The sequence below is a fragment of the Schistocerca serialis genome, chromosome 1, assembly GCF_023864345.2.
Source record: "Schistocerca serialis cubense isolate TAMUIC-IGC-003099 chromosome 1, iqSchSeri2.2, whole genome shotgun sequence".
NCBI classification, from domain to species: domain Eukaryota; kingdom Metazoa; phylum Arthropoda; class Insecta; order Orthoptera; family Acrididae; genus Schistocerca; species Schistocerca serialis.
Genome location: NC_064638.1, coordinates 670,063,485 through 670,207,663, shown reverse-complemented (window position 1 = coordinate 670,207,663; position 144,179 = coordinate 670,063,485). Strand labels below are relative to the sequence as shown.

At 41.5% G+C, this 144,179-nt stretch overlaps 1 protein-coding gene and 1 pseudogene across 1 annotated transcript; one reads left to right on the top strand and one right to left on the bottom strand.

Annotated features, from left to right (window-relative positions):
- Window positions 1-30,029: 30,029 nt before the first annotated feature.
- LOC126422867 (phosphatase and actin regulator 2-like) lies at window positions 30,030-140,740 on the bottom strand. The gene is made up of 11 exons (XM_050087246.1): window positions 140,554-140,740; window positions 79,280-79,603; window positions 61,619-61,891; window positions 56,087-56,381; window positions 48,042-48,074; window positions 42,796-42,929; window positions 41,062-41,218; window positions 40,466-40,521; window positions 37,890-37,993; window positions 35,054-35,226; window positions 30,030-32,966 (listed from the first exon to the last, which is right to left on the bottom strand). The coding sequence occupies exons 1-11, from the start codon at window positions 140,738-140,740 to the stop codon at window positions 32,951-32,953; spliced, it is 1,752 nt and encodes a 583-aa protein (XP_049943203.1). The 3' UTR covers window positions 30,030-32,950.
- LOC126424759 (5S ribosomal RNA) lies at window positions 94,628-94,745 on the top strand (annotated as a pseudogene).
- Window positions 140,741-144,179: the final 3,439 nt, after the last annotated feature.

Sequence of the window (144,179 nt, the reverse complement as noted above, 5' to 3'; positions counted from 1 at the left end):
ACATCATCAACAGGAAATTTGCCATGAAACAGGGACTGCACAACATTGGCTTGTCAGGTTCCCCTCTTTGTCTCCTTTGCCAGCAACTGGAGACTGATGATCACCATCTGACACGCGCCTGTTTGTATGATGTCTCGTGCTTCGGGGAGCAAATCATTGCCTGCTATCTCCAAGTGCCACCAGACACAATCGAACATCGAATGTTTCTATACCCAGAGGACAAACATTTTCCACCCACCAAATGTCATGCAGTTAAGTGGGTCAAAGGGTGGGACATTGCTTATCTCTTTCATGTGGGACGTAAATCCTGCCTCGACTTCTGGACCTATATACAGACAGCCCATGCAGCTCTCGAAAACACACCATATTACCGAACATTATTTGTTAGACCTCCACTAAGTTAGGGGTGCCTGGAGCAGAGGGCACCTACCCCTCTGTCCCCCCCCCCCCCCCGGCAGTATCTGAGTTTAAGCCACCTATGATCAATTCTACCTCTGACCTCCATGGATGGGAGTGCATGTCGTAGATTGCGTGGATTTTATTTCTTTTTTCTTTTCCTTTTTCTTTACCCAGCATTTATATTTTTTTCTCTGTCACTGTTGTATGTTCCACATAATTTCATAATAATAGTGAATATTGCGAAAACAAAACTTAAATAAATAAACAACAACAACAGTTTCCCCTTCTGTTGATTCCTGCGTCTCCCACTTCCTTATGCCCAGTGGCTCGGTGGTTGTGAGGGGGACATTGTGGCCAGGCCTCAGGTTTCAACCACTACCCACTTTGCCCCCTGAGCCCCCACTGGTCCACTAAGTAAATTCAGAAAGCTGATAACTCAAGGAAAACTGAGATACAATTCCTTTTCATTCATCACATACATCATAATATAGGTAAAGAAGAGACTGAGACAGTCCCAACACACATAGAAAGGCATTTTCACCTCTCTCTATACACATACAAAATAGGACAGAAGTGGCTAATACTGGTAAAAAAAAATATGGAGAGATGTGCAGCTCTGATTACAGTGAGAGTAAATGAGCTGAGTACCACAAAAGGTAATGTAATCAAGAAGACTGATGAAATCAGAATTGCCTATCAAGCAAACGAAAAATGTAAGAGCTTAATTAAGATAGGTTCCTCAAAGCATACCAGCCAAAGTTGTAATACCTGAAGTTATTAAGGTAACCTCTTTATTGCCTCTCTTATGCCTCAGTAAATCAGACTGTTTTTTGTAGCTTCTTCTTTTTGCTCTTAGCTAACAGAAAAAAATAATTGCCCGCATAATGGTATTTTATCCCATTATTATAGGAGTGATCAGTGATAGCACATTAAATATTTTATTTCATTCATCATCTATTAATTCTGTAAATCTTTGGCAGATGTTTTCAATCCTGAAAGTAGGTACATACTAGACAATTTTTACCCCTTCAGACATGCATCTGCTTTTGCACATTTTCATGTAAACTTTATCATACACCATGGATAATGCACCAACAATGATAAAATTTGCTTCAGAAGTCATAGCTATCACAACAATAATTCACAGACTGAAGAAAATGTTTAGGGTTTCCAGTGGCACATGGTGCACCTGTGTGACTGAAAAAATCCTTAAGGTCCAGCCTGCACGCTTTCTTCAGGTGTGTTTTGTACCTGTGTAGCAGGCTCAATAGTATGTTTCGATGCTTGAAATTAAATAACAGACAATATGTAGGAATGGCAAACTTTACATTTTTAATTTTACTACATATGTATTCTCAGTTTGTTGCTTTATGTTTATAGCACCCTATTGAAGGCCATCACTTCAGCATACAGCACCAAATTCTGAACCCTGAACAAGGAGTTACAACTTGTATTGTGGCTGAGTAATTCACAGTTTAACTGAAAACTGACTTTTATTGTCAGCAAACAATACCATCAAGGACTAAGTAGGCGTGGAGGTGAATATAAGCATTCCACGACAAATAAAGGGGGCAAGATGGGTGTTTATGTACTTAAAATGGGATTCATTTTATATGAGAATAGATCACTACCTGCCAAATAGGGGAGCTTTGATTGATATAGATCTGTGCTACTCAAAGTAGTGTGTGCAACTCAAGTTGTCTCTTTTGGCAAGAGCATGCTATTTTCATTTGTTTGAAATTGGGTTCCATGAGTCTTTGTGAGATTAAAACAATATAAATAACATTTTTTACTCTTGGCAAAGTATATAGTGTGGTTAACATTTTTGTGTGTTTTTGAATGTGCACTGGTAGTACATGTCCATTTACAGAATCCATGCATAATCTCAGGAGCCAAGTCAAGCCTGTTGTTTGCTTTCCTCCTTACTTTTGAAGTTCTGTACTGTTTGCAAGTGATAAGTGATAAACTGAAACTTGGAGCTGATCTGGGTACATGGAGAGTGTAATAGGAAGTGTATTACCCAAGAAAGGTAGGGGTTCTGGTCTAATGTCTTAGTCAGGCATATCATTCTAACTTGTCACACTTGTAACATTATTATTTATGTAGATTAGCAAAAGGAGGCAGCCCAGTATCAATCCTTTTGGGGCTCCACCCTGAGTTTAGACTTATTCCAATGGTGCAGTTTATTAATGAGATCGCTTCCTGTTATGAATTTAAGGCTCCCTCCATGCAATAGGTCTCACATTACTGCCATAACATTTTCATTTCACAAACAGAATTTTATAGTCCACACTGCTGAAGGCCTTGGCATAGTCACCGAATATACTACTAAAATTAAATTTGAAGTCACCACCAATGGTAAGTTGAACAGTGGAAAATCCAGTATTGAATGAAATCCAGTATGAAAAGGATTGATTGCAACTCCCCACTGAGGAGTCAGTCATGCAGAGCCACTGTCATCTCCAGGCACTAGGGGCCTTAGCACCCAGGGACAACAGTGGTCATGAGGGTGTCTGGAAGTGCTTCTTTGTACAGATGGTTGTGAGACTTCAACTGTTCAGTACAGAGTGTCAGATCACAATGCCTTTCACCCATCTAAATTTCCAAATTGTTAATTTATTGAGTAACCAGTTTCGGTGATATATTATGCCATCTTCAGGCTCCCTGACCAATGTGTAGGAAGAGTCCCATCACTGGTCCAGTCAAAATAAGAGCCAGCATTATGTGACTGATATCCATAGATTTCTGACACAGTGATCACTTCAATCATCACCTGCCAGCATTATTTTGCATCTGTGTCCAGTTTTTGTATTTTCCCGCAGTATGGTTAATGAGAGACTGCTACTGTGTCTTCTGCATTGCCTTCTCAAGCTGCGTTTCCTTGAGGGACTTCCCAGGATGGTGACTATACAAAGTCTGATGCCAGAATACCCTGTTCATCTGCCTAGTAACAGCACCTGGATTAATGAGAGCGGTGTAGTTTACTTGAGTGCAGTGAATTTCAGTGAGTAGTATGAAGGCTTTCACGACCGGATGACATATCTTCTGGTAAACCTTCCGGGATGTAAGGTCGTGGTCCATGAAACTCTTCAGCTCCTAACGTTTCGTCCAGAGCTGCGCTGGACATCTTCAGAGGGTGTTTCTCCTCCGGTCGGCAAGACTCACCGGAGGAGAAACACCCTCTGAAGATGTCCAGCGCAGCTCTGGACGAAACGTTAGGAGCTGAAGAGTTTCATGGACCACGACCTTACATCCCGGAAGGTTTACCAGAAGAAATTTCAGTGAGTGCCAAAAGTACCAGGTGGGATTATTAACAATTCATCCCTGGCTGTTTCTGCACCCCTTCACCACCACATGCACCACTGAAACAAGTTTCTTCCCTTGACCACCAGGCAAGTCCAACTCAATCTCAAACTTCTCCACTCTTTACTCGTAGATACATAACACTTATGTATGGGCATCTCAGCACTTATCTTCCTGCACCACCAGATGACATCAGACAAAACTACTGTAAACAGCATAACAGTTTGCCCTGTTCAAAGGGTGCACCACAACCAAGGACACCTCTTAATTAAGAGGTTGTAACACTTTAAATTTTGTTGTAGTAGTTAGAAAGAAATATCTTGCAAACAAGCCTACATGTCTCTTTCAGTATGCCTTGTTATTTATTGTTTGTCCTTACTAATTTGCTTGCCTATATATACAAATTTCCCCTTGGGGACATAGAAAGCAATCTTTCAATCATTCCTTCATTGGTGACCCCCTCTAAATCAAAGTGCTGAGTCTCATTACCAGAACAAATTGATTTTTTTTATTATTCGGATTGGCACACCCCATTTGGTTGTGAAGTCAGTTTCCATTAGGTTGGCTGGATGCATCCTCTCACACCCCTAATCACTGCTTGCCTTCCCTACACCATTCTCCACTCACACCCCCCACCCTCCATGCTCACAAACACTCCCCTCCTGCACCCCTTGACACATACCCTCCCTCCATACACACACTACCCTCTCCCTCCCACACCTCAGCTCACAGCACCACACTTCGCCTTTCATGACTGCTTGCCAAGTGTGCACTGTGCACTATCACACACTCCAGTGCCAAAAGCTTGGACAAGTCACAGTTTTGCCATGTGGCATATTGAACCCTCCTTTCTCCAGCAACACACAGCAGAAATGTACTGCTTCACCCACACAATGCCTTTCCTGCTTACCTTCTTCTCTGCAATATTATTTATCAGCACCATCCCACATACAGAAACATGCTGGTAGCATTGTTAAGTCACAATGTCGCTGCCACATATTCCCACTCCTGCGGCAGTCACACCTGTCAGGTTGTCCCCCAGCAGCCTCCCATTACCCCTCCAACCTCAGCACCTATGAGCACTTCAGAAGTTTCAGGACTTCGCACACAACAGTCAGCTACAACTTGACTTGGCTGACCAACTGGGCAATGTTCCCTGGACAAAACAACACTGCAGACCATCACCCCAGTCGTGCGTCTGCCCACTAGCTCCCCTTCAACCCGCAAGAGCCATACCTGTTATTTGTTCCCATCAAGGCACTTTTCACAGGGTGCTCTATCATAAGCAATGCAACAAAATTCAGGACAGTTGTCAGCCACCTCATCCCAACCCCTGCTGTGCAAATCCACCCCCTGTCCAACCGCTACACTAAAATAAAAGAGCACATCACATCCAGATTGCACCTTCAGAGCTGCAATGGGCACGTGATTTGTTATCATCCGAGCAGTGCAACAACATGTGCCTGTCCACGTTTCTGCATCACATCCGAGCAATTACCAAGCTGCATAACCTGTCTGAAGGCCTGTTCCTAAATTGGTCATTCATGCACTTTCCTGTCCTGCCGCCACGCAAGCTGCCCTGGCCTCACACATCCGTTTATCATTAGGCAATTCAACGGTCTTCGCAAATTAACATTTCAAAATCCTGAATTACTCCACAGTCACAGCTGCAGCACAGAATGAAGGCTATCACCCTGTGGCTCTAGCTGGCAGCCACTAGTATGATGGCTATTCATCCATACCTCCTGGCCCACCCCAATCCATTGCGTGTGTGCCATCATTCACACCACCTACTACTAATGACATATTGTCCAGCATGCAGGCACCCAATCTCTATCAGATTTTGATGCACCTGTGCTCTGAGGTTGCAGCACTTACTGCCATCATGGCCTGTCTACACCTCACACAACTGCCACCAGGCACTGACCACCCCCACCTGCATGATGCCAGCCTAAGTGAAAGCAGGCATCCCTTCCAGTGCAGTTCTAACTGCCCTTCTGATGACCACTGCAGACTATGTGCAGCTTCTTGGTACCACCGGAGGTTCAGCAAGAATGCCACCAGCTCAGCTGCAGACTCTCACGTTCCTGGTCCCCTGGTTGCCATACCATAGCACAACTGCTGTACATACAGGATTTGAATGACACTAGTTCCCCTGTCCACTAACTCATCAACACCGGGTCCAATTTATCCACATACCCACAAAGTACTCCAAATTCCATACCTCACCTCCTCTCCTCACCATCACTAAAAACGACAACTCAGCCATCCCTACTTGCAGGATACATACCTGCTTGCTCGATTTAGGCCTTCAGCACGAACTCTTGTGGATCTTCACAGTCATGGGTGTTGCTGACCCCATTCTAGTCACCAACTTCCTCGATCATTACCGTCTACTGGCCAACATAGGAAGTGTTGTTTACTCAATAGTGCCCCAGTAGGTTTGTCTGCTGCAGCTCCCATTCTGCCACATTTCACTGAGAAGCAACTGACAATTTCAGTAGCAGATTTTCTACACTCTACTACCTTCAATGGCTTCTGGTGTTTAATTGGCCAGATCAACTTTTTCTGTCAACATATTAATGATGCCTCTGCCACCCTCTGTGGCAATAAAACCAAAGGCAATAAATTAGTCCCTTGGACACAGACCATGATCAAGAGCTTTAAAAAAAAAAAAAAAAAAAAAAAAAAAAAAAAAAAAAAAAAAAAAAAAATGGGACCTCATCAAAATTAGACCTTTTGGCCAACCCCCCACTTAGTGTGCTCCTTCCAATAGTGGCAGACAGCTATAAGGGCTATCCTACAGCAATGCGTGGACAGTGTCTGACAACTGCTTGACTTCTTTTCATCCAAGGTTTCTTGGTGCACAACACCACTGGAGTGCATATGACTGTGGCCTCAACCTCCAGTTAAGATCCATACCTGGCTCCAATCATAAAATCTGGTGTGACATTCTCATGGATCCTTCACAACCTGAAGGTTGTAGCAATTGGTCTGACCCCTTTCTCCCTCCCACCTTCAAAAAACTGGCATTTGACTGCATCCACAGCCTTGCACACCCAGGTATCTGCACGTCTACCACCCTTATGAAATAATGTTTTGTATGGCTGAGCATTCAACATGACTGCAGCAACTAAGCCCAGTTCCATATACTGTGCCAATGCATTTTCACTCCACCACTGCCACTTTTTCCCCCACTCGACATTGGCTCATGCACTTACACCTCAGTATGGCTGGCATGCTACCCTACTCAAATGGTTCTCCATAATCTGCTGACAATTATTGACAAATTTTTGCACTGGTCAGAGGCCACCCCATCTCTGAAAATTCATGTGGCTGCACCCTTTGTTCAGACCTGGGAGTCCTACTTTGGATGCCCCCATGACATCACTACAGATCATGGGCACCAGTTCACATCTGTCTCTGACAGCCATCTGTGGCTCCAGTTTCCATCTAACACCAGCTACCATCCTGCAGGTAATGGCATGGTGGAGTGGTTCCATCTACTCTTAAAGCCATCCTTACATATTATTCTTCTGAATATCTGCTGCCCTAACCCTGGAACTTCTATGCATGTGGATCACACACAAAACCAACCTGGGAACTTATAACACCAAGCTGGTATATGCACAGCCATTCACCATTCCCAGAGATTTTCTGGAAGCATCCTCACTTCCTCCTGACAGCATCTCCTCATGTTCTGTGCAGCAGTTCCAAGGCTTAATAGTCCAGCTGCAACCAACAGCTCCGTAACGTCAAGGCAAGCACCATACTGTCATCACTGTGGCCTCACAGCTTGCACATGTCATACCCCAGTTGGACACATACCAGCCACCACTCTGCCCCCAGTACATAGGCCCAAGTTTAGTGTTGCAAACCAGGGACATGACATTCTCCATCCATCTGAACAGGGCCACAACCATCTCGATAGACAGACTCCTGTCAGTCTATGTCCGAGAGCCACCTGCAGTCAACGAGCTCAGCACCATTGAGGTGGAGTTTGTAATGGGACATCCTCCTCTAGCATTACTTTTCTTCAACAATAGTGGTCGATACCAGTATTATTTTTCGAATTTTGGACAGGTCGATATTATCTCAGCTGCTTTTCTGAAAACTTGTATATAATTTTATACTAAATATGTTATATTTCATGCTAAAATTTATGAAAAGGAATTACTTTATTTTTTATGTCACAATCAATAAGTACTAGCTCTGAATGTATAGTTAATTTTTTTCCCACCAATTATCAGTTATTTATTACAATACTTTTATCATACAAAAAAATATAAAATTTTGACAGACTTAAAACAGCTGTATTAGTATTTACATATCTTTCAATTTATGTCATCATCAACTGACAAGTTGCTAAGGTGACAAAAATATGACATTAGTACCCTGTTTGATGACATTAAGCAGAGTAGCCTTGAGTCTGTATATTCACTCACACACACACACACACACACACACACACACACACACACACACACAAATAGGTAACCAAATATAAGTAGTCTAAAAGTCAATGATTTACTATTCAGTAAAATATTTATTTAACTTACAAATAAAATGCATTTCTTCAGGATAATTTGGTTAGTCAACAAAAAATTAAAGACTTTCACTGAAGTAATCTGAAGTGATGTTTATGATTTTGCTACAAATATAATATTTGTTTCTTTCCCACAAATGTCATATTTCATCACTGTAGCTAGATTATTGAAAATTTTAACACATTCTCTGTCAAAAGTTAAGGTATGAAAAATGTGCTTTTGTGTCTCATCCTATATTTCCACTAGTAACACAAAACAATGAAACAAGATGACAAGTACAATATGTTGACTGCATAATTTTTCCTATACATATAAAGATTCTGTAACTTACCAAACAAAAGCGTTGGTACGTTGATAGAGACAATAACAAACACAAACACACACACAAATTTCAAGCTTTCGCAATCCACGGTTGCTTCATCAGGAAAGAGGGAAGGAGAGGGAAAGACGAAAGGATGTGGGTTTTAAGGGAGAGGGTAAGGAGTCATTCCAATCCCGGGAGTGGAAAGACTTACCTTAGGGGGAAAAAGGGACAGGTATACACTCGCGCACACACACACACATGAAAGCGTTGGTACGTTGATAGAGACAATAACACACACAAACATACACACAAAATTTAAGCTTTCGCAACCAACGGTTGCTTCGTCAGAAAAGAGGGAAGGAGAGGGAAAGACGAAAGGATGTGGGTTTTAAGGGAGAGGGTAAGTAGTCATTCCAATCCCAGGAGCGGAAAGACTTACCTTGTGTCTGTGTATGTGCGGATGGATATGTGTGTGTGTGTGTGTGTGTGTGTGTGTGTGTGTGCGCGCGCGTGCGCGCGCACGCGAGAGTGTATACCTGTCCTTTTTTCCCCCAAAGGTAAATCTTTCCATTCCTGGGATTGGAATGACTCCTTACCCTCTCCCTTAAAACCCACATCCTTTCGTCTTTCCCTGTGTGTCTATCGACATGCCAGGGCTTTCATTTGATAAGTCACATCACCTTTGTATATATATAAACCAGCTGTAAAAAATGGGTGAAATCACTGGTAGAACTTTGTAAATAATAAAGAATGTGAACATTGAAATACGAAGAGTAAGATGTGAAGTAGTAAGCCTCTGTTGCCGAAAATGGTTTATTTAGTTGATTTTTTAAATTTATGTATGAATAAATTTTTGATCACATGGAGAAGAAAGTGAAGGCTGCCCAACAGTGACGATGTACTACCAATAATGATGGACTGGATCAAATGAAAGGAAAGACGACTCTACAGCTACAACCAGGGGCATCAAAAAAGAAAGATGAGTACAAACTATTTGTGAAGTTAATTTGTTTCTGGACTCAAGTGCTTATTAACAAAATTAATAGGGATGAAAGCAAAGGTGACATAGAGATGTAAGCTGCAGGATTCAGTCAGGACATGCTTGAGCCGAGTGAAATCATAGTCTGTAAAGAAACAATAAAAACTGACATTTCGCAGTTAATATTGGCAAAACTACAGGAAATGAAGACAGATAACAATAGCAAATTTAGGGCAGTTAACGATCAGCTAACTGAAATAAGAACTGAAAACAACAGCAAAATTAACAGTATACAAGATCAGATAGATCAACTTAGAAATCAAGTTTCAGAGTTAAAAAATGGGTTGTCAGAGGAGTTAAAAAATGGGTTGTCAGAGGAGTTAAAAAGTGTGAATGAAAAAGTTGATGTCTTAGAAAATAAATTTGTTGTTTTGGAAAATGACTTTGTAGTTGAGTCAGCGTAAGAGTTAAAGAATGTTGACTGCATCAGAGTTAGAAGGCTGTAGCGGAAAAAACTCAACAAAATATCACCAGTTTAAACTAAAAAATTTCAAATGTAGAAAACTATATGCAAACTAATTTCAACAGTTCAGGAAATTTGTATTCACAAAAATCTGTGTGCAAACATTGACATTGCATGGTTCAACACTCCTATTGAAAGTTTTTCATCAGATAATTTTTATCCAACGGATTTTCTGCACCATTGCAGAGATAGTTTTGTGTCAGGCATGAATGACAATCAAAAAATTAAAATTTGTTAAAAGATTTCTTGAAGGCGAAGCTCTGTCATGGGTAAATTTAAATTTAAGTCAGTGGGAAACATAACAGAGTTTTGAGAAAAGCTTTTTCAAATAGACTGGGGTCGGAAGCTGAACCGTGGAGAATAAAAAGTAAATTTTTGAGTGGTCCTAATTATAGGAATAGGGACAGCACTTTGAAAGAGTTTTGTAAGAAACAACTTAAAAAATTAGCACATCTTGACAAATCTTTTGAGAAAATTACCTTGATTGATGCGCTTAAAAGGAGATTACAGAAAGACTGCAGTCAGATTTAGTACATGGACCTGATGATTGTCTTGAACTATTTTTTCAATATGTTGACAGGTTGGACAGGGCAGTAGAAAGAAGTATATACCATAATAATCGAAATGATAGAAATCACAATGAGGGTAATCACAGAAATAGAGATAATGGTAACTCCTATCAGGTCAAAGAGTTGAGAGAGAGAGAAATTCTGAACATCACCGAGATAGGAATAATGGGGAAAACCATAGGCATTTTAATAGAAGAAACAATCATAGAAGTAACTACTCAGGAAATGGCACTTCACCTCAATGAAGGTCCACAGTTTTGGGGTGAGGAAACATAACAAGCACAGAACCCCCAAGTTGCCCTTGCAATTAGGTAATAATAACAGTGTTAATGATATGACACATGTATCTGAAATTGAACAGAAGGAATATCAGATTTTTGATCAAAAGTTTTGGGATACTACACTATGTGATCAAAAGTATCTGGACACCTGACTGAAAATGACTTACAAGTTTGTGGAACCCTCTATCAGTAATGCTGGAATTCAGTATAGTGTTGACCCACCCTTACCCTTGATGACAGCTTCCACTCTCGCAGGCATACTTTCAGTCAGGTGCTGGAAGGTTTCTTTGGGAATGACAGCCCGTTCTTCATGGAGTGCTGCACTGAGGAGAGGTATCAATGTCAGTCGGTCAGTTGGTTAGGCCTGGCGTGAAGTCGGCGTTCTATAGGTTTCAGCTCAGGACTCCGTGGAGGCCAGTCCATTGCAGGAATGTTATTGTCATGTAACCATTCTGTCACAGGCCATGCATTATGAATAGGTGCTCGATCATGTTGAAAAATGCTATTGCCATCCCCGAATTGCTCTTCAACAGTGGGAAGCTATGAGATGCTAAAACACCAGTGTAGTCCTATGCTGTTATAGTGCCATGCAAAATAACAACGGGTGCAAGTCCCATCCATGAAAAACATGACCACACCATAACACCACTGCCTCTGAGTTTTACTGTTGGCACTACACATCCTGGCAGATGACATTCACCGGGCATTCGCCATACCCACACCCTGCCATGGGATCGTCACATCGTGTACTGTAATTCATCACTCCAGACAATATTTTTCCACTGTTTAATTATCCAATGTTTATGATCCTTGCACCAAGTGAGGCATCATTTGGCATTTACAGCATGATGTGTGACTTATGAGCTGCCTATCAACCATGAAATTCAAGTTTTCTTACCTCCCGCCTCATTTTCATAGTACTTCCAGTGGATCCTGATGCAGTTGGGAATTCCTGCATGGTGGTCTGGGCAGATGTCTGCCTATTACACATTATAAGCATCTTCAATTGTCAGTGGTCTCTGTCAGTCAACAAACGAGGTCGGCCTGTACGCATTTGTGCAGTATGTGTCCCTTCAAGTTTCCACTTCACTATCACATCAGAAACAGTAGACCTGCGGTGTTGAGGAGTGTGGAAATCTTGTGTACAGACGTATAACACAAGTGACACCCAATCACCTGACCACGTTCGAAGTCCGTGAGTTCTGCAAAGCATCCCATTCTGCTCTCTCACGATGTCTAATGACTACTGAGGTCGCCGATATGGAGTACCTGGTAGTAGGTGGCAGCACAATGCACCTAATATGAAAAGCGTATGTTTTTGGGGATGTCCATATACTTTTGATCACATTGTGTATGTTTAATTATGGTGATGTAAGGGCTAATCATAAATGAGAATATGAGTGTAGTGAGAATATTGATGTAGTATGTACTAATGATTTCTTCTCTTGGGTGGAAAATAGTGTTATTGACATATGTAAATGAGGTGATGACTGCATTGAATCTGGACAAGGTGATATTTTTGATGTATATGTGAATGAGGGCTGTGAAGTAACTGAGGTTGGTAAGTCTGAGACTGATGGCTTATTGCGAATGATTGTAGGTGGGGTAAGTGATTTTGATGGAGATGAGACTTGTATTGTCAGTGATGTTGATGAGGTAATTTTGGATGATATGATGAAGATGAGTATCAAATATTTGTGGAGTTTAAGAATAATGAAGTTTCGAGTTATTTGTAAATGATGTCAACAATACAGGTAAGGTAAGTGATGTATATGATGATGTAAGTGAGGGTCATGGAATACCAGTCCAGTCAAAACAGTTTTTCATTTTTGACATGCAGAGTAAAGATCCAAACAGCAAAGGTGAGATATCTGTGAGCCTGGAGTTGTTGTTGTGGTCTTCAGTCCTGAGACTGATTTGATGCACCTCATTCATCTCCCAGTACCTATTCCAACCTACATCCTTCTGAATCTGCTTAGTGTATTCATCTCTTGGTCTCCTCCTATGGTTTTTACCCTCCACGCTGCCCTCCAATACTAAATTGGTGATCCCTGGATGCCTCAGAACATGTCCTACCAACCGATCCCTTCTTCTAGTCAAGTTGTGCCACAAACTCCTCTTCTCTCCAATTCTATTCATCAATATCTCCTCATTAGTTATGTGATCTACCCATCTAATCTTCAGCATTCTTCTGTAGCACCACTTTTCCAAAGCTTCAATTCTCTTCTTGTCCAAACTATTTATCGTCCATGTTTCACTCCCATACATGGCTACACACCATACAAATAGTTTCAGAAACGACTTTCTGACACTTAAATCTATAATCAATGTTAACAAATTTCTCTTCTTCAGAAACATTTTTCTTGCCATTACCAGTCTACATTTTATATCCTCTCTACTTCGACCATCATCAGTTATTTTGCTCCACAAATAGCAAAACTCCTTTATTACTTTAAGTGTCTCGTTTCCTAATTTAATTTCCTCAGCATCACCCGACTTAATTTGACTACATTCCATTATCCTCATTTTGCTTTTGTTGATGTTCATCTTATATCCTCCTTTCAAGACACTGTCCATTCCGTTCAACTGCTCTTCCAGGCCCTTAGCTGTCTCTGACAGAATTACAATGCCATCAGCAAATCTCAAAGTTTTTATTTCTTCTCCATGGATTTTAATACCTACTCTGAAATTTTCTTTTGTTTCCTTTACTGTTTGCTCAATATACAGACTGAATAACATCGGGGAGAGGCTACAACCCTGTCTCACTCCCTTCCCAACCACTACTTCCCTTTCATGTCCCTTGACTCTTATAACTGCCATCTGGTTTCTGTACAAATTGTAAATAGCCTTTTGCTCCCTATATTTTATCCCTGCCTGGAGAATAAAGGTGAAAACTTGTTGAATTTTGTTTGGGACAAGATTGATGACATCGATAAAGGCACATTCTGGAATAAGTTATCTGAGGTTCATCAAAATTTGTATCCCAATTGGTGGAATGAAGTGAAAGAGGATCTAAACAAGAAGAGTAATTTTGACAGTAATGTGGTTTGTGTTCCTCCTATAACAAGTGATGTTAGCTGTGCTGTGGAATGTGTTCATTGTGTTCAGTCTTTACATGACAACATGAGTAATCAAAGTAATGTTATGATACCAGCAAAGTTGATAAAACCTTTTGAAGACAGTGTAGATGTAGCATTTGATGAAATTGAAAGTGATCTTTTGCATGAAGTGTCTGACAGACAACAGAGAGGATGATTCAGATTTTGGGTGTCCTTACATTAAAGTTAATATTGATCAATGGAAAGGTAACTGTTTGATTGATAAAGGTAGCCCAATTTGTGGTATATCTGAACAATTTAGGGACAAGATCAAGCGTAGTAAGAATTATGTGGAAATGCCCATTGTAAGGTAAAGATAAAAGGAGCTACAGGTAAGCAAACAAATTGGCAAAATCTCAGGTACTTTTAACTTTTAATATAGAAGACAAAATCTTTGAACATGGATGCTAAGTGATCCCTAGTCTGGAAGAAAATATACACTATATTTGCAGGCTCATACAACTATATCATTGTTTTGTAATAGATTTGTCCTTTAGAATTTGATAAATGGATAGATTCTTTTACAATTTTGAAATGGGACAATGCAATTAAATATCTTATTTCTTATTTTAGAAGGTTATTAGTGTTAAATGTTATTATTCCTGAGTACTCTGCAGCAAAAAAAAAAAAAAAAAAATTAATTTTTGTGAACCCTTTTGGGTTAAGTCATGGGTGTTGTGATAAATTGGGTGAACATTTGTTTTATTCATGTGTGCTGTAAATATTAGGCATAGTATCTTAAAGTTTCATATGAGCAAACCAAACACATATATGTTAAACACAGAATTCTTACATCAGTACTTCATGGACTATAGTCCATACCTCATTTTGTAGGCATTTTTCAGATGCTCCATCTGTGCAGTCCAACTTGTCTTGCTTGTGTACATAATCTCTTCTAATCTGCTAATCACTAAATAAATGTTACTTTGAGATGTCTTTAGCATACCTGTGTATATTACCTTACTAATTCTTTTTTTCATTGCATTTAGCTCTATTAATGTACCATATATGTGAACCCTGTATACTTCCTTTTTAAATATAGACAGACAAAACATTTGCCGTGTCATGTGAGGGAGGTATTGAACAACATACTTAATATACAAAACAATGTGATGAGAAATCTAGGAAGGAAACTGAAAGATGTGGGTGGATCCACTCCCACACTTCTGTATGGCTGCACCCTTGTTGGTGCAGTTGACTTACAAGAGATCATAGGTGCTGGGTAACATACTCAAGCATCTGTCAACTTGAAATATTCGTGGAACTGTTTGTTTAGAAAAGTAGTCACTGCCATGAGCAGTGTTATTCCACATAAGTGTATGTTTTTTCAAGTGGGAGCATAAATTTCCCAATACATATGTAACTTTAAATAATTGTGTGGAAGGTTGATGTTCTATGACTGATGATTTGTTATGTTCAACAAAGAAATGTGAAAACTTAAAAATTCAAGAGTACACTCTATGACACACATTGTAAATAATTATCAGAATCTGATAAAATTAGGCACTGTTAGGTTAGTAGTCATACATTTCAGTGCACTTTCTTATCTCAACATTCAGTATGTATTTTTTTTATCAATAATAAATGAATCTTCTAGGCTTCTATGTATTTAGGTTAGTTTGTATGAACAATTAGCAGGTTGGGTTGTTTGGGGGGGAAGAGACCAAACAGTGAGATCATCGGTCTCATCAGATTTGTGAAGGATGGGGAAGGAAGTCAGCTGTGCCCTTTCAAAGGAACCATCCTGGCATTTGCCTGGAGTGATTTAGGGAAATCACAGAAAACCTAAATCAGGATGGCGGAATATGGGATTGAACCATCATCCTCCCGAACAATTAGCAAATAGTGTGAAAGATGTTTACAATTGTGATCATAAATCGAGTATAGACTGTATAACAAGATGTATACATTTCTGATTTCACACACTGATTCTGGTCCTCGAGCTACTCGATTATGTAATCATTCAAAGCTGTTTATGACTCTGAATACTGGTATTTATACTGAGTATTGCATTATTGTCTCTCATTGCAACTTGAGCAATGCTCACTCGTCATACACTTGGGCTCTAATTTTTTTCTGCTCTTTTGATAATTTTGAAGGTGTGGCTGTATAGATGTAAACTTGCAATTTGTAACTTTAGTAATTTACATTGCCTCTGCACTAATCTCCATAGTTTAGTGTTGTAATATTGTAGTTTTGACTTTCTATTATTTGTCTTGAGACAGAATGTTCCACAGATGTGAAACTCTGAATGCCATGTTCTCTTACATGAATAGATTATGACTTGTATAGTAGAAATTTTTCTTACATTTTCTGTAACATGTTATTTATCATATACTTCTATACATCTGTATTCTATCTTTTGGCATCATTTTCTACACCATTTGGCAAACCTTATAGTAGGTCACAAAATATTGTAAACACATTGTTTCCAGATTAAGTGATGGGGATATTGCAATGGGACATCCTCCTCTACCATTACTTTTCCTCAACAGTAGTTGTCAATACCAGTATTATCTTTCGAATTTTGGACTGGTCAATATTGTCTCAGCTGCTTTTCTGAAAACTTTCATGTAATTTTATACTCAATACATTATATTTCAAGCTATACATTTCGTGCTCAAAACATTTGAAAAATTGCTTGACATGAGCCAAAGGATATGCTGACATCATCAGCAAGCTCTCTTCAACATCTTCTTGACCCTCTTTGAAACATTTATACGACTTGTAAACTTTTGTCTTACTCATAGTAGATCCACCAAAAGCCACAGTCAACATTTCGAATGCAGTATTCCATTTTTCAAGCAAAATTTAATCATAATTCTTTGATCCATCTTTTACGAAAATAAAAATTTGCTTATCACTTGAAAACACACATAAACTTTTTGACTGTCAACAATAAACTAAATATTCAAAACAGCTGAAAACGTAAATACATATCAGCAACACATGTACTAACAAGGTTTTTTTTTTAAATTGAAAGTTAAAAAATTCCCATTAGTTTTTGATCACACCTTGTGTTTCCATGACATGATGCATGCAATGGATTGGGCTGATAAAACAGATCTGTTGCCAACAAACACCATAATGTTTGAAATGGAAAACCTGACTGAAAAACTGGTGAAAGGATCAAGAGACTGCAATGTGCTGCAGTTTACAACTAGAGTACAGGGCAGCTGACCACACTGGCATGCTACAGAGGTTGGCCAAATTAAGGTGAAGACTAAAATGGGTTTAACTGTTCATGTTCTATACAGAGTAGATAAGGGTGAAAAATGCCAACAGCAGAGTTTTGGCATCTAGTAAGAGAAATTGTTAAACCTTACACCACAAAATGAAGGCAAACCAACAGCAGAAGTCTCTCTCTCTCTCTCTCTCTCTCTCTCTCTCTCTCTCGTTCAACTGGAAGATTGGTGTGCAGCAGTACACCATTTCCCTCTTCTGTCTGTCTCCTTGTTCATTTCTGTGTATGTAGTGAGTGCATCCCACATCATTCACAATCTGCTGTATATATGACATCCCTGTTTGTCCCTGGCAATTCTCTCTGGTAATAGCTCCTTCTGCTATTGTTACAATGATGTTACTGTGTGTTAAAAAATGTTGTACGAGTTTGTCTCTTCTTTTCCTGTGCCTCCACAGAGATTTAGTTTTTGTACTCTTCTCAGAACCTCTTCATTGGTAGCTTTGTCTATTCAGATGATCATCGCCATCCTTCTGTAGCACCAAATCACCAGGGCTTCCAGCCGTCTCCTCTATTGTTTTCCTAGCATCCAAGTTTCACAGCCATATAGGGACATACTCCAAATACTTTCACAGTCTGTTTCCTTATTTCCAGAGTGATCTTCTTGCTGGTAAGTTCTCTCTTAAATTTAATGCAATTTTGGCCTGTTGTATTCTGCTCACAATTTCTTTCAAGTTTCTGCCATCCCTTGTTGTCCTGTTTCCTAAGCAGCTAAATTCCTCTATCATCTCTAGTTCCTCTCTTCCAGTTCTTGTTCTGATAGGTTAATATTCTCTTTTGGCATTGCATACCATTACTTTAGTCTTTCTCTTGTTTATTCTCATACGAGACTTATTGCAGAAAATCCTTTCCATTGTGCTGTGGACCTTTTCTAGTTCTTTTGTCTCCATGAAAACAGCAATATCATCTGTGTAACACAGAATGTCTATCTTCTGTCCATTCATTTTAATCCCCACCTCAGTAGTTTCATGAACTTGGTATATAGTTTTCTTGATGCAAGCATTGAATGTAAGAGAAGAAATACCGGTAGTGCATCCTTGTCTCACACCTTTTCTGATTTTTGATTCTTGTTCCTGATGAAAATTACCAACCCTAGCCATTTCATTCTTATACAAAATTTGTATCACTTGCATAGCTCTGTATTTTAGACCTGATTACTTCAGCAATCTGAATATCTCTTGTCAGATAACATTTTCAAACGCCTTTGCTAGGCCTCCAAAGACTGTATAGGTTGTTTTTTTATTTGTTTTTCAATAAGAAGCCTCAGAGCCACAATTGCTTCTTTTGAAACCAAATTGAGCCTCACTCAGCATATCCTCCACCTTCTTTTACAATTCTCTTGAGGATTATCTCTGTGAGAATTTTTGATGCATGCAATATTATGCTTAAGGTTCAGTACTCATTTTGTAGCTGCCATTTTCTTTTGTATAGGAAACATGATGCATTTCTGGAAATCAGTTTTTGTATCTCTCTTGTGGAGTAAATGAACATCATCAGTTTCAGCAGGATCATTTTCATGTTGTCACCAACATTCTTGACTGGTTCTGCAAGAATGTCAGTGATACCTGATGCTTTGTTCCCTCATAGATCTTTAAGAACTTTCTCTAATTCTTCTTGCAGAATGTTTTCTCCTTAGTCATCTTCATCTGCTTCATGTTCTTTTCCTATTACATCCTCCAATACAGCTGTTCTGTCATACAATTCCTCAATGTATTCTTTCCATCTCTTCACCCCATCTGCATGAAACATCATTTTCCCCTCTTTATCTTCTACTCTAACAAGTTTGTTGTTTTGCTTTTATTAAAAAATTTATTTGCTGTTATATAGGCTATTTTAGTTCTTCCTTTAAAATTTACTTGGAAACAATTTCCACATGGAAAGAACCGCACATCAATGCAAAGAGACTCAGTTTGTGTGAAGCAAAGTACACTGACAAACCATAACAGTCTATTTTCGATGTACAACTAATATTTTGACACCAACAAAAGCTATTAAGAAATCTTGATTATTTTGTTCTGAAGGCTGCCTAGGGACATTTTATTAAGTTTATGGACTTGAAATATAATGTTAAACTTTCAAAGAATTTTCCCTACACAGATTTATTTCCTCAAAAGTACTTGTAGAAGAGCTATCACACTAGCACAAACGAACAGAACATTTCAGGATGAACAGATATTTCATTTCCTACAATCTTTATTTTGTAAGTTATTTGCAAATAACTAAGAATTAAGTACCTTTGTATCAAATCAAGTTCCAGTGCAGGGAGGCAACTATTTACAGTTCATATGAATTAATGTGAAATTAACACTGCTCACATAGTAAACTCATTATAATGGCTCTGAGCACTATGGGACTTAACATCTATGGTCATCAGTCCCCTTAAACTCATTATAGACTTGTGACTAAGCATCTTATATGAAATTACCAAACTGCCATCATGAAATTCATCAAAGTGGAGCAAACAGTTTTCACTGTAGTTTACACTAGATGATGTACTGGAGTGATATGACAGGTTGGCAGAAAATGCCTTTCACATATGAATGGTGTAACAGACCATTCTAACCAACAAAAACACTCTAAAGTAAGGTGTGCCTTATTTCATTGTTTCTTGAGTCAGCACAGTAAGGAATAACTGGAAAAGAGCAGGTATTAATGACAAATAGCTGAGAAGGGACATTGAACTACTCAGAACAGTCTAAAGATACACATCACTTTTATCATAGGCTAATAAAAGTATGTTGACAAATACTGAAAAGACTTAATTATAGTAAAGAAATTTCTGGCAGAATTTACATAATTTAGGAGTAAAGGAGATCACTGACTAAATAGAAGAGACATTAAACTGTTGACAGGTCACACAAAAGAGAAAGATAACTTGCTGGTAATAAATGAAAAGCACCAGCTTGCTTTTGTTCTACAGTTCTGTTAACATGGTAACTTTTGGTTTTCAGAATAAATCCCTTGTCACGTCAGAATATTCTCTCTCTCTCTCTCCCTCTCTCTCTATTTCACACACACACACACACACACACACACACACACCTGTGCCTCTACATTTGTATATTTGATAGCTAGATACAGAATTCTGGGTGGAGTTTCTGTCTGATGGGGTGCATAGAGGTAGAAAGAGGCAGGAAGCAGAAAGAGGAGCTTGGGATGGCAAGCTAGTGGCTCAGAGAGAGATAGCAGGTTTGCTGGCTAGGAATGCAGTCAGTAGGATGGCACTTGCATGGGGGCCGGTGAGGTGCAGTGAACGATGAAGGTGACATGGTGTCTAGGTTGATAGGAGGTGAGAGGTCAGAGGGACAGAAAACTGGTGGGTTAACTGTGATTAATACCAGGAGGGTTGTGGAAGTGAAGGATATGTTGCACAGGTGACACCCATCTGCATAGCTCAGGAAAGCTGGTGCTGGATGGCAGGATCCAGATGGCCCAGGTTGTGAAGCAGCCATTGAACTCTGCCACCTTGTACTTATTTGCATGTTGTGTCAATGGTTGGTTAATTTTGTTCTTGACCAGCATTTGGTGGTGGCCATTCATTCTGGCAGACTGCTGGTTGGCTGTGCAGTGATTGCAGCAGAGTTGGTGTATGACATGGCTGCCTTCACAAGAGGCCCTACCTCCAATGGGATATGATAAGCTAATGACAGGACAGGAGTATGAAATGCTGGGTGGGTGGATTTGGCAGGTCGTGCAGCTGGATATTCCACAGTGATATCACTCCTATGGCAAGGTGTTGGGAGTGGGAGTGAAATAAGGATGGACCAGGATGTTGCATGGGTTAGGTGGATGATGGAATACCACATTAGGAGGAAAGGATCTTGGACAGGATGTCCCTCATTTCCCCCAGGTGCAAGATCTACCCAACCCAACCATCAAGCACTACATCATACTCCAGTCACATCACACACTTAGCCTGTCCCATGTGAAAGCAGCCATGTCATACACTAACTCTGCTGCAATCACTGCACAGCTTTTTATTGTGGTATGACAAAAATGGCCACCACCAAACTATGGCCAAGAGCAAAGTTGACCACCCAATGCACAACATGCAGTCGCTCCCAACATCCTCAAGTTCAATGGCTGTTTCACAGCCTGGGCTATCTGGATCCTCCCCTCACATACTAGCTTTTCTGAACCACACAGATGGGAGTTGTTCTTTCAACACATCCTTCGCTCCTGCCACCTTCCTAGCCTCAATCTCTACTAACGCACTGTCCCCACAATCTCACCCAACAATATCCCTTTCTCCTGTCATCCCCTTCCCCATTATCTTCATCGTATATCGCACCTCACTGGCTCTGGTACCCATACATCATATGCCTGCCACCCCTACCTCTCACCCACATTCATATACGTAAAATCTGCTGCCTCCCTCTAAGCCATCAGCTACCCATTCTTAAACCCTCTTCTTGCCTTCAGTCTCACCCACCCACCAAACCACCCAAAACAACCACCCACAGCATTTCTTTTGCATGTGCCTGTCAATGAATCAACACCTCTGACATTCAGCAAAGATGTAATTCTTGTACAACAAAACAATTTTAATGACTGTGTCAGTTTCTGCAGTAATTCATGCACTAAAAAGCTTCAAAGACAAATGTTTTAGATGTCTGGATAACTCTCACACTTACTGAACATTGGAAAATTCAGGGTAGAATAATGATAACATTGTGAAAAGGATAGTTGCTACTCACTGTATAGCGGAGAGGCTGTCACGGATAGGCACAACGAATAGACTGTCAAAGCTTTCAGCCAAAGTGGTCTTCATCAGAAATGCACTACACACACACACACACACACACACACACACACACATACACACACACACACACACAATGTTTTTCATTTCAATGACTGCTTCACAACCTGTGCCATCTGCATCCTTCCCACCAACAACGGCTTTTATGAATTACACAGGTGGTAACACTCTCTATGATATACCCCACATTCCTGTAACCCTCCTGGCCTCAATCTTTGTTAGTCATTGTCCTTTACCCACCTATCCCCTTCCCTGTTCCCATTCCAGCACTACACAGCCCTCTATTTGCCCATCCCACCCACAGTCTTTTTTACGTCTGTCCTTATCTGCTGCCCCCCCCTTCTCCCACCTCTCCTCCTAATCTCCTGACTGCGCCTACCTGTCGTACCCTCTCCCCAACTCATCCTTGTATGCACCCACAAGCAGCACTTACCTTCCTCCAGACCTACCCTACTATGCCTCCCCTCCCCATCCTCCTCCTTACCCCCACCACCCAGTTTCCTTCTCCCGTCATGCACTGCTACTCGCAGTCTGGCCTTGGCAGCCAGAAACTGTGGTCATGTGTGTCCAAGTTGCATTTGCATAAGACTTTTGTTGTTTTTGTTGTTGTTGTTTGTGTGTGTGTGTGTGTGTGTGTGTGTGTGTGTGTGTGTGTGTGTGTGTGTGTGTGGAGGAGGAGGAGATTAGTGTTTAACGTCCCGTCGACATCGAGGTCATTAGAGACGGAGCGCAAGCTCGGGTGAGGGATGGATGGGGAAGGAAATCGGCCGTGCCCTTTCAAAGGAACCATCCCGGCATTTGCCTGAAGCGATTTAGGGAAATCACGGAAAACCTAAATCAGGATGGCCGGAGACAGGATTGAACCATCGTCCTCTCGAATGTGAGTCCAGTGTGCTAACCACTGCGCCACCTCGCTTGGTGTGTGTGTGTGTGTGTGTGTGTGTGTGTGTGTGTGTGTGTGTGTGTGTGTGTGTGTGTGTGTAAGTCTAATTCTGAAGAAGGCCTGTTGCACCTATCTGTGACTCAACATCTCACCACAACATAGCTCAGCCCAAGGCAGCAACCAAAGTACAAGCACATGGCTGACCTGGTAGCCAGATAACTGATGTTGAAGCAGCATTCTACAACGTCAGTATCAAGCATGTCTGCAGCAGTCAAATGGTTAATACTGTGTCCAAATTCTTGTCTGCATTCCGAACTATAATTACATATCATCTTCACTAAGCCCTTTTTCTCAAAGAGCCTAAAACACAGGTGACATTTCTGAACCTGCACAACGTTTTAAAGATCTGGTTAGTTCGCAGTCATTACCTAAAGCGTTATGTACCAGCTCTGAAGAACTAAAGCTGTTGGAAACATCTTGAATCCAGTTATAATACTTGCAAGACATAGTTGTTTTCACTGATTTAGTGAACTTGATTCCAGTTAAGTCTTCCAGTCTAACCCTGATATTAGTGCTGTGAACAGCGAACGGCACTTAACAAATACGTGAACTCTTCCCATGAAAATGCCAAATCAGCCCCCAGTTTCAAGATTAACTACTCTTTTTCAAGCCTTGTGTAGTGGTAGTGATAATCACTGCACAGAAAAAGGCCAGCATTAACTTAGAGTAAGATGTAGCTCTACTTCCAGCATTAAAAACAAATTCTTCATCTTTATTTCAGTTTCTGGTGATTCTGTTGTAGTTTCCATATTTGTTCAGTTCTATGGTAGAAAACAGTGTTCATTATTCAGCAAAAATTCATTCTCAATTAAAGGTAATGAATACAGGATTTTCCAATGATTATTTTCTCAAAATAATCCATAAATGAGAGCTATTCAGTGACAATAGCATTATGTAACTTTAAATAATAGTTTTGTATCTACAAATTTCAAGTACTGAAATTTCTTTATGAAAGAAAACAAAAATTATTTACAGAAAATACTGGTCATGTACTACATGAGTTCAAAGTGGCTGTGGAAAAATCTTTGATCAGAGGCCTACAATACTGTGAAACAATATCTCAGAAGTAATGAAAGTATTCTCACACAGAGATGAAAATACAATTGTAATATTAAAACCATAAAATATACCACAGCTATTTAACCTATTCAGTTGAACTTGAAGGAATAATATTTCATTGCCACTGGTGTTTCCCAACAGCAATTTGTTTGTAGATACACCACCTGCATTATTTCCATTTCTCCCAAATTTCATCTGTATCTAAAAGAACAAATCTCTTAACTTAAAAATTCAAACTACACAATTAATCATTTATGTAACCTTCAGATGTCTCATGATCTATTTTTCAGTGAATTTAATTATGTTATTTATCTTTTTGTATAGGGTTTGGCATAAGATGTGGCGGAAATAAGTCTCTGTTATTTTGAAGGGAAATCAAAACCAAGATAAACACAAATAATTTCTTTTGCCTATAGAAAAAAACATAAATAACAAAATTTTTCAGTCAATTTGAAAGATAACATCTCTGAAAAGACAGTCATTACTGACTTGACACACTTTTCAAGGCCACGCAAGAGTTATTAAAAGCATGTAAATTGATAGGGATGGATCAGTAGTAAGCTCTGGACACATTTTCTATATTCATTGAAAATTTAAGGTAGTGTGCATAGATTTTAGTTCTTAATGTGGCCCTCTGAAAACAACAGCAAGTACAATCATATGATATTAAATCTTGGGGCTCAACTGGTGTTAGCACACAGACACATCACGTGATTCGGGAACATTTCAGACACTAGTAAGAGTAAGCAATAATGAGAGGTAGTTGCCATTCTGTTCTGCTAAGCCTCATATCATTTTCAATTTCATCTGGTACTGATTGCAAAAATTTCTTTACCATGTCACAATATAGATCTAAGGTTACAGTTGCATTCAATGTCATACCTTCTATCTCCCTTCAACAACATGTACCGAAACAAATCTGGCTACAGTGTACTATTCAGATGCAAGGACCACTGCAACTGCTGCTTCAGAAGAAAGATACAATCTTTTTGTATGCATGCATCCTATAACCTAGTACAGCTTTCTTCTCACACTTTCAGTGGCAATGTTATGTTTCCTAGCACAAGCCTAGAGATAGATCAGCTGAAGGTCACTCTCTACAAAAAAAATTATACATTAATTTGTTCTGAGCCTGACAAAGTGCCATCTATTTTAATGTTAACACAGTAGCTCTTATATGTGAAGATCATAGGATTCAGTTTCAATTAGAAATGAAAGCACAGAAGGATATTTTCATCAGGATCATACACTTGCTGCTATTCAAAATTAATTCAACAATAAAACTAAAGCATTTGCAAATGAAAATGTTACAATTAAACAATAAGGAAGTTTCTGCCATTGTACCTTATGCACAGCCCGACTAATGTGATCCCTCAAAATGTGAAAATCATTTTTACAAGTCCCACATCTATTGAACCATTGCTACATAATTGTATGAATAACACTGTTCCAGGTTCAGTACTAATCAAATTAAAGTTCAAAAATGCATAAAAATAGTCTTTTTATCAAGAGAAGGTTATAACTATTTCCAATTTTCTGAATGTACCGTATTTCAGTAACAATTTTCATATTTCTAGAATTTTACTCAGTAATCTTACTACAATTTGAAATCATAAAATTCCTCCAGAATACACCATTAACTGACATGGATGTACCACTTGGGAATGAGGACATCAACATGTACAAAAACTGTCATACTACTACATCCACACTTTTGGCACAATGTGGCACCCAGTTGTATGACACCGTACCAAATTACAGTCCTGCTGTATCATTTTGGTGTCATGATGTATGCAAAAATTGTACTACTTGTGAAGAACAAGACAGCACATTAGTGGTAAAGTACTGTACACTGTTGGAGAATGCACTGAGTATGCATAACTATTGGCATATGCATTCAGTAAAACAATGTCAGGGTGTGATTTGATGGAATAAGACATTTTTGATGTCCCCTTCCAAAAAGGCCAGTCAGATTATGGTGCTGAAAATACTGATCTCGCATCATTATGGCAAAGATTCCTCCATAGCAGTGGAAATTTTTGAGGTGTGTAACATCAGGTACCCGATACTGCCACCCAGCAAACAACAGAGTAATGCCTTTACCAGGAGACAGGAAACTCATGCATCATATACTAGAGGTAAGAAAGAGAGAGTAGTAGTGTGAATTTGACACTACATCACTGTAAAATAATTGAAGGTAAAAGATGTGGCAAAATCTGTAGCATACTGTGAATGGTTTCAGTCATTCATTTCCAATAGAGAGAGGATTTTTAACATGACATGGCCCATGGACAATCTGGTGTCTCATTTATAATGCTACTTCATTTCCCACATTGCATGCATGGCCAAAGTAGGGCAGAGGTACCAGATTTTTTATTTAATTGCTAAGATGTATTGAGTTTTGATCAAATGCTCCATGTATACAACAAAACTAACCCAGTAATGAATAATTTGTTTGATTTAAATTGTGTCACCGTTAAAACAGAAATATTCCATAAGGTCTTGTCAAATCTTCAGTCAAAGCCCTCCGTACAGTATGTATGTATGTCCAATCCTAAAAATATTTACCATATTGACTGAGACAGTATAATATCTGCCATCCTGCACATTGGCTTGGTCTGTGAACTGCTGTGGAGATGAAATGGAACAATGTACAGACCCGAAGAGTAATGTATAGTTCTGTCTCCATTAAAATGTGTTCCAGTGTAGGTAAGACAATTAATTTGTGTCCATGTCCAAGATATAATCAGTCCTTTTGTTTCCATACAAAACAAATGTTGTCCACCATTGTGCTCATTGTGGGTAGTTTTGTTAGACATAAGCACAATATATTACCCTTGAAATATCAGAAGTAAAAACTGATGCATTATATTCACCTTACATTACTTCTAATTCTTTCAAAAATCAATATTTTATTTCCAATTGTACTTGCACCAAAATTGCTACATTAGAATCAGCATTCAGGGAAGTGTTAAATTTAGGGCAGCTAGAGGTGGAACTTTCATCATATTGAGAGTATTAGAATTGCCTCTCTTATGTTACTGACATTCATTCACGTACTCTGAGAGAATGAGGTATTGTAAGCTGACCCAATGTGTTGTTATAATACAAAGTTCAGTTAAACTATTTAGTCTATCATTTGAGATTGTCATACAGCAAGAGATCAAAATTTTGAGAATCATTACAGAGCATCTGCAGAATGAGCTCCACTAACAGCGCAGAAACAATTCATACAGCAGAATATCTCACACCACTTGTAAAGAAAATCAGAAGAGGAGGAAGGGGAGGTATATGGGGTCAGGAGAAGTAAAACTGGAGGAGGACCACACAAATCAACATGAACAAAAGCTTTTACACTGGAATGATTTTACATAATATACTGATGCATAAAACTGGACAACTCATTTTCACTCCACATACTTACAATTAGTTTACAGCACAGTCACACTCAACAATTGATGCAAAAAAGGTTTCAAACACTTTACAGTCATCAGCCCGTCAACTACAAATAACATTTCATATTATTTATGGCAGGACTTTAGAGAATCTATTGTTATTAAACAAACTGCTAACACAAAGGTACAGATGTGTTGTTATTAATTCCATGTTTGTAGTGGCAACTACTATAAATATATAGATCAAATGTCCGTACCCACCCAAAACTTATACAGTTTGCATTTTTACGTCTGAATCTTATACTTCTAGAAGTAGAGCATTGCTACTCACGATTTAAAGATTAAACTAAGAATGTAATCTTCTCTTCTTGACCCTTATTAAGAATGCTATTGTTTGTGTATTTTCTTTTCTGTTGTTTAAATTAAAAAGTAATCTGTCTCTAGTTCTAAAAGTTTGAGATTCAGTTTTATCTTTTATGTGATGCTGTCAAATTTGAGTCTAGGTATTTGAGTTTTCTTTAGTACAATTGTTTGATTGCTTGCATAACACCTTTGACTCATGGAGTTCCCACTTGGATCAATCAAAACAGGAAAAATTAATATTCTTTGCAGTAGCACAGACCAGTAGATTTACAATAATCACATCTCATAGGCTAGCAGTTATTTCACATCAGTACCTCTGTGATGTTAATCCATACAGTAGTCAGCTAGAGTATAAAACAAATTTGGAAAAATTATGTTTTTATTTTCTTAATGGGTTTAATCACAGCGGCTGCAGAAGATGCACAACACAATTGTCAAAGCAGTGCAATTGATGTTTGCACGGAAGACACTTTTAAGAAAAGTTAAATAATGAAACACGCACAATTATGAGAGCAGTCCTTCATTGAACTGCACATGTTCAGCAGGCTGCCACATGCCTATTCTTTTTTTTTTTAAAAAAAAAAAAAAAAAAAAAAAAAGAAAAGAAAAGAAAAGAAAAAAGGAAAATAAAAAGAAAAAGAAAAAAAATTTGGTCACAGTTATGATTTGCCCATGATACAAATAAAATGACTATGATACAGAATTACATTGTGAATGCATAAAATTTGATACACTTGCGGTTTTTACTATTTAATGGCCAAATTTTGATGGCCCCTATTTAGAACAAAATAAGTTCATCATCACAATTTACATTCAAACACTCTTAATAAAATTTTTAAGAGTTGTCAAAATTGTAAATATTGATACAAAAAAGTGATAGCCTTACAACTAAGATAAGCTTTGTCATTTGCTACATGTGATAGTTTTTGTATATTTTATGTATAATTTCTACTTACAGAAATATTTTTATATTCAAATCATTTAGCTAACAAAATATATTTGTGAAAAACAGAGAGAGTGTATTCATACACAACCTTCATGAGTGAAGTGTAGTGATTAATTCCAAGACAGTCAGTTATTACATCACATTTCTTCAAAGTTTAGCTCTCACTATATTAGTTTCAATTCTTGTTTGTTGACTTCCTTACCCTTTGACATTTCACAACAAATACATTGCAGAAATTGTCTCTGTAGACATGATGTGACACATACGTAATAAGTTCTTAAAAATTAATGTGATGTGTGAGATACAGAAATTTTGCCATAAAAGAGATTTACATTCATTGATGCAATAATAAGATGCATGAAACAAAAAGGCATTAAATAATTTTTGTAGTGTATAACATGTAATTAAAAGTCTCGTTATTCTGATACTTGGTAGAAATATAACTACTGTACCTATTGTGGGAGACTGCACAATTCGCTGTTTGAGATGGGATAGTGGGGAGGACTGGTATGCAGTGGGATTAACAGCTCTTGTACCCTAACATAACAAAAGTTAATTAATGAAAGATGAGTGATGCTAATAAAAAATACCAATTTTTTTGTTATCTGACCCTCCACAAACGGAATGTTCTACTATAGCAAAATATAGACAGAAACAAAGAGTGGCCAGCTCTCAATCCACAATGACAATTTTTGTGTATAATCAAACACAAGCAAATATAAATTTCCTACCTAAATGTAAAAGTATTTGATGGAAGATTGAATAATTCCATACCTGGAAGGGGAGGACAGTCAATGAAACTTTTTTTTAAATCCTTGATTCTTGTTTTTAAAAGTTTCTAGCAAATAATGATAAAAATGAAGTAACAACAAAGATACTGCAATAAATCGATCAACTTCTGAGCTTCACACAGTTATAAAATGTCAGATATATACAATAAAGAAACAACTTCTCCTGTGATAAAGTAAGGGGTAAGCTGCGCTTTCACTGAAGATCAGTACAAAAATATCAAACATAAATTAGGTTCAAAGATAAATTCCTAGCAAAATATATTTCATGGAATATCCTGAAAATCTAATCTCACATAAAATACTTAAAAAGATTTCTGCTACATCATCTATAGATCACTTTGGGTCAAAACATGATACAGGTAATGCAAAGAAAATCATTTTAAATGCCTCATTTTCAAACAGTTTTTGCAGAAAAACTGGTTCATGCAGCTTCTTTCCATATACCACATAAAGGTGTAATTGACATACGTGCCTATTGGATAACTGGTTCACACAATGCAACTTTACTCACCAAGTAAAACTCTCTCTCTCTCTCTCTCTCTCTCTCTCTCTCTCTCTCTCTCACACACACACACACACACACACACACACACACACACACACACACACACTTTCTTCTGTTTTTCAAAAACATCTGCTGCATATATTACATTGCACATCAATTTCATGTGTGTGTAGTGAAGAATTATTTGTCAGTAACGAACATTAAGAAAATTTTATCACAGAGAATGCCTTCCCAAACACACATCTGGGTGAATATATCTCTTGACAAATACTATTCAGTTTCAACTAGGAAAAGATATCCAAAAACAGGTCATATCAGATATTTCCCAAATAAGGACAATAAAGCACTAATGTTCATATCTGTATGAATAACATTACACAAAAAAATGAGCAACGGTTTCAAGACATTCATCACTATGCTATTGTTTATGGTATGTATAAATATCATGAGTAATAATTTGGAAACATTATGTTCATTGAACATAATGTGCACAGACTGGTAATATTTAAATTGCATTATCAATAACAATCAGTTTATCTTACTGAATAAAGACATTATATGAAGCTTTTTGAAGACTCTTCACTTCTACCCAACTGCATCAAAAGAAAGTTGTGAATATCAACTCGTCAAAAAAATTTGGAAAAGTAACAAAACCACTACGGATCTGAGCTCTTCTTTAACAAGGTCAGCCTATCTGATCCATTGGAAAAAACGAGGAAAGTGTAATAAATTAAGGACAATAATGAAGATGCATGAAAGCTCATCAAACCATGCCCTATTTCTTAGTTAATATTGGGTTTTGTTATAAGTAAGACAATGAAAAAATTATATATATCAAACAAATATGTAATGTAAAATATTAGCCTGCATTATTTAACCTCACTGTTCCAGGGATATTTTTCCCCCCTTTATCCACTGGTATGCACATAAAGTAAAAGTTATGTAGACATCATTTTCCAAATTAAAAAGTGGCATCTCAGTGTCTGTAATGCATCTAATTGTCCAACATTCCCCTTCCTAGCAATGGAACTAAACAGATGATAGCTATTTTATCATTGAAACTAACTAAGCAAACTCACATTATCACTGGCCTTCTTTGTTTGCATTATTATTTAACTCTTTTCATATATTTGCCATTTGGTTTTTCAGCTACTTGTCAATTTTCTCCCTTACCTTCCCTTCTTTCTCCCAATTCTCCTTCCCTTAAATTTGTCTGTTGTTATTTGTCTTTCATTTCATTCATGAAATTATTACTTCGATTCTGTTAAGCTACTTTACATACAGTGAAGTTCTTAATTGTTTCACAAAGGGATCGCTGAAATTCACATTCACATTCACATTCTTGTAATTATTACTAGCAAGCAGTGCTCTAGTATATGACACTTGTAAAACGTCTAACTTTCTCAGCTGTATAGACTTAAACACACCTATCAAGATGGCAGTTTTGATCAGTTTTCCACCGAAATATCTCTCTGTCCTCAGACTCAATAGTTTCTTTCTAACATGTTCTGTTTACTTCATCTACACTTCCCATATTTTATATCTGAAAAGGTAGTTCTTTTTGTTGCTGGTACAATATTGGTTACCATTATTATTCTGTTTTCAAACCAAGTGAGTAATTTCCCCCTTTTTCCATTTTTTGTTGTTTAATATTAATTTCTGTTTTTCTTATTTGTAATTGTTAACTGCTAATAAAACAAAAGCTGTGAGGATGTACAGTTGCAATGTCACTGGTAAGAATGAAAAATCATATCATGGTTATAGTAGCCATATTCAAAGGGATAATGGTTAACTCCTGGTAACATACGTTGAGTGAGATCATTATAAATTTTCATAATTTTTCAGCAGTTCTCATTCTGAAAAACTACTTAATGCAGATTTTCTTATGTTTAGGGCAATATGTCGAGTAATAAATCACAAAATAAAAGAATAACTACTAGGAGGATTTACTGACTTCATAATGAATATTGATGTACACTACTGAAGAACTTTATCAAAAAATCACTTGAAAGATAAATCAAGTGTTACAACTTCAGTTTCTAGCAGTAATATTGCAACAATACACTCAAATACACCTCTCGCACAAATTGTTTAAAAACATAGATTGAATTTTATTTTTAATTACAGGGCAATGGTGCAACCAGCCAGACACTGATATTTTTTCTGGGAATATCCTACATGCACAATGTTCATCAGGAAATATATAGTTTTATTTAATAACAAGACTAAGTGCGTTCACATATCATTTAATAACTCAATATATAAAGAAAACTGGAATAATTAAAAATAATTTGTTCATGTCCCGAGAAAGTTGGTAGCGACATAAAACTTTCATAATGATTTCTCTAATACTCTGAGAAACCACAGGGTTAAGACCTGATCATTGTTATCTACAAAAACAGTAATAAATACAGTTGCCATTTTAGACAGGCTTAATAGAAACAATCAATTTTCTAAGGCAATTATCTCATGTACTACATTCAGCATAACTGCAGCCATGAACGCCCACAGCTACACAACCAGGCAAAACAAAACTGCAGACTCATCTCCACTTCTGAAATTTACTCATCTATGAAGATTTGGTGGGTAACCATTACTTTCTTTCCCTTAAAGAGTTGTGCCAAAAAATGCACTACTGAGTCCAGAAGCCATCCCTGTGAGAAATGGCTGCAAAGGTAATTTTACATTATTTACAGACGAGATATTAAAATTTGTTTCTTACACACAAATTTGCTCTAATAATATGAAATTAATCAATATGTAACAGATGTGATTCATTTTCATATGAAAAAAGGATCACTTCTGGCCAGGATGAGAGTGTAAAAGTCAGTCAGCTTGGACGTAACACTATATTGCAGCATCACTATCACAAGTACACTCTTCATGAGCGGCCCCTGAATGACACTGGCCCAGTGGATTTCCTTGCCTATACGTTGCTGTCGTCATGGCCTATGGAACCTGAAATAAAAACAGTAAATCCAATTATACACTCCAAGATCCAAGCACTCTCTCAAATAAACAGTTTAAATTAGAAAAAAAGTACATAGAGGACCATACTCATCAAGTACACAGCAACACACTTTACAGATTAAAGAATTCATGTCTTTGAAACAAATGGTCTTTTCTCATTGAGTTAAAATGAGAGAAATGAAAGGAAACTATATGAGTAAAAGGGGTCTTGTAACGTGAAACTAACATGTCAGTGAGGCTGGCGTCACGAATGAACAACTAAATATAAAATGTAGATGAGCATACTTTTTCAATTTTTTTATCCACAAAAATCTGTGAATGGACCATAAAGGCAGTCGAACAATATTAGTATTAGACAACTTTCCCTATACAATATGTGTTGTTAATAGAGTTTAAGAACTGATTTGCTTATATATTGCAGGCTGTTCTACAAAACTTAATTTCAATCAATTTAATATTTCAATTATGTGACATTATAGAAAATTAATTTCTTCTACAGATATTCATAGTTCCAAAATTATTAACCATGAAAGAGAGAAAATTCATTTGCTTCCATATAACTACCTGTGGCACTGACTGCTATTTCATGACCTGGCAATTATTTATGAAGTTCATGTGTGCTATCTGTCTGCAAACCACATAATCTCTGCTCCATGTGTTATAGTGTTTTAACAGTTTGTTTATCATCTTTTCTGAACTGCAGATTGAGGACCGGCCAGGCATCTGCCTAAACATGTCTGAGAAACTACCTAAACATGTCTGAGAAACTACCTAAAAATCACACTTGAGCTGGATGGTGTACCAGGCAAATGCTCAGAATGAGATTTTCACTCTGCAGCAGAGTGTGCGCTGATCTCGGTCCGGCACACAGTTTTAATCTGCCAGGAAGTTTCATATCAGCGCACACTCCACTGCAGAGTGAAAATCTCATTCTGGAAACACCCCCAGGCTGTGGCAAAGCCATGTCTCCGCAATATCCTTTCTTTCAGGAGTGCTAGTTCTGCAAAGTTCACAGGAGAGCTTCTGTAAAGATTGGAAGGTAGGAGACGAGGTACTGGCAGAAGTAAAGCTGTGAGGACAGGGCATGAGTCATGTTTGGGTAGCTCAGTTGGAAGAGCACTTGCCTGTGAAAGGCAAAGGTCCCGAGTTCGAGTCTCGGTCCAACACACAGTTTTAATCTGCCAGGAAGTTTCAGGCCAATGACCAATAACCCAGTACACATGGATTCAATCTGGGTCTGGCACAATTTCCTGTATATAAAGCTAGCACAACACACACTTGAGCAGCTCTCGTTTCTTATTACATAGACTTCTGCTATAACTCAATAACATAATATTATTTTCACACAATCAGGAAATTTTCTTTACTGTGTATCAGTGAGTAAAGTCCAGACAAGTGTGATTAGGACTTTCATTCTACGGGTTTTGTACACACTTTACATCATGTACATAGTTAATAATGATCATTTTGTGTGGCTCTGTGGCCTAGCAAAAGTCTTTCTACTGGATGCCACTTTGGCAATCTGTGTGTCCCTAACCAACCTCAGTCATCCAACTGAGGAAAGAGAACCTACAGTTTAACATGGAATCTGAACCATGTCTCTGGAAACTCCTCACATCAGAGAGGTGAAGGCCAGGTTGAAACGAAGACTGAAAAATTAATCGTCTGATTGAGATTCAATTCTGCGACCTTTCAGTTTCCAGGCATGTGCTTTACTGAAAAACCACCAGGCCCGACATGTAAATAGATGGCTAATCTATAGATTTTGATGAGTGAGTTTGCAAGTATCAAAATATGTGACATATGTGGCTGTACCTTTTGACTGCATTACTTAATAGCTTAAATTATTTACACCACCAAAGGAAGATAGGTATAAATTTCAACTTTAAAAACAGGTATTTACAGACAACAGTATCTTTTTGTTGCAATGATTTAGAAGCTCAATTTTTTTACACCCCCAAGACCTTGGTTACAATTGTGTCACTGCCATTTGGATTAATGAAATTACATTTAAATTACATCAAAAGGAAACACTGGCATAAATGATGCAATAAACATAAGATCTTAAGTGTTACCTTGTGAGATGACGGCTTTCTTCGTGCACTTCCATTTCAGAACTTTTGAACTCATTGAGTTCCTTACGGATGGCAGCCTTATCCTTAGGTGTGAGGCGAGTCCATGGTTTATCTGCCCTCCTGTCATATTCGTGTGCCTGTGTCACTTCAATGTAATCATTAAATCGAATGATCTGCAACAAAACGTACACAAATCTTTAACTTAGTCCAATCCTTCACACAAAATACTGAATCCCATACAACATCAGTAACTTTATATCCACTAAGCAATAAGAATATTTCATGTTATGTTATTTTATATTGATAGTGACATTCATTCACAAATGCTCAATAATTTGATTCACGTTATGTCTCACACTTCACTACTTTGTTCTTGACCTCCTGCATGGCATTTAAGAATTAAATCCTGGTGTTCTCAACTTCAGAGCCTCTATACCTTCTATGTTATCGGTCCTACAGGAAGTATAGGAGTGCTGCGAGGAAAAGCGTGCATAAAGTTTTCTTCTTAATTGGCACTTCTCAGGTGGATATATTCAAAAGAATGAAATAAAGAAAAATCTCTGCAGGATGCAAGAAACTTCTACACAGATTAATATCAAATGAAACTGTGAAGTACAACTACAGAGTTAAAATGGAGTCCTGCAAACTCCTGGTAGCCCATACTTAAAATAGTTACTTTCAGATGCATACCAGGTTGATCCATTAATGGCATCTTTGTAGTCAATAACAGAAATTACTTGCACATTTCACTTGGCTTCGGAGTACTACATCTTCTTCCATTTCAAAATTAAAATTACTGGAAAGCAGGAATAGTATCCAATCTACACAGATAGCAGAATATGGAGGTAGGATAATGTGGAACCAATACAGTTCTGTCAAACATTATAATGACAGCCTGTCTATTGAAAGTCTATAAAAAGTGTCAACAACACTTATCCCATTAAATAAGAATGTGGAGCTATTAATTACATGTCGAAATGTTAGAATAAGTAACTGCAAGACAGCATAAACCATAATGACAAATTTTCTGGTTCAGCTGCTTCTTGTTATGTCTTTGTGTATTAACTGAAATCTGTTCCATCTTACCCAGCCACTCTGTACATTCGTGATTTTAACAATGGAATTTGGTGTAGATGAGCAGGTAATATGCTGCTACAAAATGGAGAAAAGTATCATTAATCTTCTGATGAATCTTAAGGGATATTCTACAATGTAGGAAAAGATACTGGGTGATCAAAAAGTCAGTATAAATTTGAAAATTTAATAAACCATGGAATAATGTATATAGAGAGGTAAAAATTGACACACATGCTTTGAATCACGAAGTTTTATTAGAACCAAAAAAAGCAAGTATTGCTAGACGCGTGAAAGATCTCTTGCGCGCGTTGTTTGGTGATGATCGTGTGCTCAGCCGCCACTTTCGTCATGCTTGGCCTCCCTGGTCCCCAGACCTCAGTCCATGTAATTATTGGCTTTGGGGTTACCTGAAGTTGCAAGTGTATCATGATCGACCGACATCTCTAGGTATGCTGAAAGACAACATCCGACGCCAATGCCTCACCATTAACTCCGGACATGCTTTACAGTGCTGTTCACAACATTATTCCTTGGCTACAGCTATTGTTGAGGAATGATGGTGGACATATTGAGCATTTCCTGTAAAGATCATCATCTTTGCTTTGTCTTACTTTGTTATGCTAATTATTGCTATTCTGATCAGATGAAGCACCAACTGTCAGACATTTTTTGAACGTTCGTATTTTTTTGGTTCTAATAAAACCCCATGTCATTCCAAGCATGTGTGTCTATTTGTACCTCTCTACCTACATTATTCCATGATTTACTCAGTTTTCAAATTTGTAATGACTTTTTCATCACCCGGTAGATTGCTACTACCTGGCATTCAAGCCTGAGCTGCGAGAGTTGGTGATCATGTATCTGTGCTTGAGATGTGCTTGCTTCTGAGAATGAACAGTGTGTCTTTTTCTTTTTCTGATGAAGGCTGTGACTGAAACCTTATGTGTAAGTGTCTTAATCATACCTGCCTGCAACTTGATGTTCATCTTTACGGTAAGTAGCAATCTATCTTTTCCTACATTGTTGACATTTCTACATGGAGTTTCGATTGTTTAAGAGATATTCTGCATCTTCGTACTACTTTCAAGTAATGAAAGTCAGGATTTGATATTAATGGTCAATGTTTTATGTTCTATGTCTTGCAGTCTGTCTTTCAAACAATCACTTGTTGGAAGGACAATTTTTTTTATAGAAAATAGATTTTTTTGAGAGTAATGAACATTCTAATTTTAGTACTTGAATTTTGGTATGTTTCATCATCATTATTAACAAACCATTCAGGCTATTAAATGATTGTGCCCTGTGCACACATCATGATTTTTTTTATTAATCAAATTACCTTGTGGAGTGGGGGCGGAGGCAGTTTGTGAGTCATACGCCAAATTAATGAAAACAGTAAACAAACTTCAAGCAACACGAAACTGAGTAAGAGTTATTATCATACATATCTGAGGAGGTCTGCAACTGATCAAAACTTAACTCTTAACTGAATATAGGAATACTGAGAGTTTTGTTGAATGTGTATCAATGGGCACTTGTTGTGATCACGAAATGGATTGTATACAGCTTGATGAACAATTTTAGTAGATCAGTTTATCAATATATAAATCCTGCCTAGCTCATTTGTAAATGAGCTGTACCATGTAAAAGTGATAATATATTGCAGATATAATTTACTACAAAAGGAATGTTTGAATGGTAGCATACACTATGAAACATAACATAAACAGTAAAAGATAACAATGGAAATTAGAATAACCTTTTTCTCCTTGAGCTCTTCAACTGTTGGCCTGAAACTAAGCTTTCGCAGAAGCATCCTCTTCTTTTCTTCTTTCATCTTCTTTTCCTCTGCTGCACTTTGTTCTGTACAAGAATATAAATACAATTTAGAGACAAATACTAAGCCTGTTACATCGCTCTTTTCTGTACAGTAACCAAGATAAATACTTTATGTTTTACTTTAAATGTTCAGTTTTTGCCATTGTGAAAACTCAGTAACCTCTTCAAATAGTAAAATCAGATTGATATTCAATTTTAATGAGAGATGAAGAATGATGTTAATTTAATTTCAAGAAAGATGCTTTTTGTTACTGCTTGACTGCTAGGAACAAAAGAGTGTGTTACAAGTTATACCTAGTTAACTTCTACATTCTGTGTCTGTAGTATAAAGACTGAGCTCTACATACATATTCCAGTACTCTTTTTCGAATGTCATCAGACATTTGATTCGGTATCATCCATGCCATCCCATCTTGTTCTATTATCTTCATCTCTGCATATTAACCAGACTCAAAATCCTAGCTAATCTGGTTTACGCATTCTAATCGTATCCTGCCCCTATAACTTCTTATGCTCTGTTGCATGTACTAATGCCAAATAAACATTTCTGGATGTGTTATCTCTTGCTCCACTAACTTATCCATTGTTCTGGCATGAGATTTGCCAAGAGTTCTTTCCTGACCAACTCTCTTCTGATATCATCATTTAATTTAACAGCATTTGAAAATATGCTTTTGACAAGTAAGCGTGATGCCTTTGGATTAACAACTCTCAGCTTTTCTCCCTGTTTTTGTTCTATGTTCCAATACAGTGGTTAAATGAATTACATTTAATATTATGTTAAGCACACTTATATTACACATAAACCATAAGGAGGTATTCCTTTGTCTCTTAGAAGAGTGTCACACATGGAACTGAAATCTCATGTTTCTGGTGATGCTGATTATTACAACATTGAAAAGTTTATTATATACATGAAAACATACATTTTCACAAGTGCTCTCACAAAAATATAAAAACACTAGCTGTTACCTGCGGCTGTGGTCACATATCATTAGTTGTGATGAGTGACACTGAGTAACTACACTATTGTACATGTAATAACATCAGCTGCCTTCAAATTTTTGCCTGTTTGGGTAAGCATAGTTTGTAATGAGGGCCAACCCTCCTCCTCCCTCTCCCTCCTCTCCCAATGCAGAACAATGAGCTAGCTATATTTTATACAATGTGTACATTATGCAACAAGTTTAACAGTTTTTCAGTGGAATTTATTTTCACTGATGTAAAACAGAAGTTACCCTCATTCACTACTTCACCACTTTTAAATATACATACTATCTAAAGTAGCCTATGTTCTTCCTCAGGGTTCCAGCTATACCCATACCAAATTTCACTGAAATCAGTTCAGTGGTTTTGTCACAAAAATGTAACAGCCAAGTTACTTTCCAATTTCTAGCATTAGTATGGATCTCACATGTTTAGGTTGGATACAAAGAGAGAAACATATTTTGGTTTGATTAAATTACAAAATCAGTAAACATCTTAGCATAAATTCACTGGATTGCAATAATGATCTCTGCAATGAAGCTTATGTACGTAAAAATACTGTTCAAAGTAAACTGTTTATTTGGCATCTGAGGGGTACAAAGGCTACATATATCAAATGTTACTCTAAACAGTAAGAGAAAACATACATATGCAATGGGCTATTTATTTTAAATAAGAGACTGATAGTATGTAAATAAACTAGGACTGATGATCTAATTCACAGTATTATAGAGGCATTTATTCCTATCAACACTTTTATTATTCAGTGAACTGTCACCCTCACTCCTAAATTATTTGGATTCTAAGAGCACTTTATATAAGCAGACTATGGATACTGAATTACAGTTTGCATTGGAGAGTTAAGATACTTACTCTTGCCCTAAAACATTAGCTTTTAGTTTCAGGGTCTGCATCAGGAATACAACAGTAGAAATAGACTTATTCATCAACAGACTAAAATGCTAGAAAAATAAGTGTTAGCTAACTTCAAGCACTTGGTTTTATTTTTCATGCTTTTCTTCCACCAACCTTTGCACATTATCCTGGAGACAAATTTCAACTCGACTTGCATTTTATGCTCTGTTTATTGATGTTTGGCTACCTTTTTACCTGTTCTTCACAATTCTCTAGGCTTTATCGATGCAAATTACTCAATCTTCACATAAATTTTTCTGTGTAATACTTTCTTCAATATTTCCTCATATATGAGCAATGTCCCCATAATTTCCAAAGATAAAAATAAAAAAGTATAGACTTTTTTAAACTAGTATCTCATGAGTTTTTGCTTCCTCACTGTATCATCACAACAGAGATATGAATAAAAAATAATGAATGTGAGTGATCTGCACTTATGGAGATGAACCACTGAACATCTGATCATTTGGAGCTGTGTGTTGCAGTATGACTAGCAACAAAATATCTAAAGAATAATTTCACATGGCTAAGAAAAACAGAATGCTCCAGAGATTTCTTTGAAAGTAGCATTCAGTCACTGTAGAAAATACTTACTTTTTAATATATTCCTTTCTTCCAATTCTTCTTGTGTTGGTCGCATGCTCAGCCGCCTGTCAAATGTTTAAATATACATACTTCATTAGATTTTTTTATCTTACTATTTGCCCTAAACAAACAAAAACAAACAAACTGAGGAGAGAGAGAGAGAGAGAGAGAGAGAGAGAGAGAGAGAGAGAGCAAATGACAAAATTAGTTTTGAAATTTTGTTTCTGCCTTGTACAGATTTTGTCTTTTTATCAAATTTTCTACAAAACTTCACTTGAATTCTTATCTGTTTCCAAACTCAAATGATCAATCTGTTCTGACACCTTGATATCAGTCATCAGTTTGTGTATGTTAAGGTGGTTACAATATCTTGTGTTAAGTGGATGCAATCTATTTCTATAGTTTTACAGTATTTCAGAATAAGAAACCCCTGATACATTTATATCGAGTCAAGATTTCATTTCTTTCTTCATTGGTGACACACTAAAAATTCACATTTTAAAACCTTTTATGACAGCTGTGTTTGAATAAAACTGAGTATACACTGATTACTTAAATGCATAAAGTAACATATTATACAGAAAATTATTTGAAGTATAACACACCTTATCAGCCGTGCACCAATTGCTTCCTTTGTCTCCATTCGTTCATTTTCACTTTCTTCGTGAATTATGTTGCGAGCAATCAGTTCTTGCCTGTTGGGCCGCAAAGCAAGTTTCAGAGCCAAACTATCTTTCCGTGCAATCTTAGCAGCAAGGCGACCTTTACAGGAGTAAAAATGTTTTTGTCTTATGTAAGAACAAATGTAAAATCACAGTATATGTTTGAGTTTCTTTATTGCTATATGATAAAGCAAGAAAAATTTTAGTGCAAGTAAAATTCCATAATCTGCATTTTTGATGCATGATCATTATCTGTGCAACTTTATAGTATGTATTCAACAATAATAATTTTGATTAAGAAGTAATAATTCTTTGCAGTAACTTTATTCATTGTCTTCCTCACTATGCATATAAGAGTTTTAAAGAAATCTTTACTCTAAGATGAGCTGCTGCAACTTTTATTGTGTCATATCCATTTTCTACTGCTAATTAATATTTTTCATGGCAAAATCCCTTATTAGTTCCATCTGCATTTTTTCAAAATCTGTTAAGTTGATCATTAAGGACAACAAAACTGAAGTTGCAAGCAATGATTAAAATTACTACTGGAAATTAAGATTGCTATATAAAGTGCTGAACTAGGAGCATGTCAACACCGAGTACTATTTATTAGATATCACACAGAACAGCATCACTTAACTAGCAGTGTTAAATGTGAGACAGTATTTTAAACAAATAAAAATAAATTACAGTATGGTCAACCAGCACTGACATTACTGCCTACCATTATGAATCCTGTATTAACAGACTCACTGTATTTATTTTTTCCCAGCTGCATTGGAAATATTTCTATATTGTGCAACAATGTTCTGGTTGGTTGCATTTTCCTTCAACAATCTTTAATCAACCCTTTCTCAAAATGCAGCTGAACAGAAGAAAATTGATATCAAGCAGTCCTTACAGATTCTACATACAAATGCTCTAATGTTCGTAAAATACGTCCTTTCCGAAAGCCTCACAACCATCACATAACACGAATGATAATGTAATTGTGGTATATATTGTGACTCACATGGAGGTGTCTAAAGAGAAAATCAGAGAATCAACTGAAGAGGGATTTCTGACAGCATAGGAGACACATCTAAATGGGCAATTGCTTCACTGCCACAAAACAACAAGTGTAAAAGATTTCCCTATCGAATAGCCTCAAGCTACAAGGCTTCTAAACCAACCCTCCTAAAACCAAAATACAGGATATTTCAATGATTGTGAAAATAGTGTGGATTTAATTATAAAAACAAAAACACACAGTGACTAATTAAAAAGAGCTCTGCTGTGTTCTGCACTGAATCACAGCTGCCTTGCGATTCTGAAATAATGTTTTTCAGTATAAAACTGTAACAAAACGCAATATGTTATTGTTGGATTACTAATGTGTAACAAAAATTCAGAAATTATTAAAAATTTATAGAAACTTAAAGAGGTGCACACAATATTATGACAATAAGCTTTTTTTTATTTTTTGATACATATTTTCACGTGATCGATAATAAATTACACTACAGAAACAATGAAATTAAGTTCTTTACCCAGCTATATTAATCCATGCTTTGTTAATTACACACATATGCTTTTTTATGTCCACTCAAATGTCAAGCAATATTAGAAAAAGTAATAACACAAATTTACTTTTATAACAATATCCTCTTTCATTTTAACATGAAGCATATCACATACTTTCCTCATCACTGTCAGCATCTTCTCGATAAAGGACTGGTCCATCACCATCCTCTCTTATCACATATGGCCTTGTGTTCTCCTTATTTTCCATTGTACATGGCAGAGGGATTCCGAATCTCACAGGACGAGCACTGAAACATAACGTCATATTTTTTTCTATGTTAACTGTTATTGTCTGACAATTTAATTTCAAATTTAAGTGTCAGCTATGGGTAATGTTGAAGCATGTGCAATATACAAGACTATGACAGTTTAAAAGAAATAATATTTATTTAGGATTAACACTTCTTCCTTCTTATTTTTCTGAAATTTCCTAACAACTCTTTTATTCTAGAATTGTGAGAATTAGTATGTAGACTGCAGAAAATTGCAGACAGAAGTTGTTGATCTTCTCCCAAGAATAAGGATTGAGAAAACCAAACCCTCCCAGTCAGCATAGTGTTGCTTGCCTGACACCATGAAAACAGTTTATCAGAATAACTTCCTACAAAAACTTGTGTTCCAATAAGTATAACCTCCTGGTGGTTGTTTCTAAATCAGGCTCTCACAGTAGACTTTCACTGTAATAATGATCAAAATGGGTATCAATAAAAATACTCTCTTATTTCATTTTCATCACATTTATCACGTCTTTATTGCAGGGTCTCAATTTACTGCGTCTTTGCTTATCAGATGTCTCTCACATGATTGTGGGCAGGTGCTCTTCCTGATGTTGTAACATTACTTAATTTAACAGAAAAAATACAATGTAATTCTGCAGCCAATAAGCTGTCTTTCAACTGCCTTTATGTTTTTTCTGAAGTGTGAATAGACAATTAGACTAAAATTGCGTGTGGTCAAAGTTACGAGGTATCAGACAAAATGTCATTAATCCAGCACTTTGACTCTATCTGGTTTTCAAACACAGTATGTCTCACAGGTTAATGTTCTATATGTCACACTAGACAAGAAGGGCATTTAGATTATAAATAATCAAAGAAACGTTTCTCCAAGTAGAACTTCTATGTAACAGGAAATATTAGTCAGCAGAACATACTATCATCCTGCAAGGCATTGACTACCATCCAACTGGCCCTGCTTCTTCCTCTGCCAAAGACTTCACTGGAAAGTAGTACTGGAGGGACAAGTGCTCAGTACAACATTCTCTCTCTTTCAAGTAGTCCATAAATTGACATCTCACAGCTGAGTGAAAACTATTCCAGTTCACTCAGAAAGGTAAAATCCTCAGTGGGAGCACTGACTGAAACAGTCTATTTCACTTGACTGTCAAACATCCCAACTACTCATCTACATCTACAGCTATATGATTACTCTGCTATTCACAATAAAGTACCTGGCAGAGGATTCAATGAACCACCTTCAAGCTGTCTCTCTACCGTTCCACTCTCAAATGGCGCACGGGAGAAACGAGCACTTAAATCTTTCTGTGCAAGCCCTGATTTCTCTTATTTTATCATCATGATCATTTCTCCCTTTGTAAGTGGGTGCCAACAGAATGTTTTCACAATCGGAGGAGAAAACTGGTGATTGAAATTTCATGAGAAGATCCCTTCGCAACAAAAAATGCCTTTGTTTTCATGATTTCCACTCCAATTCACGTATCATGTGTATGGCACTATCTCCCATATTCAATAATACAAAATGAGCTGCCCTTCTTTGAACTTTTTCAATGCCATCCATCAGCCCCACCTGATGCGGATCCCACACTGCACAGCAATATTTCAGTATAGGGTGGACAAGTGTATCTTTAGTAGACCTGTTGCACCTTCGAAGTGTTCTGCCAATGAATCACAGTCTTTGGTTTGTTCTACCCACAACATTATCTATGGGATCGTTACAATTTAAGTTATCTGTAATTGTAATTCCTAAGTATTTAGTTGAATTAACAGCCTTGAGATTTGTGCGACTTATCACATAATTGAAATTTAGTAGATTTCTTTTAGTACTCATGTGATTAACTTCACACTTTTCTTTATTCAGTGTCAATTGCCACTTTACAGATATCTTATCCATATCATTTTGAAATTCATTTTGGTCATTTGATGACTTTGCAAGGCGGTAAATGACAGCCTCATCTGCAAACAATCAAAGATGGCTACCGAGATTGTCTCCTATGTCATTAATATAGATCAGGAACAATAGGGGGCCTGTAACACTTCCTTGAGGAATGCTGGATATTACTTCTGTTTTACTTGATGACTTTCCATTTATTACTACGAACTGTGACCTTTCGGACAGGAAATCATGAATCCAAGCCACACAACTGAGGCGATATTCCATAGGCACGCAGTTTGGTTAGAAGACACTTGTAAGGAACTGTGTCGAAAGCCTTCTGGAAATCTAAAAATATGGAATCAGTTTGACATCCCCTGCCAATGGCACTCATTACTTCAAAGAGCTAGTTGTTTTTCACAAGAATGACATTTTCTGAATCCATGCTGACTATGTGTCAATAAATCATTTTCTTCAAGGTGCTTCATAATGTTTGAATACAGTGTATGTTCCAAAACCATACTGCAAATCGATGTTAGTGATACGGGTCGGTAATTCAGCGGATTACTCCTACTTCGCTTCTTGGGTATTGGTGTGACCTGAGCAATTTTCCAGTCTTTAGGTACGGATCTTTCTGTGAGCGAGTGGTTGTATATAATTGCTAAACATGGAGCTATTGTATCAGCATACTCTGAGAGGAACCTGACTGGTATACAATCTCGTCTGGAGGTCTTGGCTTTATTGATTTAAGCTGCTTTGTTACACCAAGGATATCTACTTCTATGTTTCTGATCTTGGCAATTGTACTTGATTGGAAATCGGGAAGATTTACTTCATCTTCTTTGGTGAAGGAGTTTCAGAAAACTGTGTTTAATAACTCTGTTTTAGTGGCACTGTCATCAGTGACTTCAGCGTTGTTATCACGCAGTGAAGGTATTGATTGCGTTTTGCCACTGGTGTGCATTATGTATGGCCAGAATCTCTTTGGGTTTTCTGCCAGATTTCGAGACAGAATTTCATTGTGGAAATTATTAAAAGCATCTTGCATTGAAGCAAGTGTTACATTTCCAACATATGGAAAACATTGACAATCTTGGGGATTTTGCATTCTTTTAAATTTGGCATTCTTTTTTCGCTGCTTCTGTAACAGTGACCTGACCCGTTTAGTGTACCATGGGGGATCAGTACCATCATGTATTAATTTATGTGGTATATATCTCTCAATTGCTGTCGACACTATCTTTTTGAAATCATTCCACAACTTTTCTATGCTTACATGACCAGATCGGAAGGAGTGAAGACTGTCTTTTAAAAATGCATTAAGAGCATTTTAATCAGCTTTCTCAAATAGATATACTTTGTATTCTTTTTGATGGTTGTAGGTGTTATGGTATTCAGCCTAGTAGCAACTGCCTTGTGGTTGCTAATCCCTGTATTCATCACAGCACTCACTATTTGTCCAGGATTATTTGTTGCTAAGAGATCAAGCATGCTTTCACAACCATTGATGCTTAAAGTGGGCTCATGAACTAATTGTTCAAAATAATTTTCTGAGAAAGCATTCGGTACAATTTCGGATGACATTTTATGCCTGCCGCCTGCTTTAAACATATAATTTTTCAGCACATTGAGGGTAGATTGAAGTCACCACCGACTATCATTGTATGAGTGGGGTACCTATTTGAAATGAGACTCAGGTTTTCTTTGAACTGTTCAGCAACTGTATCTTCTGAGTCAGGTGTCAGTAAAAAAATCAAATTAATAGTTTAGTCTGATTGTCAGGTATAGCCTCTACCCATACTATTTCGCAGGAACTATCTACTTTAGTTCCACTGCAAGGCAAACTACTTCTGACAGCAATAAACACTCCACTACCAACTTTATTTAATCCATCCTTTCTGAACACTGTTAGATTGTTTGAAAAAATTTCGGATGTACTTATATCTGGCTTTAGCCAGATTTCTGTACCTACAACTATTTGACTTCAGTGCTTTCTATCAGGGCTTGGAGCTCCCTTTCCCAACACAGTTATGACAATTTACAACTACAATACCGATCGTTTCTGTAACTACCTTACTGTATTTTACCTGCCCCCTCTTAGATGGATGCCCTTTCTGTGGTTCCCTGAGACCCTCTAACCTAAAAAAAAAAAACTGCGCAGTCCCTACCACACAGCCTATCTGTGTAGCTGCCTCCTGTGTGTAGTGGGCTCCTGACCTATTAAGCGGAACCTGGAAACCCACCTTGGCACAAGTCAAGGAATCTGCAGCCTACACGGTCACTGAATTGCCTGAGCCTCTGATTCGACCCTCCACTCGACTCTGCACCAAAGGATCACAGTCGGTTCTATTGATGATGCTGCAGATGGTGAGCTCTGCCTTAATCTAATCTCTAAAGCAAGACAGGCAGTCTTTAACATTTCCACTAGCCACCCGAAATCATAGAAAATCTCCTCCAATCCAAAGCGACACACATCATTGGTACCGACATCATACAGAGACTTGGGCAATATCATCGTCACTGTAAGAAAATAATGTTCTCAGAAATAATATTAAGCCAAGTTAGTTCACTCTAATACAAAAAAAAAAAAAAAAAAACAATATCAGGGATCGTTATTCACAGGCTCCCTGTTTTGAAATGTCTAAAACATCAAAAACTTTCCACTCTGTAGATGACATTTTGTTTCATGAGTCTGTGACGAAATTACAGGTAGCAGCAATTAAAATTATAACTGCTGTTTTATCCTGTCTTATTTAATCTCATTTCATATGGGATTTTGAGTGATATTTTTAGAATGTAGTCTTTTAAATAATTTTACATTCACACCTCTACCTCACCTAACATTTCTTCACTCTAGAAGGAAATCCTTATAGAGGAAGATTGTCACTCATTGTTTTTTTATGTATGGCTGTAATTACTCTTCCATTTACCTTTTCATATACATACACTATGTGTATTTATCTAAACTGTGCAAACATAAAAGAGGATAGAAATTAATTTAAAAAATAAATTCTCCAAGTTACTATAAAATATCATTTTAGCTAATAAAACTACAGATAAAAGATTTTAGTCCTTTTTCAATCAAAAACCAGCTCTCATGTTTATAATCCAACTTACTATTTTGATGGAATACAATGCATTTAACACATGATCTCTTGAATATTTATTTTATTTAGGCGGGTGCCGTTTTAGAAGTTTTTAATGCACATTTGTTTGGAATAAGTTTATAATTATGTTATCAAAGCAGTTACCTTATCCTTGTTCGTGGTCTAGAAGATGGCCTTCTATGCAAGCATAAGAAAAGTAAGAGATATATTACAATCCAATCACTAATTAAGTGCAAACATTAATACCTAAATATTTCTTTGAATGTCAACAAAAAACTCAGTATGCAACACTGTGCTGTAGAACCACTGAAACTAAAGTAAAAGTTGTTTTGGAACATCCAAGAAAACAGTGAACTATTAAAATTATAACTAATTTAATAAACACAGTTGTGCTCACATTTCAGTTGTTAATTTTTATTTTCAGATGACTGGTTTCGATCTTCTAAAGAGATCATTGTCAGATCTACATTTCTTGATGACAGTAGGAATCGCTGACCCTGGAGCAGGTCCATCCATGCTGGCATGGAGAACACCCCATGCCAGCATGGATGAGCCTTCTCCATGCCAGCAATTCCTACAGTCATCAATGAATGTATATCTGACAATGATCTCTTTAGAAGATCAAAATTGGTCACCTAAAAATAAAGGTTAACAACTAAAAGGTGACCATGATATTACAGTAAAAGTAATTTTTATACTCATATGAACTATCCCATATGGTTTTTTTAAGACTAAGATGATGATGGCTGAGACTCATTTGTGAAGGCAGAGCTATTTGTGAAAATTGCAGCCTTATGGTGGAAACATGTAAAATATGAGACCTTTGTTAAAAAATACTTCAGTCACAATTTACTGATACACTATGTGATCAAAAGTATCCAAAAACCTGGCTGAAAATGACTTACAAGTTCGTGGCATCCTCCATTGGTAATGCTGGAATTCAATATTGTGTTGTCCCACCCTTAGCCTTGATGACAGCTTCCACTCTCACAGGCATACATTCAATCAGGTGCTGGAAAGTTTCTTGGGGAATGGCAGCCCATTCTTCATTGAGTGCTGCACTGAAGAGAGGTATTGATATTGGTTGGTGAGGCCTGGCATGAAGTTGGTGTTCCAAAATGTCCCAAAGATGTTCTATAGCATTCAGTTCAGGACTACGGGCAGGCCAGTCCATTACCGGGATGTTATTGTTGTGTAACCACTCCGCCACAGGCCGTGCATTATGAAAAGGTCCTCGATCGTGTTGAAAGATGCAATCGCCATCCCCGAACTGCTCTTCAACAGTGGGAAGCAAGAAGGTGCTTAAAACATCAATGTATGCCTGTGCTGTGATAATGTCATGCAAAAGAACAAGGGGTGCAAGCCCCATCCATGAAAAACATGACCACACCATAACACCACTGCCTCTGAGTTTTATTGTTGGCACTACACATCCTGGTAGATGACGTTCACCAGGCATTCGCCATACCCACACTGCCATGGGATCGTCACATCGTGTACCGTAATTCGTCACTCCACAAAATGTTTTTCCACTGTTCAATCGTCCAATGTTTATGATCCTTACACCAAGTGAGACGTCATTTGGCTTTTACAACATGATGTGTGACTTATGAGCAGCCAATCGACCATGAATTTCAAGTTTTCTTACCTCCCGACTCACTTTCATAGTACTTCCAGTGAATCCTGATGCAGTTGGGAATTCCTTCATGGTGGTCTGGATAGATGTCTGCCTATTACACATTATGAGCATCTTCAACTGTCAGTGGTCTCTGTCAGTCAACAGACGAGGTCAGCTTGAACGCTTTTGTGCTGTACATGTCCCTTCACGTTTACACTTCACTATCACATTGGAACAGTGGACCTAGGGATGTTTAGGAGTCTGGAAATCTTGTGTACAGACATATGATACAAGCGACACCCAATCACCTGACCACGTTCGAAGTCTGTGAGTTCCGCAGGGCACCCCATTCCGCTCTCTCACAATGTCTAATGACTACTGAGGTAGCTGATATGGAGTACTGGCAGTAGGTGGCAGCACAATGCACCTAATATGAAAAACATATATTTTTGGTGGTGTGTGGATACGTTTGATCACATAGTGTACATTACTACCTATTTTGGGACCTAAATTCCTGTGGCAGCTGATCCTCTGTGCTGACGAAGGTAGCTTTCCACCAATACACAACTGGTCAGCAGTTGTTTGCTGTACATTCTTCAGTTTATTATTATTCAGGAAATAGCAGCTTTCAAGGAGCATAGTGCGACAACAGTGTGAAAGAATGAGCAGAAGAGAACTAGAGAAGTCAGATACTTGGCAGATGACTGGAAATTGCAGTACCGGCACATAATAAGACAGTCAGTTCGTGAACATGTCACTGATCATGTGCCTAAGAATGTATTAAAGTCCAATGTGATATAAACAGTAGTTATTTAATATACAGGAGGAAGAAGCAGCTTCTTTCATACAGCAGATTCACACTGATTTATACAACTTAAATTTAGCTTCATTATGTACAAACATTTCACAGCAATAAACTGACAGTTAATATGCTTCACTTTGTTAACATATACCTTAACCCGTTACACAGCCCTGTAGGATCTCTTTTTAATAGAATGTATGGAACATAATGAATGAATGACAAACATTAGAGGTTCATCTCTAGTATCAATGTAGCAGCACAAAACAATTATATATGTGCCCTTCCCTCCTCCTGGAGTACCATACAAACCCAGGCAAATCTGTGGTGTCCTACACCTTCAGTGCCCCTACACTTTCATTCAGGTAAGTCTTTTCACTACATTTAATTAGAGACCAGACAGAAAGAATATTAACATTTAATTATTATCAAAATCAATGTGATCACAGACAAGAGTTCTAGCTCAGATGTAAAATCAAATCATAATAAATTGATCTATTAAAGGGATCTCTTCAATAATCACCTGAAATATTTTATTGAAAGCACCTTAAATGTGAATAACGATACCTGAATGAGAATTGCAACACTATTTTACAGAATAGGAATCCACTAAGACCCTAAAGGTATCCAGAGAAAGTGGCCATGTGTGAGTGAATTGTTCTTGAGTGAATGTGTGACAGTTTTCTGCCTCTGAAGAAGGACTTTGTCCAAAAGCTGAAATATTTCTAGTATACATTTTCATTGTACCTGTCTGTGACTCAACCCCTCTATGTGGAGAGTATCAGTCTGTGTTTTCCATATTGTTATTACTTCTTTTTATATTAATAGAACATAGCTACTTTGAAACAACCACTGCTCTTCCTCTTACATTGCTCAGCAGCTGTTTTTAAGTACTATTTCATACCAAGTACCTATGGAGCCAAGGACATATACAAAAGCTGAAATGGGAGGATGGCGTGGGTGGGATGGGGTGGGTGGGGAAGTACTCACAGTAATATGTGACAGGGGGAAGGTAGAGAAAATGAAGCCCAGTTTCTTACAAAATAAAATTCAAAGCCACTGAAAAACTGTAGGCCTATTTTTTAATCAGCAAACATATTTACGATTTTGATGTTTCATGACAAATGGTTTTTGTTTACTGATTAGATCTTACATCAAGAGCTGTACAGTTACTAAAAAAAGTTAATATCCATTTAATACGAGAATTACAGTTACACAAATTTACTTCTCTGAGTACAAACATTATGATGAATTATAGAAAGAAATGTGAACATACAGTCCACCGTCTCATCTCGCTGTTACAGGGGTTCTACAAATCAGAAAAATTAAAACAAAATAGCTGGCACCTTGACACAAATAATGATTTGTTTATTGGCAGTGAATGGCCTCCTCAGATGTCTCCTTTCAGTGTGAACTACAGTAACAACCACTGCTGTAGAAAATTTTATATACACTCCTGGAAATTGAAATAAGAACACCGTGAATTCATTGTCCCAGGAAGGGGAAACTTTATTGACACATTCCTGGGGTCAGATACATCACATGATCACACTGACAGAACCACAGGCACATAGACACAGGCAACAGAGCATGCACAATGTCGGCACTAGTACAGTGTATATCCACCTTTCGCAGCAATGCAGGCTGCTATTCTCCCATGGAGACGATCGTAGAGATGCTGGATGTAGTCCTGTGGAACGGCTTGCCATGCCATTTCCACCTGGCGCCTCAGTTGGACCAGCGTTCGTGCTGGACGTGCAGACCGCGTGAGACGACGCTTCATCCAGTCCCAAACATGCTCAATGGGGGACAGATCCGGAGATCTTGCTGGCCAGGGTAGCTGACGTACACCTTCTAGAGCACGTTGGGTGGCACCGGATACATGCGGACGTGCATTGTCCTGTTGGAACAGCAAGTTCCCTTGCCGGTCTAGGAATGGTAGAACGATGGGTTTGATGACGGTTTGGATGTACCGTGCACTATTCAGTGTCTCCTCGACGATCACCAGTGGTGTACGGCCAGTGTAGGAGATCGCTCCCCACACCATGATGCCGGGTGTTGGCCCTGTGTGCCTCGGTCGTACGCAGTCCTGACTGTGGCGCTCACCTGCACGGCGCCAAACACGCATACGACCATCATTGGCACCAAGGCAGAAGCGACTCTCATCGCTGAAGACGACACGTCTCCATTTGTCCCTCCATTCACGCGTGTCGCGACACCACTGGAGGCGGGCTGCACGATGTTGGGGCGTGAGCGGAAGACGGCCTAACGGTGTGCGGGACCGTAGCCCAGCTTCATGGAGACGGTTGCGAATGGTCCTCGCCGATACCCCAGGAGCAACAGTGTCCCTAATTTGCTGGGAAGTGGCGGTGCGGTCCCCTACGGCACTGCGTAGGATCCTACGGTCTTGGCGTGCATCCGTGCATCGCCGCGGTCCGGTCCCAGGTCGAGGGGCACGTGCACCTTCCGCCGACCACTGGCGACAACATCGATGTACTGTGGAGACATCACGCCCCACGTGTTGAGCAATTCGGCGGTACATCCACCCGGCCTCCCGCATGCCCACTATACGCCCTCGCTCAAAGTCTGTCAACTGCGCATACGGTTCACGTCCACGCTGTCGCGGCATGCTACTAGTGTTAAAGGCTGCGATGGAGCTCCGTGTGCCACGGCAAACTGGCTGACACTGACGGCGGCGGTGCACAAATGCTGCGCAGCTAGCGCCATTCGACGGCCAACACCGCGGTTCCTGGTGTGTCCGCTGTGCCGTGCGTGTGATCATTGCTTGTACAGCCCTCTCGCAGTGTCCGGAGCAAGTATGGTGGGTCTGACACACCGGTGTCAATGTGTTCTTTTTTCCATTTCCAGGAGTGTATTTATATACCATATGCTTGAGTGTGTCATCATGTCTTATGCAGACACACCTCATTTCCTTTCAAAAGTGTTAAGTCTTGAGTTTCTGAAGCTGAGATAAAACCATTTTTTGGTAACTATTTGTCAGTGAGATTTGGGAACTTACAAGACATATTATGATATGTACCACTTCCCAGATTTTAAAAAAAAGCTACATTTTTCAAAAAATAACAATGTACTGTTTTAAAAAATATTTTTGTTGAAGCAATGACACTACTACCAATTGAAAACCACTCAAAAAAATTGTCAGTGTCCCTATTACAGAACTATGGTGGCTGCAGACATTGTTGCAGTGCAATAGACAGAAATTCCTGGATGGAACGAAGAGCTTGAAAGGTAGTGTAAATACTATTTTCTGTTACATGTTTCTATGCTCCTAACATCAGTCCATTATAGATGAGTGGTTGCCTTTCCCTTATTTTACTTGATATTGAATACAAATGAGCGTCGGATTTGGTTATGAGCTATGCACAATGTCATTTTTCATCGTCACATTTAAGGGTTTTTCTATGGAATGTCTTGGCACAAAGCAACTCTTATCACACTTGTGACAACACTGCCAAAATTTTGACGCTGGGTACAAACATTTTTCTATTGCCCTTAACATTTAATGGTTTCTTTATATCTCTATAGGAGAATATACATGTCACTCATTTATGGCAGTTTGTTGATTTTCAAAGACCTCTTTGATTCAGTTTCGTCACCTGATTAAAAACATTAAGAAACTGGCCAGTAATAGATAATGAATACTGAATCTTATTTTTAAGGGCATGTTAGCTGCAGCCATTATCTCATTTTTAATTCATTCAGTTAATTTATATTGAAACATATTGCAGTATATCACATAATTGTATGCTTTAAAATTTATTTAAAATACTTTGTGAATGTGCACTTGGTGTGGTAGCAGTATCTTTGCCTCAAGTGGCTGCCATCTAGAGAAACTATATTACTTTTCAAAGTCAGTAGAGCCCAAGGGCAGTGTGACAGGATCATATACATAAATGATATGGTGGACACCGTGGGCAGTAATCTGTAGTTGTTTCTGATAATGCTGTGGTGTATGGTAGGGTGTTGAAGTTGAGTGTCTGTAGGAGGGCACAAGATGACTTGCACAAAATTTCTAGTTAATGTGATAAATGACAACTAGCTGTAAGTGTAGAAGAGCCTGGGTTAATGCTGATAAGTAGGAAAAACAAACCCCTAATGTTAGATACACCATCTGTAATGCCCTGCTTGACACAGACACATCATTTAAATATCTGGATGCAACACTGTAAAGTGATACAAAATGGGACAACCATGTGAGGACTATGGTGGGGAAGAAGAATGGTTGACCTTGGTTTATTGGGAGAATTTTGGGAAATTGTGGTTCATCTGTAAAGGAGACCACATGTAGGACACTAGTGCTACTATTCTAGAGAAATGGGAGAGAGTTTGGAATCCACACTAGATCAGCTTAATAAAAAATATCAAAACAATTGAGAGGCCACCTGGTAGATTTGCTACTGGTAGGTTCAAATAACATGCAAGTATTATGGAGATTCTTCAGGAGCTTAAGTGAGAATACGTGGAGGGAAGGCTAATTTCTTTTCAAGGTGGACAATTGAGAAAATTTAGAGAACAGGCATTTGAAGCTGATTGTGGAACAATTTTACTGCCACCAAAATATGTTTCATGTAAGAACCACAATGATAAGATACAGGACATTAGGGCTCACACAGAGGCATATAGACAGTTGTTTTTCCCTTGCTCTGTATGTGAGTGGAACAGGACAGGAAATGACTAGTAAAGTTACAGGGTACACTCCGCAATGCACTGTACAATGGCTTGTGGAGTATGTATGTAGTATAGATGTAGAGGGATTCCTTGCTACTTATGGCAGTCAGTCGCTGATTCATTGTGGATTATAAATGTATTGCAATATTGCTTAAGATCCCACTCTCTCTCATTATCTCTTTCACATCACTGATGTTTACTGATTGCTCATTCTTTTCAGGTATGATGTGTTTTTATGATACAATAAAAAAGTATTATCCTGATCATGTGTTCTCTTGAGTATTCACAATTAAACCTCAATCTATAATTAGAAGATGAACTTTAGATCACCTTATGTGATATGTAAAGTTAATTAAAGAGCCTTCAGCACTATTTTGTTTACATTTTATAGTTTGTCATACCCTGTTCATAATTGGCATGCAATTTCATTTAACATACAAATAACTATTTATCCTTTTGTGGCTCAATTTAGAACCTGCATTTTAATTAATGATGTCAAATTAGTGGCTTTATCTATATGGTTGTAGAATATTCAGTAAACAGGATTGCCAGCACATAGGATAACCATGGTGCACAATACTGATTCTGTTTCATATGCATCTGTGTAACAGTTTTGCACACCATAACATACCAGTAACTTGAGATGAAACAAATTGAAGCAACTTCATACAATAATACAAGAGTTAAAATTGTATTAATAAAATGGTAATGGAGTTACTATCTTCTGGGTAATAGGAACTTCTGTCAACGTATATAACAGAAGTGAACATCCTGAAGATTTAGAGAATGAAGAAAGGAAAGAAAATTAGTACAGAAACTGAGAAGATATGAGTTTCTTTACCCCAGTTTATAAATGGTTTAATGCTTTCTGCTGCTTACATGTTCAACATTAAAACACTCTTTCAAACATTAACTAAAATGAAAGGAAATATATGCACATATGTGCAACCCTCTCCCCCCCCCCCCCCCCCAACTCACATGTGCAATCTTACATCTCTCACTAAAATCAGAAAATTTCCTGAGTATCTATGATATATTGCTTCTAGCAAGTGTTTGAATGATATTAGCTACACACAGACTTACTTGAAGGATGTATGGTCCTGGCGCAGAGTGAGAGGCCTGCTTTCTTGTGTTGGTGTGTTCTGTGGAGTACCTGGACCGCTCCCTCCTGTATTACTGCCTCCACTACCTTTCTTTTTCAATGCAGACTTAAGTGGCACAGCATGGAATTTTGGTTCTTTTGCCGGTATCTCCTCAACACGTGTCGTGTCTATACTTGGATCAGGCTGTGGAACACGGAACAGGTAGTGTGCATCGTCTTCATCACCTTCATCATCTTCATCCTCACCTTCATCGCAGCACGAGCCCTCATCTTGATCTGATAAATAATTTCAGTATCACAAACACATCAAAAAATACACACACACACACACACACACACACACACATACACACACACACACACACACACACACACACGAGAGAGAGAGAGAGAGAGAGAGAGAGAGAGAGAGAAAAGACAAAATAATTACATTTCATCAGAATGCCCAATTAAAAAAGTCAGCTGCAATATAATGAGTACGTGATATACACAGTCAACTATGCAAACAATGAGTTATTCTTTGATACATTGTTTATTTTATTTACACAGGCTCATTTTTGCTTCCTTTTAATGAGGTAATCAAATACCTCTTATAATTTATTTCAAATCCTTTCCACGCAAAATAATCAAACAGAATTCCATATTGGGATGGAGAAGAGGAGAAGGCACAGACACACAAGGTAGGAGAGAGATAGGGGATAGGAGAAACAAGATATAATCAAACACGGGACCTTTGCCTTTCGCAGGCAAGTGCTCTACCAACTGAGCTACCAAAGCATGACTCACGCCCGGTACTCACAGCTTTACTTCTGCCAGTACCTCATCTCCTACCTTCCAAACTTTACAGAAGCTCTCCTGCGAATCTTGCAGATCTAGCACTCCTGAAAGAAAGGATATTGCGGAGACATGGCTTAGCCACAGCCTGGGGGATGTTTCCAGAATGAGATTTTCACTCTGCAGCGGAGTGTGCGCTGATATGAAACTTCCTGGCAGATTAAAACTGTGTGCCCAACCGAGACTCGAACTCGGGACCTTTGCCTTTCGCGGGCAAGTGCTCTACCAACTGAGCTACCGAAGCACGACTCACGCCCGGTACTCACAGCTTTACTTCTGCCAGTACAAACTTTACAGAAGCTAGTGCTTCTGTACACTTTACAGAGTGCTAGTTCTGCAAGATTCGCAGGAGAGCTTCTGTAAAGTTTGGAAGGTAGGAGACGAGGTACTGGCAGAAGTAAAGCTGTGAGTACCGGGCGTGAGTCATGCTTCGGTAGCTCAGTTGGTAGAGAGCACTTGCCCGCGAAAGGCTAAGGTCCCGAGTTCGAGTCTCGGTCGGGCACACAGTTTTAATCTGCCAGGAAGTTTCACATCAGCGCACACTCCGCTGCAGAGTGAAAATCTCATTCTGTGTAGATATAATCATTTTGATACGAAATATTTCAAGTAACAGTTAGCAAATGCCCACCAATAAGAGGCCTACATTTAGTGATTTTGAAACAGACATTTATTGCACTATTCTTTTCTTACATATATGTAAAATAGTGTGCATAGTTATACAATTTTATTAAAAAAGTGTTTCTTCTCAGCACAGTTCCAAAACCAAGCATGAAATTTGCTCAGTTTATAAGCTAGCAGATCAGACTACTTTAAAGAAGAAAAAGAATGCCTGTAGCAAACAAGTCAAATGAACTGAGGAAATAAAGAAACTGTATTAAGTTATAACATTAGGTTATCATGCTTACACAGTCAACACTTAAGCTTCCAGTAACTTGGAATAAACATTTTTTTCCAAAATCATTGCTACTTTTTGAAACATTTGCCTCCTACTGGAAGCAAAACATTACTGCCTCATTACTAAAAATGTGACCTCCTGGACTGATGTGAGCAGTCAATGATTTTGTCCATATTTGCTTCACTGCTAGGTCCCTTTCACCTCAGGAGCACTTTAGATGCTGTAGAAGGTTTACGTATATTGTTGTGTTATCTAATGTGTGTGATGGATGCATAAGTTACTCAGCTTCCGCATAGTTCTTCTTGCTACATGGGTCTTTGCACTGCCCTGATTATCATCACTGCTACTAGACAATATGCCCAAGTTTTAATCAGTAACACACTTCTCCCAGATGTGTACAATACACTTCAAACTGCATTGTTTCAACAGTTTTCAAGAGGTAATAATCTAAAATACACATGGTGTACTTCCATAGCATCACATATAAAGAGTGACTTACAGCGAGTGTTCTGGACCTCAACTTAACCAGCTATTTTACTTGAACGCCTGAGATTGTACATTGGTGACACAGTTCAGTCATCAACTATTGCCAAATACTGCTTTCCTGTGTGGCCTAGTAGTAGCAGTAGTAGTAGTGATTTCCAATTAAATGACACAAAGAGAATAATCACTGATAAGTCAAAAACATCATCACTCTCTAGCCTCACGTCTTCTTTATTTTTTCACCACCCAATCTCTAATGACAACCTGATGGGGTTGAATGGGATCTCAATTTCATATCTACAAAGGTTGTCTCTTCACATTCTTGTACTGGTTTCAATATCTGATGTCAACCATACATTACATATTCTTGTTGTATCCTGCTACTAGTGCAAGTGAGTGCGAGTGTGCCAAGTGTAGTGTTGCTGTGTGTGTGTGTGTGTGTGTGTGTGTGTGTGTGTGTGTGTGTGTGTGTGTGTGTGTGTGTACTTAAATTAACTGCCAACTGTCTCAGCATGGGCCGCCCACCAGTCTGTCTGTAGGAAGCATGCACACTGCACAGTCTCCACTATGGCATCTACTGGTGACTCGCACCTATATAAGTGCGGATTAGCGCAGTCTCATGCTCAATAAGTTCTTTTAGTTTGTACCACTCACATCAGATGTTCTGTGTATTGCTTATGTTGCAGCTTCTGTATGATTCTTTTGTCTTGTTATGTGTGGAGTTTAGAGAGTCTTATTTTCGCTATTATTCAGAGGTTTATTCATAAAGACATATTTGTGTTACTTACATCAGTTTTGTGTATTTCTTGGTTACTACACATTGGAGATGAGGATGAAATAATCTTTTAGTAACAAAGTAACACAAATATGGCTTCATTCATAAACTTCTGAACAATAATGGAAATAAACCTCTCATATCCCCACATATAAAAAAAAGAATCATACAAAAGGTGCAACATAAGTGATACAAAGAACAACTGGTGTGATTGGTACAAACTAAAAGAACTTAGTGAGTGAGAGTCAGCACTGCTCCACGCATACGTAGGTGCGAGTCACTGGTAGACAGCATGGCAGAGACCATGCTGTGTGTACACTTCCTACAGGTGCCCTTCAGTGGCCAGCTCATGCTGATAGAGTTGGCAGTTGATTTAGGTACACACATGCAGTGACACTACACTTGGTGCATACACACACACACACACACACACACACACACACACACACACACACAAACACACACACACACACACACACACACACACATGCTAGTAGCAGGATACAGCAATTCTTGATGTTGCTTTTCTCTTTTACAACATGCCTCTGGCTCTCTCTCAATTAAGATGTAATCTGGATTGACCAGCATAATACATGGTTGCCTATGATGTATTCCTCAATGGGAATTTTCTTGCTCTTAACACTTTCCTATTTGTTATTCTCAAAATGTTCCAGTCTTTTTTTTCCCCTTAACAATCATTCCAAAAGAAACTATCTTACAGCTATGCTTTCTTGCAGCCAGTGATATTATATTTTCAATTTTCATTTGCCAGTCTTGTCCTTTTCTTTACAAAAGACTCATTTGCTTGAGTAATTCTTCTTTATGTAACTGTTTTCATGTCTGCTGCAGCAGTTATAAAATATCATAGGAAATCCTGCAGCAAATGGAATTTTCCTTAAAAATTAAATTCATTTTATTTCGTATCACAACCTGCTTCTGTGTTACATGGCAAGCATAAACTAAATTCTAAAAGAACTTGCATATTTTACATGTGAAAAGACAACTCTCCATATCATGCAATCAACAGCCAATCTCTAAAGATCCAGTATAACAACACAGTCCGAAAAATTAATAACGCCCAAGAGACATGATACCAATACTGTGTATCATCATCTCTAGCCTTGATATTTCTCCAGGTATCCATATAAAGCTGAAGCCAGCCGTTGTTTAGATATTATAGAGCCACCAACTTTGGAGATGTTGATTGCTTTGTTTCACACTGTTCCAGATCATCCCAGACATTTCCTGTAGGAATAAGACCTAGTGATTTAGAGGGCCATTTGAGGAGCAATAGGGTGTCTCATTGTTCCTCAATCTATAAACTTACACATGATGCCCTTTGAAAACAGTTGTTGTCACCTTACAAGATGGGAGTGTCCACAGCATACTCGTCATGAATATGTAGGAGAGGGAACAAGTGTTCACCAAGAAAACTGAAGTAAGCATCCTGGTTCATATTCATGGTAACCTGAATGAGTGGACCCCAGTCATTCTACGCAACATAGCCCAAGAACATCACAGAACCACCTTCAAATGTCCACTGCATAGCTGCATGGTCAGGATGGATCTGCATTTGCTGAGAACATCAATTCCTCTATCAGTTATCATTGACAAAGCATGACACTCATTTCTGATCCCTGTCAGTTAGGATCTACTAACAATCACTGTTCTCATGTCATGTTACACAGTTATGAGACACACCCCATTCCTTGTAGACACTTTGGACAATCTGCACCAATACATCAGCAAATAGGGCACTTCAGGCGCTAGTGACTGTAGCAGTTTTGTGCCCTAAAATCATAACAAAAAATAAAAAATAAAAAAAAAGAGGGCACTGTCATTTACTGGATGGTCATAGGTACATCAAAACATGATAGCTCCTTTCCACTATGTTACATTCCCCATCAGTCTATCCTACTGTGCTATTTCCATGCAACTGACTGGCACGTACACATCACTTCACTGCCACAACTTATGTCAGTGATAGAAGGCCACAAGACTGCCTGGTATAAGGTCTACAACATCTACTGTGCTCCAAAGTGCTATTTTAAAGGTGATCACTGTGACATCCTCTGCCAGTGTCATCACTGGATAGGGTATGGAGAAGTCATAAGGTCGGCACACTGCTCTCCTGGTCATTGTCAGGTTTCTTGACCTCGAAACCACTACTAATCAGTCGAGTAGTGCCTCCGTTGACCCCATGACCATGAATGTACCCCATGCCAGTTTTCCCATAAAGAGAAGATCCACGTGGCAGTCAGCCAAGCTGACCACCAGCTACAGAGGTGGAAAGCAAGCTTATTACAAGCATAATATTTGTGGACATGCAGTACTGTGAATGATGACAGCAGCTTGTTTTGATGACAACCACACACTGGGAATTATTTCAAATCCATTTATCTGTGGTCATTATTCCTACAGATTCTGTTTCTTTTCATTTTGATGTGCTGTTATGACTCAAATATCGAAGGTAACACACATCTTATACTAGCATATGCTCTGACCTGCCAAAAGATGTGGGCTTACCATCAAACAAGAATGTGGGCACAGGCATGCCGACAGAGGTGGGTGGTGGCTGCGGAGACGAGCTGAACATGGGCGGCGGCGGGATGGGCCCGATCTCGGACACTGGGATGGGCGGCTCGGGCAGTTCAGACAGTGTGAGTGGTGCAGGGCGATCGCCGGGGCCCGTGGGCATGCCGGCCGTGGGCGGCACCGACGACGTGGAGGTGGCGACTGACACGCTGCCACCAGGGGGCGGAGGGGCCGGTGGGGGCACATCACTCACTTCTGGACCACCTGCAACACAATGAGGCCACACCTCTTACTTGTCCACTCTGGTTGCAACTCCTTGTGTATACAGTACGGCGGGTTCAGATAACTGATTTTTCAGATAACCATTTACAAAAGGATGTTGCAAGCAAACTCAGAGGAATTTGAAACAAAGAAACACTAATTTCATCATAAAACGGTACACACACATTATATATCATATCTCTCCTGAGTAACACAGAGAACCAACAGCTATTCTGTTCGTAATGCCCCGACACAGTTCTCACTGGGAAACAGAGCAAGATCCAATCACTGATGCGCTACATGTTGACACGCAGGGGGAGAAAGATGTTGTGAACAGAACAAATAGCAATTCCATCAATCCACTCCAGGGAGTTCACATGTATTCAATGCGTTGATACTGCACAGCTTAAGAATCACATGTTGTAATGCCTGCTATATGAACCAGCAGTGTATCTTAATATCACTAATGTTGGCAGTGGCTGGACACAAAACACTTGTGCTACAAAGTTGAGTGAATATCAGCTTCTATAATCTGCAAATTACTGTGAAGTGCATGACACAGGTTATTGAACATTGCATCAGTTACTCAGGCTACTTCTCATTCCATTCAAATATGGGGCATGGTAAGAATGCTTGGTTAATCATCTCTCTGCCTACTGTAACTGCATTTGCATTCTCTACAGGAGTGATATGTAAGATTGTAGTATTTGAATAGATTCCTCACTTAAATCTGCATCTTGAAACTTTATAAGTAGGCTTTCATGAGATAGTTTGTGTGATGCTCTCCCACAAGCAAGGCCATACAAATGGGGTGGTGAAATAGACCCAGTTAAGGACACAGAGTTGGCACAAAACTAAAATATTGTTACATGAGCACTCCTACCCCCTGTGTTCCTATCCTCTGTCTATGAGGAGAATGCTTTCCCTTCACCCGCAATTGCAAACGCGTGCTGGTATCACAGTGTCATTTCGTCCAAGCAGTATAATAAAGAAACCACTACTACAGAATAGATGTCCATCGCAAACATGATTTCAGTGGCAACAGTGCACTTGGTTCATACATTTGAAGCCTACACAGCTCATCAATATTCAACAGTGGAGTTTTTGCTGCTATTCGGATACTGTATTATAGAACCTCAAATGTAAGTGAGTGGGTGTTGAAGGAAATATGCTATTTGACCAAGAGGTTCTGATTTTTGCCAACTTCGGCTGACTGAAGACTGGACCAAGACTGTTAGGGTTAGAGTGCTTCAAAGTATTTGATAGGATAATAAGTGAAATAAAAAACAGACCGCAAATATCTCACACCAGTTCATTTCATTTTAATTTCCTGTCCTGAATCACACTAAATGAAAGCTCTGTAATTTATCTTGCAAATTGTGCATCTGATTTTGTCACCAAAGCTGGAGATATTGATACAGGGTGATAGTTAATGAAACTAGAGATATTGATACAGGGTGATAGTTAATGAAATGTCCATTTTTAAGTTCTAGGTGAATTGGGTACTGACACAGCATACATTTGGATATTTTGAAGGTTTTTTCCTCAATGCATGGGTTAACAGACTCTTATCTAAACATCAAAATGGCTTTGAGGATATTTATGAAAATAGCAAAGGCTGTGACATATTGTGAATGTATTTTCACCCAATTAAAGCTCTAAAGAAGCCTTTCCCTCGGCCCGAGACTGTAAACGCACGCTGTTGGCACAGCGTCATTTGCTCCAGGTCCCAGATAGCACAGTAAGCCGGTTTCAAACTTGTTTCCAGCTGTAAAGTTCAAGTATATAAGCTTGATCAAAGCTGGAATATTCAGGCCTGTTAGCTGGATTCAAGCTTGAAACAAACATCAAAGTTGGCAGAGTTCAAGCTATATTTCAAGCTTGACTTATCAAGCTTGGCTCCAGCTGTATCTACACACGTGGAATACAGCCTAGTATTTACAGCTTGTTTTAAGCTATATAAATATTAATCTGAATTTATTGAACCTAATTAATTAAATAAATATCAGAATGGAAATGGTGTGAAAAAATTATGAAGAAGTTTTAATTTATTTGTGCCACGTATTAGAGAGTTAGTTTAAAATGACCTCTTTTTGCACAACAACTTGTAATATGTATTCTTAGCTGGTAATCCATTTCACTTTTATCCAGGCTCAATTTTTCTACGTAAAAGAATATGGTATTCCTTACGTTACGTAATATTTAACATTTGTAACATTAACGTACCGAACTGTTTTCTAGTATAAAACAAACTTGTCAACAAACCACAACCATTAACGCGCGTCACAAAGGTAAAATGGCCGTAAACATAGCAATGCACAGAAAAGTAAATAAAATAAGATAAAACAGAACTGGAGACAGCCATACTAAAACCAAACTCCGCGCCGTCATGACATCACACACGACAACACCCTTACGTCACGGCTTATAAACGCTTGTGGCGCTTCCCGTGGACGTCTATGGAAGCTATGCTGCGCGCGCTTCTGCTGTACAGCCTTCCAGGGAAATTACAGTTTATTTCAAGCTTGGGAAAATTATTTTAATTCAAGCTAAATTTTTACAGCTTGATGTAAACTCTGTAACAGGTTGATTTTTTAATCTTGAATTTTCAACTGAACCTAAACTCAATACCCACCTTGAAACAAGCCGTGTAACAGGTTGATTTTTCAATCTTGAATTTTCAACTGAACCTAAACTCAATATCCACCTTGAAATAAGCTTGAGTGCTAGCTGGGGTAGTACAGAAAGAATTACGAAATAGACGTCACATGGGATATGTGTCAACAGTGCGCTTGGTTCGTGCAGGTGACGCCTAACAGCTAGCTCATTTTTAACAACGGAATTTTGCTACAGTATTGTAGGATCTCTAATGTTGGTGAGCGGGTGCGGAAGCAAATATGCTGTTTAACGAAGCCTTTGAGTTTTGCCAATTTCTGCAACCTGAGGGCTGCAGGGATCATGTTTACGCTAGAGTACTCGTAAGTATTGAATGGAATATAAATAAAACGGAAAACCGACCTCGCTTATAACTCACCATTTCATCTCAATTTCATTTTTTTCAGGAACGCGTTAAATGGAAGCTCCGGTAACTTATATTGAAATATGTGCAGCAGATTTTCGTGGAAAATATAGCAGAAATATCGATAGAGCTGAGCTAGTTAACGGATCAGCGTCTTTCAAAATTCCGCGAGAAACAGCTGATGAGTAGCACTGACATACTTCCTGTTTGGATATTTTAAAGTTTTTTTTCTCTTCGGAGTATAGATAAGGAGATGCTTATTGAAACATCGAAATTACCTTGGAGGATATGTATGATAACTGCAGAACGGCAGCATCTTGTCAACATGGTTTCATTAAGTTAAAGATGATGTAAAAATTACCCAAGGTTGAGTAGGGGTGTAGCAAACTGTCACATTCAGCTGTCTTGTCGACAGAATATGATACACTCGCTAAAATTCTTAATGAAATAATCAATGAGTGTGCTTCGCTGAGAGCAAGGAAATGGAATGTAAAATTATAGTAGAAACACAATCCTCGCAAAGGAATGTCTTCTGAACACTTAATCCTAGCTCTCTCTCTCTCTTATTTACAGTTATTGATTTCTGCGCAATAAATAATTCTGTTCCTTATTATACATCACACTAAAACAGTATGACATACATTGTTTTATTTCTAGCTTTTTTAGAAAGTTACGCAATTGTTTTGTTAACTGCAACGCTGCATTTAATTTGTTGTATGCAATATTTCTTATCTCGATAGATCCTTTAAGTATTATTATATTAAATGACATAACATTTAAGTTACAGATTAAAAAATTTCGTAAATCTTTGTAGAAGAAATTGTGAAAAGGTACTTTTTCTAGGAGGGATGGGGAGAGGGGACACAGCTCTGACAGTTCCGCAAACAGCACACGATCTCCTCAATACGGCCCTGGTTCATAGCAAGGACCGTTAATTTGATTGTGCTGTATCTTGTACAGAGAGACAGATGTCTAGTTTTCCTTCATTTTCTGCTGGAGTTTCAAACACTGAAAACTTTATGTAACACGACAGGAAAAAAATCCATTGTGGACACATCAGAGGCTTGCAGGTGTTTCTATAAACAGAAGCAGTGTATAAACACGTAACATGCATTGCTCCTTCCATACATTGTATTGCCTGGAACATTCAACTCGCCTTTGGTGTCTTATTCTAAAATACTCGGCTTACGATCCTCCTCCGCCCATACAATTTTCTCCCTAAACTTTTGAGGCAGGCTCTAGAACTGAGAAGTATTACAACAATTTTATGATAATATGGTATCTATGAGCTGAAATGCCAATATTTGAGACACATTCGTAGTGAAATTGCATAAACTGAGACACAATGTCTTCATCGTAAGGTAGTCGACCAGGAGTGACGTTTCTCCCTATGCTTTTATTTGTTTAAACACAATTTTCATGTAGTACATGTTTATGGCTATAAGGATAGGCACTTCATTGACTCTTTATCATTTATATTTAATCTTCTCTCCAGGTTTCACACACAAAACTAAATTTTCAGTTTCTTACATGTAGAACAACAAATTATCTTGGAGGCACAACACATTAGATGTTTTTTGGAGCTACCTCCCAGGCAAAGAACACACTAACGCCTTCCAACACAACACATCACACAAATCTGCAATAACCTCCCATATAAAAGATACAGGTCATCCATCTGACAATACAGAAAGCAAACTTGAAATACTACATACACTGAACAGACAACACAGAATGTCTTTATATGAAGAACGAGAGATCAGTATACACAGAAAGAAACTTGGGGAACACCTACTCAATGACGTCAGTGAAACAGGCACAATCAACTTTTGAAAAAGATTTGATAAAGTACTTAAAGAATTTTCATAATTTACAGTTTTAATGTACAGCAACTAATGTAATCACTCCCATTCATCCCTCGATAAGTTCAACCTACAGTACATATACATGATCTGTTCAAATATTTTTATACATAAGAAATTAATGTAATAATTAAAAGTGTGCACAAATCTATATTCAAGAGCAACCCATTAACATTTTTTTAAAACAAAATGAAAACATTTTTGTGTACATGACCATTTAATGATGGTCGAAGTAAAGAGGATATAAAATGTGGACTGGCAATGGCAAGGAAAGCGTTTCTGAAGAAGAGAAATTTGTAAACATCGAGTATAGATTTAAGTGTCAGGAAGTCGTTTCTGAAACTATTTGTATGGAGTGTAGCCATGTATGGAAGTGAAACATGGACGATTAATAGTTTGGACAAGAAGAGAATAGAAGCTTTTGAAATGTGGTGCTACAGAAGAATGCTGAAGATTAGATGGGTAGATCACATAACTAATGAGAAGGTATTGAATAGAATTAGGGAGAAGAGAAATTTGTGACACACCCTGACTAGAAGAAGGGATCGGTTGGTAGGACATGTTCTGAGTCATCAAGGGATCACCAATGAAGTATTGGAGGGCAGCATGGAGGGTAAAAATCATAGAGGGCGACCAAAGACATGAATGCACTAAGCAGATTCAGAAGGATGTAGGTTGCAGTAGGTACTGGGAGATGAAGAAGCTTGCACAGGATAGAGTAGCATGGACAGCTGCATCAAACCAGTCTGAGGACTGAAGACCACAACAACAACACAACCATTTAGTCATTATTATTGCATCCAATGTAGCAGCACTTTCACAAAAAAGTATATGTTGCTACCTAATACAGTAACTGAGTTGTGTACATGTCATTATTTGGGTGCAACCCATTCATGTCGTTAAAAAAGAAAAACATATTTTTGTAGAAACCATTTAATCTTGTATCTCTGTATCCAATGTAAACAAACATGTCTGTAACATGTGCAACATCTTTGAAATGACAGTGTAAATGTAATATGCAGTGGAGACAGCATGCAGACCTTTTACACTCTACTGGCCCTGTAAATACAATTCGCTGCCAGAAATTCATGTTTTTTTTTTAGCGTTTAAAGTGTCTTTTCTAAACGAAAAGATGTAAAATAACCTACACTACCCTTGGTCTGTGACTGTGAAAAGATGTCTGTACTCTTCACCAACATCAGCCGTGTGTACAAACAATTCTCCACCTGAAGATGCTAAGGTGAACCATCGAAATGCATAGAGAAAAAAAAAAAAAAAAAAAAAAAAAAAATATATATATATATATATATAAAAAATAAAAAACCTGTTTTATTTGTTTTGAAAGTTTTCCCGTCATTAAAGACAAATTTGCACGCCTCTGTGTAAAAGTTCTATTGCCAATGCGCTGGCCAGTTTGGTGATTTCTCCATTGCTCTGAGTATGTGTTGTACGAACCTTGGGTTGTGGCAGATCATGATGTTGTTCTCTCATTCACAGCGTACACTAAATTTAAATGCATTGTTTATAGTGTTTCCAGTAAGCTTAAAATAAAAGTCCTGTTGTAGGAAGTTGCTGGTGAATAAAGCTAGCTCATGAATATGTAGTTGGAAATACAACAATATTGGACATTAAAAAGAACAGTAATGCTCTTACAAAAAGTACAGGTGTACTTGACAGTAAACAATGAACTTTGGTTGGGAAAAACAAAGGAATGACAAAAAACAGTATTCAAACTCTGCACGAAGCTTGAAATAAGCTCCTTCCTTCAGGTGAGTCCGTTACTGCAACTGAAGATCCATATTACAAACAATTTTGTATCCAGTCTGGCTGGGCTGATTATAGTCTTCAGAATTTGATGAATCTGATCAGAAAAATATCCAGGACTGGATGGAACGTGTTTTCCAAAACTGAAGCTCTATTTGAATGATCATTTTGAACTTTTCATACTAAACTATGTATTATTTCTTTATGACGTCATTGCCACAGGCTCCATAGTTGTGTCTTTGCAGATGTCGGTAGAAGTAAAATTGTGCATTTTACAAAAAAGCAATATCCTGGGACTATATCATCAGTGAGCTGCAGTTACAGTTGCTCAACTTGTACAAATATCTGGTTCTTACAGTCTGTAGGGAAATGAAATGGAGCAATGAAGTAAGCTCACTCATAGGTAGAGTGGGTTACTGAATTCCGGTCCATTGGTAGGATACTAGAGCAATGTAATCATTCTAAAAAGCAGACCCATCCTAGAATATTGATCAGCTGTGTGGAACCCATCTGAAATAGAACAAACAGGGAATGCTGAATGCATGCAAAGGACAGCATGTATTGTCACAGGTTCATTTGACCTGTTGGCAGAACCATAGCGAGGTGATATACCACACCTGACAGAACTGCCAAAGCTGTGCCCCCTCCCCCTCCTCCTGCCACCCCCTCCCCCCCCCCCTCCCCAAGGAAAAAACTGAAATTTTCCATTTTTTCTAAAAAGTTTTACAAAAATTTTATTATTTTATGAGTAGGGTTCATAAAATGGTGCAGTATTGAAAAATATCAGTTAATTGAACTATACTGACACTTATTTCAAACAAAAAATTAAATGTTTCTTTGTCATAAATAAATTACAAATTGTATCTACTTTCTAAAAAATTAAAAGTAAAACAAAATCTGTCTCGTAATGTTTAAAGCAGCTATGGTGCATTTTTGCATGATGTATAACGAAGAACATATTTCATTTCTTCTTAATAAATGATTGGTAATTCATGAATAATTAATAATTAATGATATAAATACAAGAAAAGTGGCTAAAGTTAAGCCTTGAGAAAAATATCCCTTTGCACAAATTTTTATTATAGTTTTACTTTGCATTTTCTTGTTTTGGGCGAAGCAGACTTTTTGAGTATGTCATTGAACAGATGTGTAGTATTCAATTGAGATAATAGTTAAATTTGACAGTTTGTTTTTACCCATCTTTCACCGCTAAGTACGTGTGTCTATGGGTGGGGAGGGAGTATCTCGAATACAGCGAAGCTGGTCGAATGTTGACGTGCTACTGTCGTGAGCATCCACGGAAAGAGATGTGAGGACGGTGAAACTACCACTAGGCGCTGAAGGGTTCGACATCCACGACTCTTCACAGAAGGTGCAATTCGGAGGTTTGTTCTGTTACGTAAAGTAGGATGGGGGTGGGGGGGGGGGGGGGGTGATCTGTGGCACCTCTGCCGAAAGAGCACAATGCTAGTGCATGCACAAGTGTTGCGGAACACACCACTCTTCGGGTTCGGCTCGAAACGTGCAATGCGCCACGAAAGCAGGCTGGTGGGAGTAGTATTACGCTATGGGACCTGCGGTTGCGTTGGACCTGTGGCAGTAATCAAAGACACGCTGACAGCTGTGAACCACCTTCATCCCTTCATGCTTTGTGTTTTCCCCATCAACGAAGTCATCTTTCAGCAGTATAACTGTCCTAGTATCGGAGTCAGAACCGTGCTACAGTGGTTTGAGGAGGATTATAGTGAACTCATGCTGATCTCTCGGGGCCAAAGTCGCCTGATGTAAATTCTATGGAACCCATCTGGGTCACTATCGGGCGCCATCGCCACGTACGCAAATCAGCGGCCTGTTGTTTACGCGAATTACTTGACCCATGCATAGACATCTAATGCCTTCACAAACCTACCAACAAATTGTCGGATCCCTGATACGCAGATTCAGTTATGTTCTTCGTCCCAAAGACGGGCAAACAAGCTATTAAGCAAGTGATCATAAATTTTGACCCATCAGAGTATTTTTCCAACCCTAATTTGAGACACCCGTTCCTTTACGGGAGCCACTAATGCACAATATGGATTGGTGCAAATAACCGTGTTACAGTAGGGAAAATTTCTGAACTGAAAAAAAAGGAGAGAGAGGCTTTCGCTTACTCCAGGCCGTAGTATATTAAAACGGGATACGACAAGATGGCTACAGATGAAGTAACTACCATCTTTGCATAGCAAACAAAGAAAATTCTTCTAATTTCAGATGCACTCAAGGGCAAAACTATACAGTGAGAACCGATGTTTTTGACCAGCCACTAGATTTCGTGAGATTGGTTGCAAGGGGCGGCATAGACCGTAACACTTACAAGCTTAGGGAAAGCACTTAGGTGACCGGCAGCTCGTGGCATCGACACCAGGAATGCGTGGCCTCATCTTCCACGTCCTTCGATACCATATTCTCACGAAGCGATGGAAAAGTTATGATCGCAGGGCATTACTGGCCAGAAGACCTCATCTGGGGTTGTTTTTACACCTGGTGCAGAATAGGCCATGGTAAACGAACGAGAAACGAATGAGACTCGAGTGAGTAATGAATGAAGCGAAGTTCTGTGTATCCGGCCGTGCGGTGTGCTTCCACGGCTAACGTAGTATACGTTGCCAACCCTGCAGAGAAACTGCGCTGGCCTACCCTTGTTGAGTTGGGTTGGATTGTTTGGGGGCAGAGAACAAACTGCGAGGTCATCGGATTAGGGAAGGACGGGGAAGGAAACCGGCGTGCCCTTTCAAAGGAACCATCCCGGCATTTGCCTGGTGCGATTTAGGGAAATCACGAAAAACGAAAATCAGGATGGCCGGACGCGGGATAGAACCGTCGCCCTTCCGAATGCGATTCCAGTGTGCAAACCACTGCGCCACCTCGCTCGGTCCTTGTTAAGTCCTAAAGATGGGGGGCGAAGACTTACGCGAGGCCAATTAGAACATCTCCCTCGGAGACGATTTGGGCCACGAGCAAAATTTGAATGGAAACAGATTTGTCAAATGGTCAGTACCGTACAGGGATTTTTTTAAATAAACATGATTTATAGTAATCACATATTATTCTGACATTATTGTTTGATAGTCTATCCTAGTTTCAGAAAAATGCGCATAACTAATTTATTGGGATGGATTTTTTTGCTTAATATACGTGTAATCGACCTGTGATTGCGGTCATTCAATTAGTACTTTCATCAACTGTCAGAATGTGTGATCAAAATTTAGGTGAACTGATTTGTAGCACACTCTTTGTTTCTAATGGCTGGATGTAACCGAGCGAGGTGGCGCAGTGGTTAGCACACCGGACTCGCATTCGGGAGGACGACGGTTCAATCCTGCGTCCGGCCATCCTGATTTAGGTTTTCCGTGATTTCCCTAAATCGCTTCAGGGAAATGCCGGGATGGTTCCTTTCAAAGGCCACGGCCGACTTCCTTCCCCATACTTCCTTAATCCGATGAGACCGATGACCTCGCTGTCTGGTCTTCTCCCTCAAATCAGCCGGCCAGCTGGATGTAATGGCTGAATTGGCCTTGCCAGTGTGGGCATGAAAAATCCTTGATGTACACTCAGGCTTAATGCTTCTCTCTGTACCTTCTTTTTATACCTGCAGATCGCCTATTCAGCTACTCTATCGTCAAAAGCCAGCACATCGATTTTGACCAAAATCTAATAGTGACTACACCCCATTTTACGCAGTGCATATGTACACACCGTCCTCCTGCCACCATGACGGCATGAAGTACGACGTATATTAATTAAAATTATTGCGTCTAGATCTGATTCTGCGCAATCACCTTCATACGAGGGCTATCCACAAAGTACATTACGTTTTGGAATTAAAAATAAATAAAGTATTGGAAAAAAATTTTATTATATACAGATGAAAGCCACACTTAAATACTACTTTTCTACATAGTTGCCATTTAAATTAAGGCACTTATCGTAGCGATGGACGAGCTTGGAAATTCCTTCGTCGTAAAATTCGGCCGCCTGCGCCTTCAACCACGTGGTTACCTCTTCTCGAAGCTGTGCGTCGTCATCAAAACGCTGCATAGCCAACCACTTCTTCATTGCTGGGAATAAGTGGAAGTCGCTCGGTGCCGGGTCGGGACTGTACGGCGGATGAGGAAACAACTCCCACTTAAAAGATTCGAGAACTTCACGAGTGGCATTTGCCGTGTGGGCCCGGGCGTCGTTGTGACTCAGGAAGATCTTTGAGCCCAACTTTCCCCTGCGCTTGTTTTGTATTGCTCTTCTGAGGTTGTGCAGAGTTTGGCAATACCTTTGAGAGTTTATTGTAGTGCCTCTTTCCAGGAAATCCACAAAAATCACACCTTTTCTGTCCCAAAAGACAGTCGCCACGTGGTTAAAGGTGCAGGCGGCCGAATTTTACAACGAAGGAATTTCCAAGCTCGTCCATCGCTACGATAAGTGCCTTAATTTAAATAGCAACTATGTAGAAAAGTAGTATTTAAGTGTGACTTTCATCTGTATATAATAAAAAAAATCCAATACTTTATTTATTTTTAATTCCAAAACGTAATGTACTTTGTGGATAGCCCTCGTAATAGTCCCATTGGCAACGAATACACCGCTCTGCCACTTTTGAAATACATCCTCGCAGTATTTCTTTGTTAGGGTGATCAGTACCCTCAGCTATTTCGCTTGAATATCCTTGACAGTATCAACTATTTCTCCCTTAAACTTTATTTTCATATCTGATAAGAGCAAGAAATTTCAGTTTGCGATGATATGAAACCTCATACGTGAGCAACATATGTAATACACAGGCTAAAATGGGAACTTTCCGTCGTGATACACAAGACCCATATTTATCACACTTGGTTGCGATGTTGATCACAGAACAGTTGTTAAATGATTGAACTTTTATTCCATTCGGAATTGATGTTCACCATCAACATGAGTATGCAGTGTGACACTCAGGGACACGAATGTTCTCTTGTATTTATTGAGGCATGGAAACTGACAGCCTCCAAATGTCATATTGAGGAATTTGTTGGCATGCCTGAAACAGATGCTATGTCAGTCCATGTAGATGGCTGATGGAGGCTGACATGACAGTATACAGGGGCTGGCAAAAATGTGGAAAAAAGATGCTAGCCAAGCCTGCAGGTTGCACTGCTGTATTTGATCACCGCAATGTCATCAGTGCATTGCAAGTGTCAGTCGTGGTCAGAACAGTGTTCTGTGTAGTTGTGAGTGCGTTATATCAGAGCTAAGAAAATTTGAACGTGGGCAAATTGTTCGTACTCCTATGGTAGGTGCTTCCGCAAGCAAGGGACCCTCAGTGTTTCAAGAGCACCGTATCGAAGATATACACCGCATACAGGGAAAGCGGAAGATCATTATCCGCTAAGTCACAGCGCGGTTGAAAGTGTGTGTTGAGTGACAGACGTTCACTGAAGAGGACTTGTGACGAAAAATAAGCTGCGAAAGTCACTGCAGAATTGGATGTCGCACTCGTGAATCCTGTCCGAATCATAACGACACGAAGAGAGCCCCATAAGCAGGGAAACGCAGGACGAGCTGAAATTCCATAACCACTCAACAGTGATGCAAATGCCAGTTAAAGGAAAACATGCTGCAGAAGCCATAAAACGTTAACTATGGAGCAGCTGAAGGAAGTCTTTTGGTCAGATGAGTCTCGTTTCGCACTATTTCTAACTTCTGGACGAGTTTACGTCCCAAAAGTGAAACATGGTGGGGGTTCGATGATGACTTGGGCAGCCATATTGTGGTATTCCATGGCGCTCACGGTTACCCTGGAAGATAGCATTACTGCTGGGAATTATATAACCATTTTGGCTGATGAGGGTTATCGCCTGGACAGTATTTGTTCCCCAAAGGCGATGCTGTGTTCCAAGAACACAGGGCTCTGCTCACACATCTCGAATCGTCCAGGATAGTTTTGAGACCACAGGAATGAATTGTCGCATCTCCCCTGGTCACCAGTCACCAGATCACAATATTACTGAGCCTTTGTGATCTACTTTGGAGAGAAGGGTGCATAATGCTCTCCACCACCATCACCGTTACCTGAACTTGGCACTATTATACAGGAAGAATGGTATAAGAATCACTTGAAAACCATACCGGACCTGTATTTGTGCCGGCCGAAGTGGCCGTGCGGTTAAAGGCGCTGCAGTCTGGAACCGCAAGACCGCTACGGTCGCAGGTTCGAATCCTGCCTCGGGCATGGATGTTTGTGATGTCCTTAGGTTAGTTAGGTTTAACTAGTTCTAAGTTCTAGGGGACTAATGACCTCAGCAGTTGAGTCCCATAGTGCTCAGAGCCATTTTTGAACCTGTATTTGTCCGTTCCGAGACGACTGGAAGCTGTTTTAATGCCAGTCGCTTTTTTATACTGTGTTACTTATGGCAATGTGCTGTGTTTCTCCAACCCCTTGCGTTTTCCCACCGTATCCCAGACACGTTCCGTGGGTGACAAATCTAGGAACTGGGCTGGCCACAGAGCTGTATATTCTTCATGATATTTATGGTATGAACTACTGTGTAGGGTCTTTTGTTATCCTGTTGTAATATGCTATCTGGTAGCTGCTCATGAAGGGCACCACAACAAGGTTTAACATTCTTGCCACATAATGGCGAGCATTCAGCCTCCTTTCAACACTCACCAAATCATTGCCGATGTCATGTCAAATAGATCACCACACCATAATTTCACCGAGTTGGAGAGGTGTGGGTATCAGTAATCACTGTCTCCTACGATCATTAACCGGGTCGTCTGCGGACATTTTGGCGTTGATTTGGCCGCTACAAATAGAATCGAAACTCAACGCCGAACAGCACAGAATGCCACTCAATTTCCTAGTTGATTTGGCTCTACAAGATGCATGTTTCTGTTCGTCGTATGGCGTTATCCGTAAAATATGCGTGGCAACTCAAGATCTCGAATCACTTTCCAGTAATATGTACCCGACGTCTCGCGGTGACACACCGCCTGTAGTGTCTGCTCGGATTTCACCTGTCGCCATTTGCTGTTCTTCAGAGCCAGGTGGACAATCCTACAATATCCTCTTGGTTTAGTCCTTCTGGGACGACGTGTTCCAAATCTTCTTGACACACTGTCGCCCCGAGTCCATCTCGGGTCACGACTCGTTCAGAGCCACTGCATTACAGCCCGTTGTCTGTGCGTTCTGTCGGTACAATGCTCCTGCGTTCCTCGTGCCAATGATTCGACGTTTCCCAAAGTTCGAAAGATGGGCGATGAGCTTCACTTGCGAGTCATATAGTCTTGCAATGTTACAATCTCCACCTTATAACTTCCTGTAATGTTATACTTCGAATAGCCATCATATTCCCACACCATTCTTCATATGCAGGAATGCCATTTTTGTCTACTGAAAAGAAACCCACATAAGGATGAAATTTTAAACAACGTATCTCACTGGCTTAGAAATACTGGTTTTTTTAATTTGGTAGCGTTTGTCGAGGTGTTCATTTTGTAACACTTTTCAGTATCTGTCATAATATGTAAACGTAAGAAAAGTCGAAGCCATGTAAGAAAGGTGGTCCGAAGACCATAGCGGCAAATGAGATAGATGGCGTCGTCATGAGACACTGGACTCGCGTTTGGGAGTACGAAGTTGAAATCCCTTCCGGTCACCCAGATTTTGGGTTTTTTGTAGTTTTCCTATTTAGGTGATGATGAATGCTGGATGGATCTTTTGACAAAGACACGCCTGATTCCCCCTCTCCACTCCTGTCCAATCCGAGTTTGTGCTCCGACCACAATGCTGTCGCCATCGGCGGGAGGATGACGTCGACGATCTTTCTTTATAATAATTGCAGTACAAAATCAGCGAAGAGAAGGCTGTGGTAGACGTATATGAAAGGAGATAGGAAGAGGGCAAGGAATGAAAATCTTTGTTTGGCTTTGGGTGAACAGAGTGAAACGTGGGTTGTGATTTACGTGGACTTAATACAGGAAGTATACAATTATGTCAAGAGTTAGTTAAGCTGTTACTTTATATCGGTTTATCATGAAAGCCTTAATTAAGACTTTTTGGTAAGTCAGTTTATTGTAAAACAGTTACCAGCCACTTATTGATGGAACAGTTAAATCACGTTGTTTATTGCCATTGCCTATTTCGAACAGTCAGGTTATCTTCGAATGGCTTCAGTACGTTTAAGAGAGGTGTTATTAATGGTCTGTTCCATTGTTTTCGTGTCATAATACTGCTTTAAGTCCGACAGACTGAAGACGAAACTTAAGAAACAATGGTATTAGACCTACTATGTGATTCGAAAAAAAATGGTTCAAATGGCTCTAAGCACTATGGGACTTAACATATCAGGTCATCAGTCCCCTAGACCTGGAACTACTTAAACCTAACTAACCTAAGTACATCACACACACACACACACACACACACACACACACACACACACACACACACATGCCCGAGGCAGGATTCTAACCTGCGACCGTACGAGCAGCGCGGTTCCGGGCTGAAGCGCCTAGAACCTCTCGGTCACATCGGCCGGCTATGTGATTCGTTTAGTTACAGTAAAAACGCCCCAGACGTTGTGTACAAATGTAGCAATGAAGCATTAAAACATGGTGAGACATGTCTCTGTTCACAGCAGGATAAATCACTGAATTTTAATCTTTCTAGCTTTAGAAAAAGATCTTTAGTGTAGCGTCATAAGAATTTTTTACTCTGCTACTCTTCTAAACGTCCACTTCTCCCAATTTGTTACAGCTGCCAGACTGAATTCTCCCACTATTACCATAGCACGATTGCGGAATATACATGACCCAGTGTTAACCTTTTGCAGATGGTGCCGGTTCTTAAACACAGTACTCTAACAAACTGACATGGTCGGAAATGAATGCGGTGTATAGCTGTTCTTTAAGTTCATAGCACGGGCGTACCGAGGTCATGGCGAGAGAAGCACCGGCCGACGGCGCAGGCACAGAGGGGGCGCAAAAACTAACAAAAAAGGGACGATTTAAGGATTAACGGGGAGGTACGTGAGTTCTCCTGCCCCAAGTGTCTCTCACCTCTTCCACCTGATTCATCACATCCCGTCCCTCTTCCACTTGCCTCCTCACACCCTCCTCCTTTTCACCTGCCATATACCGCTCTCGGCCTTCCATTTGCCTCTTACATCTCCCCATTCTCTCCATCTCTGCAGCAGAAATCGTGCGATGGCGTTCGACTGGGGTTCGAATCCTGGTGGTGTACTAAATTTTTATTGCCAATATTTGGTGGACAACGGGAGGAGAGGTGGCGGCATAAAGTTTTTAATCATCAATCTTTGCGCTAATGTCGTGGATTTAATTACACACACACACACACACACACACACACACACACACACACACACACACACACACTATTACAGTCAGCAAAACTTAACAGATACATTAACATAAAGAGCTCTCATACTCTGCGACGGAAGGGGTCTACCAATGTGGAGTTTAGGGAAAAGACTTCCTATTCAGTGGCTCAACGTGCCCTCAGGGGCTTCCCAGCCTATCATGCTGTATGGCTTTACTTTACTTTAACTCTCCCCTTCTCTCACTCCGATTCCTTCTTCCCTGCCTCTCTGTCCATCCTCCCCACCCCAACCCCTCAATCTCTCTCTCTCTCTCTCTCTCTCTCTCTCTCTCTCTCTCTCTCTCTCTCTCTCAAAAATCGCCATCTCCTACTCCTCCCTCTGTCTGTCTGTCTGTCTGTCCACCTCATTCTACCTCCTCCCTCTGTGTCCATGTCCTGTGTCATCCCATTTTCACCACTACCCTCAACCCTAATGGGAGATAAGTGGTTCTTACCCCCATGGTAATTCTTTCCAGACAATAAATGATGTGTGTACCAAATTTGTTTGAAATCAATCTCAAGGCTTGGAAGGAGATGTGAAAAATACATAATACATACATGCATAGATACATACATCGCTTTTTATTATGTATTAACTTTTTAGCCATGTCTTCACCAAAATACATTTACCACACATATAATGCACACATATCTCCCTCCCCTCTCTCTGTCCCACTATCTGTTGTCCTCCTCCTCCTCCCCGATTTTCTGAGTTCATCTCGCCCTTCCACTCTCACTATCCATCTCCTCCTCCCCCCCTCCATCTGCTCAGCTGTGCCCATCCGCATAAATACCCACCGGAAAGTATCCAATACCACCCACACAACACACTAGTTGTGCAGGGCAGCCTACATGTCAGATATTAGCAAACCTTTTCATCCTCCCCACCTCTATTGGAGTTAGATGGTTGTTACCCCCACAGTATTTCACTCCAGACAATAAGTAGTATGAGTACCAAAGTCGACACACACACACACACACACACACACACACACACACTCTACGTGAAAATTCTCCTGTTTCTTGTCTGTAGCTGTCCCACCTGTCCAATTTATTCATACAGCAAATTCCAGCAGAAACACCTGCAATATGAAAAGGAATCCGACACAATCACTGCCACGGAGACAGGATAATTTCTCTAGGGGTAAGAAATTGATTTCTGGGGGTAGGAAAGAAAGCGACAGTTAGGAAAAGACTACGAGAAGAGTTAAACGAGTTACAACTTCGCGATTAATGTTCCGGGCAGTGTCGATTCGTGCACTGCCACTGACTGCTCGGTAAAGCGAGGCGCGTGTTGTGATACGGGCAGCCAAAGAATGTAGGGAAGCGAGCAGTAAGCGGGCTGTGAGCACCTGCGTGGGGCGGCGAGCCCCGCGACGCGCAGTGGTCGGCGTGGTAGCAGAGCAGGCGGCGCGTGAGGCGGCCGGGGCCCTGGCCGGCGCCCGCCCCCGCCCCCGGGCCCAGCGAGGACGGCCGCTCGGGCCGGGCGCCCGCGTCCGCCTGCTGCGGGGGCGGCGCGGAGGCGGCGGCCGCCTGCTGCTGGCTTTGCAGCCCGGGGGCGGCCGAGGAGGAGGCGGTGGGGGCGGCCGGCGCACCCTCGCCGTGCGACGCGACCGGCGCCGCCGCCGGCAGCGACAGCGATCCGTTCACTTGCTCAGTCTTCTCCTTCCTCGGCTCTGCAACACGACACACACGCCGCTGGCTCAGAATCGCGGCCTCCTCGGTATTTCCGTCCGAATCAAAGTACACTACAGGCCATTAAAATTGCCACACCAAGAAGAAATGCAGATGATAAACGGGTATTCATTGCACAAATATATTATACTAGAACTGTCATGCGATTACATTTTCACGCAATTTGGGTGCATAGATCCTGAGAAATCAGTACCGAGAACAACCACCTCTGGCCGTAATAACGGCCTTGATACGCCTGGGCATTGAGTCAAACAGAGCTTGGATGGCGTGTACAGGTACAGCTGCCCATGCAGCTTCAACACGATACCACAGTTCATCAAGAGTAGTGACTGGCGTATTGTGACGAGCCAGTTGCTCGGCCACCATTGACCAGACGTTTTCAATTGGTGAGAGATGTGGAGAATGTGCTGGCCAGGGCAGCAGTCGAATATTTTCTGTATCCATAAAGGACCGTACAGGACCTGCAACATGCGGTCGTGCATTATCCTGCTGAAATGTAGGGTTTCGCAGCGATCGAATGAAGGGTAGAGCCACGGGTCGTAACACATCTGAAATGTAGCGTCCACTGTTCAAAGCGCCGTCAATGCGAACAAGAGGTGACCGAGACGTGTAATCCCGTACCATCACGCCAGGCGATACGCCAGTATGGCGATGACGAATACACGCTTCCAATGTGCGTTCACCGCGATGTCGCCAAACACACATGCAACCCTCATGGTGCTGTAACCAGAACCTGGATTCATCCGAAAATATGACGTTTTGCCATTCGTGCACCCAGGTTCGTCGTTGAGTACACCATCGCAGGCACTCCTGCCTGTGATGCAGCGTCAAGGGTAACCGCAGCCATGGTCTCTGAGCTGATAGTCCATGCTGCTGCAAACGTCGTCAAACTGTTCGTGCAGATGGTTGTCGTCTTGCAAACGTCCCCATCTGTTGACTCAGAGATCTAGACGTGGCTGTACGATCCGTTACAGCCATGTGGATAAGATGCCTGTCATCTCGACTGCTAGTGATAAGAGGCCGTTGGGATCCAGCACGGCGTTCCTTATTACCCTCCTGAACCCACCGATTCCATATTCTGCTAACAGTCATTGGATCTCGACCTACGCGAGCAGCAATGTCGCGATACGATAAACCGCAATCGCGATAGGCTACAATCCGACCTTTATCAAAGTCGGAAACGTGATGGTACGCATTTCTCCTCCTTACACGAGGCATCACTACGTTTCAGCAGGCAACGCCGGTCAATTGCTGTTTGTGTATGACAAATCGGTTGGAAACGTTCCTTATGTCAGCACGTTGTAGGTGTCGCCACCGGCGCCAACCTTGCGTGAATACTCTGAAAAGCTAATCATTTGCATATCACAGCATTTCTTCCTGTCGGTTAAATTTCGCGTGTCTAGCACGTCATCTTCGTTGTGTAGCAATTATAATGGCCAGTAGTGTAGTTGGCATCTGACAGCGAGTGGGCTGAATGCAATGGCATTGTCGGTTTCCACTGTGTTGCCAATTTCGCTGCGCAAATAATAGTACCTTCCAGTTCTGAAGTTGTAAATTTTTGCTGGTACGAAAAATCCGCATATTTCAAGAAAGAAACAACTACGGCGCTAATTAAAATTAAGAACGCGTTTTTGACCTGCTTAGGCACACTGTACAGACCTATACCGTAACTGAATTGCAAATTGTTCGCGTGACTTTACTAGGAGGTAGATACTGTAAAGTGATTTCCTATCGTCGCGGAAAGCGGAATACGGTGGCAGAGTCGATGTCGCAACTTCGGACCTTAACCGCCAGATGCCAACTAACTTAAATCAGACTACAGTACACTTCTCACCAGAAGAAATAAGATCTGCCGCTGGCACAGTATTCTGTTACAGCCAGAAAAGCCCGGGAAAGACCAGTTAAGCGGAATGGATGGTGTCTTGAAAAGAGGTTACATAGTGAATATCAAGTAATACAAGGATATTGGAGAGTAATGCAATAAAATGAAAGAAAGCTTAGGGAATGAGACACTAAAATTACTTGATGATTCTGTTATCTAGGTGGATAAATAACCGAAACTGGCAGACAAAGAGGATACAAATGCAGAACGGCAATAGTAAGGAAAATGAGTGAGAAAAAGACAAATAGCTACCATCGAATTTAAATTTTAAGTTTTACCAAGTACAAGGGCAACCCTTTGTCGAATTGAAATGTGGACAATGAACAGTACACACAAGCAGAATAGAAGCCTTCGAAATGTGATGCTACAGAGTGATGTAATGGAAGGGACGGAGAGATCTGGAATCGGAGCACATTTGCGACTGGATCCAAGACTTCCTTGCAGACGGAACTACAAGGGTGAGTCAAATGAAAACCTTAAATTTGGAATAACAAATCGAAATTTCGCGCCGTTATCCTGTAAGCTGGTAAACGTGCTACAAACAGTGTGCAGAATGGCCTGTAGGTGGCAGCATAGTGAAGATGCATACATACCGTCGCAGTATCAGTATGAAGATGGCCGCCCCACTTGCGACTAGCACCAGGGAAGAACAGCGTTCTGTTATTCGGTTTTTGCGTAGTGAAGGTGTGAAACCTATTGAAATTCTTCGACGAATGAAGGTTCAGTACGGTGATGCATGTTTGTCACAGCAGCAAGTCTACGAATGGAGTAGGAAGTTCGCAAATGGTGTGACTTCAGTGGAAGATGCTCCTCGTCCAGGTGAGACACAACGAGTTGTGACTCCACAGAACATTGCAGCAGTTGAAGCCATAGTGAAGGAAAACCGCCGAGTGACACTGAATAACATTGCAGCATGTTTACAGATTAGTCATGGCTCAGCACACCACATTGTGCATGATGTGCTCCAGTTTCACAAAGTGTCTGCAAGATGCGTGCCACGGCAGCTGACTCCTGAAATGAGAGAACGACGTGTTGATGCTTGTGAAGAACTTCTTCGGCACTTTGAACGAGAAGGCGATGGCTTCCTTGCAAGAATCGTTACTGACAGACCTGTATTTTGAGTGTCTTCCTCATCCACCATACTCACCAGACCTTGCCCCAAGTGATTTCCATATGTTTGGACCACTCAAGGACGCAATGGGAGGAAAGAAGTACCGTTCTGATGAAGAGGTGCATGAGTGGTTGCGCGGACTACCAAAAGAATTTTTTTCTACAGGGATTTATCCACTTTGAAAGCGCTGGAGGACTTGCATTGAGCGTGGGGGAGATTATGTTGAAAAGTGATACAGCTTTATACCACTTCTACATAATAAATAATATTTAAAAAAATATTTAAGGTTTTTCATTTGACTCACCGTCGTAAATACTTCGCTCTTAACGGAACAAAATCGACCGATGTAAAGGTAATGTCCGGTGTAGCCCAAGGAAGTGTGATAGGGCCGTTACTGTTTACAATATACGTAAATGATCTAGTAGAAAGCGCCGGATGCTCTTTAAGATTGTTCACAGACGATGTGGTTGTCTATAACAAAGTGGCGACGCCACGAGATAGTAACGATTTGCAGAATGAACTCCAGAGAATTGATAAATGGAGCAGGCTCTGGCAGTGGACCTGAACGTAAATAAATGTAACACACTGCGCATACACAGGAAAAGAAATCCACTACTGTAAAGCTGCACTATTGATGACAAACCCCTGGAAACAGTATCTGCCGTAAAATATCGACGAGTAACTATTCGGGGCGACCTTAAATGGAATGGCCATATAAAACAAAGAGTGGGGAAAAACAGATGCCAAACTCAGATCCATAGGAAGAATCTTAAGGAAATGTAACTCATCCACGAAGTACGTGGCTTATAAGGCGCTTGTTCGATCCATTCTTGAGTATTATTCGTCTATCTGGGATCCCTACCAGATAGGACTGATAGAAGAGATAGAGAAGATCCAACAAAGAGCGGCAAGTTTCGTCACGGTATCACTTAGTCGGCACGACAGCATTACGGAGATGCTCAACCAACTCCATTGGCAGACGTTACACACGAGGCGTTGTGATTTAATACTGAAACAGAGAGCACTTTCGCGGAAGAGTTGGACAAGAAATTACTCCCCCACCCCTACATACGTCTCGCGTAATGACCATGAGAAGAAAATTTAAGAAATTAGAGCCAATACAGAGGCTTACTGACAATCATTCTTCCCACGAGCTATTCGCTAATTAGTGATACAAAAAGGACCCTCCGCCACACACTATTAGGTGTCTTGTGGAGTATGATGTAGATGATGTAGAAGAGGTGCTGAATCAAATTGCGAAGAAAAGAAATTAATGGCACAATTTGACTAAAAGACGGGATCGATCTGAGGACACATGTGGGGCATAATGAAATAATTAATTTGGCAATGAACGAAATAGAGTGGACAGCTGTATCAAATCTGTCTTCGTAGTGAAGACTACAACAACACACTCCCTCCCTAATTGTCAAATTTCATCACACAAACTGCACGTGACACACACAACCTGTTCATTGCCTCTCTACAACCACAAGTTTTGGATGGATGCGGGAAAACCCGCGACCGCGACAAAATTTCGTGTTTACAACACCATCCAGAGTGCTGCTTCTTCTATTGGTAGCAAACTCGATTCTGAGTGCACCGGACATCCACTCAAAACTTAAAGAGGCATCTTTCGATGAAAGTCACGCAATGGACTTAATAGCGGAACTATAGACTTGCGCGAGCTATAGGAAATCAAAAGACAATGTTTTTACCAACAAACTCGACAAGGCATCTTTTGCTTTTCAAATGTTACAGTTTCTTCTGTAGAATTAAATGTCGATACAAGCGAAGTAGTTAATGCACTTATGCTATAGCAAAAGCACATGCCCTCTTTACACAGCAATGTATTTGTAATATATGTGTGCTGTATTCTTAAGTGACATTGTATGTGTATGCGGTTCTGTTCGATGAAGAGTGCAAAAAAAAAAAAGAAAAAAAAAGAAAGCCGTTAGAGCTTCATTAAGCTTGCTATGTAATGTATTTTTCGGTGAGATGATGCCATCAGGGCAGATCGTAGCCGGGATCAAGATTCTGTTATTGAGGGTCTAACAGGTTCTCAACATAGTTCGAATCGCAATGTTGCCGTCCTGGGACAGTCTACAGGAGGACTGTAATTAAACTTTCACTTCTTGAGACAGTGTAGACAGAAAACTATTTACAGTATGGATATCAAACTTTATAGGAATAATATTCAGACTGTGCGCTGCAGGATTTGCGTTGTTAGGAGTGTTAGTGTCTTGACCTGCTGTTGGATTGATACTGCGACCTAGGGTTGAAGCACGAACATTAGTATGCATTACAGTTGCAGGTAGTGAACATGGGTCAGGACAAGGTGAGCAGAGCTTTACTCGTAAATCTGTCTTATCAAAACAAAAGTAATAGTGCCTGCGCTCTTCGCGAGTATCGACGCATTAAGGGAATATGGAGAGGTCTTCTTTCCGCTCAGGGATTGAAAAACATGATGCGCAAGTTCGAATTAACTGGCGATTTGGGAATTGTTCCTGGGAACGGCTGACGGCCGACTGCGCCACAAATATTTGAAGTAGTTACTATTGCCATGACTGAGAATGCTGGACGCAATCTGCGACCATCAAGCAGAGGACGAGCTATGTCTCGTCAGCTGAACATTCCATGGTCCATCGCTCGAAAAGTGATGCGAACAAGTGTGAAATAGTTTCTACAGTGCGGACGCAGGCTGCCGTGGATGCAGGTGGTCGTCACATTTAGCAACATTTGTAACCCGGAACGTAAACGTGGTACGCAATTAACAAATGCTCGCTCTCATGTGGAAATTAAAACGTGTTTCACTGAACTGTTTATTCGTTACTTCTCTTGACAATGTCCTTACAAATGTTTCCACAAAATTTCATTGTCGTACAATCACTCGTTTCTTTATAGGTGCCTATCAAGTAACGGAAGTTTAATTGCAGTAAAACCACCCTGTATATTACTAATGTAAGCGACTATCCTGGGATACGGAATCAAATACCTGTTGCAGGTTGCCTATCTAACGGCTTCCAGCGGCAACAAAAATTTGATACTTCATATAAACAGTGATCCAATTCAAAAACTGAAAATGCTGAGATAATGCACCCAATAAGAGGGACTGCAAAATCTTATGTGAAAGGTAGAACACTGTAAGACAAGTAGTATCAGGGTTGCCACAAGTTTCCCCAAGTGAAATTCCCTGATATTTCCCTGATTTCCAGACAAGTTTTAGCATGGTTCCCTGACAAATTTTTAGATCTCAAGGATAAGTTAAGACGTAAGTTGACACTCTCTCTTTGCAGCTACGGTACAAGAAACAATAATGCAAACAAGGAAATATCTAAAATATACTTGCAAGCAGATGGTATTTCCTGATTTGAGCAAAAATCTTAAGTACTAACATCAACATCTTTTTTTAGACGGAAAACGCTAGCTAAATGATATGTGTGTTTCATTAAGACCACAGATGTTATTTTATTTCAGTAAAACGAAACACATTTGATGACAAAAATACGCATTTCCTTGGAGTCGCAAGACAGATTTATAATACCTCCACGGATTTCACAAAAAACCTCAGAAAAACTAGGCCTCTTGAAAGAAGTGTATAAGGTGGGGAAGAATTGTGTAAACCAACACTGTAGGTGGCCGCCAATAAAATGTTGGTTCTACTATGTTCGTTATTGTCGGTTATTATTCACAATGTTATATCTATTATTTTAAAGGTATTATGTGATTTTTATTTCGAGAAATATATGAGTACATAGCGTACAAACCACCAGCGATTGAAACAATTTTCTTCTTCTTGTTGTCGATCTTTCTAACATATAAACTACTTTTGAAGTGCCAAAATATAATTGAACAAATAAAATGTCTGTAAAACGCCTCACTGTACAATGTTCTTGCGGCGAGAGAGTCCCAATTCCTGAATTCCATCGCCCACGGCCTCTGGCCTGCTGAAGAGCACCGCAGACCTGAGTTCATGGATAAACCATGAAAATTCGCTGCATTACGCTAGACAGAAATAAACCCGGCCTGTGGGCATATCGGTGAGACTAAATTCGACGGACAGGGCCTGCACATTATTGGGAACGGATTGCTTCAGATCGGCGGGCTCAATCCATTACAGATACTCGCAGAAAGGGCCTGTGTTGTTGACCTGTCACGGAAATCCCATCATGTGGGCAGCTATTCACGAGCCACAGACAGCGTTTTGATGAACTGAGGCCATGGTGATCAATCCATGCAACAGATATGGTGTTCAAATACTCCAATACAATCAATAATAATGAGGATACGTAGTAACTCACCGTAAAACCGTAAAGATGATTGCTGAGCTGCAGACAGCCACACAGAAAAGACAATCACACTCTCACAACTAAATTTCCAGCCATAGCTTTTGCCAGAAAACAAGGGCATACACACATTCACACAATTATTCAGACACAACTCATGCACACAAGACTGAGGTTTCCGGCCGCTGCGTCTACAGTCTCTGAGGATCATATCCAAACGAACCACTGCTATTGCCTCCCTGCCTCCCGTCGGCAGCTGCTATGCTAGCGGCAAGAAGTGGTGGCAGCACTGGATGCAAGCTGAGGGGAGTGGTAGGAAGGGGGGAAGCAGTAGGAATGAGGGAGTAGGCAAGCGGCGAACGTACTCAGATGCAACCAGCAGGGACGATGCAGGATACCTCAGTAAACAAACCATTTCATCTACCGAGACAGAAACGAGATTTTTCCAGGTTTTTTTTTTTTTCAAATTTCCCTTATTCCACTGGCGTGTTTGAAATTCCCTGATATTCCCTGCTTTCCAGAACCTGTGACAACCCTGATTATAGTTATAACTGTGTATACGTTTTGACGCAGCGTTAACTCACCAAGCGCAAATATGCAGACTACATTCATCCAGTATCTGAAAATGACAGCACTTAGTGGCTTCCGACAAACTTTTAACATAGTTTCAAACCTTTTTAAACTTTTTTTTTTGCTTACATGCTTTACGTCAAATATTTAACACATTAACTCATTCGAAACCAGGAATTTCAAGCTGTTTTATACGTGGGAATTCGATTCTTTAAATGGCCGGGGGTTTATTGATCATTCCTAATGCTTATTCTGTAGTTACGAATTAGTTTCATAGCCTTTGAAAACAAGAAGAACTGCCGTTTAAACGGGCAGAAACGGTTTAATTTGACCACCTCTAATATGCCGATGGTCCTCTACAGCATGTCGTCCAGTGCAATGGTAGATAGTGCCCGAAGACCGTTCGGCGATGGTTACCCACTCTCAGTCTCAGTCTCAGTCTCTCTCTCTCTCTCTCTCTCTCTCTCTCTCCCCCAACTGCTGCACTACTCTCAAATACGCAATTGTCTACAAGCAAACTGCAGACACTCTGAATCGCTCGTGGCAGTTTTGTAAAAAACTGCTGTTAAGGTCTTCATCCTTCGTGTCAACTGTTTTGTGTTTATCTATTTTTGTACCGTTTTGTGAATACTCTTTAAACTGGTAGGGGGCACTGACACACAGGAAAAAGACAAATACAATTTCATTGGATAGCACGTCCATTATGTTTTCAAATCAGGAGCACTGCCATGAGTCTAGAACAAGTGCGCCTGTGAATTGTATTGCGTCGACAAGTCCTTTGGAGTCTGGATATGTCTGACTGTACCTCATAAAAAAATCATCATAGCTTAAAAATGGTTCAAATGGCTCTGAGCACTATGGAACTTAACTTCTCAGATCATCAGTCCCCTAGAACTTAGAACTACTTAAACCTAACTAACCTAAGGACATCACACACATCCTTGCCCGAGGCAGGATTCGAACCTGCGACCGTAGCGGTCGCGCGGCTCCAGACTGAAGCGCCTAGAACCGCTCGGCCACTCTGGCCGGCTCATCATAGCTTAAAATGGTATTGTCCGTTGGCATTTCTACAGTCTTCCTCGCAGCGTCGGCTCTGTGCCTTACGTACCACAGATTGAGTGAGTGAGCGAAGGGAGTCCTCACTGTGTAGTGCAGTCGGTGTATTAAGTGGTCCGTAAGCACGCAGGCGCTGAAAGGTCTGCTTATTTACAGTCCAGGTTACCTGACGCTCACGACACGCAGTAACCATTCCTTGGCTTGTTTATTCGCTCTCGTGTCGTGCATAAGGGGCTTCAAGAAGCAATGTGCAATGCGAAAATCGAGCTGAGTTCTTTGGAGTAAATAAAGCCCACTTAACAAGGAAGGCATTCCACACTGAGCTGTAATTCAGTTGGGCAAGGAAATCAATCATGCCGATGACAAGGGAATCATATTGTATTCGCTTGAAATGATGAGGAAGTACAAACTAGGAAGGGTCTTCCCAAATACGTGCCCAGTGTCTTAATCGTTGTGCTATTTCACTCGTTTGTTATTTGCGAATTTCCCCGTGTAAACACTGCTACACTTCTCGTGATTCATGTTTTCTGAATCTTTACTATGGTAATAGTGTGTCTATCAGTTCGTCTGTTGTACCAACAAAGAAACTTCAACAAGCCTCTCAGACTTCTTCCCAGTCCACTGAACGAGGGTCCTCAACGCAAATCCGTACGAAAAGGAATACAAAATGAGACTGACAATACAATCAGGATCTTCTGCATTCTTCAGTAATACTAGAATTACATTTCTGAAGTTTGTCTGAAACAGAGGCAATTCTTGGTTCTCAGTACTATTTCATTAGAATACTGTGACAAATGTGATATATAAGATCTATGTACCAACTATTCAAAGATGACGTGCTCCTACAATAACAGAACAAATATTTAAAGTTAGCCGGCCGTTGTGGCCAAGCGGTTCTAGGCGCTTCAGTCCGGAACCGCACTGCTGCTACGGTCGAAGGTTCGAATCCTGCATCGGGAATGGATGTGTGTGATGTCCTTAGGTTATGTAGGTTTAGTTAGTTCTAAGTCTAGGGGCTGATGACCTCAGATGTTAAGTCCCATAGTGCTTAGAGCCATTTGAACCATTTAAAGTTATGTTAAAGAAATTACATACAGTCATATTTACACCAACGATGAACGATAATTAAATATAACAAGGAAGAAAAGCACATGCAGGTTAAGTAGCGAAATTCTGTAAAATAATTGTAATCTTCCTAGTGTTAAGTACGTTATATATAAGAGCTCTGCAACAACCGCTCGAAAGTAACGTGCTCCTAAAATAGCGTGAACAACTCGAACTAATTTATGACCATAACATGATGTCATAGGTTGGTTGGTTGGTTGGTTGGTTGGTTGGTTGGTTGGTTTGGGGAAGGAGACCAGACAGCGAGGTCATCGGTCTCAGCGGATTAGGGAAGGACGGGGAAGGAAGTCGCCCGTGCCCTTTGAAAGGAACCATCCCGGCATTTGCCTGGAGCGATTTAGGGAAATCACGATGTCATAGGAGCAACGACGTATATGACATAATCTGTTACCAAAAAATCATCCGTTAAGTAAGTTATAATGCGCCTAGTATATCTACAGATATGACTTGTTCCTACATCAAAATCACAAGTGTCCTTAATGTATCCAACGTATGAAACTTCCGTTTTAGATACTAGAAAATGGCCTAAGGTCGAAATTGTACAATCGTACAGAAAATAAAGAAAATAGCAGTTGAAGGCTTCAAGAACTTATTAAAAAAAAATCGGTCACTCTTTTACCCTTTTCCAAACAGTCCAGCATGTTAATTTCAAGTGACTTCCCCCACCTACTCCAACGCATTGTTTAGCCAGCAGCCTTTTCTCCGTAGTGTAACGATGGACTCGTACTTCGCCTACAATCGCGCAACGAGCGGACAGGTCCTACGTATGATAATGCGGTCCTACGTATGATAATGCAACGTCTCCTAGCATGAACCTTAAATGTCGTCAACACGAGCGGTTGTGGTGTGGAGTGTGCAAACACAGTTGCCATCTGTCACTTCTAAAGAAGAGATCACAATAGATTATAACGAAGATTTCAGATCCGCAGTGTTCGAACATTTACTTTTCAATTCCTTTAACTAAAGCTCTCTACTAGCGGGAGGTTTCTTTTAATATCTGACAGCTTTAGTAGGTATGGTCCTATTCGAGTTGGTATGCCCTTGTCTATTCAGCCAACCATTTTCACGTGGATGCCGAGTCACAGTACACCATGGCAGATTTCACATATACTAATCACTGCCAGAAGCGAAAGAAGCGACGTATCAAAGGAACTTTGTCAGGATTGACAGGGGATGGAAACCCGGACTGAAGTGTATGAGCTCTGACACTATCACCGAGCTACAGTAATTTCCTATATCCAGTAATATATGGTCTTCAGGGCTGTTGTAGTACCACAATGTACTTCCAAGTCAGTTTATGTAGTGGTTACACTCCAGGTTTATTTAAAAAAATGTTTCGTCTGTGCTTGATAGCCTTGTTTAGCAATTTCTTCGTAATGTGTGACACCAATCACTGAATATTGCCAGGAAGAAATAACTATGATGGTGACGGCTAGAAAACTTATTTACAACCCTACAGGGTTCACGTCATTCTAAAGCGATACCACTTATAAAATGTTCTGCTATGGCATAGAAATGTTCGGACTTGTCAATACACCCAGCGATAGTGACTCAACAATTTAATTTCCAAGGTATGTTGAAGATAGGTAAATCAGCATTTACAATGACGTGACAACTATCATAGGCTAGTGATATTCCTACATACAGATGGCGGTAGTATCGCGTACACAAGGTGCAAAAAGAGCAGTGCGTTGGTGGAGCTGTCATTTCTATCCGGGTGATCTATGTGAAAAGGTTTCCAACGTGATTATGGCCGCCCAACGAGAATTAACAGACTGTGAACGCAGAAGTTGGGCCTAGACACATGGGACATTCCAGTTCGGAACTCGTTAGGGAATTCAAAATTCCAAGATCCTCAGTGTCAAAAGGTATGTCGAGAATAGCACATTTCAGGCATTACCTCTCACCATGTACAACGCAGTGGCCGACGGCTTTCACTTAACGACCGAAAGCAACAGCTTTTGGGTACACTTGTCAGTGCCAACAGATAAGCAACACTGCTAACAGACAAGCAACACTGCATGAAATAACCGCAGAAATCAATTTGGGAAGTATGACGAACGTATCCATTAGGACAGTGCGGCGAGATCGCGTTAACGGGCTATGGCAGCACAAGCCGAAGCGAGTGTCTTTGCTAACAGCGCGACATCGCCTGCAACACCTCTCGTGGGGTCGTGACCGTATCGGTTGGACGCTAGACGACTGGAAGACCGTGACCTGATCAGAAGAGTCCCGATTTCAGCTGGTGACAACTGATGGTGTGGGTCGAGTGTGATGCAGACCCCAAGAAGCAATGGACGTAAGATGTCAGCAAGGTACTATACAAGCTGGTGGTGGCTCCATAATTTTGTGGGCTGTGTTTACATGGAAGAGACTGTGTCTGGTTCAACTGAACCGATAAACGGCTGGAAATGGTTATGGTCGGCTATTGGAAGACAATTTGCAGCCATTCGCAGCCTTCTTCTTTCCAAACAACGATGTTATGCAAGAGATGAAGCGTATAACATGGAACCATGCAGAGGATGCACTGGGACATGGTTGCAGCCTATTGACTCAGGTTATTCAGTATTTTCATCGAATAAGCAGCAAACGAAACTAAGGAGAAATTAGGAATCGGAATTAAAGTTCAATGAGAGGAAATGAAACTTTGTTCGCCAGTGATATTGTAATATTGACAGAGAGGATAAAGCACTTGAAAGAACGGCTGAACGGAAAGAATAGATCTTATAATTAAATTTTTCTCTAGACATTTAAGTCTCATTTTCATCTACGATAATGATGGAAGCTGAATAAATGAATTAAAATTTGTGCTACGTGCGTGCAGCAATGTTAGTCACGTTGCTGCGGAGGTGTAATTGTAAGTATTTCTGTCTAGTAAGCAAGGAGACCCGAGTTCAAGTCCTGACCATGGCACAAGTTTTACTTCATTTATTCAGCTTCCATCATTATCGGCACGAATAGAATTTTCAAAGTGGTTATAAGATAATCAACATCTATAAAAGTAAAGCAAGGGTAACTGAAAGTAGCGGAATTAAAGATGATGCAGCGGGAATCAGATTAGGAAATTGGACGCCAAAAGCAGAAAAGTTTTGTTATCTAGGTAGCAAAATAACTGATCATAGCAGATGTGAGGAAATATAAACTCCAGCCTGCCAAAAAAAAAAAAAAAAAGAAAAAAAGAAAATAAAAAAAAAAGAAAGGAAAAAGCGAACTATGTTAGCATCGAATACAATTTAACTGTTAGGAAACCTTTTCCGAAGGTATTTGGTGCGATGCCTTGTACGGAAGTAAAATATATATGACAAACAGTTTAGAAAGAAGAGAAAAGCCGTTTTTGAAATGTGGTGCTACAGAAGAAAGATGATGATTAGATGGCTAGTCAAGTAATGATCCTTTTTTTTGTCACCAGTCTTCTGAGTGCTTGCTCTGATGCGGCTCCTACGAATTCCTCTCCAGTACCAACCTCTTCATCTCAGAATAGCCCTTGCACTCAGTGCTCTGAATTATTTGCTTGATATATTCCAGTCTCTGTGTGCTCTTACAGATTTTCCTGCCTGCAGCTCCCTCAAGTATTAAAGAAGTTATTTCTTGATTCCTTAACACGTTTGGTATCATCCTGTCCCTTCTTCCTGTCAATGTTTTCCACATGTTCCCTTCGTCGCCGATTCTACAAATAACTTTCTCAATTCTTGTCAGTCCACTTAATTTTCTACATCTTTCTACACCATCATATCTCAAACGCTTCGATTATCTTTTGCTCGAGTTTTCCTAAAGGCCATGACTGTCTTCCAGATACGTAATGTTGTGCTCCATACGGACATTATAAGAAATTTCCACGACAAAATAAGGGCACTGTTTGATACTGCCAGACCTCTTTTGACCAAGAATGCTCTCTCTGCCTGAGTTAGTCTGTTAGTCTTCTTCTTGCTCCGTCCGTAGTGGGTTCATTTTGCTGCCAAGGTGGCAGCATTCCTTCACTTCATCTACTTCGTGGTCATCACTTTCGATGTTAAGTTTATCTCTTATCTCGTATCTGTTACTCCTCCTTAGTATGTCTTTCTTCGGTTTATTCTCAATTCACATTGTGTACTTTTACACTCTTTATTCCATTCAATAGGCGCTGCAAATACATCCTCACTCTGACTGGGCATAGCAATGTGATCAGTGAATCTATTCAGTTATCATTGATACCCTTTCACCCTGAACCTCTCTTTTGTTTCCAGGAGAAAACTCGGTGGAAAGGATATCAATAATGAAGATTCGCGGGTGGTATTGCTATTTTCAGTGCAAGTGAGGAAAAACTGCAGGACGTGTTGAACAGAATAAAGAGATACCGAAACCAATTCGGTAGAAAAGAAACTTACGGCGCAAATTGACTAAAAGAAGGAATCCGTTAATAGGACACATCCTACGGCATCAAGGAATCTTCAATTTAGAAAAAGAGAAAAGTGTTGGGGCAAAAATTGTAGAGAGGAAGCAAGGGTTTATTACAGTAAGCAGGCTAGAATGAACGCAGGGTGGAGTACATTTGCTGACAGGGGCCCTATGGACTTTACCTCACCGATCTGATTCATATTGACAGGATGTACAGGGCACGGCTAGGACTTCAACATATGGAAACAGGACGACGCAACAGGTTTCGAGAAAATCGAGTATGATAATTTTACATGTGCTAAGATAGTCTGTATGGTCGCTAGCATTCAAGAATTCCGCAGTCTAGAGAGTAAGCCCTTAGTTTCAAAAGCGCGAGATCCCTGGAGCGAATCTCCCGCCTGGAACTTTATTTTTTCATTCCACGTAGTTCTTACAACAGATTTATCATGAATAAGCCGATTCACTAATCATTTTCATAATCTTTCTCCTGAAAACAGGAGAAACAAGTTTTCAGAAGGAGATTGGAAATACAAGAAGGATACAAAAGAACTGTCAACCAAATCAGTATAGTCATTTTATTTACATTATTGTATCTACATTTGTGGCCAACGGCCTTGCCGCAGAGGTAACACCGGTTCCCGTCAGATCACCGAAGTTAAGCACTGTCGGGCTGGGTTAGCATCTGGATGGGAGACCATCCGGTCTGCCGAGCGCTGTTGGCAAGCGGGGTGCACTCAGTCCTTGTGACGCAAACTGAGGAGCTACTTGATTGAGAAGTAGCAGCTCCGGTCTCGGAAACTGACACACGGCTGGGAGAGCGGTGTGCTGACCACATGTCCCTCCATATCCGCATCCAGTGAGGCCTGTCGGCTGAGGAAGACTCGGCGACCGGTCGGTGCCGTTGGGCCTTCAAGGCCTGTTCGGGAGGAGTTTAATTTTAGTGTATCTACATTTGCGACAAATAGTATTACGTAACCTATGGAGCACTGCACGGATTAGAATGACACTGATCATGAAACATGGGAAACAATGATTATTGCAAAGTACAGTATGGCAGTTGTCTGTTCGTATAATTGATTCGCTTCGATGGTCAATAAATCCATAACTTTCAGTGTGGATGCACACTTCGTTCAACCTCCGGCAGGAATGCAAAAATTAGCGAGCATGGAGGACTTGGGCTAGGACTACGGGCAGGAGGCGCTAGGTGGGAATGGTGGCCCGCCGAGATAGTCCGTGCATTTGCGACAAACACTGTGTCCGGATGGCGCAGTGGTTAACGCAGCTGCCTAGTAACAAGAAGATCCCGGGTTCGAGTCCCAGTCCGGCACACATTTTCACTTATCACCGCCGCTTTCCGCACAAACTCCTGATGCAGCTGATCTCATCAGTTTCTTCCCTTTCTTTTCTTCCTCCCCCCCCCCCCCCCCTCCAACTTGAACTACATAATATGTAAGTAGGCTGTTTAGGTTTTCTTATTGGTAAGCCACGTAGCGCTCTGTATGAAAATCACTGGCTGTGCTGTGTGCAGTCTGTGGCTAGTTTGCATTGTTGTCTGCCATTGTAGTGTTGGGCAGCTGGATGTGAACAGCGCGTAGCGTTGCGCAGTTGGAGGTGAGCCGCCAGAAGTGGTGGATGTGGGGAGTGAGATGGCGGAGTTTTGGACAGAGACAGTAAATTTGTAAGACTGGATGCCATGAACTGATACAGATATTATGACTTTTGAACACTATTGAGGTAAATACATTGTTTGTTCTCTATTAAAATCTTTCATTTGCTAACTATACCTATCAGTAGTTAGTGCCTTCAGTAGTTTGAATCTTTTATTTAGCTGGCAGTAGTGGCGCTCGCTGTATTGCAGTAGTTCGAGTAACGAAGATTTTTGTGAGGTAAGTGATTTGTGAAAGGTATAGGTTAATGTTAGTCAGGGCCATTCTTTTGTAGGGATTTTTGAAAGTCAGATTGCGTTGCGCCAAAAAATATTGTGTGTCAGTTTAAACACAGTCATGTATAATTGTTCTAAGGGGACGTTTCATAAATACAGTATTTGTAATTAACGCCGACTTATTGCATTTGCACTGTTTTTTCAGTGTGTCTATTACGAAACAAACTTGATTTACATTCGCAAACGGTAATAGGTCATCACACAATTTCGTGGCGTACCACACATATCCGTTGTTAGATCTGAGTGAAAAAAAAATACAGGTAGCGAGACTCGACCCGCAGACCTCGTACTTACGGAACTTAGTGCTTACTCGTTCGGCTGTGGAATCTTTGAATACTAGCGACCATACGAAGTATATATGAACACCTAAAATGTTCAAACTCGATTTTCTCGGAAACGGTTGAGACTTGTGTCTTTCTGTTTACATCCATTGAAGTCTTAGTTGCTCCCTACACAGCCTGTCAATATGAACTAAATTTGTGAGTGGATGTTCGCACGGTCCACTCGTGAGATGAAAAGATTCGCACAGGATGAGCAAGCTTGGAGAGCTGCATGAGACGTGTCCGATGACTACCACGAGAACACCGCAGCCTGGCACATTGCATCAATCGGACTTTGGAGACGTGGTGGGTCTCGCGGTGACAGGACGCAGAGTCAGCTGGGGGCTGTCGCCATTCCGATGGCGCGGCACGCAACGGCGGCCGTGAATAAGCGGCGGCGGCGGCGGCGGCGGCGGCGGCGTGGGCGCTATTCTAGGAGCTGTGACGGCGCGCTCGGCTCGCGAAGTGGCTGCCTATTACGGAACGCAGCAGCCGAAGACGCACCGGTTGCGCCCACCTGCCGTCCGCCAAACCACCCACCCACTGTCCTGTTCACGCAGTTTTCCCGTGTAACGGCCGTTTTCACCGAAGAGCACAGATAGCTAAAACACTGCAAGCCAACAATACGGTGCGCCCACTTCTTCTCTCTAGAACTTTCGCCATGGACGTACAGTATAGTGTGATACAGTAAGAGAGCAAGATTTGAATTGTTAATAAAACAGTGTTTTCTGCAGCAAAGCATTGTAATGTTATCGATTTATAACGGACACGGCAGGGAATTATGTTTGGAAGAATACATACGGTAAATAGCGGTCACGGCCGTGCCTAAATTCGAAACAGTGGTTTTGCATAACTGCCGTGGTATTTCGTAGATATAGCGTTTCAATTTCGGTCTTTAATGATTAGGTGGTCATGGGCTTGTTAATGTCAACCGGAGACTTCAACGTGTGTACAGGTGTTAAATCGCAAGATTCTGAACATCAAAACGGGATATGACAGGAATCTTCGCTGTGCACGGTCTGTTGGCAGAAATCGTTTAGTCAATTGGATTTTGTAATCAAGGAGATGCAAATATTTACTGAGAACGCGGTGACCAGTGCCTTACGAAATTTCCACTTAATAAACACGCTGACGAATCGAGGCTCCTGGACTTATGGCCACATTCTCCCGAACTGCCGTGATGTTTGTTTCTAAACGACCATTACGAGGTCATGTCGCGTGTTTTACATCAACAACTGAACCATTATTTCCGAATTTTTCGATTATTCTTTTTATAGCTGATGGAATTGAAACTTTGCTTCTACCGAAAACTGGACGCACTTTACGAATCGTAGCTATGAATTTTCCATCACTTCACTTCATAGTAACGTTTAACAGTAACTATGTGTTGTCGTATGGTGTAACGCTCCATGTTTACTAACTGCTACTGGTCCTATCAACCTGTCACGACATATCGAATCATAACACTCAAAATGGCGCACAAATTGCGCTCTTATTGCAACACACGCGTTATTCCTGTACTTTCTGAAGACACACGCTGATGGCAGCTCGCTGAATCGATACAAATCGGTGGCACTCGACCGGCACAGACAACTTTCCCTCTCTATCCGTTCTAGCCTCACTTCGGTAGCAGACAGCACTGAATCGAGCTCGTCATATGCTTTTGTATAAGAAAACAGACATGGCACGCGGAGGTAACGACACACGAAAGAAAACACAACACAGCGAAGATAACAGAATGCCAACGAACATTACATGGTGTGCTGGGGCTAAATTTGGCAGCGAATCGAAATAAGTGAATCACCATCATAAACTAAAGGCTATGCCTTGTCGATTTAGCCACGTCCTTCTCTCCACTGTCATCCTCTTCAATTCTTTATACGATTTTACCCCATATCTTCTTTGATGTTATTAAAATACGTTGCTATTGGCCTGCCTCTTGTTTTTTTTTTCCTAAAACTTAATACATTCTTCAGGAACTGGTTGTGTCTCAGTATGTGCCCTATCATTTTTGATTTTCTTCTTCCTATATAATTTAGCAGCGTTCTGTTCTTATTCACTTCTCTTAAGACTTGTTCATTACTTTTTCTATCTACCCAGCTTGTTTTCGTCATTCTTCTCCATATCCACATTTCCATTGCTTCCAGTCTCTTTTTCTCTGCCTTTCCCAGAGTCCACGCTTCACATCCGTATGTTAAGACACTCCAGGCAAAAGTTTTGGCAAACTTTTTCCTACTTTCTAGGCTTATATGATTGTCTGTTAGTAAATTCCTTTTATTTTGGAAAGCTTGCTTTGCCAAGGTTATTCTTCTTTTTATATCTGTGATACATTTATTGTCGTCAGTGATTGTGCTCCCCAAATAATAGAAGTTCTCAACCTGCTCTAGAACATCATCTTCTAGTTTAATATGTTAAACATAACAAAAAATCGAAAGAAAATTGAGACAAACCTAGGAGAAGACGAATTTGGTTTCAGATCCGGAAAAGGAACTAGAGAGGCAATACTACCTCTGAGGATGGTATTAGATAGACGAATTGGAGTTAATAGGAAAACATACTTGACCTTTATAGAATAGCTGTCCAAAATCGACACTGTCTCGCAAATTTTGTCGATCCTGCCATTCCCATCAACAACCGCGTCATATATCTCCCTGGAGAGCGCGATTAGCGGAGTGGATTTTGAATTTTTGAAACATTCTCGCATATTCAGGACGATACCACCCACATGAATACCCAATTACATTTCGGAATAAGCATACGCCGAGGAAGTCTAAAATCACAGGCTGAATTTTTACACGTCGATGTTAAGGAAAACGCCCCTGTAAGGTATAAGGTCATGAATGTGTGACGGTATGAGCCTTTTTGCGCAGGTGAATCTACTGTTAGTCCATCTTCAGCATAATGTATAAACAATTAACGCAATTTGCCTGCGTGACGGTTATGAAAACAGCTGATTGAATATCCTCAATCACACTCTTCACTACAATTAGTCACAGTTCGTGATTGACCACGTCATTGAACTAACAGGATAATTTTTAGAATACACTGTAAGACAAAAACAAATGATCCACCACGAAGTAATTATCCAATAGGAACGGAAATCGGTAAAAGTGCCGTACGTATACAGAGAAAAAAATTATTACAACTTCAGAAAAATTGGTTGATTTATTCAAGAGAAAGAGATTCATAACTTGAGCAACTCAATAGCGCGTTGGTCGACATCTGCCCCTTATGCAAGCATTTATCGGGCTTGGTATTGATTGGTGGAGCTGTTGGGTGTCCTCCTGGGGGATATCGCGCCAAATTCAATTGAGGCGTTGGATCGTCAAAATCCCGAGATGGTTGGAGGGCCCGGCCCATAATGCTTCAAACGTTCTCAGTCGGGGTGAGATCTGGCGATCTTCATGACCAAGGCAGGGTTTGGCAAGCACGAAGATAAACTGTCCCCGTTGCGGGCGGTCGTTATCTTGCTCAAATGTAAGCACAGGAGGCTTTCCATGAAAGGCAACCAAATGGAGCGTAGAATGTCGTCGACGTACCGCTGCGCTGTAAGGCTGCCGCGGATGACAACCAAAGGAGTCCTGCTACGAAATGAAGTGGCACCACAGACCATCACTCCTGGTTGTCGGACCTTATGGCGGGCGACAGCCAGGGTGGCATCCAACCATTATCCAGGGGGCCTCCAGAAACATTTTCGGACTGGAATCTCATTGACTGGAGTAGAATTGTCCTCAGTGATGAGTCCCGCTTCCAACTGAGCCTTGAAAAGACGTGTCTGGAGATGCGCCGAACAGCGGTGGCATACCAACCTGACTGTTGCCCGCCATACGGCCCAATAACCAGGAGTGATGATCTGGGGTGCCATTTCATTTCATAACAGGATCCCTTTGGTTCTCATCCACGGCACTCTTACAGCACAGCGGTACATCGACGGTATTCTAAGCCCCTTTTGTTGCCGTTCATGGAAAGCCACCCTACGGTTACAAGTGAGCAAGATAATGCCCGCGCGCATACGCCGAGAGTTTCTACTGCTTATCTTCGTGCTTGCCAAACCCTGCCTTGGCCAGAAAGGTAGCCGGATGTCTCCCAAACGGAGAAAGTTTGGAGCATTATGGGGAGGACAGTCGAACCACCTCGGGATTTTGACGATCTAACGCGCCAACTGGACCGAATTTGACACGGTATACCTCCGCAGGACGTCCAAGAACTCCATTAATCAGTGCCAAGCCGAGTAACTGTTTGCATAAGGACCAGAGATGGGCCAACGCGTTATTAACTCGCTCTGTTTGTGAAGCTCTTTCTCCTGAACAAAACATCAAATTTTCCTGAATTTGTGAACTTTTTTTTTTTAATGTGTATGTTCGAAACATTACTTCCTCACTGTTTTGCAGAAAGTTGATGTCCATAATGATAGTGTCGGCAGGGCGACAAGCTGTTGCCGGCCGCTGTGGCCGAGCGTTTCTAGGCGCTACAGTCTGGAACCGCGCGACCACTACGGTCGCAGGTTCGAATCCTGCCTCGGGCATGGATGTGTGTGATGTCCTTAGGTTAGTTAGGTTTAAGTAGTTCTAAGTTATAGGGGACTGATGACCTCAGATGTTAAGTCCCATAGTGCTCAGAGCCATTTGAACAAGCTGTTAATAGACGAATCGTAGATGCTAAATGGTCCCCATAAATATTTCTAGATTCGTCATCACCACTCGTATTTTTGCCACAGAACTGCAGTTGTCCACCAAAGTGAAGGCTGTGTTTCAAATAGCGCCGATAACAATGTTCGACACGGAATTTCGCATCATTTCTGGTGCCCAGGTTGTGAACAGCATGAAACAGCGGTTAGTGGGCGCCACTTTGTACGTCACTCCCACTGTCGAAACGACTGCGTCAGAGGGATCGCCGAAGACTTTGTCTGTAATTCCAGTTGGCAACAGCAGCAAACTGCTATAGCCGAGCGAGGTTAAAACAATCGGACTCTCATTAGGAAACGACGCGGTTCCAGCTTCCATCCGATGTATGTTTCCTACTTTTCACGTACACCACAGCAATTGAATGGCAGGATGGTTTCTACAACAAGGCCACCTTCTTCATCCTTGGCCACATGCAGTAATCTCGCGTCTACCATGACCTTAATGTTAAAGAGCTGTGATAAACAGATTTTTATACTTCTTTCCTTTCTAACAAATTCAAGTAAACGCCGAGTGAGATGTGTATACACGATAAAACTACAGTTTCATTTTTTTGCAAATCTACTGGGGCATCAAATTCAGGAATGTTAGGGTATAACGTGCAGACGACAATGACGATAATAATGAAAGACTCCAGGCAAGGAGTGGGGAAGGAAAAGCCGTCTTCTTATCAAAGGAATCATACCATTATTTGTCCTAAGCGATTTAGGAAAAATTCGGTAAACCTAGCTCATTGTCTTATCATTGAGCCACCGCCCTTGGTACTGAAGCCAGCCGAGCGGATCATGTGCCACCACAAAGGAAAAGCCGTATTCTTATCAAAGGAACCATACCATTATTTGTCCCAAGCGAATTAGGAAAACCTCGGTGCTGTCCCGAAGTACGAAAATAAAACAGAATTTTAAAAAATGAGAACCCTCAATCCCTAGCCCTTCTCACTACGGGAAGTACGATGATTACCAAGTGCGGAAGACATAAAACCTATGGAGCAGACAGAATAAACAAGCGCTGCTTCTGGCGTTGCCTACACGAGTGTTGCTCTTGAAAAGAGGCACAGCCAGAATCGCGGCAGACGATAATTAAGGAAAATCCCGCGAAATTCGCCTGCACCTTAAAGAAACTTGATCCGATAGTGACAGTGACAAGGCAAGGGAGATGCCACGGAGTGTACTCTAGTACAGAGGGTCGCTCCTCCTGCAGTACAGCCGCGAATGAGAGAAGAATAGGAGCCAACTGTGTTGTTGCCAACTAGGCTCTACCCTTCACCGTGCACTAAATAGAGACCACCGGGACAGGTTTATTTTCTTTTGACACGATTTAGAGGGTGCTCGCACGGACTGGAAAAGATGTGGGCGACGAATTGGCCGCTGTCTTTCGTGAAAAACTGTTGTCGCTACATTCGTCTCTGGTAGTTTAAGAATAGCACTGAAAAAAATACACGCCCACTACCAGGAATTGAGCTAACAACTGTGATCGGTCGATGTAACCCACTAACGAAAGAGTGTAAGCGTAATGAAGTTATCAGTGGGCTTCCACCAATGAGACACCAGTTGCAGCGTAGGGCCCATCTCGTCTTTCTTTAGCATGGACAGACGGATTTCGTTCCGATACGTTCTCATGATTATGCGAATATCTTCAACATTCCCAATAAATAATATGCTCGCGCAACTTACCAATCAAGCACGAATAATTCACCCACTGCTGTGCAGAAACACAAGGACAGCACGCTTGCATTTCACACATTTCTACTGCCAAAAAATACTCTAGCGATTTAAAATGCACCAATCTCAGGACGAAACTTACAACAGGATATATATGAGTATTTCGCTACATACCAGCCGTTTAGAATGTAGTATACGCAGCGTTTCTGGAAAAGCATACAAATTTTAAATATAGAAATTGCAATACTCCTCTGAAAATTTTAACACGTGAAACTTCGAGCGTCTGGAATGCCAATTAAAGCATGTATGGGGTTGGAAATAATCTGTCACCTTTCCAAACCGTTGTCGCTATTATGCAACGCAAATAATCTGTATTAATATGACATCTGCAAGAACAATGTAACGAGTTTTCACTGTTTCAGGTTATTAGTACCCTTCAGTGTGTACATCACAAGCCAATTAAGCGCTAATTGACTCTATACTAGATTGGAAATGAGTCCCATTATAAGCCAATGACAGTGGGAGAAAATGTGCGAATTCAATAGGTTCTTTGCCGTTTCCCTCGTCCGATTTCTTACGTAATATCAGATATGTATCTTTATGCTATGGGTGATTCTCGGGTTTGTAGGGCACTGTTGTGTTTGAGTTGTTATGGATGAACATCGAACTTGGAAAACAAATGAAATGGTATAACCTTTGGTGTAACCCAAGGGAGTGTTTAGGGCCACTGCTGTTTGCAATATACACAGTTATTTTTAGATGCCTCCTGGGTTTCAGAAGATGACTGTGCGAAAACTACGATATATACTGAGAACACGAACATCAATGGATGCAGCATCCCTCCAAATGCTCAATACACATTACAGGTGCTCAATATAGGCCCCATTCGGGACATGTCAGACGTCAGGATGTGCGTACAGTTCACTGAAGTCGCCGCTGCTGCCGACGCCGCCGCCCGGAAGGGCGCAACGACAGCAAACCTCTTTGCAAATCATCCAGGCATCTTGAAATGTCATCATGGAAAAATAAATGCCTCTAAAAGCAAATGTTTCCAGATAATTCATTATTACTTACCTTCATTATCAACAGTTGCAGTCTTACACTACGTCCATAAGGCAAAAGAATTAGTTACTCAAGTTAATACGAGAAAGAATAGAAAAACAAAAACACGGCAATGAGATAGGCAACCCCAGTCGACAAGCACTTAGGAGTAACTTCGACCTTTTTGGCTACAGGCAGGTCATTCGAGTGTGTGAATATCCACACACGCTATTAGCAAGCATTTTTTAAATATTTGTCCACAAATACTTTTGATGACTGATTGCATAGGTACGTCTTGTTTCTGTAACATTAAATACATTAAGCCATCATTTCGTTGATCATTTTGAAAAGTTTAAAAGTCTAAATGGTTTGAATTTAGCATTTGTCGGCTGTATAACACAGAAGCCAAACTAGAAAAATGCGAGCAACTGAATGGAGGATTATCAGAGCAACAATACTCGTCCTCACTCGCTCAGTATGTACTGGTAACATTGAGGATAATTTGGTCGGCATGAATACTGTTCGTCAATATTTCTAGTACTGACAATACCAAAACTATCTCCCTCGGACGTTCATTACTGACAATAATATTCAGCGTGTGAGGGGCCCTTAACTCGCTCACTTACCCACGAATTTCTTCCGCGGGCCGGACTGAAACCAATCGCAGGCCGCGCGGGTTGCGCACACATGGTCTTTAGGTAGGTTACGCTGTACCGAAATTCAGGAAAACCCGCAGAGGATCGATGCTCGCTTCCGGGGCTGGTGGTTGAACCTGAACGTAAATAGATGTAACTTACTGCTCATAAACAGACGGTAGAATCTAGTACTTTTCGATTACACTACTGGCGGAAAAATGTACGGAAACCGAAATCTCCGTAAAATACATGCGAGTAACAATGCAAAGCCACCTCGAGTGCAATTAGCATATAAAACAAACTTTTGGAACATCAAATGCTACGCTAAGATTTACTGAAAGAATCTTAACAAAAATTTAATACGCCCACGAAAGAAATGGTTACAAATCACTCGTTCAACAGATTCCTGAATACTGTTCAACTGTCTGGAGCCGCGCGGGGTAGCCGCGCGGTCTAGGCGTCTTGTCACGGTCCGCGCGGCTTCCCCCGTCGGAGGTTCGAGTCCTCCCTCGGGCATTGGTGTGTGTGTTGTCCTTAGCGTAAGTTAGTTTAAGTTAGATTAAGTAGTGTGTAAGCCTAGGGACCGATGACCTCAGCAGTTTGATCCTATAAGATCTTACCACAAATTTCCAAATTCCAACAGTCTGTGACCTTACCAGAATGTAATATTACAAGCTATAGGGAAGATCTAACAACGAGCGGCAAGTTTCGTCACGAATTCGTCTCATAAGCAAGATAACGCGATAGCGTTACATAGAAACTCAACAAATTCCGTTTTGAGACGCTAACAAGGGAGGCGTTGTGCTCCACGGAGAAATTTACTATAACAATTTACTACTACAAGCCTCTCACGAAATCATCTCGATGAGAAAATAGGGGAAAATCGAGCTCGTACAGAGAATTGCTGACTGACGTCCTTTCAACACACTATTCGCGAATACATAGAACAGGGGAGAACGGTCCGGACTTTAATATTCCCATCCCATCTATGTACCACCGTCGGGAATTTCACAAGCCGTCATTCCATGAGCCTGCAGAGAAGTTTGGAATATAAACCATAAAACGGGGGGAAGTTCAGGTGATCAGGATCTTGCCAGACAAACATTCGCAACGAAGATTTCTCCGATTATGAAGATTCAAACCACCTACCTTCGGGTTCAATGCCTGGAGATGAGTAGTGTCGGAAGTATGGGAGGGGGGGGGGGGAGGGGGGGCAGGGAGGGAGTCCTTATTTCCTGTTCTGGCAGGTCATTTCGACGCAGAACTGTTGCTGCCTGTAATTTGGTTCAAAACGTAACAGGATATCTTACATCAGAAGATGTGACACGCTTCACTTTCGCGTTCTGCATGGTGTACGTTGGTGTCGTTTCAGAAGCTGGTAATTATGCAATTACTTCGGCTTATGAATATTCTAACACTAATGTATATCAGTAAATAAACTTATAGTGCACTACAGTTAACTTTTAAATAATGAGTCTGAAATATTGCCAAGTTGGTCAGAAGTAACAGAAAGAATGAATTCAGGAAAGTACACATAAAAGTGTTACAGATATACGAGTACTTCTAGCACGTAAGTGGGAACTGTTTGAGGAACGAAGACGTTCTTCTAGCGAAATTGTAGTATGAATTAGGAGAATTATTATCTTTGGACACACAAAGCATTTCTACTTCAACACGAAAGAAACGCGGCACCCCCCATTAGCGGGGAGCTACAGGACAGTTCAAGATGAATATAGCGATTATAGACGGCTATAACTATTTAACGTATAGCAAGACGTCGATAAGAATTACAGACAATGTAAAAGAGAGTTCATGATTTTATTTTACATACATTACACGTGTTCTATATGACTCCCCGTAGTCACAGCGACAATTCATTTCACGAGAAAATCTTTGGCTGAACGCGAACAGTTTTTAACGTGGTATCCACCAATTCACCAGCTACATTTGATGTATGTATCTATATACGATGCGTTTTTTTTAATTTACATGTTGCATACATAGATATATAGGGTTACAAATACAGTCATAAATGTTCCAAAGAATACTGAACTCTTCAGTCTTTTAGGAAAACTCCTGTGATGTGCTAGATCCTTACGTAATTAGAAGGACATACTTAGAAGAACAGTAACGCATGTAAGTACCGAAATGTGTATTATGTAATTTAAATTGACTTGTTTTTTACTGTAATGACTGAAAATTGGTAATTCAATAACTTCAGTTTTGTACAGGTGACAAGGGTGGCATCCATGTCGTAACTGCATTCGTATTATGTAGCTAGGGTCCGTTTACTGACTCTGTCAAACCACGGTTTCCTCGGCATTATCGACTGAAGACGAGCATAAAATTTTCATTTCTTTGCGTTACCGACCACTTCAGAGATCATCTGTCAAAACATTATCAAAAAAGAAAAAAAATTACTGTACTCGTGAGAAAAGTGCCCAGGCGAGCTTTCGCGTGTTGAGATCCGCCGGTAAATTCTGTGTAAAGCGGAATCAGAGCTTCTGGATCGTCAGTCGTTCATTTCTTGAGACGAGGCTTGGGTCGGCCAATCACGGTATGCGAACTCACAGAAGTGCGCCATTATACATTAGAGAATCCTCTGAAGAGCTGTTTCATAATCTAAAGTATGGTGTTTGATGGCGCAATGTCTGGTGTCGGCATCGTAACACGATCCTACACCAACCCGTTAATGCTAACCGGTATATCCAGAAACTGTTTAATCCACATGTGGACCAACTCACAGAATGGATATTTTCAGCAAGACGGAGCAACAGCTCACGCCGCCTTGACAACCTTGTAACGAGCGCCTGAGGTGTTCGGTGAAGAGATGACAATCAACAGCGGCAATGCTATCTCCTGACCACCTCGACCACATGATATCTCCCCGCTCTCCCTTGTGGTTTTCACTGTGGGATAAACTGAAGGGTCAGGTGTACTCAAATAATCCTCAAGCATTGAAAGACCTACAGCAGAAAGACTGAGAACGCTGTTACTGTCGTCCCTCAGGCAGAGATGCTACGCGTGTCTCTCATTTGTGTAAGTTCGATTCCCGGCCGGGATGGGAATTCTCTCTGCCCGGGGACCGGGTGTCTGTGTTATCCTCATCATTTCATCGTCATCATTATCAGCAGCATCATCATCATTTGTGACACAGGGTAGATTGGGCTGTGCGAAAATTGGACAGTGTAACAATTGGGACTTTGTACGGGCGCTGATGACCGCGCAGTTGAGCGCCCCACAAACCAAACATCATCATCACTTTGATAAATTGATCAAAACGATGTATCGACGTAACGGTGGTCTTCTGTGACGGTGATTAACAAGGCTCAGTCCAGCGTCACACTGCGAGTTTAATTTTGCCCACCCCTGTGAAGTAATTTAAAGTGGAATGGAAACGCAAAATCAAAGCGATCTACACGATTTCCCCAGAAGAGCTCTGAGAAGAAGTGGCGTACCTACCAACTAAGCGTCGAAACCGAACTTCGTGTTTATCGTGAGCAATCGCCTTAACCACCAACCTAACGGCGCAGGCATACAGGCTCGACACAAACTTTCAGTTGCCACTAAATATTTACTACACTGCAAGTTCAGCCCTTCTGAACGGTTCACACTATTATAATTTGATGTAATTGCATCTTCATTGATTCCATTCCCACTGACTGCACTCTTTTTTAAAGAATTTAAATTCACTGCCATAATGGTAAGACCATCTGGCGACGTTGTGCAGCTACAACTAACCGAGAGCCGGCCGAAGTGGCCGTGTGGTTAAAGGCGCTGCAGTCTGGAACCGCAAGACCGCTACGGTCGCAGGTTCGAATCCTGCCTCGGGCATGGATGTTTGTGATGTCCTTAGGTTAGTTAGGTTTACCTAGTTCTAAGTTCTAGGGGACTAATGACCTCAGCAGTTGAGTCCCATAGTGCTCAGAACCATTTGAACCAACCACCACCAACTAACCGAGAGTCTTCCACCAATCGCTGGAGACAAAACAGCATTAAATACAGTCAGCTGGCGCAGACTGAAGTGCACAAAAAAGGCCATCTTGTTAATGGGATAGGTCATGGAAATAGTTTTTTGGGCTCGATCAATCGAGATAATTAAGTGTATTGAAATACTAATTCTAGCTCACATTATGTAGGGTAATTAAGCGGTTATGAGTGAAGCTGAAGCGACCAATATTAGCGCGCAAAGATAGTGCTGCTGAACCAGAACAAAGCGCATGGGAACATGGTCGCCACAGAAATTTATTCACGACGATGCTCGATACTACAGTTTCCATATTCGATATAATGACCGGTGACTCTGAGAGCGTATGCTTGCTCAAAAACTAAATTAGACAGGAATCACACAAAACTTATTGTGTCTCAAAGGACTGATAGGTATCCGCTGGGTGTTTAAAGTAGATCACTTTGATACCAAATTAGCAAGCGTATTTCATTAGTATATGCTAATACATGTTTTTATATTATCACTACGAATTCCACCATTTTGATTCAACAATCTAAAATTGTAGTTTTGTTATTGTTCAGTTCGAAGCAGCTCTCCCCGCTAGTCTACTCTGTACAAGTCTCCCGACGTGTGCATAACTACTATAGCCGGCCGGAGTGGCCGAGCGGTTCTAGGCGCTGCAGTCTGGAACCGCGCGGCTCCTTCGGTCGCACGTTCGAATCCTGCCTTCGGCATGGATGTGTGTGACGTCCTTAGGTTAGTTAGGTTTAAGTAGTTCTAAGTTCTAGGGGACTGATGACCACAGCAGTTAAGTCCCATAGTGCTCAGAGCCATTTGAACTACTATAACCTACATACATTTGCACCGGTTTGCTGTACACAAGCTTCGGTACAAATATTCTGTTCCAAGAATTACATTAGGTGAGAGGCATAAAGCTTTACGGGCAAACGAAGAGGTCGCCATGAAACCTATTTTACGAAATAAGTTTTCCTGAGAACATTCAATGTTAAACGGGAAACAATATTATACGATCACTGAAACCTTTGAAGAGGATTGGACCCAAAGTCACTTTTGTGAAGGTTAATGCAAAAGAACTGTGCCGATGCAGAGTTGAACAGTGTTTACTATACAATGGGTTCGAAAAGTATAGGATGGCGATATGCACATATACGGATGGCGGTAGCATCGCTTACACGAAGTGTAAAAGGGCAGTGCACTTGGGTGATTCTTGTCAAAAGGCTTTCGATGTGATTATGCCGTACCACAGGAATTATCAGACTTTAAATAAGGAATGGAAGTTGGAGCTAGACGCATGGGACATTTCAGTTCAGAACTCGTTAGGGAATTCAATATTTCAAGATCCACAGTGTCAAGAGTGTGCCAAGAAAACCACATTTCGGGTATTATTTTCACCACAGACAATGCAGTCGCACAGCCTTAACCGCAGAAATCAATGTGGGACGTAAGACAAACGTATCCGTTAGGACAGTGAGGCGAAATTTGGCGTTAAAGGGTTGTGGCACCAGAAGACCGACGCGAGTGCCTTTGCCAACAGCACGACATCGCCTGCAGCGCCTCTCCTGAGGTCGTGACAATATCGGTTGGAGGCTAGACGACTGGAGAACCGCGTTCTGGTCAGATGAGTCCCGATTTCAGTTGGTAAGAACTGACTGTAAGGTTCGAGTGTGGCGGAGACACACGAAGGCATGGTCCCAAGTTGTCAACGTGGCATTGTACAAGTTGGTGGTGGCTCCGTATTGGTTGGATTCAAAGCCACTTTTGTGAAGGTTTATGAGTGAAAACTGTGCCAGTTTAGAGTACATGGAATGTACTAGGTCCTCTGGTCCAACTACAATCATTGACTGGAAATGCTTATGTTCCTCTACTTGGAGACCATTTGCAGCCATTCATCGACTTCACGTTACCAAATAATGATGCATCACGTCACCGGGCGACAACTGTTCGCGATTGGTTTGAAGAACACTCTGGATAATTCGAGCGCATGAGTTGGCCACCCAAATCGCCCGACATGAATTCCATCGAACACTTATGGGACATAAGTGCACAAAAGCCTGCACTGGCAACACTTTCGCAGTTATGAGAGTCTATAGAGGCAGCATGGCTCAATATTTCTGCAGGGAACTTTGAGTCGATGCAACGTCGAGTTCCTGTACTAAGCCCGCCAAAAAGAGGTCCGATACGATATTACAAGGTATCCCATGACTTCTGTGTACGTACGATAAATGAACCACTAAACGTTATAACAATGTTTTGATTTAGGTCTATTCTGTTCAAAACTTTAATATTATTATGCATTTGTGTCCATTTTCTCCACACGTGGTAACTTAGTAATAATGTGTACTTAATTTCGTTTAAAGCTTATATCCATTCACTATGCCATTAAATTCTTTTTTGTAACAAAAATGAATTTTCATTTACACGATACAATTTCATATCCCAAGCCCTCCAAAAATTTACATCCAATGTGGTTTCGAAATAATTCCCTAATAAAGTCACTTGTTTTTTGTTTCCCAACTCTAAAAGTGAGTTCTTGGGAAGAAATTTTATCCAATGAAAGGACGTCGCATTCTTTGTTCAGTGTCAAGGCTAAATCGTTCTGTGCCAAGGGCAGTGGCCAAACCGCGAAGCCTCGCGCGAAATGCGCGGTAAATAAGGAGGCTGCATTCCCGGAGAGGGCAAAAAGAAAACAGCGTTGTTTGGGAGGTGCCAGGTGGGCCGTCGTATTTCGGGAGCCGCGCGGCGCGCGTCCGCGGCCGCGTCGCAAGGTCCCACCCGCACGCCCCGCGCCGCCGGGCCGCACCTCCAGGCCGGCGCTCTACCTCTACCCCTGCTTGCACGCGCTGCCGCTGAATCACCTCCGCTATTTATCGCCTCCGCCGCTCATCCACCTGCCGCCGACGCCTTACTTGTACACCGCGCACCTGCTGCGAGCAGCGCTGTCTAATTCCCGATCGATTCCTGTTAGTTCCTGTTAGTGTCCATTTACTTCGTGCAAAGCTGCCCTCTGCAGAACTGCCAAAGCTGTGCACCTTCCTGCACCCTCGACACTCTGAAAGTACATTTCTGACATTTTTCTGTACAGATTTTTACAAAATTTATTCATCCTGTTGCATGTTTGCGTAAGCGTGTCTTAGCCCATAATTTTGAAAAATCCTTCCAAATATGTAAATGGGAAGCTGTGTCAACGCTCTTCATCAGCTCTTTCACCAGAAACTTGGAATCAGTTATTTCGTTAATTCCATCCGCTGTATCAACTTGCTGACTTGACCCCAAAATCAGCTGCACATTTTTCAAGGTACGATAGCGAGCTTTTATTTAAGGCGTTTCCAGAGAGGAAATGGTGTGGTTATTTGCGTTCTCTTTTCCATTTCATTTGTTATCCTACCAAATACGTTGAAACGCTCCAGCTCGAACAGTTTCTCCTTATGAAGGTTTACGCAGCGACCTCGATGCTGGCACTTCGCTGGCCGGGTTCGACATTGTGGTAACAAATTCACCAATTATCGGAGCATTTAACTTGCAACAACGCTTCTCACCTGGCCGAGGTTCGCTCTGATAGATGCACTTGAACGATGCGTCCATTTGTGTACGGTTGGCAGGCAAAGGGAAACAGACTGTCCAGTGAACGAACGAGGTGGCGCAGCAGTTAGCACACTGGACTCGCATTCGGGAGGACGACGGTTCAAACCAGCCTGCGGCCATCCTGATTTAGATTTTCTGTGATTTCCCTAAATCGCTTGAGGCAAACACCGGGATGGTTCCTCGCTGTTTGGCCCTTCCCCCAACATTTAGAGCTACCTGACATTGACCACACCAACTACAAATTTTTTCTAAGTCCTCTTGTACCCTCCTACAGTCACTGAAAGACGACACCTTCCCATACACCACAGCATCATCAGCAAAGAGCCACAGGTTGCACTTCATGCTGTCCGACAAATCATTTATGTATATACAAAACAACAACGGCCCTGTAACATTTCCCTTGGGCACTGCTGACAATTCCATTGCCTCTGATGAACACTCGACGTCGAGAACAATGTACTGGATTCTGTTATGCCTGGTGCTTCGAGCTAATCGCATACCTGGAAACCTATTCCGTATGCTTGTAACATAGTTAACAGTCGGTAGTGTGGCTCTCTATCAAATGCTTTACAGAAATCTGGAATGTGGAATCCGTCTGTTGCTCTTCATCCATAGCTCACAGGATATCACGTGAGAAAAGGGGAAGCTGAGTTTCGAATGAGCGATGCTTTCTAAAGCCTCACTGATTCGTGGACAGAAGCTTTGCCGTCTCTAGAACTGAGAATATGTTCAAAGATTCTGCAGCAAACCGATGTTAAAGATATTGGTCTCTAATTTTGCGCGTCCATTATTTTACCTTTCTTATATACAGGAATCACCTGTGGAGTACGGAGGATCACCATGGTATGGTGGCAGCGAACCATCAGCACCGGTTCTTCAGCCTCAATGTGTCGGCGGAAATTACTGGTGACCGCCTCGTGCGACCAGTCATCCTTCCACAACGCCGCATAGCCGAGGCAGACCTACACTTTCTGGGGGTCACGCTGCCTCCCCTGCTGGGAGACATCCTTCTGTGATACGAAGTGTAGTGTGGTTACTACATGGTGGTGCTCCAGCATGCTGCCCTCTTGTGTGAGGAGTTAAGACACTAGTACAGACACAACATTCCCTCTTGTGTGTTGTGTTCTCATGTGTGTTTTCAATCACGGAAACCTACGGTGTCCGAATTTTATCTCCACCTTGGAACGCATTTCCGACCGCACATTCATACGAAGTTTTTGTCTCCCTATCCTCTAGCGGATCGTTTCTTGCAACCTGTTCCGATTCAGAAAAATTACCCCGTATAGCACAGTGATTAACACAGAAACCTGGAGATTTCCTATGCTTTAGCGTGTGTCAGACTTTCATTCGTGCTGGAACAACAACAAAGTACCTAATACATAAGTAATGCCTACTTCCCGTGGTCTTACGACATCATATGTTTGAGGACGGCAGCCGATGACCAACGGCAGACCATACGTTCGTTTACACGAACGCTCAACTTCGATGAACAGAGTTTAGTGGCTCAGGCACAATGATTCCCTTAACATTGTCTTTCAGTCACAGAAGGCACAGTCTTTAATTACTTCTTATTTACACAACAGACCGGACCAACCGAACTTTGGGAATAGCAAAAGTACCAGCTGGATGCTAAGTTAGTCTTTTCTGCTTGCTTCCTCCACTGTTTTGTCTCTTGAGAAGTCGGCAGAATTCGGTGAAACTTAGAAGCCCTCCGTCAAATAGCATATTTGCCACAGTTCTCTGAGATCCTACAATATTGTAGCAAAGAAGCACCAAGAACCCTGGAGTGGCCGAGCGGTTCTAGGCGCTACAGTCTGGAACCCCGCGACCGCTACGGTTGCAGGTTCGAATCCTGCCTCGGGCATGTATGTGTGTGACGCCCTTAGCTTAGTTAGGTTTAAGTAGCTCTAAGTTCTAGTGGACTGATGACCTCAGAAGTCCCAAAGTGCTCAGAGCCATTTGAACCATTTTGAACCAAGAACTCCACTGTTGAAAATGAGCGAGCTGTGTAGGCCGGAGCTGTGTGAACAGAGTGCATGTTGGTGATGGACGTCTCTTCGGTGGTAGTCTTCTTTTTATGATCCTACTTGGACGAAATGACACTGTTCAAATGACGATGAAATGGCGTGCATTTGCTTACAGTGGCTGGACAATGGAAAGCGTTTTTCTCTCACGCAGAAGACAAGAACAGGATGGTTATGAGAGCTCACGTATCTCTCCCGGTTTCTCGGTTAGGTTAGTTCTTCAGCCGCCTTTCTTTCTTTCTTCTTTTGACTTTTTTTGGGCGAGTTTTTGGGCCTCTCTGTCCATGTGCCCATAACAGGGGACTATCTCACCAAATCCTCGGCAAGGCCTTGACTTCATGTCAGACACAGTAGCGTATCCTGAAAGTAATCTCCGTTTTCAAGTAGCGTGGAAAGAGATGGCTCTAACACAGGCTTAGAGCTATGACAGCGAGAAAGCCACGTTGATTCCAGGTTGCGTCAGCAGTCGTTCAGAGCGATCGTTGCAACTGAACCCCCCCCCCTCCCCCATGTGATTAATGTGTATCTCTGGTACTCCACTGTTAAACAGGATGAAGGAAGCAACATTACACTTTATAACGCCCCGTCGACGGCGATGTCTCCTGTCGGAGCGCTTGCTCGGATAAGATAAGGATGCGATTCTACTCTTTTCAAAGGAACCACCCGCCATTCGCCTTGATAGGTTTAGGATGGTTGGTTGGTTGTTTGGGGAAGGAGACCAGACAGCGTGGTCATCGGTCTCATCGGATTAGGGAAAGATGGGGAAGGAAGTCGGCCGTGCCCTTTCAGAGGAACCATCCCGGCATTTGCTCAAAAAAATGGTTCAAATGGCTCTGAGCACTATGGAACTCAACTGCTGAGGTCATTAGTCCCCTAGAACTTAGAACTAGTTAAACCTAACTAACCTAAGGATATCACAAACATCCATGCCCGAGGCAGGATTCGAACCTGCGACCGTAGCGGTCTTGCGGTTCCAGACTGCAGCGCCTTTAACTGCACGGCCACTTCGGCCGGCCCGGCATTTGCCTGGAGCGATTTAGGGAAATCACGGAAAACCTAAATCAGGATGGCCGGACGCGGGATTGAACCGTCGTCCTCCCGAATGAGAGTCCAGTGTCTATCGGTTTAGGAGCACCACACCGCATAGAGCGTAAATCTGGATGGTGGAAAAGGGATTCGAACCGCGCTCCACCTGAATGCGAGTTCAGCGTCGTAGCCATTGCGCCACCGCGGTAGGTCAAAAGGAAGAGACAAGGGGCGGCCCCTCTTGCCAAGGTGAGCTGGCAGAGAACATGCGAAACAGCATAAACAGCTGAGCTAAAAATGATAATTTATGCAGCGAATATAAACGACGTAGGGCGTTCAGTGGCGCAAAGTAATTATCTTGATCTGAGACCACATTAAATGGAGCCTTGACAATTCCGAGAACACTGCCTTGTGCAACAAGTGTTTTGCCCGCCAGTTAAGAATATAAATCAGAAGCCGTGGCAAGCCGAAGTTACCAGGATGACGACTAAGAGCACGGCTACTGATAATGACGAGGCGTAACTTTCACAGCCGATGGTGAGATGATTGACAGAATTCGTGTAAAGCGTCGAATGTACGTCACTAGGATGGTCGGCGTCAAAGCGTAGTTGAAACCATGTGAAATCGGCCTGTCAAGTTCATTTTTCATTATGAGCGTGCCACTCAGCATTCGATAACATATAAACAACTGGTAACTAAATAAGAACACCGTACTGCAATAGTGTGAATTGAAAGAAGCTTTATTCGCACGTTAAACATACTGTCTTGGAAAACTGTTCCCGTGTGTTGTACAGCCTCTCCTACCTGTAGCAAAGAGACATATGTCGGATACCCACGCGGGAGACGGTGTCTCAACCACCATTGCGACTTTGCTTCATCAAACGATATGGCTGACATTGCCACTTTCGAATCCCAAATCTCGCAGAAAAAAAGTAATTGTTGTATGTGAGAGAGGGTTTCCTTTATTAGTGACGATGGAAGTCGGCAAAGTACTACTGTGCACTGAAACTAGTAATATAGAACCACAGCTACAATATTCTATGCTTAAAAAACTAGCATGTCCAAATTTAGATTAGTATGTGTATATCTTCTTTCCCTCACCGAACAGTTCAACTCTTCCCCCTATTCCTACCCCAAAAGTCTTTCAGAATCTACAGTTTTACAAAATTCGTGGCAAGTCTAGATTATCCAGGATTTCCTGCGAGCTCACTATTTGGTCAAAGAATGACTGTAGTAGTGCAGACTGAACCAGATGACGTCCCATCACGCGCGTTAGGCCGCCCTCACAAGGATCGTAAAAGGTTTCGTTGAAGAGGAGCTGTCCAGTTTTGTCACGTCCCAACGCGGAATTTCACGTTCCACAAAACTGAAAGACTAAATAAGAGCCGGCTGCAGTGGCCGAGCGGTTCTAGGCGCTAGTCTGGAACCGCGCCACCGCTACGGTCGCAGGTTCGAATCCTGCCTCGGGCATGGATGTGTGTGATGTCCTTAGGTTAGTTAGGTTTAAGTAGTTCTAAGTTCTAGGGGACTAATGACCTCAGAAGTTAAGTCCTATAGTGCTCAGAGCCATTTGAACCATTTGAACTAAATAAGACAAGTCAGATTTTGTTGTTGTTGGAGAGGAGCGTCGCCAACAAGACGCAAAATTTCTTCGTACATCACAAGCGGAACATGCGAGCTACCGTATTCGATTACATCGTTTCCGGCTGAAGCCCATATTTGCTGGATTTTACATTATAGCTTACGTCCTACGGCAAAATTCATTGCACAAGGATATGCACATATATAGATAGCGGTAGTATCGCGAACACAAGGTATAAAAGGGCAGAGCATTGGCGGAGGTATCATTAGTACTCAGGTGATTCATGTGAAAAGGCTTCCGACGTGATTATGCCGGACGATGTGAATTAACAGACTTTAAACGCGGAAGGATGGTTGGAGACAGGCGCGTGGGACATTTCAGTTCGGAACTCGTTCGGAAATTCAATATTCCAAGGTCCACAGTTTCAAGAGTGTGCCGAGAATATCACATTTCAGGCATTACCTCTCACCACAGAGAATGCAGTCGCCGACGCCTTCACTTAACGACCGAGAGCAGCGGCGTTTGTGTAAAGCTGTCAGTGGCAACAGACGAGCTACCCTGCATGAAATAACCGCATAAATCTATGTGGGAGGTAAGACAACCGTATCCGTTAGGATAGTGTGGCGATATTTGGCGTTAAAGGGTTATGGCACCAGAAGACCGACGAGAGTGCTATTACTAATAACACGACATCGCCTACAGCGTCTCTCCAACGCTCGAGACCATCTCGACTGGACCCTAGACAATTGGAAAACCGTGGCCTGGTCAAATGAGTCCCCATTTCAGTTGATAAGAACTGATGGTGGGGTTCGAGTGTGCCGCAGACTCCACGAACCCATGGACACAGGTTGTCAACAGGGCACTGTACAAGCTGGTGGTGGGTCCACACTGGTGTGGGCTGTGTTTATAAGGAATGGACTGGGTCCCTGGTCCAACTGAACCGATCATTGACTGGAAATGGTTATATTCGGACACTTGGAGACCATTTGCAGCCGTTCATCGACTTCATGTTCCCAAACAACTGCGGAATTTTTATGGATGACACCCCGCCATGGCACAGGGCCACAATTGCTTGCGACTGGTTTGAAGAACATTCTGGACAGGTAGAGCGAAAGATTTGGCCACCTAGATCGCCCGATGTGAATCCGATCGAACATTTATGGGACATAATCGAGAGGTCAGTACATGCACGAAACCCTGCAGCGGCAACACTTTCGCAATTACGGAACGCTATACAGGCAGCATGGATCACTATTTCTGTAGGGGACTTCGAACGACTTGTTGAGTCCATGCCACATCGAGATGCTGTACTACGTCGGGCAAAAGAAGGTCTGACACGATATTACGAGGTATCCCACGACTTCGGTTACCCCATTGTATGCTGTTTCATAGCAAAATGACACTGAGGATCACTTAAATACGCGTCGTTTTTGACACGATTTGTTACAATAAACTGACGTGAAACATCATATTGGTGGTTAAACAATTTTCGTTTTTGGTTGTTTTCGTGTTATAACTTGCGTGTTACGAAACTATGCCGTTTCAAGACAACGGCGCATACAAGGTATATCCAAAATGCGTCACTTTTGGTACTATCTGATATAGTCTTCAGGCTATCTTTAGATCAAAGAGGTAGAAATGTGTTGATATGGCTCCTGACAGCTTCAAATACTTTTTATTGACCTCGGCTTTTTCTAAACGATGCTGGAATCCCTTATCAATTTCATAAAAGTACGTTATGTATTATTCGCGCTTTCAATCCGGAATGAGTTTGTTTGTTCGATTTGTGCACGTACCAGGGAACACGGAGCGACGAATTGCAATAGTGCCTTCTATGTCACTGCGTGATTCTATCGCTATTCAGTATTTATTTATTTATTTATTTATTTATTCATTCATTCATTCATTCATGAAAAACATGAGACAGGATGTTTATTTCAACATCCTCGGTGATCAGGTGTTGTCCTTTCTTATACATCTCCAGGACGAGAAATCGTCGACTCTTCCGTCTTCCTGAGTTCGCAAGCCCGCGACTTTGCATGTCTAGTTTAAGGAACACTCCGGGAGTCTGTTCCATCTCCACTGCTCACCAAATCTCTGGAACTATTTGGAACAGCGGTAGAAACGCAGTAATCAAGATCCCGGAACTCTGGTAGCTCTACGGAATATCGAATAATCGACGAATGGTGGTGGTAAGTTCCTATGGGACCAAACTGCTGAAGTCATCAGTCCATAGGCTTACATACTACTTAATCTAACTTAAACTAACTTAAGCTAAGGGCAACACACACCCATGCCCGGGGAGGATTCGAACCTCCGACGGGGATCCACGAGAACCGTGGCAAGACGCCTCATACCACGCGGCTACACCGCGCAGCAATCGACAAATGGCTTCATTTGGATTCGCGTACCTAATCAAATTTGTGGACCCTATTTCCCCGAACTGTGCCGATTATGAAGGCTAGAGGCGGCGTTACAGTGTTGTAGCGCGATGTTTCCTGACGATGACCAAGGTTTTTGGTCTGTGTCCTTTGTATGTAGTTAGGTCACTGATCGCTTGGCACCACCTGCCTACGCACAGGTCACGCAATTCCCGTAAATAACGGGCCGGTGGTTTTGTGAAGGCGGGGATGGCGCTCGCTATCTTCCCAGATGTGCCCCTTCGGGTTGTCGTCAGGCGACTACGGGGTCCCAGATACTACAGTGAGTTCGCTGTCATGTTAGTCGAACCACTGTGACAAGATTGCGGCCTTCTGGCACCGACAGTTATCTTACTGGAAGATGCCATAAAACTGCCCCACCTGCCTGTGTCTGGCGCTTTGCATGTTTCGAGCAGCCGTTTGCCTGCATGACGTCGTTTCCAGAGACGGTCATCGACCTGTTATAACAAGAAAATTGATTTATCTGACCACGTGACACATTTCCATTGATTCATAGTTCAAAATCGATTATTCTGTGCACACTGAAACATAATTGACGATGCTGGATCAACACAGGAACGCGTAGCGGTCGTCTGCTACGGAGATCTACGGTAAACAATGTGCTCTGAACTATATTCCCCCAAACACAGCTGCCTGCACAACCGCTGTCACAGATAGCCGCCTATCCTGCTTTACAGAGCGGGGCTCACGATACGGCGCGTACACACTAGGCCAACGAACGACAGCCAACCGCTTTGTTGGCTGACATTGGTTTAGTGCAGGCGGCGGGCAATTCGGGGTCAACGAAGCGGTTGGCCCTGACTGCGGTTCGGTCTGTTGGCGGTTAACATCAAAACGTTGGCAGCTGGTTGGCGTTAGACCTCTGTCATAGTGTTGACGCCGGGTCGAATGTTTGTTGGCTCAATAGCGATTTGTTGGGTCTCAAGAACGGGTGTGTATTCAAGTTTTTCAGGACAGTCACAAGTCGCACTCGCTATGTTTTATTCGCCTGTTTCGCTCTTTAATTTAACGAGAGCATCATCAAAAACTCTGGAATTTACAGTTCAAAGTGTAGTAGTTGGCTGTTAAATTAAAGAGCGAAGCCAATGAAACATACTGAGTGTGATTTGTGGCTGCCCAGAAATACTTAACAGTCACCGTTTCCTTGGCAGGCAATGACTGCTCTCGCAAAACGTATTTGTGTTTAAAAATACTGGAGTATGGAGTGGAATATGGAGACAGCATTAAAACTGGTAGAGTGTTATCGTAAACGGAGATGTTTATGGGCCCCCATGAACTAAACCTGGGGAAATAACTCAGCTATTAGAAAATGACACGCAAGAAGCGAAAACGAAACTGGTGTCTTTATTTACATCTTTTCGCAGTGAAAGACAGAGAGAAACAAACAAAACAGAGTGACTATTAACTTTTTGGAAATTTTAGGGCCCGCACATTTCAGTAACAATTCGAAATAGATAGGTTTCATTTGGGAAAAAATTATGAAATAGCCCATATTCCAATTCGACTTTACGGTAATCAGTTTTGTCCTATCACACTGGTCCCTACCAATGTCGTTTCTTCTTCTTCTGATGATGATGATGATGATAATCACTTATTGAAGTAAAATAAATGCTGCACATACGACGACTACAAAGTCTTCTTCCTTCACAATATCGACCGGTGAAATTTAATTAAAACGCTACTTTATAACAATAACAAAACGGGAGCAACGTCGGCAAGTTATCAGAGCCAACTGAGATCCTACATGGCCGAATCTCTTGGCCCCGAGCCCTTCGTTTGGCGCGAAGGAGATGGCGGATACCAATGTATTCACGACCAACGTTCGGCCTAAACCAGTCTCTGTCGTTCGTTGGCCTAGTGCAGGCTTGGCGAAGAATGGCTCGCAAGCCATTCCACTCCGACGAGGGCTTCCCCTTCTAATTCTACTCGCACTGTTTCTGTTGAACCATCGTGGATACGGTACGTGACAGCGGACGGTCAAATACTTACCACAGAAAAATCGCCAAACAGCCGTACGTTTCCAGATGTTATTTTATTTAGACGAGCAGTTTCGGCATCTCGTTAACGCCATATTCAGGCCCCTATGCACACCACGTATAGACAATCAGATATATCGACCATCAATATCTGGATGCCGTGAATTCGTTTCTCTGCTGCTTAGCTTGTCATTTTGGTTGCTATCGTGGCCACTACTCTGACTTCATTTCTAGTTATTACTAAGGCTCTTACGATTTTTTAGAATGTCGAAAAGAAAGAACACGGAAAACCTTTTTCTCAAGGAGGAGTGGGAGATCAATTTTTTTTCTGTACGCAGTTCTGATGAGAAATCCGAAAATTTAATATGTAAAAAGTGCTTGCTCGACATTTCTCTTCACTCCATGAAGGAACACACGGGCTTTACTCTCATGACGAACGACTAGTTTTCGTGGATAAAAACAAAATAGAATTACAAAAGTCACCTGATCCGTCTAGTTTTATGAAATATGCTGAATAGTCGGAAAAGATGAGAAATGCTTCGGTAACGGCATACTCGTTAAAGAATGTGCAGTAGATAAGGCGAAAGCATTTGGCAACGACGATGTTGCTAATATTTAAGAACAGCTGCTTTGTAACGTAACGCCATAAAAAAATCCACTTCTTCACATGGGCATCATAGCAGGAAAGTTAACGATTTAATTGCGAACTGTCGGTCGAGAGTACTGATCGAACAGATCTAAGTCAACAGTTAATTTTTATTCACGTAATAATAGACTCCTTTGCTATGCACGAAGAACTACTTGCTTCAGTTCCGTTGCTCGGAACAACAGCTTTGTATATTTTAATGTTGTTAAAACAATGTTGAAAAACCTGGTGATTTTCAAAAATACTTTGCAATTTGTACTGGTAGTGTGCCAGCTATGATCAGCAGCACAAGGCAGCTTCGTTGGTCAATTATGAAGAAACGGAATAAATTCTTTAACTTTTCACTGCTTATTCATCGCAATCCAAGACGACTGACTGCCGTCGCTGCAACTGGCCGGAGTGCCGGTGGCTGCGGCGAGGTCGTGACGGCATAGCACGGGTGGAGTTGCAGGGGAAGCACTCGCTGGAGGAGAGTTACTAGCCAGACACACTTTGCCAGACGTGGCCTAGTGTGAACGCGCCTATAGAAGCACGCGATCGGCCAATCAGCTTCGCAGTTTCCCAAACGCTCGTCCCCAGCTGCCGGGCTCTAACAATCTCTCGTTGTGACAGGTCTTATGCCAGTGTATTTCCCAGGGCTGGGCAAACGACACTCGCGTTCGAACGGACTCGAGATTTTCCGATACGCCGCAGTGTTCGATCCAGTATCGAGCTTGTTCGAACAATCGCTTGATCTTTAACTAGAGCGGCGCGAATGCGAAGGATACTAAAGGATCTGCTAACTAGCCACAACTATAAGCTACGGCTCTGCTTAAATGTCACAATTTCGTGTAAGTAACAGCATTAAATCCTACTATTGCAAAATCAAATTTACAATACGAGGCCCCATACAGTACGTATGGGTATTTATAAAAAATAAGTAAAGTTTTTTAGGTAAAGATAACAAAGACAAAAATATTGTCCTCCAAAAAATATTGCTCGACTCAATCCAGTAAAATAGTTTATTTGATCATCAGAGGCGGTAATGGTTTACCAGGTAGGTTGAAAACGAGCAGATCAATCCCTGTTCACGTTTATGAAAAACAACGCAGCAACAGTCAAATGAAAATAACTACGAATTAAATGCAGAACAAACGAAATGTATCGTAATGAAGTGACTGTAATTTTTGTCACGAGAAAAAATTACAGTAGAGTGACTCCTCTTGGAGACAGTACCTTCAGACCTCACCAGATCGCGGGACGACCGAAAGCTCTAGAATCACACAGAACCGTGATTGCAGTCTTTTATTTATTTCTTACTTGTCGTTGTTACGCGCTACCTACAACCACAAACAAATTTCAGTCCGTGTTTCACAGACTTTTTATTTTTAAAATCCTAGTCCATTGAAACGTTAAGACAGGTCGTTGCGATAATACCAAAGAAACGTCACTACTTCGCAAGCCGATCAATAGATCCAACACAACCCGAGATTTCCCGAACTGTGAAGTAAACTGTTGGAACACTTCTAATCGTGTTCAAACACAGCCCTCATATTTCCTCGTTTGCGGTCCGTACCGACCGACGATTCCCCATTCGACTCTGCTCCGCGTATATACACTGATGAGACAAAAGATTATGTCCACCAACTTAATAGGTACTTTGTCCGTCTTTGGAACGAAATACATCACTGATAGTGCGTATCAGGGATCCGACAGTTTGTTAGTAGGTTTGTGACGATACGTGGCAATAGATGTTTACGCACAGGTCAAGTAATTCGCATAAACAACGGGCTGCTGATTTGGGTACGCGGCGACGACGCCCGATAGTGACCCAGATGGGTTCCGTAGGATTTACATCAGAGACTTTGGTCCCGAGAGATGAACGTGAGTTCACTATAATGCTCCTCAAACCGCTGTAGGACGGTTCTGACTCCGAGACACGGGCAGTTATACTGCTGATAGATGACATCGTAGTCGGGGAAGACATCAGGCATGAAGGGATGCAGGTGGTTCGCAGCTGTCAGCGCGTCTTTGATTACTACCACCGGTCCCACAGTATAATACTGCTCTCACTAGCCTGCATCCGTGGCACGTTGCACGTTTCGAGCCGCCGTTCATCCCGATGACGGCGTTTGTGGGGACAACCACCGATCTAGTGTAGCAAAAGTGTGATTCACCCGAAAAGCCGACATGTTTCCATTGGTTGACGGTCGAATCCCGATAGTCCTGTGCCCACTGCAATCGTAAGTGACGATGGCGTTGGATCAAGATGTGAACATGTAGGGGTGATCTGCTGCGCAGCTCCAACGGTGTCTTCCGAAACACTTGTGCGTGGACTAGCATTGTGCTCTTTCTGCAGGGATGCCACGGATCACCACCTGCCGGGCGGTCTAGGCGTTGCAGTCATGGACTGTGCGGCTGATCCCGGCGGAGGTTCGAGTCCTCCCTCGGGCATGGGTGTGTGTGTTTGTCCTTAGGACAATTTAGGTTAAGTAGTGGGTAAGCTTAGGGACTGATGATCTTAGCAGTTAAGTCCCATAAGATTTCACACACATTTGAACATTTGATCACCACCTATCCTGCATTACAGAGCAGATAAGCCTCCGAATTGCACGTTCTGTGAAGAGTCGTGGACGACCAACCACTTAGCACCTAGTGGTAGTTTCACTGTCCTGTTACCTCTTCCTGTAGATGCTCACGACAGTAGCACGTGAACATTCGACCACCTTCGCCGTTTTCGATATACTCGTTCAGAGGCTTTGTGTAATAATAATCTGCCCTTTGTCAAAGTCACTTATCTCAATGGATTTCCTCATATTCAGCCCGTATCTTCGTTAGGGTGATCCCCCGTCCGTGTGTGCTCCGCTTATATACTTTTGGTACCGCGTCACGTGCCCGCAACGAGGCCAGGCGGCATCCGATGTTTGGGTGGGCAGTGGTCATAATGCTTTGGTTTATCAGTCTATTATCCTTACTATGTGGCGTGCCTCCAGCGCCATCAGGCGATCAAGTCAGTACGGATGGGATGCTGAGTACCTGCCGCGTGCGCTTATGTGCTCGCACGTCGACGGGGGCAGTTGGATAGCTGGAGCCGCGCTGTTACAAAGAGGGTGACGTTTACCTGGCCGCCTCCTTCAGCTTTGCGGTACAGCGGTCTATCGACTATGCAGCAGAGCAGCCGGATGTCAAAGGCAAAAGGAAGAGAGAGGGCCGCGCTGGGCCTGGCCGGGCCGGGCGGAGGAAGACTGCGGCGCGGATCAATACGGCGGCCCGGCGCCACAGCCAGCCAGCCAGCCTCCGGCGCCACGACGCAGGCGCGCGCCGCCACGCCGCCCGCGTGAATGCGATGCACCGCACCACCGGCGACGCGTGCACAATGGGCCAGCGATCGCGCGCTCCAAGCAGCGCGCGCGAACAATAGCCGCTGCGCAGGTACGAGCGCGCGCGGGTACTCTGAATAACCGCAAGCCGCACATCACAGGTAACGATGCGCCAGCGAACTCTCGCTAGCCCGGCTCACTGATCGCCAGGTCAGACGAGGACTATCGCCCGAACATGCCGTGTCAGCGCACACAAGACGTGACGCTAATATCCCGTAACGCCGCCTCTCCCTTGATAACGACCTCAATTCGGCGATTAGAAAATCCACTGTTCCCTAAAGTCTTTGCCTTTTTACTCACGTACTGAGTAGTGTCTGCTTGGAGTGGTCAGTTTCGTTTACACGTCAGCGCCAAAATTGCCGATGTTGTGACAGCTGTCTGCTGGGCAGTCTGGCCTCTGAATGGTGAGAGTGAGGTTATGAGGGATCATTCTTTTTGCGGAAAAATGGAAATACAGTAACAAAATTTAGGAACAAGCAATGGCAATCGAATTTATTCATGACAAAAGCAGAATACATAGTGTAAATTCTTGTCAAAGGTCGTATGGTAAATTGGTCACACTCCCGAGAACTGCAAGAATAGGAGAATTATTATCTATATACAGGATGTTTATAAATGAAAATCGGGGTTTTAACGCTTTATAATATTTACTATATTAAACTTACAGTTATAAATGATATGTCAAATGAAAGAGCAACTCAAACAGTTTTACCAAGAACCTTATAAATGTTAAATAATAGCGAAGTACGCGATTGGTTGAACTTCACTGTACCCAAGCGCTGGATAGGCCGCAAGGGCCCAATGATAGAGCTTGTTTTGCATGGTCTCCACGTTCATCCGACCTAACGTTATGCGATTTTTTCCTTCATCAAGGATCGCGTGTACGTACCTCCGCTACCAGCAGACCCCCCTGAATTAGAAACCGAATTGAAGCAGCTGTTGCTACAGTCACTGAAGAGACACTTATCAACGTTTCGGAAGAACTCGGCTATAGACTTGATGTGTGCCGTGTGACAAATGGCGCTCCCATTGAGCATCTATAAGGTTCTTGATAAAACTGTTTGAGTTGCTCTTTCATTTGATGTATCGTTTATAACTGTAAGTTTAATATAATAAATATTATAAAGCGTTAAAACCCCGATATTCATTTATAAACACCCTGTACTTCTGAACATATACATGTATTTTCTCGAGAAAACATGCACTTGCAAATATATCGCAGAACATGTAGAAAGCAGTTAACAGATCCTTCTTGGTTTATCCTTTGAATCTTCTTTTCTTGCCAAGTGCCAAATAACAACAAAAATTACTTTTGTCGTCCAATAATTTTGACTTTTTCACTGTTGCAATAGTTTTCATTAAAACATGTTTATTTGTTTACGTTCTTATTTATAAATAGCGTACGTTTTGCTCTCTCTAAAAGGAAAATACATTCTGCTTTCAGGTATTTCGCCTTAGTTGTAGGAGAACACTACTAGCAAAAAATGCCAGGACCTCGCGTAACTTTTCAATGTGCCGCGAAAACAGAACAAACTACATAATAAAGGTTAAAAAGACACGAAAACACAAAACCCGTTTCTGTAACTGAAGTCACGTCGACCAGATCAGGTTATAGCTTCCCACGTTAGCGACGCCGCCATAGTCCCTTGTCTCTGCGCATGCGTTGTGTGCAGCATACTCGGAAATTTAGAACTCCGCACTCCGCACAATCTACAGATCATTGACGTTAATAGAGACACTCGCGACGTGTTTGTTTGCTTATTTACATGCGGGTATGAAAGGCGCACGCACGTCGAGTATTCGATTTTGACCAGGAAGTTGCTACCAAGAGTAGCAATATGATTTGCGCGTACAGTACGAGGAGTAGCGCTTTCCCTTTTGATCTGGTTTATTTCCATGTTATCCGTGGAACAATAACTGCTAAATGTTCAACTTTACTGAAACCATGAGCCTCCGAAAAAAAATATAACATCCGTGATGAATGTCGTGTGTATAATGAAGAGTCGACCTTTTCTGAAATACACTAATAAACATTTTAAAAGGTGCGGCCCTCCACAAAGCTACAACAATTACCCACCCCTGCTGTAAGAGAATCCGCTGTCCCAGATACAGCCTTATCCATTCAGTGGTGATTACATCATGTATACTTGTAGAGCTACTAAAATACAGGAAAGTTGATTGCTACACTAACACTGTTCCAAACAGTTCAGATATTTTCTATGCAATTACGATAGGGTAATCTAGCGGACGAGCTGGAAACACGCCGTGACGTTACAGTAAACAAGTACAGTGGTGACTAAGGAAAAGCCATCGCATTGTCTGTGATTTCAAGGCACATACACTGATCATCCAGAACGTTATAACCACCTACCTAGTAGCCGGTATGTCTACCTTTGGCACGGATAACAGCGGCGACGCGTCGTGGCACGGAAGCAAGGAGGCCTTGGTAGGTCACTGGAGGGATTTCGCACCATACCTGCACACTCAAGTCACCCAACTCCCGTAAATTACGGGGAGGGGTGCGGCGAGCGATGAGTTCTGATGCCACGTCCAATCACATCGCAGGTGTGTTCGATCGGGTTCAGATCTGGCGAGTTGGACGACCAGCACATCAACTGGAAGTCCTCGATCTATTCCATCACAACTGGAAGTCCTCGATCTATTCCATCACATTCCTGACCTTGCGGCACGGCGCATTATATTTCTGAAAAATACCACTGCCGTCGGAAGACATGATCCGTGATGAAGAGATGTACGTGGTCTGCAACCATTGTACGATACTCCTTGGCCGCCGTCGTGTCTTACACAGCTCCACTAGACCCCTGGATGCCCACGTGAATGTTCCCAGAGCATAATGGACCCACCGCCAGCTTGTCTCCGTCCCGCAGTACAGACGATTCGTGCCCTCCCATCGGCATGATGCAGAACGTATCGGGATTCATCAGACCTTGCAACGCTCTGCCACTGCGCTGATGTCCAGTTCCAATGGTCACGTGCCCATGTCAGTCGTAGTTGCCAATGTCGTCGTGTTGAGTCTGGCACATGCATAAGTCGTCAGCTAAGGAGCCCCGTTGCACTGTGCATTCAGAAAGACTTTTACCCCTCCTAGCATTAAAATCTTATATTAGTTCCGCCACAGTACGCCGCCTGTCCTATTTTACCAGTGTGCCCAGGCTACGACGTCCGACATCTGTAATGAGGGGTGGCCGCTCAACCCCACGACGCCTGGATGTGGTTTCACGTTGGTTCAAAATGGTTCAAATGGCTCTGAGCACTATGGGACTTAACTGCTGAGGTCACCAGTCCCCCAGAACTTAGAACTACTTAAACCTAACTAACCGAAGGACATCACACACATCCATGCCCGAGGTAGGATTCGAACCTGCGACCGTAGCGGTCTCGCGGTTCCAGACTGCAGCGCCTAGAACCGCACGGCCACTTCGGCCGGCGAAGAAAACCAACCATGGCAGTGTTCAGCTCACCAAATCCGGCATTATGCTGTAATTTGCAGACATCACCTAAAGCATAAATGAGGATGTCTCGATGCCAATTTGAACACTGCTGCTCCGGAATGAGAGTCAGTGCCGTAATCACCGCGAGACCTTAACTCAGTATTATGACGGATGTACTGTTTGCTTTTCAAATAGTAAGCATGCTTATTCGAACACCGATTCCATCGAGACACTAGGACATCTGTGGGAAGAAAATCAACCGTGGTAATGCTCAGCTAAACAAGCAAATCACCGCTTAAATGTTACCTTCGATTAATGCAATAAGTGGCGCCTCGAGACCCAGTCATCAAATCACATTATTCGTTACGGTTGGTCGAGTAGGACGTCCTGAACCATCATAAATGAAGTCCCGTCGGGACAATGAAGAAACCCATTCGCTGAGCCTGGTCCCGGCGGAGGTTCGAGTCCTCCCTCGGGCATGGGTATGTGTGTGTTTGTCCTTAGGATAATTTAGGTTAAGTAGCGTGTAAGCTTAGGGACTGATGACCTTAGCAGTTAAGTCCCGTAAGATTTCACACACATTCCAATTTGAACATGTGTTGAGCGTGGTGCCATATTTAATGCACCACCATCACAATCCCCACCGTTTCGCAGGCCGCGCGTCGTCTTCCGGATGCATCGAGAAGCCGTTGAATTCCAAACTCGAGCGCCAGCGCCATATTGGGCCGCCCTTGTGACCACAGTAAGCTTCACAAGAGCAGTGACAGACAGAAGGAGGCCTGTTCGCGAGCTAGTGGTACGATTTCTTTTGTTCCGAAGACTGCAAGGCAGTTGCCCCTACCATTCATCCCCGTACCTTTGTTCTATGTCCATGAAGTTTGTTTGCAACGGATGTTCGTATCTTACCATCGGAACCATTACAGTATTATTTCTTTGCGTACTCGGCATGTAACAAATAATGAATCAAACCTGTGTCGTGCACAGAAATCTCTCGGTGACTGTGGCTGCTAGCATTGCGAACAATGATTTCCCAGCCCCAATCAATCAATTTTCATTGGAAACAACATTTATACTCTACACTGGTGTCTATGAATAATCCAGGCATGGAGGTCACGTACTTTAAATAAACATTTCTGTACAAGACTCTCTCAAATCACGTGACGAGCACAACGCGTTCCGAGATATAGTTCTCACTCTGAAGAGCACGCATATTTACTTTTTTTTATTCGGTACGCGATCTATGGTTTCTCCTGAGCAAAGTTCTACACTTAACATTTCGTCCTCGTTTCAAGCGCATAGCTGCATTACCAGAATCGAGTCACGTAAAGTGCCGCGCTTAACACAATAAAAAAAGAAATGACAGATAATGCAAAACTTTTATTTATAGTGGAAAGCAATCCTGTCTTAGTAGAGTCGTGCTTTCCTACAAAGCATAAAGAGTAACGTCATCGAACAGTTAATTTCGACAACTTCTGCAAAATATTAACAATTACGTCATTAGAAAAAGCTTTCTCCTTTATTGTCTTCAAATCAGGTACTGGCGGCAGAGAACTAACACTGAATAAGCATGACACGTAGTAGCTTATGAACCTTAAAAAATGCAAGAAGAAATAAACAGTGGGTATGGTCTAAGTCCGTGTATGGATCATGAGAGAATACACATCCAACGTCTTCTGCTAACAGGAAACGCATCATGTAGTTGGAAATCGGTAAGAAAACGAGAAACGTAATCAGAGTGAAAACAGCGGCACCCAATAAATATTTTGGCATGATAATGACGGAAAATCTAGAAACAGTTCGTTATTTTCAAAGGGGGGAAGTGCAACAGTCGAGTGAAAAATCGCAAAGGGTTGCTTACGGTAACGGAAAGTTAACATTGGGTCGGTGAACACTAGCAGCAGGGCAGCATAGGAACTACATTAGAACGCGAACGGTTTTTTTTCGAGTCGACGAACAATGCACAAGAAGATAAAATCGCACGAAAGATCAAAACCCTCGGGAATGATGAGAAAAGAGAAAATAAAAGGTAGAACAACGAAGTGAAAATAAGCTGAGTAGGAACGCTTTATTAGATATATGAACAGGAAGGTGGGTTTCGGAGTAGATCCACAAAAGTCAAACAGCGCAAATATTTTGAAATGTTGAAGGAAAATATGCAGCATAGTTGCACTTATAGTATGGTAAGGAAAGTCGTGGCCATGTGTATCAATGGAGAGCACAGTAAATAAAAGACTAGGGAGATTAAAGTAATAGCGAAGTACAGATCGAGTAAATAGGTTATCAGAGAATAATTTCAATGAATATACTAGACGCAAAGGATGTAACAGTTGACCAAAAAATGATAGATGAGCATTTCAGAGGAAAAAATAAGCAAACAAGAAGTGAATACGCGACAGAGAAAGCGATTAAAGAAGTAGTGACTTGAAACAAAGGCATGACAAACTTATGTGAGTCAACTTGGAACGATGCATACCATTAGAGAGAGTTTGCACGTCTTTTATTCCTCTAACAAAACTTATTGATGCTTTACACCGGCGGAGAGGCACTGCTAACAAAGAAAAAAAATTACGGCAGAAAAAGTGTGCAAGGTCATTCGTGCCCTTGGGCGGCCTGAGCGAGGCATGTAATCGACAGTTCCTGTCTCTCTGTATCTCCTCCAAGTCCGAACAACATCGCTTTGGTTCACTCCGAGACGCCTGGACACTTCCCTTGTTGAGAGCCCTTCCTGGCACAAAGTAACAATGCGGACGCGATCGAACCGCGAATGACACACATTAAGCATTTATAATCTGTTTTGTAAACTTAAGAACTTCCTGTTTACATCTGTATATAAATTATTCACATTGGAGCCATATTTTATGAAATAAAAATTAATTAAAGCCAACTTTCTGGATAACCTTGCAGTGCATCATAAAAGTGCAACTGCTCACTGTGGGCTATTTCTCAATTACTTCATCAGCAGGAGGCTCCAGAAGACAGAAGGGTCATTCCATGTCAATTCAACGCACCTCTCAACCTGACCCTCTTTGATTTCTTTCAAATTTGGTGCATTCAATGACCCAGATAAGAGATGAAAAAATACCGATTTGCAGGTGTGTGTTACAACTGTGAAGAAAGTTATAGGTCTGGAAAGTTTGGAATTTGTGCTAAATTTACATGCATATGTCACAACATAAATAACTGTAATTCTGGTTCTAATTCAGTTACAGCAATGAAAATGGTTACTATTGGAAAGGTAACGAATAGACCTTTACACTGATATGCCACATGGCAGCTTTCTGAGAATTTCCATACTAAAGGTCATTTACCTTGACCTTTGACCCTGAATATCTCAAAACACCTCATCTTCAATTGTTTTGCTCCTGTATGTTACTATAAATATGGTAAATATCAAGATGGCACGCCAAAGGCATCATGCACAAAAAATTATTTTGTCACCTTAAGTACACCATCAACATGCAGTATACAGCTATGTATCCAGTTTTTTTTAAAATATATGTAACACCAGCCAATAGCAGTTACTTTTATTCAGACCAGTTCTTTAATATTTCTAGCTGTGAACAGCCAATGAGAGAGACTTTTATTTCAATCAATCAACATTAGCCTGTTTTAGTGAACAGCCAATCAGAGAGACTCTTATTTCAACTAGTCACCATTAGTCCACTGATCTCTATATATTATGCAAATTTTGTTTCGTATGTTTTATAGCTGTAGCTTGTTTAACAAAGTGCAGTGTAAATGTGTCGTAAAGTAATATTTAGTAAAAAATGGATTTCAAGTCAAAATTGTATTGCTACAATCCGTTTAGGAAGGAGGTCATGCAAGAGTGCAGAAGAGTTTAAGGAATGTTCAGGAGTGGATGATAAATATCCTAATGTATTATTAGGTGGTAAAATCTGCAGTAAATGTAGAAAAAAAGTCGCAAAACCCAACAATAACTGCAGATATTGACTCAGTTGTGCCAGGTAGTTCCAGAGAAGATGAAGTAGCATCAGATCCGACACTCGATGCTTTAAATGGTAGCCTTCAGTATTTAGGTGAATCTCCTGTGAAGAAAAAGAGACTTCAGAGAGAGAAAAAGTACCCAAAGCAAAAACTGAAAAAAAAAATCTGTGTTGGAGCGTACTTATGTGGCACAACCGGAAAAAGGAGAGAGTGAAAATGAGAAAGTGAAATTATCACCCAGCTGAAAGATAAGTTTCACAATTCAGACCGTATGTGCGACAAAACACAAATTTAACTGTACTTCCAAAGGGTTGGAGTATAAGGAAAACTATGATAGAATTTTCTGCTTCAGATTACATGGTACGGAGAACAAAACAGTTAGTAGCAGAACATGGTATATTATTGACATCAAATCCAAAGCCAGGTAAGACATTATGTGAGAAAACTGTTTAGTGTGTGCGTGATTTTACTGGGTTCAAGACGTAAGCTGTATGATGCCAGGAAGAAAAGAATTTGTGTCTGTGAAAGAAAATGGAATTAGAGTGCATAAACAGAAGCAGCTAGTGTTGCACAACCTTAAGGAACTGTATGCATATTTTAAAGATAAATACCTAGATATAAATATTGGTTTCTCCGAATTTTGTGAGTTGCGGCCAAGGCACTGTGTTCTTGCCAATGCCAGTGTGTGTGTCTTGCACCAGAATTTCAAGTTAATGATTGAAGGTTGTAAACTCAAAGCACTAACAAAGAGTGAAGAATACCCATTACCATTATACAAGCACTGTGTAGCATTTGTTTCATGTAATCCTACACTACCAGCATGTTTCTTAGGTTCATGTCTCTATAGTCCAGAAGTGATAAGACTAACTGATTATCTATAAGTTCTGTTTGATAAGAACTGCGTTGACGAAACTGCAGGCATGGTAGTTCTAGAGGCTATAACAAAGTCAACAGATGATTTCATTGAAGTGTTCGCATTGAGGTTACAGCAGGTCCTACCGCACTCATTTATCTCCAAGCAGCAGTCACATTTCTGTAAAATCACTAAAGAAGATCTTAAAGTAAATGAGTTTCTTGTTCTTTGTGACTTTGCAGAAAATTACTCCTTCACCATTCAGGATGAGGTGCAAGGATTCCACTGGAATAATTCACATATAAGTCACATATTTGTAGCTTACTACAGAGACTAAGCACTAACGAAATACGACATGTGTATCATACGTGGAAATCTCTGACTGCCTTCAGCATGATACAGTGTGTGTTTATTCTTTCCAGACAAATTTCATCATTTTTTTAATATGTCAGTTTTCAAATCCAAAGCACAGTTATTACTTTTCGGATGGATGAGCTGCCCAATACAAAAACAGAATGAACTTTATGAATCTGTCCTACCATCAAGAAGATTTTGATGTTACAGCAGAATGGCATTTTTTTGCTACAGCGCATGGTAAAGGAACTTGTGACGGGATAGCAGGGACTGTAAAGAGATTAGCAAGACCTGCCAGCTTTAAGCTACCTTACGAATATCATATTTTGACATCGCGACATTTGTTTGAGTGGTGCAAGGAAAATATTCCTTCATGTGTCTTCCATTATACATAGGTTTACTATCATGATGAAGATATGGCCAAGCTGAAACAACGTTTCAAAAATACAAGGACGATTCCAGGTACCCATAAGCTTCATTGTGTAATACCTGTTAACAAAGGTTTAATAAAGACAAAGACATATTCTGATTCTGTGGTGAGTGGAGAAGAGTCACTGATTCCCATGGTGAATGAAATTCTGTGAACAAATATACATGGATTTGTTGCCTGTATGTATGACAGTCATTGGTGGGTTGCATATGTCTTACAAACATGTGAAGAAACAGATGAAGTAAAGGTCAACTTCTTGCACCCACATGGACCTTCTCCGTCATTTGTGTTTCCTGCCAAACCAGACACCAGAAAATGTGACATTATCACAAGAGTGGATCCAGTGACGCGAATTGGAAGGACATACAATCTCCCTGCATCAGATCTGGCGAACGTCAACAATTTAGTTGGCGAATTGTGAGGAGAGATCTAACAACTTTTCACTGCCTTTTCATTACAACTGTAATGTAAAAAATGTAATGTAAATAATTCATAACACCACTATAATAATGTAAACCATATTTTTGTACAATATTACTTATGGATTGCACTTTATCATAATTTGTGTTTCATATATGTGTGTTACCCTCTTCATTTCGATAGTGTATTGATGCTGACAAAATAATTTTTTGCGCATGATGCCTTTGGTGTGCCATCTTGATATTTACCATACTTATAGTAACACAATTGAGCAATTAAATATATTTTTTTCAAAAAAATTGAAGATGGGGTGTTCTGAGACATTCAAGGTCAAATGTGAAGGTCAACGACCTCTAGTATAAAAATTCTCATAAAGTTGCCGTGTAGCATATCAATGTAAAGGTCTATTCGTTAGCTTTCCAATAGTACCATTTTCATTGCGGTAACTGAATTAGAACCACAATTACAGTCATTTATGTTGTGACAGACGCATATAGATTTCGCTCTAATTCCAAACTTTACAGGCCTACAAATTGGTATTTTTTCATCTCTTATCTGGGTCATTGAATGCACCAAATCTGAAAGAAATCTGAGTTGCTCAGATTGAAAATGTTACTGTACTGCTTTGAATTGACATGGAATGACCCAGAAATTAATACTTGTAACTTAACCAGGAACGACGTATATTTTACAATTCTGGACAGAAAAGGCCTTGAACATCCATCACGCACAGGTAGAAACTAATAAAAACAAAATTTTGTGATTAAAATAAGGAACTTTGAGCGGTACACTGAGAGACCAGTAAAGGAACTAGAGAAACAGAAGTGAAGGCACACCAAAATCATGTAAGAGGCGAGTAAAAGGTAGAAATCAATAAAGCTATCACAACATAATGCAGAATGACAATATTTGAAAGTGGACGAAAGAGCAAGAGACATTAGAACTTGGATTTCTCTTGAACGAGAATCAAAATTAAAATACGTCTGATTTAGCTGACACCTATCCTGTCGTGGAAGTGGTGACTCGGAACTGAAAGCGAGGCAGATGTTTCGTGTATATGTATTGCAGCTCGTTACTGAGTTCGTCAGAGGACAGACACCAGCTTAGTTAAGGAGAGGTGGCAACTTTCGCACGAAAGTACTAGCTATGAAAACTACACGAAACCTAAGTTACTAAGACCGGCCCGGAATCTGAACACATTTACCCCCCCCCCCCCCCCCCCTCCAGATTCGCCTGCAATACCTCACCCGCTCGCCACTCTATTAGGAGATGAAAATATATTTTTTTAGATCCGTGGAGGGATTTCAGCCGGCTGGAGTAAAGCGGAGCGGAAAAAAACTTGCTAACGGCTCTGTGGAACGACCGCAGAGTAATCGAAGCGTTGAATATTAACAGAGATGGCCGGCTTCCGCACACGTGCGCGCCTGCCAGGGCTCTAGCCGACCTCTGGCACCCGCCTTCCTGCGCGCTGCGCAATCCCCGCCACGAGTTGGCCAGAGACTGCAGCGGCCAGCGAAATCTTTCCGCAACTCTTGCTTCCGCGAATGTGTTAAAATAACGTCGCTCAAGTTTTCTGATACGGGGAAATGACACGCAGGCCGACTTCAATAGGAACTGAAGCCGACTGCCAAGGTTGAAACTACCTACACAAATTTGTTGCTCAAATTTTATTAACATAAGCGACCGGTGAAAAAAAAAAAAAACTCTTTTTGACAAAGGATGCAGTTTTTCTCAACTACAACGAAGACATGTCAAAATGAACGTCTTTTAAGCAATAGAACCCAGTACGTTGTTGTGGGCGGCGGATATTCATCGAAAACAAAGGTATCGCACGGTATGTCCCGGGAAAGTGCGATAAGACAGCTCTCTCGTTACAGTATGTCCCAGGAGGAATGGTCTGTATTCAGGGATAGGACAGGAACGATCATTCCAAGCAATATATGAGTTCTTCTTCAGTAGAAGAGGTGTGTTTCGCAGTAGCGAAGATAAGCAAGTGCTCATAGCTCATAAGGTATGCATTTTAGAGGCTATGTTTATTGGCTCTGAGCACTAAGGGACTTAACATCTGAGGTCATCAGTCCCCTAGAACTTAGAACTACTGAAACCTAACTAACCTAAGGACATCACACACATCCATGCCCGAGGCAGGATTCTAACCTGCGACCGTAGTGGTTGCGCGGTTCCAGACTGAAGCGCCTAGAACCGCTTGGACACTTCGGCCGGCGCTATGTTTATTCTGCCTTCTTATTTCAAATGATCGTTCCTGCGATAACCCTGAACACTGACCATTCCTCCTGGGGCATCCTGCATAGATAAACCATCTGACGGATAGGGTGAGCACGAGTCTGCAACTGTTTACCAGTGACGCTGCAGTGCACGGGAAGCTGTCGTCTTTCAGCGAAGCTACGAGGATACATGATGACTTAAACAGAACTTCTGTTTGATGTGGTGAATAGCAGCTAGCTCTAAACGTAGAAAAACGCGAGTTAATGCACATGAGTGGGGAAAAAAACATGTAATTTTCGAATGCAGCATTAGTAATGTCCTGCTTGTCACAGTCAGGGCGATTAAATATGTAGGCATATCGTTGCAGATCGATATGAAATGGAACGAGCATGTCAGGATCGTAGTAGGGAAGGTTAATGGTAGACTTCAGTTTATTCGGAGAATTTTAGGAAAGTGTGGTTCATTTGTAAAGGAGAACAGGACGCTAGTGCTACCTATTCTTGAATACTGCTCGAGTGTTTTGGATCCGCACCAGCTTGTATTAAAGGAAGACATTGAAGCAGTTCAGAGGTGGGCTCCTACATTTGTTACCGGAAGGTTCGAACAATATGCAGGTGTTATGGAGATGCATCGGGAAGTCAAATGAGAATACCTGGAGGGGAGGCGACGTTGTGTTCGCGGAACGAAAGTGAGAAAATTCACAGAAACGGCATTTGAAGCCGACTGCAGAACGATTCTACTTTTGCCAACAAACATTTCGCGTAAGAACGATAAAGACTATATAAGAGAAATCATGGCTCGTACGCAAGCATAAAGATAGTCGTTTTTCCTTCGCTCCATTTACGAATGAACAGGAAAAGGAATGACTAGCGTGGAGCAGAGCAGCCTCCGTCATGCAATTTCTGGTGACCTGTGCAGTAGTATGTGGGTGTAGACAAATCAGTGACAGTTTTTCGTTGACTATTCAAGACAGGTAGGAAGAGTTCAGATTTTTCATCAACGTTGATGCCATTAGACAGAACGGAACACTCGGACTGAATAAGGATGGGGAACCGAAATCGGAATGACCGGGAGTGGGTCTGAAGCGAGCTGCATTGCTCAGTTGTCAATGAATCATCTGTTCCGCGTAACTAGTGGCGTGGCGCGCGAGTGAGTGAGAGTGTGTGTGATGTGTGTGTGTGTGTGTGTGTGTGTGTGTGTATGTATGTACGAAGAAAGAAGATGCGTTCTGTACTGCCAGGTAAGTTTCCGCGTCATAAAATTTGAGAAGGGACGCAACACTGTGGATATGCCGCTCAGCCGTGAAGCTCCGAGCGTTGGTGGGGCTCCATTGTGCTGGTGGCTCCACCAGTTCCTCTACAGCCGATATGACCAGTCCAGCCAGCGGTGTGGTCGTTCTAGAATGAGTAGGGCCACATCTCCCAGGTGGTACCTTGTAGCTCACATCGATTTCCCACGCGTTTGTATCGTATACACCCCAACAAACAGTATTATGAAAAGGATAGTTGTTACTCACCATAGAGCGGAAATGCTGAGTCGGATAGGCGCAACAAACAGACTGTTAGAAAGGGAGCTTTCGGCCAACAAGGCCTTCGTCGGAGACAAAACACACACACACACACACACACACACACACACACACACACACAAATGACACGGTCATGCGTTGCAAGTGTGTGTGTGTGTGTGTGTGTGTGTGTGTGTGTGTGTGTGTGTGTGTGTGCGTGTGTGTGTGTGTGTGTGTGTGTCTATCTCTGACGAAAGCTCCCTTTCTAACAGTCTGTTTGTTGTTGCGCCTATCTGCGACTCAGCATCTCCGCTGTAAGGTGATTACTAACTATCTTTTTCATAACATTACATTCCTTCCTCGATTTTCCATTGTTGAATTTCACTGCAAAAAACAGCAATTCTAATGAAATGGTGCTGTGAATAAACTATTGGACCAGTTTAGTTTGTAGAGGCAATAAATATCTTAAGACCGTAACACGGCGTACGTCCTTGAACGTGCGTGCGATCGATACCAACTCAAGCTGAGCTAACGTTGCGACTCTAATGACCTTGCTGCCAGCAGTAAATTGATTTCCCCTCATCTCTTCCCTGTCCTGAAAAGAAGGGAGGAGCAAAAACACAGAGACAAGAGAGGAGCCGGGAGATGGAAACATTGAAGCTACCCAGGAAGAGAAGGCGGAGATGGCGGCAACGTCCGCTGCAGACGCGGCCATCTGCGGGCGGCGCTGCTTGACCTTCGCTTGGGCAGTGAACCGCAACGCAACCCCTCCCCCACTTTCACTGCAGGCGGGACTGTTCACCCGATACGATTTGGGAAAGGCGGCCGTTTGGAACATCTTTCAAAGTAGCCCGTTAAGACAGCTACAGCTGAACTACAAGCCGCAGCATAAAGATATGGAGCTGTGACCCGCCCTAGCATCATCGAATGACTGCAGGAACCGCAGACAAGATATTGCGTAAAGTGTGCTGTTCGTGAGAATTACTACGAGATGATAGAAATAGCTTTCATTACTGGATCGAGAAGTCGGTATTTTCAGAAAAAAGAATGGGAAAAACAGCCTCTTCAGTCTGTATTAATGTCTTCCGCGACAGAACTACGGAGTGAAGGCGCGTAGTGCATAATGCATCCTAGTTCCACACTGCCGTGATATACATGTAGCGACGCACTTTGCTTGTTCACGCTACATTTTCAGTGAGTGCAAATAATTTGTAGGTGAAAATGTATCTTCATGATAAACATTCCAAACCGAGAAGTGCAAAAAGCTCAACTTGTCAAGTGTGAATCGTGTAAAGCACTGATATCACGTGAGGAATCTGTCTGTCACGCTAAAGAGTAAAAAACCAAGCGCATTTAATAAAAATGCATCGGGAAGTTTTAGGATTTAGTAGCAACATACGGATGAAACTAAGTGGTAGAAAGATTGTAATATTGCCTTTAGACGTAAATCTAGTCTCGAACCGGAACCTGCGATGTATAAAAATGGAGGTAGGAAGATTAGGGTTTAGCTTCCCGTCGATAACGAGGTCGCGGGTACGCAGCGCAAGCTCGTACGGAGAAGGAATGGGGAAGGAAATCGGCCTTGTCTGTTTCGAAGGAAATGTCTCGACAGTTGCTTTAAGTAATATAGGGAAACCACGAACAACCTAAATATGGCTGGTCCCACGGGGATTTGAACCACCGTCCTCTAGAATGCGAGTCTCGATCGCTGTTCTACCTCGCCGGTGAGGATCAGCGGTCGTATAGCAGGGCGCGTTGAACATGTAATGAAAAGTACATTTGAACAATAGTAGACATATCTGTGTACGTGCGTATAAGGGCAGCTTTACCTCCGGAATCGAAACAGTAATAATAAAGATGGAATAGCCATTAAAAGAGAACGTGAAAAATTTGATTCATGAACTTCTATGACGAGAAAGTGACAGCTGCGAAAATGCGTACTTGGTATGATTCGAGTGTTTGGGGTGCTGACCAGGACAGCTTAGGAGGTGGTGGTGATCGATAGAACTCGCACCTTTACTGTATTTGTAAGTGGCACATAGTCACCGAGATGTTTTATTGATACGTTTTAAGGTATTACGAAGCACTTATTAGATACTACGTGTAAAACCATTGAGCAACTTCTACCGTATATTTGGCACAAGACTACACAGTGGATTGTGGAGCATTTGTGTTGTTGCAAAAGCGGCGGGGTAGAGAGGAATGAATGGGTGTAGTACGCGTGGGAAGTACCTGCGCTAGTAGAGGGGAGGGAGGGGGGGGGGGAGGAGGACAGGGGTTGGGAGCGGCGCGCATTCTACGGCCGCCTGGCGACGGTTGCCGCAGAGCAGTGGAGTGTGGCCGCACACTTACCGACAGCACGGGACAGGACAGTGGGGGAGGCCGGGGGCAGTGAGGATGGTGTCGGTTAGCAGGTGTCCGGCGGCTGTGGCCGTGCTTGTGGACGGGCCCCGCACCTGTTGAGCGACGCGAGCCGGCGGGCAGGAAGGCGGCGGGCGGCGTGAGCGGCGGCGCGCAGGCGGCCGCGTCCCAGGCGGGTACCACGTCGGGCACGGGCACCGGCACCGCCACGGCGGCGGGCGGCAGCGCGGCCTTGCGCCGCCGCGGCGTCAGCGTCTTCACGAGGAACCCGACGCCGCTCATGGCTGGCCGCAGACTGAGCCCGCGCCCGCAGCGCCCGCGCCGCGCCGCGCCGATCGTTACCGCGCGTGACGTCACAGGGCCGCCGCCGCCCCAACGCCGCCCGCGGCCGCCGCTCGCACTGCGGCCCGCGCGTGGGCGGCACACACACGGGCTCGCCCGCTCGCTCGCTCCTCGCATCGATTGCGCTCAGCGGATTTGGGAAGCCACCTCGCGGCTCGAGCCCGCCAGACGGCAGTGGGCTTCCCGAGGTGAAAACACGCAGTTCCCGGGAACTGGGCTGAGTGTGCTGCTTCCGGGAACGACGCGCACGTCCCAGAATGGCTGGTGACGTCGATCGGACAAAGCACGTGTTCTGCTGTGGCCTCTACACCTCAACAACAACCTAATATTTCTCTGTTTACAAAATTGTTGAGGCTTTCGTGGCCACTTGTTGACGTATTTCCTGTTAGCTTTTGTCTCGGTATTTGCGGCAGACGTTTGTTTCACGGTTTTTTTTCCGCTCATGTATTTAGGTACCGGGTGATCAAAAAGTCATTACAAATTTGAAAACTGAATAAATCACGGAATAATGTAGATAGAGAGGTACAAATTGACACACATGCTTGGAATGACACGGGGTTTTATTAGAGCCAAAAAGAAACAAAGGTCAAAAATGTCCGACAGATGGTGCTGGACAGCAAAACGTCAGTTACTGCGCATGATGATCGTGTATAAAAGGAGCTGTAATGAGAGAGAGAATCAGATTCGCCAGCAGTCGCAGCATGTTGACGTTACCTGAAAAGGCGCTTTTAGTGAAGCTGTATTATCAGAATGGGGAATGAGCTAGTTCAGCGTTACGATCCTACCGCCATAGCAAGGGGATTCGAACGGGTAGAGGTCCGTTGACAAATGCAGCTGTGGCGAGAATGATATCGAAGTTCGAAGCCACGGGTTGTTTAGACGACAGACCCCGTAGTGGCCGACCGAGCACAAGGCATAATGAGACAGTTCAGGAAGAAATGGAGACTGTAGCGGGTTCGTCTATGCATGGGGAAGTCAGCGTTCGTGCAGTCGCACGTCGCACCGGCATTCCATACACTAATGTTTGGTTGGCACTGAGGCGTACCCTCCGATGCTATCCGAACAAAATCAATCGGCATCATGAACTGTTACCTGGCGATTTACTGAAGCGGAGGGCATTTGCGGTGTGGGCGTTTCAAAAGATGGCGGAAATGACGATTGGTTGAGTAACGTGTTTTGGACCGACGAAGTTCATTTCACGCTCCGAGGGCCTGTCAACGACCACAACTGCAGAATTTGGGCTACCGAAAATCCTAGAACTGTCGTGGAAACTCCATTGCACGACGAGAAAGTGACGGTATGGGTTGGATTTACTACATCTACCGTTATCGGGCCTTTTTTCTTCGAGGAAATGCGAGATTCTGGTTTTGTAACTGCTATCGTGACGGGTGAGAGGTACGCCGATATGTTACAGAATCGCATCATCCCCAGCCTGGCTGATAAACACCTGCTGGAACATACGATGTTTATGCAGGATGGCGCTCCACCCCGTATTCCTAGACGCGTAAAAGATCTCTTGCGCGCGTCGTTTGGTGATGATCGTGTGCTGAGCCGCCACTTTCGTCATGCTTGACCTCCCTGCTCCCCAGACCTCAGTCCATGCGATTATTGGTTTTGGGGTTACCTGAAGTCGCAAGTGTATCGTGATCGACCGACATCTCTAGGGATGCTGAAAGACAACATCCGACGCCAATGCCTCACCATAACTCCGGACATGCTTTACAGTGCTGTTCACAACATTATTCCTCGACTACAGCTGTTGTTGAGGAATGATGGTGGACATATTGAGCATTTCCTGTAAAGAACATCATCTTTGCTTTGTCTTACTTTGTTATGCTAATTATTGCTATTCTGATCAGATGAAGCACCATCTGTAGGACATTTTTTGAACTTTTTTCTTTTTTTGGTTCTAATAAAGCCCCATGTTATTCCAAGCATATATGTCAATTTGTACCTCTATATCTACATTATTCCGTGATTTATTCAGTTTTCAAATGTATACTGACTTTTTGATCACCCAGTACTTCGTCGTTTCCTCTAAGTCGCTTAACGTAAATGTCGAGCTCGTTCCTTCGAAACGGACAAGGTCAATGTCCTTCCCCGCCACTTCCTTATGCAACCTTGCACTTGGTCATTGGGACGTTAAACCCTAACCTTCCTACGTCCCTTTTTTACCTCGTAGGTTTTGGCTAGGGACTGGGCTATCTATCGAAAGGGGGATTGCTATTACTTGCACTTGTTCTCAACCGTACATTGCCATCAACTCCTCTTCTTGGCCTTCACCTATCTATTTGGCACTGATTGCGGTAGCAGGTGCTGGATGCCCTTCCTGGCGCTACCGGTGCCTCCACGACGGCACTTGTGTACCCCATGTCTGCGTCTAGTCTTACTGCATCCGCTAGTGTTACTGCTTCCGGACGCGAGAGAACGTTTTCTAAAATATTTGTGATCGTGAAACTGGGGCGGAACGTGTGTATCAGCCTGATATTCAGCTAGTAGGCTGAGAGAAACCGCCTAAAAACTACATTCACACTGGCCGTCGCCATTAAGCCACCGAGCGGATTCGACCGCCACCGGTGGGCCTCCCCGTGTTCCGGAAGCGGTTGCTTTAAGGGGACTGGTTCTAGAACAGAAGGGTAAAGATAATGTGGCTTGCTTCAAATGATCGTTCTTGTCATAACCCTGAACATTGACAATTCCCCCTGGGATAGTCTGTATATTGTTCTGTTTACACGATTAATGGCTGGATATTGGATGTACCTGATAGACTGCCACATTCCACACCATGGCGTGAAGGCATGCACTCAAGTAAACAAGGTTCCCATTTGGTTGAATTGTTTTTAAATGGGCACAAGGTAAAAATAAAAATTACCTATACTGGTAAAGTATGAGAAACAATGACAATCAGAAATGTACACATATCCTAAATTAGTTTTATCTCCCGAAAGCTTTTTCAATTTTAGCTGTATTAGGACATACAGTCTCTAAGAAATTCGCAACCTAAATCAAATGTCTTGGAAGCTGTGTATCGACGTGACTATACAATTTCGTAACTACTGAGAGCACAAAGAAAAACTAGGTTCCCGATTTCGTTGCAGTTGCCCGTCGAGGAAATATACCTCGACAAGTTTTTGGAAACGAAATGCAGTCAAAGAATGGTTCCGTAATTAAGATACTCCAAGATTTCTGTTACAGCCTAATGCACACGTCCATGGTAACAATGAGTAGCAATAACCAGAACTCTCAGAAGCCAAGTAGCTGACGATGCTTTCAATTGAAAATCGTGCAGAATGTACAAATAATAGCCCTGCCCTTCTCTTAAACACAGACAACGACGTTGCTGCAGATGTTTATCCAAGAGAAACACTGTAAGAACCAT

Bases quoted from the DNA above. Each gene is read 5' to 3' on its own strand.
- LOC126422867 (XM_050087246.1), bottom strand. From the start codon at position 140,740: ATGAGCGGCGTCGGGTTCCTCGTGAAGACGCTGACGCCGCGGCGGCGC. The intron at 42,930-48,041 runs GTAACTGCTTTG...GTTATGTTTCAG, and splicing joins AGACCACGAACAAGGATAAG to TGCTCGTCCTGTGAGATTCG. The intron at 35,227-37,889 runs GTTATTCTAATT...GTTTTGTTGCAG, and splicing joins AAGAGCTCAAGGAGAAAAAG to ATCATTCGATTTAATGATTA.